General features: G+C 42.1%; 2 protein-coding genes and 1 long non-coding RNA gene across 8 annotated transcripts; 2 read left to right on the forward strand and 1 right to left on the reverse strand.

Annotated features, from left to right (window-relative positions):
* Positions 1–22,749: 22,749 nt before the first annotated feature.
* LOC132826689 (uncharacterized) lies at positions 22,750–51,661 on the reverse strand. 5 transcript variants are annotated; one of them, XR_009645900.1, is made up of 5 exons: positions 51,444–51,661; positions 38,761–38,868; positions 35,339–36,167; positions 34,473–34,564; positions 29,300–29,387 (listed from the first exon to the last, which is right to left on the reverse strand). It is a non-coding gene; the product is annotated as an uncharacterized LOC132826689 (long non-coding RNA). The 5 variants fall into 5 exon arrangements; XR_009645903.1 differs by lacking the exon at positions 51,444–51,661 and adding an exon at positions 50,968–51,112 and having other exon boundaries at positions 38,761–38,863; XR_009645902.1 differs by lacking the exon at positions 51,444–51,661 and adding an exon at positions 50,968–51,112.
* Positions 51,180–79,178, forward strand: LOC132826688 (inosine-5'-monophosphate dehydrogenase 1). 2 transcript variants are annotated; one of them, XM_060842757.1, is made up of 14 exons: positions 51,180–51,449; positions 63,355–63,403; positions 64,179–64,280; positions 65,124–65,198; positions 65,926–66,132; positions 66,316–66,403; positions 66,631–66,830; positions 67,187–67,277; positions 67,984–68,079; positions 70,411–70,554; positions 72,066–72,210; positions 74,142–74,285; positions 75,121–75,175; positions 78,035–79,178. In XM_060842757.1, the coding sequence occupies exons 1-14, from the start codon at positions 51,352–51,354 to the stop codon at positions 78,194–78,196; spliced, it is 1,656 nt and encodes a 551-aa protein (XP_060698740.1). In that variant the 5' UTR covers positions 51,180–51,351; the 3' UTR covers positions 78,197–79,178. The 2 variants fall into 2 exon arrangements, with proteins under 2 accessions (XP_060698740.1, XP_060698742.1); XM_060842759.1 differs by having other exon boundaries at positions 75,121–75,204; positions 78,035–78,150.
* Positions 79,179–98,328: 19,150 nt separating this feature from the next.
* On the forward strand, positions 98,329–130,031 carry zgc:77752 (uncharacterized protein LOC393862 homolog). Its single transcript, XM_060842537.1, has 11 exons — positions 98,329–98,507; positions 99,467–99,547; positions 101,517–101,635; positions 103,396–103,533; positions 106,285–106,898; positions 107,475–107,708; positions 110,564–110,707; positions 117,284–117,385; positions 118,315–118,395; positions 122,473–122,583; positions 129,402–130,031. Exons 1-11 carry the CDS (start codon positions 98,329–98,331, stop codon positions 129,555–129,557), a joined length of 1,959 nt encoding a protein of 652 aa, XP_060698520.1. The 3' UTR covers positions 129,558–130,031.
* The last annotated feature ends 9,668 nt before the right edge of the window (positions 130,032–139,699 follow it).

Here is a 139,699-nt window from a genome sequence, read left to right on the forward strand (position 1 = left end):
ATTTGTGTCACACAAATGCCAGGCTATGACCATCACTAATACGAGACAATCTAACCATTGCCCTTTCACATTCATTGATGTTAGCATCACTGAATCCCCCACTATCAACATCCTGGGGGTTATCACTGACAGAAACTCAGCTCGACTCAGAAACACAGTAGCTACAACAGCTGGTCAGAGGCTAGCGATACTGCAGTGAGTAACTCACCTCCTGACTTCCCAAAGCCTGTTCACCATCTACACAGCATAAATCATGAGTGTGATGGAATATTCTCCATTTGACTGGATGAGTGCAGCTCCAACAATTCTCAAGAAGCTCGACACTATCCAGGACAAAGCAGCCCACTTCATTGGCAATATATTCACAAGCATCCACTCCACATCACTGACACTCAGTAGTAGCAGTGAATGTTATCTACAAGATTCACTGCAGAAATTCGCCCTCAGATAGCACCTTCCAAACCCACGACTACTTCCATCTAGAAGGACACGGTCAGCAGATATATGGGAACACCATGATCTTCAAGTTCCCCTCTAAGCCATTCACCATCTTGACCTGGAATTGAATTGCCGTTCCTTCACTGCCTCTGGGTCAAAATCTTGGAATTCAATCCCTAATGGGTCAACCCACAGCAGGTGGAATGCAACAGTTCAAGAAGGCAGCTCACCACCAGCTTCTCAAGGGCAATTAGGGATGGGCAATAAATGCTGACCAGCTAGCAACGCCCATATTCAACAAATGAGTAAAAAACGTAACTGACTGTATAATGGCACACTGCAAGTCTCATTTCAAACCTCCATACGTCCAATATCTTACACAGCTGGTTCCACATTGGGTGTGGAATTGGGCAGTCAGTCAGAGTGGGCAGTGTTTGTGGAATTTCAGTAAGTATGAGCAGTGAGTGTGGGCAGTCAGAGGGGGTAGTTAACGTGGATGGTCAGAATGGACAGTGTGTGTGGGCTGTCAAGCTGAACAGGTAGGCTGGATAGTCAGGGAAAGTGGTCAGGGTGGTGGATAACTCCGTTTCAGTAGCTGCTAGGTCATAGATTTTCAAGTTGTGGAGGAGAATGCCAACATGGACTGGAGCAGTTAAATGGCCTATTTCTATGTAATGCCTATGCATTTCTCCATGAAAGAATATGCTGCATATACCAACCATCTGATTTGACATATACTGGAGTGAGTACTAAAATTCTCTCCATATGGCAGAAACCTGTTCCCTTAAAACTTCACTATTCTCCTGCTCAGTAAGGCGCAGCTGCTGACTCTGTATTAGAGTCAGAAAGAAAATCCAAACAATGGGACATGAGTGCAGACTCCTGTTTACAGAAATGCCTCTTGGGCAACGTATGGCTTCTTCCATTGAGCAGAGCACCACCTTGCATAATATATACAGTCAGCTGCCAGATTGCCTGTGAATACTCTCACAATCTCGACATTCCCTATGATAACTAATACAATCCCAGAATTATCTGTGAATACTCACATGATCCTGGGATTCCCTGTGATAACAAATACAATCCTAGGATTCCCTGTGAATAATCAAACAATCCCTGGATTTCCTGTGAATACTCATACCTAGGACCCTGTACAAGTGCAGACATGCTCATGACACCCCTTGTCACCTGACATACCCTGTAAATGCTGACATTCTCTGGAGGTTCCATGTAAATACTGACATACTCCTGGGATTTCCTGTAAACATTGACATACTTCTAGGATCTCCATGTTAATACTGATATACTCCTAGGAACTTCTGCAAATACTGACATTATCTTGAGACACCCCCCCGTAAATATTTATATACGTCCGAGACCCCGTGCAAATACTGTCATGCATCTGGGGTCTCTAAATACAGCCATAATCCTCAGGCCCCTTGTAAATATTGACATACTCCTGGGAGCCCACGAAAATACAGACAGACTGGTGTGGCCCCCTCCCGTAAACACTGACATGCTCCTGAGACTGTTCCCCCCCCCCCCCCCCCGCCAAGACCTTATAAATACATCTGAGATCCCCTGTAAATATTGACACCTTCATGGGTTTCCTGCACTTTCTGTATATTTTTTAGTTGTTTCCTCTGGCAAATATAGACAAGAAATGACAAGGATAGAATCACCATTGTGAGTGGATGGGAGTTTTGAAATTTCCAAGATACAGGTACCAACGTATCAAAGCTAACTTCAATTGAAGCGAAATCAATAATGCCTGTAGCTTTCACGTTAATCTTCAGACAAAAATAATGAATAGGTTTATACAGTTATGTTCTTTAACATTAAATCCATACACACAAATATTCTCTTACCCTGACATTCTGGCTTCGGGGATTCCTGTTCCTTCTGCTTTTAATTAGATTCAGTAGAAGTAAGTGATGGTCCGAGATTTTAATGATTATTTAACATGTTTATGTTTAAAAGTGTGAATGGTTTATTCTCGCACTGATTCCATCCGTGGGTATTCGATGATTAAGGTTATTTCCTTGACCAATTGCATTAAGACCATCACGTGTCCGGAGCTCGGAGGAGAAATCCTACCCAAGGAGCGGGCTTAGAGGGAATTTAATGAAGGATAAGATTGCAGGCAGTGAGTCTGTGCTTGTACAGAGAGATTTAAACAGGCTCAGCTCCCACAGCCCCGCAGGCTTTGCAAACAAAGGTTTTCAAAGAAGGGCGAGGGGGTCCTGTGATTCTACAAGAAGGGGGGAGGTGTGTTATCACATGTGTGCTCGGGGCTTGAGCTAATCGTATTGATTACTCTGCATTTATACTGCTGGAAGTCTTCTCCATTGTTTCTGAATGTTTAAAAACAGTTTCTATGATGTTAGATCTGCTTTTGTACAGTCTTGATGCCGGTGTTGGACTGGAGTGTACAAAGTTATAAATCACACAACACCAGGTTATAGTCCAACAGGTTTATTTGGTAACACTAGCTTTCGGAGCGCTGTTCCTTCATCAATGAATGAGCAGGTCTCCGAACGCCAGTGTCTCCAATTAAACCCGTTGGACTATAACCTGGTGTTGTGTGATTTAACTTTGTACAGTCTGTTCACATTGTCACCTGGGACTTGTAAAGGATCACTGGGAGATATTGGATATGGTTGTTGGCAATGGCATACGTTAATAAGAAGTGATAGGGCATAGGATCATTGGGAAGGATGTATAGGATTATTCTGAGTATGTGTAGGACTGTTGTGTGTGATATTTAGGATCACCGGGAATCATGTATCGGATTGAGATGGTTGATGTATAGAACCAATAGGAGTGATTTAAAGGGTCACTGCCAATAGGCTGAGTTTTAATTGGGCTTTGGATTTTTAAAAGCATGTGTGCCAGCAATGTCCCTAGTTTTAGATTAGGTTACTTACAGTGTGGAAACAGGCCCTTCGGCCCAACAAGTCCACACTGACCTGCCGAAGTGAAACCCACCCAGACCCATTCCCCTACATTTACCCCTTCACCTAACACTGCGACAATTTAGCATGGCCAATTCACCTAACCTGCACGCAGACACGGGAAGAATGTGAACCTGGGTCTCTGGCGCTGTGAGGCAGCAGTGCTAACCATGTGCCACTGTGCTGCCCAATGTCACCGTGCTGCCCAAGTTCATATGTTTTACTTCAGGCATTCTCTTGTATTGACATATGCAGGTCCACATTCATTCAAGGAAATTGGTCACTAGCCCAATCAGAAAGTGAGCAAGTCTAAAGCATCTGCAGTGTCATCAGAAAAGGTAGGTACTGCCAAAGCAGGCCAGTGACCTCAGGACGTGAGCTGAGGTGAGACAGATAGGTGTAACTTTAACTCCAGGTGGGTAAGGCTGTAGGCCAGGAGAAAGTGAGGACTGTAGATGCTGGAGAGTCAGAGTCAAAATGTGTGGTGCTGGAAAAGTACAGCAGGTCAGGCAGCATCAGAGGAGCAGGAGAGTCAACATTTCGGGCGTAAACCTTTCATTAGGAATGGGCAGTAGGTCACACCAATTGGAGGTTGAAGATATCATTGGGACTGTGGAAATGCCCTTCCTTCTTTGGATCATGGATTCTGCAGCACCACTGTCCCCACTGAGCTGCCACCTTCAGGAGGTTGATGTTTCTCCAAACAACAAAGGTGGAGTCGCAGGTCGACAGGATAGTGAAGAAGACATTTAGCGTGCTTGTCTTTATTGGTCAGAGCATTGAGTGAAGGCGTTGTGAGGTCTTGTTGCAGCTGTAAGGTATATTGGTTGGGCCAGTTTTGGAATACTGCCTGCTATTCTGGTCTCCCAGCTGCAGGAAGGATGTTGAAAAATTTGAAAGCATTCAGAAAAGATTTACAAGGATGTTACCACGGTTGGAGGATTTGAGCTATGTGGAGTGGTTGAATAGGCTGGGGCTGTTTTCCCTGGAGCATCGGAGGCTGAGGGGTGACCCTATAGAAGTTTATAAAATCATGAGGGGCATGGATAGTGTGAATAGTGAAGGTCTTTTCCCCAAAACTAGAGGGCATAGGTTTAAGGTGAGAGGGGTAAGATTTAAAAAGGACCTAAGGGGCAACATTTTCATGCAGGGAGTGGTTTGTGTATGGAATGAGCTGTCAGAGGAAGTGGTGGAGGCTGGTACAATTACAACGTTTAAAAGGCAAGTGGCTGGGTACTTGAATAGGAAGGGTTTAGAGGGATATGAGCCCACTGCTGGCAAATGGGATTAGATCAGTTTCGGATATCTGTCTGGCATGGATGAGTTGGAATGAAGGTTCTGTTTCTGTGCTGTACATCTCTCTGACTCGAAAAGGAGCCGTTCCACCATTGGATTAAAGTCAGCAGCTTGCTAAAATGGCTTTTAATTAGAGCCTTAATTATGCAAATCAGCTGCCCACCTCCATGCTGTAAGCAGTCAATGCACCTGATAGGGCACGACAGTGAGTGAGTGTGGGGGAACTGTCCTGAAATGCCTTCTCACTGTTTTACCAGCTCTCCTACCCTCCCCTCTCACCAATATTTAATGGGGTATCTGTGTTTTTGGAAGAGAGCTTGAGATTGATGCTGCTTCAATAATATGACTAACTTTAACCTCAGCTGACGTGGCCATAAGAGGATTTGATGAAGTGGAGAATGTTAATCTTTGTTGTCGTTTTAATAGATTTCCAAATCGGTGATACCATTTCCTGTGTTCACACTGTCCTCAAGTGTAAACTGAAATCTCAGAATAGCTTGGAGGCAGAGGAATTGCAGTCAAGGCTGAGATGCTCCCACAAGTAAAGTGATACACAATCATGGGTTAAAAAAGTTAAGAAATTAGCCTTGAATGTTTATCTTCTGAAGGAAGATTCTGGATTATTCTTCCCAGCCTCTATAAGCAGCTCTGCTGTTTGACCCTACATTGTTTCAATTCTCATTCTTGATGACAGGTGTTGTCTAGTTCGATGAAGATTGAAAGCCGATGTGACCAGATGGTGGTATGAAACAAAAACAGAATTTGATGCAGAACCTCAGGCAAATCTGGCACCATCTATCGAGAGAAAAAAAAAGTCAATGTTTTGTGCCCAGTGACCCTTCTTCAGAATTGTGCCAATGTAGTTTGGTGCATGGGAGTCAGAATGTGGCTTGACTTCCAATTTCATGTGTATGTTAGCCAATCAACTTTCAGGATTTGGACAGTGCTGGTAAGCTCAATATCGATTCCCCATAAATAAAGGTTACCCCATTGGAGGGACCTCTCTTTAAACTGCTGCAGTCCTGGTGCTGAAGATGGTCCCTCATTGACTTGCAGGATGTTGTTTCAGTGTTCATCTCCATCTGTACTACACCCTTAGTCTGGTTTTCAACAGGATATGTATCCTGCTCATTTGCACATTTTCATTTAACATAAGGATTAATGACTTTATCGAGGACCTTAACCTATAACCAAGGTTATCCAATCTCTCAGTACTTTAACAACCTGCATTAGGTGTTCCACATTTCCCTTCTTAGCGAGTTTTGAGAAGATGTGTAGCTCTGATTGAGGTTCTGGATATAGGTTTTCTCGCTGAGCTGGAAGGTTCATTTCCAGACATTTCATCATCCAGAACACTTCCCTTCTCTTTAACAAAAAGATATTTTTACTTATATTATCGGAACTTCCACTCTCCCTGATTTCTCATGATGCTTGTCTGGACATCCAGTTTCTCTCAATCTGATTTCTCTTTTAATCCCCATTCCATATTTGATATGTACACAGCATCAAATCTCAGCTCAGCCTTGTCCTTGCCTGACATCCCTTTACAGCTCATGACAAGATCGAGAGCCCATCTGTGGAAAGCGATTCTGATTTTTTTTCTTCATTAATTGAAAGGCACTGAGGCTATTTTAAGTGTGTAGAGGGAAAAAATGGGTGATCAGTTGGAGGGTATGGGGAGAGTTAGATTGAGGAATATGGTGGGGGAATGCAAGTTGAAGGGGGAAAGTGATGGGTTGGGTAGGGAGAGATGAAGGGTAGGGGAGGTGGGTTGAGGACAGGGCAAGGGGAGAGGGAGGTGGGTGGAGAGGTGGGCTGGGGGGTGAGGAGAGTTGACTGAGGGATGTGGAGAGATGGGTTGAGGAACATAGAGGAGAAGTGAGAGGAGCTTGAAAGCAAATATCTTTGTCCTGTTAATCAATGATTCTTGCAGAAAATATTTGAATGCCTCTGAAATGTGAGTTTTGGGCCATCTAGTGGAAAATTGCGATTAATACAAAAACTGCTCTCTGATCAGGCTTCTGACTGTCCATTTAAAATGATAAATAAAGGACTAAGGTTCACAGGATCTATCAATACCTGCAGTCTAGGTCTAGGCCAAAGGATTGGTCGGGGAAAGACACTCAGGAGAGATAAAGGCAAAAGGTTTGGTTGAGCCCACAGAGTCGACCCTGGTTCACAGGTAAGACCCAGGTCCACAGTGTGGGTCAAGATGCACCGGATTTGTGCTGGTCGATACAATAAATTTATTCTCTTTAAACTGCTGCAGTTCTGGTGTTGATAATGGTCCTTCATTGAATGATGAAGAAATGTCAGTGTATGAAATTCTGAATCATAGAATCCCTACAGTGTGGAAACACACCATTTGGCCCAGTAAGTCCACACTGACCCTCCAAAGAGTATCCCACCCAGATCCATTCCCCAACCCTGTTACTCGACATTTCCCCTGAATAATGCACCTAACCTACACATCCCTGAACACTACAGGCAATTTAGATTGGCCAATTCCCCTCACCTGCACATCTTTGGACTGTGGGAGGAAACTGGAGCACCCAGAGGAAGCCCATGCAGACACGGGGAAAATGTGCAAACTCCACAAACAAGTCATATTAGACTTGAAAATTTAATGGAGGGAAATTGAGGAGAGCAGATGTATGTGAAGTACATTGGACACAGTTGAGGGCCTGGTTCAACTTAATGGGGAGTAATCCCCAGTTGAGGGAAAAGTAAAATGTGTCTTAAGCACCATTGTGGATAGTGGCATCATCTGAACAGATTTGACAGAGATTGAGAAACACAGACAGTAGAATGGAGTTCTCACAGGAAACGGCCTGTAGAATTGCACATGAGGTAGCTGTGGGAATCAGTGGTTTGTAATGAATACTAGTGGACTCAGAAATAGAGACAGAAAAGTCCAGGAAGGAGGAGGAGGAATTGAAGGTTGGAAATTGGAAGCAAACTGATTTTGTTTTTCCAGTTCTGGATAGGAATAGGAATGAAAAGTGGTGCGAATGCAGTCACTGGTGTAACAGAAAAAAGAGTCATTGAAGAGTTCCAAGTGGGATCTGGAACAAGGAATGGGAAACTGGGGAGGGAAGATCTCCTGAGGAGGTGAAGCCAGTGACAAGCTGGAAGCAATACCTTTTATGTTCAGTAGTCAGGTCATGGTCTAGTGAGGGCAGAGGGGTAGTGAACTGTTGAAATAACATTTGTGCATTACTGAAATGCGTTACGTAGATCATACAAACTGCAATATGAAGGGGGTGAATATTGAGTTCCACAGGTTGGAGCTGAAGTCAGCTACTCTCTCCTTTAATTGTTTGAAGCTTATTGCATGTTGTTTGCATTGCACCAGTCTCAGCAAGTGGTGAATATTCCTGCACTTTGGGCCTTCACTTACAATTCTTAATTAGGAATAAAAAGCTAAAAAGCAGAGGTATTAATGAATGACAGATAATGTTTAATTTTCCTTTCAAATCCATTACATAAGTGCTTTACAAAGATCAAATGGTACTTTCATGCAGCATAGGAAAGCTGTGAGTTAAGACTTACGCACAAAAACACACACTAACACAAACCCAAGGCAGATTGAGTTTGTTTGAACTGTTTGCAATTCTTACCATTTGGGGGCAGCAGTGTGCCAAGCAACTGTTAACACCTGAGAGGCCTGTACTCGTGCATGTTAATATAGAGGAAATTCTAAGGAACAGAAATAAGAGGCTCATAATTACTTTGCAAATGAGAGTTGTAGCAGTCTCTCGTGTGAGACCATCTGCCTTGACAGCTTACGAGCATCTTTCTAAGAGGATAATATTAACCAATGTTCCAGTAATAACTGGGACAGTCACTGTGAAATGATTAGAATTATAATCACAGGAGAACTCAGGAGAGCTGAACAGACATAGGAAATGTGGTATAGAGCACACCCTGCAGCTTCAAGCTCCTGATGCATATGTGAATACGAACCCTTTGAGGACCGTGGGTCACATTTCATAAACAGCTGCCTTGCTAGGGATGAAAAATAAATGCTAGCCTTGATGCATTCACATTCAACAAACAAATACAAAAAGCATTATGACTTTTTAAGGTTGATTTGTTCTCAGTTACTTTCTGCTTTTAATATAAGAACAGGAGGAAGCCTAATACCCGTTTACGTTGGTTTCTCCATCTTGTTAGATTCCTGAGTGATCTGTAACTAAACTGCCTGTTGTTGCCTTTGCTCTATTTCCCTTGATACCTTCACCAGCAAAAATGTAGTGATCTCAATCTTTACATTTTAAACTAACCTCATTATTCCCAGTCTTCGGAAGAGGAGTGTGGCAGATTTCCACACCTGTGTCTGAAAAGGTGCTTCCTGATTTTGCTCCTGAACTGCCTAACTCTAATTTTAGGATTATGTCCAATTCTTTTTCTTCTCTACAAAAGGAAATAGTTCCTCTGCATTTACCATATTAAATCATTTGAATATTTTAAACACTTTGATCAAGTCACCCATTGATCTCTTAAATTTCAGTTCGAATAGCCTCTGAGAAAGCATACTTGACTGTGTTTGAAAGACTGGGTGGAATCTTTAATACTGAAGTAGAGGTTTGGAAGTGGGTGTGCACGTGACCATCTCTCTGCTTACACAACTACATATATGTGCACAAGAAGCACAGTGCATCTTATAGTGGGCTAGGCAGGACATTGATGCCCTGGTCCACTTCCGCCTTTTGGAGTCAAAGGTGGCATGGCCATGTTTAAAGTCAAGTGGACAAGCATTCATTCCCTGCAAGCAGGATCATCAGTCGGTCTCTCAATGTGAAAGCTGGACTTTCCACCCTTCCCTGGACAGACTTCTGCCCTTAGTCAGTCAGACTTGCATCCTTAATCTGTGTCCATGACAGTCCAAGCTCCCCCTGCCCCATACCCCGTACAACTTAGACAATCACAATTGTGATGTGTAGACAAATGGACTCCAAAAAAAATCGGCGGCTCGTCACTCAAACCCCAGCAAGTACATTATCCTGCCTGCTGCACACCACTTACGTGGGAATCTGAAGTCATGTATTGCTTTCTTGCTGAGAGCTTAATTAGGAAGGGAAACTTCATTCCACAGAGATAACATTTCATTGAGCAAATATGGCATGAAATGTACACAAAAGTGCTTCCCAATGTTTGCTGTCAGAAGACTTGACCTGCCTTTAACAATCCAAAAACTTCACTGCAAAGTTTTGTCCTGTCATTAAACAACCAATGTTTGGTCTCCAGCACAATTAAGTTCTGCTGACATTTTTGTTCCCAGAAACAGCAGACAATTCCACTCATTATTTTTAAAAACAATGGAGCTCTATTTGTAAAACAACTCAGTCAGACCAAATGTAGCTGAGGGCCCATAGTTGAAGTGAGTACTGCAAAGGTTTGATACTATCTTTTTACTTCTGGGACCTGGGTTTTAAACTAGCTCAGGGTGCAGAGAATAAGCTGGATGGATTGTGTGTCTTATGAATATATGAATTAGGAGCAGAAATAGACCATTTGGTTCCTTGAGCCTGCATTGTTACTCAATAAGTTCATCACAGATCTGCTTGTGTTTCGAATTCCACATTCCACCTATTTCTGAAAACCTTTGATTTCCTTCCTTAATAAAAATCTATTTCCCTACAACGTAAAAATACTCATGATCCTCCCAACCATTTTCTGAGGCACAGTGTTCTAAAGTCATGTGATTCCTTAGTCAAAATAGTACTCCATATTTTTTGTCCTGGAAGAGTAACACCTAATATTATTATTGTGTCTCTTAGGTCTGGGCTCATTCAAAAGAAGAAACATCATTTCCACATCCATCTTGTCGAGACCATTAATTTATACACTTCAACCAAGTCCTGCCTCACTTTTCCAAACTGTGGAAACCAGCTCAGTCCAACATTAGAAGGATATGGGCCAAGTGCGGAGAAGTAGGGTTAGTGTGGATGGGCATTTTGGTTGGCATTGACCAGTTTGGGCCGAATAGCCTGTCTCCGTGCTGTAGGTCTCTACCACTCTAACTTTTCCTCATAAAGTAAAACACTGATTCTCGGTAATAATGCGTACATCACTTTAACGCCCTTCCTTAAATAAAGAGAGTAAAACTACACATGGTATTCATGATGATGTCTCATTTGATTTGATTTATTGTACTTACATGTACCTAAGTAGAGTAAAAAGTTATGTTTTGAGAGTAGTACATGCAGATCATAGCAAGACGTACAGATCATACAAAGCTTAGACAGAGCGAGGCATACAAGATAATGGCTGCACAGGAAGTTCACAAGGCAAGATCAACATTAGCAAGATCAACATTGTTTGAAGATAGAGAGATCCATTCAGCAGTCTAATAATGGCAAGGAAGAAGCTGTTCTTGAACCTGTTTGTGCATGTGTTCTAGCATTTGTATCTTCTGCCTGACAGAAGAGCTTGGAAGAGAGCATTACCGGGATGGGAGGAGTCTTTGATGATGTTAACTGGTTTCTGTGGCAACGAGAAGTGCAAATGGAGTCCATGGATGGGAGGTTGGCTTCCATGATGGTCTGGGCTGTGCATACAACTTTCTGTAGTTTCTTACAGTCTTGGGCAGAGCAGTTGCTGTACCAGGCCTTTATGCACCCAAATAGATTACTTTCTATGGTGCATCTCTAAAAATTGGTGAGTATCCTTATGGACAAGGCGAATTTCCTAAGCCACCTGAGGAAGAAGAGGCAATTTTGTGACACCTTCACTGTTGCAAATACATCGGGGGTCCAGGCCAGATTGTTGGTTATTATTACTACTAGGAACTTGATGCTGTGACCTTCTCTCCCTCAGCTCCATTGAGATTAATAAGGGTGTGTCCTCCTTTCTTCCTGAAGTCAATGATCAGTTCTTTTGTTTTACCAACATTGAGAGGGAGACATTATTATCATTGCACCATGACACCAAGCACTTCACCTCCTTCCTGTATTCTGACTTATTGTTGCTTGATATCTGGCCTACCATGGTGGTGTACAGAACTTGGCCACACAGTCATGGGTGTATAGGGAGTACAATAGGGGGCTGAGAATGCATCCTTGCAGGACGCCAGTGTTGAGGATTATCATGGAGGTGGTGCTGTTGCCTATCTACACTGATTGTTGTCTGTGGGTCAGGAAGCTGAGGAACCAGTTGCAGAGGGTGGAGCCAAGACCTAGGTCTCAGAGCTTGGAGATTAGTCAGGAGGAGGTTATGGTGTCGAAGGTGGAACTTTAGTTCATGAATAGGAGCCTGACGTAGGTATCCTTGTTATGCAGATGTTCCAGGGATGAGTGTAGGACTACGGAAATGGTGTCTGCTGTGGACTTGTTTCACTCAACAGCAGGTTACAGTCCAGCAGGTTTATTTGAAATCACAAGCTTTCAGAGCACTTCACCTGATGAAGGAGCAGTGCTCTGAAAGTTTTTGATTTCAAATAGACTTGTTGGACTATAAATTGGTGTTGTGTGATTTCTGAGTTTGTCCACCCCATCCAATACCAGCACCTTCACATCATGACGTGTTTCACCGGTAGGCAAGTTGCAGGGGATTGAGACAGACTAGAAGGCGATGCGGGCCAGGACCAGCCTCTTGAAACATTTCACGATTATGGGGATCAGAGCTACTGGGCAGTAGGTGATGACGCACATTGCAGGTGTTTTATATAGCACTGTGATGATGGTGGTCTTCTTAAAGCAGGTGGGGATTTTGGATTGTAGCAAGGAGAGGTTTATAACAGAAGCATAGCATCCTTACTTTTATGTTCAATTCTTCTCAAGCCTTCTTAATTCTTTTCTGTACCTGCACACTAACTTTTTGTAATTCATACAATAGAACACTTAGATCCCTCTGCATCTTAGAATTCTGTATTCATTCTCTATTTAAGTAATAGTCTACTTTCTGTCAAAGTAAACAGTTAATATTGTATTCCATCTGCAAGATTTTTGCCCACTCACTCAACCTATCGATATCGGTCTGCATTCTCATGAAGTCCCCTTCACAATATACTGACCTCCATATCTTTGTGTCATCTGCAAATTAGATACCATGCCATCATTTCCTTCATCTAAGTATAATAGAAATTGCAAATTTGCGAGAAGTTGAGGCCACAGTACAGACCCCTGCAGGACTGCACTCATCACATCCTGCCAATCTGAAAAAGACCCACTGATACATACTTTTTGTTATTACCTCGTATTAGATTGATGGATTAGAGTTTCCTTTGTGAGTTAATTGTAAGCATTCATAGAGTTATAGAGATGTACAGCACGGAAACAGACCATTTCGTCCAACTCGTCCATGCCAACCAGATAACATAAATTAATCTAGCCCCATTTGCCAGCACCTTGCCCACATCCTTCTAAACCCTTCCTAATCATATACCCACCAGATGCCTTTTAAATTTTGTAATTGTACCAGCCTTCACCACTTCTTCTGGTAGCTCATTCCACACACACACCACCCTCTGCATGAAAAAGTTGCCCCTTAGGTCCCTTTTAAATCTTGCCTCTCTCACCCTAAACCTACTTGGGAAAAGACCTTGTCTATTTATCCTATCCATGTCCCTCATGATTTTATAAACCTCTATGAGGTCATCCCTCAGCTTCCAAAGCTCCAGGGAAAATAGCCCCAATCTAATCAGTCTCTCCCTATAGCTAAAACTCTCCAACTCTGGCAACATCCTTGTAAATCTTTTCTGACCCCTTTCAAGTTTCAAAACATGCTTCCTATAACAGCATAATTGCACATATTATTCCAATAGTGGCCTGACCAATGTCATCAACTGCCACAACATGACCTCTCAACTCATAAACTCAATGCACTGACCAATAAAGGCAAGCATACCAAATGCCTTCTATCCTATCTACCTGGCGCTCCACTTTCAAGGAACTATGAATCTGCACTCCAAGGTCTCTTTGTTCAGCAACACTCCCCAGGACCTTACCATTAAGTGTATTAGTCCTGGCCTGATTTGCCTTTCTAAAATGCAGCACCTCGCATTTATCTAAATTAAACTCCATCTGCCACTCCTCAGCCCATTGGCCCATCTGATTAAGTACACCTTGTAATCTGAGGTTACCTTCTTCGCTGTCCACTACACCTCCAATTTTGGTGTCATCTGTAAACTTAGTAACTATACCTCTTCTGATCACATCCAAATCATTTATATAAATGATGAAAAGTAATGGACCCAGCACCAATCCTTATGGCCCTCCACAGGTCACAAGCCTTCTGTCTGAAAAGTAACCACCCCCCAGCACCACCATCCTCTGTCTTCTACCTTTCAGCCAGCTCTGTATCTAAATAGTTCTCCCTCTATCCCATGTGATCTAATCGCGCTAACCAGTCTACCATGAGGAACTTTGTTGATCGGCTTACTGAAGTCCACATAGATCACATCCACTGTTCTGCCCTCATCAACCCGCTTTGTTACTTCTACAAAAAACTCCAGCAAAGGAAAGTCTTAACTGAACTTCCAATAGTTTTGTCACTGAATGACATGGTAATGTATTCGTAAAATTACTTCAGATGTTGGGAGTACAGACTCATCTTTGGGCAGTAAGAGTGGATATTACTCTCTGTTTAACTTGACCTGAAGTACTTGAGGCTAACATTCAGAGTATCTGAAATGAAAATGATTAATTTGCTCTCAGTGGAATGCCTCACTTTGGCCAGCACAACATATTTTGCTATTTATACTATGAAAGGTCTTGCATTAATGGAAACGTCTTGAATATATTTACTTCATCATCTCACACTTTTATAATGGGAACTCATCTGTGAACATGTTACAAAGACTATGTTAAAAATTTATAAGGGGAAATGTAATGTCAATAAATCATTGTGAGCTATTAATGACGAAGCAATCAAATTAATATTATTTAAAATGCTGTTATTCTAAATAATTGAAATTTTGCTGCCCACATTCAGGCTTTAAATAAAATATAATTGAGGGGTTGGGGTGTGTTTATATATAGAACAATAAATATCATGATTGAGTTACAGATTGGAATCTGAGAGGTTCAGTGGAGAATAACTGATATCAAGGTGTGATTGGAGACTGAAATCCAGTAGAGACTTTGGGGAAGGTTATTTAGAAAGCAGCAGATATCTAGAAGAGTGTTACAATTCAGTTCAGTGGCTTATATACATAATGACAGATATTGAGGAATGAGTTACAAGACAGAATCTAATGGATGCTTCAGGTATTTTGGTATAAAAATAGCTGATATCTGGAGGTGAGTTTTTGGTTAGAATTTATCCACAGATTTTATATATAGAATATCAAACACTTGAATGGGATTTATAACATAGAATCTAATCAAGGGGCTTCAAGAGGGTTTACGGAACTACATATAAAAACTGAATTACAGGGTGGAATCCTGTGCTTACATAGAATAAGTGACACAATAAAATGAGTTATATATCAGAGGTTAATCAAACACTTTTGGTTGTTAATCTATTAAATAACTAAAACAAATGACAATCAATCAATCAAGTTAGTAGTGTTTGCTGTAAAAATGCATGAAGCTACTATCTTGTTCCATAACTGTGTGCTGTGCCTGTTTTACATCTTCATGCACATTGGGAGCTAAATATAAACTTTGTCAAAAGTACGTTCTTTGACTTTAGACTTGCCTCCTGCCACTATGACTAATTAATTTGAATAACTACCATAACTGACAAAATGTATTCAGAATTTTGAGGATTTATCTGCCGTGATGCATGGCCAATGGAAAACCTGAAATGCATGCCTTCTTTCCAAAGTACAAAGCAGAAAAATAATGACTTGAACATTCCTAATGCCAATCTCACACCCTTTATGTCACCGAGTTTCTTGATGGATGTAAACATGGAAATAGTATGGAAATTAAGTGGAAGAGTTGATGCAAGTGTTTCGGAAGCGTTTTGCCTTCTACCTGTCTCAGGGCTGTACAGTTTACCTGAAAACAGTAGGTTCCAGGCCTTTGGCTGAGCCAGCCATTTCATTTCATTGGAAGCCCTAAACAGTGTTTCCCCTTATTCAGGTTCTGCACTGAAAATCCTGAGATCTGGGTTTGTATAGAACATTTCCCAGGCCCACAGTAATGCTTGACTTTCCTTCCCTGCTTCCAGATGCTAAGCCCTGCAGGATGTAGGCATGATTCAAGCAGCTGGCTGGTCTTTGAATTGACAGGGAATATCAGGCAGAGACCATTAGGGGAACGGTGGGAACCTGTTGGATGGAAAGACTATCATTGGTGCCTTCAGAGAGCTAGTACAAACATGATGGAAGAAGATTGGCTTTCTTTCAGGCTTACAATTCGAGAATAGTCTCTCTTTATTGCATTCCTCTTTGTTCAGATTTATGGTAAACTCTAGCTTTGAAAGATGCAATTTTCTCAGAGGTAGGGGTTTTAATAGGGAGGTGGTAACTAGTTGAAAAAAATGTTTAAGGACAAGAGAATCTGATATACTGTAAGGGTCCAAATTTGGTTAAAAAAAGGAAAGACCATTTGATCCATTTGGCCTCCAGCATGTTGATGAATGTCAATCCCATCTACCCCCTCCTCCCCAACACTCAACCCATCTAACACCTCCTCCCCATAACTCAACCCATCTAACCCCTCCTCCCCATCACTCAACCCATCTACCCCCTCCTCCCAACACTCAACCCATCTACCTCCTCCTCCCCATCACTCAACCCATCTACCCCCTCCTCCCCAACACTCAACCCCATCTACCCCCTCCTCCCCATCACTCAACCCATCTACCCCCTCCTCCCCAACACTCAACCCCATCTACACCCTCCTCCCCATCACTCAACCCATCTACCCCCTCCTCCCCATCACTCAACCCATCTAACCCCTCCTCCCCAACACTCAACCCATCTAACCCCTCCTCCCCATCACTCAATCCCATCTACATCCTCCCCCATTACTCAACCCATCTAACCCCTCCTCCCAACACTCAATCCCATCTATCCCTCCTCCCCATAACTCAACCCATCTACCCCCTCCTCCCCAACACTCAACCCATCTAACACCTCCTCCCCATCAGTCAACCCATCTACCCCCTCCTCTCCAACACTCAACTCATCTACCCCCTCCTCCCCAATATTCAACCCATCTACCTATCCTCCCCAACACTCAATCCCATCTACCTTCTCCTCCCCAACACTCAACCTATCTACCCCCTCCTCCCCAACACTCAACCCATCTACCCCCTCCTCCCCAACACTCAACCCATCTAACCCCTCCTCCCCATCACTCAATCCCATTTACATCCTCCCCCATTACTCAACCCCATCTACCCCCTCCTCCCCATCACTTAACCCCAGCTACTCCCTCCTCCCCATCACAACCCTATCTACCCCATCCTCCACATCACTCAACCCCATCTACCCCCTCCTCCCCATCACTCAACCCCATCTACCCGCTCCTCCCCATCACTCAATCCCATCTTACCCCTCCCCATCACTGGATCCCATCTACCCCCTCCTCCCCATCACTTGATGCCATCTACCTCCTTCTCCCCATCATGTGATCTCATCTTCCCCCTCCCCATCACTCAATGCCATCTACCCCTCCTCCCCATCACATGATCCCATCTTCCCCATCCCCCTATCACTCGATCCCATCTACCCTCTCCTCCAATCACTCAACCCCATCTACTCCCTCCTCCCATCACAACCCCATCTACCCCCTCCTCCCCATCACTCAACCCCATCTACTCCCTCCTCCTCATCACTCAATCCCATCTACACCCTCCTCCCCATCACTCAATCCCACCTTACTCCTCCCCACCACTCAATGCCATCTACCCCTCCTCCCCATCACACAATCCCATCTTCCCCATCCCCCATCACTCAATCCCATCTACTCTCTCCTCCCCATCACTCAACCCCATCTACTCCCTCCTCCCATCACTCAACCCCATCCACCCTTTCCTCCCCATCACTCAACCCCATCCATCCCCTCCTCCCATCACTCAACCCCATTCACCCCCTCCTCCCATCACTCAACTCCATCTACCCTCTCCTCCCCATCGCTCAACCCCATTTACTCCCTCCTCCCCATCACTCAATCCCATCCACCCCCTCCTCCCCATCACCTCGATCCCATCTACACCCTCCTCGTTATCACTCGATCCCATCTTCCCTCTCCTCATTAGTCGATCCCATCTACATCCTCCTCCCCATCACTCAATGCCATCTACCCCCTCCTCTCCATCACACAATCCCATCTTCCCCATCCCCCCATCACTCAATCCCATCTACTCTCTCCTCCCCATCACTCAACCCCATCTACTCCCTCCTCCCATCACTCAACCCCATCTACCCCTCCTCCCCATCACTCAATCCCATCTTCCCCATCCCCCCATCACTCAATCCCATCTACTCTCTCCTCCCCATCACTCAATCCCATTTTACCCCTCCCCATCACTGGATCCCATCTACCCCCTCCTCCCCATCACTTGATGCCATCTACCTCCTTCTCCCCATCATGTGATCTCATCTTCCCCCACCCCATCACTCAATGCCATCTACCCCTCCTCCCCATCACACAATCCCATCTTCCCCATCCCCCCATCACTCAATCCCATCTACTCTCTCCTCCCCATCACTCAACCCCATCTACTCCCTCCTCCCATCACTCAACCCCATCTACCCCTCCTCCCCATCACTCAACCCCACCCACCCTTTCCTCCCCATCACTCAACCCCATCCACCCCCTCCTCCCATCACTCAACCCCATTCACCCCTCCTCCCATCACTCAACTCCATCTACCCTCTCCTCCCCATCGCTCAACCCCATTTACTCCCTCCTCCCCATCACTCAATCCCATCCACCCCCTCCTCCCCATCACCTCGATCCCATCTACACCCTCCTTGTTATCACTCGATCCCATCTTCCCCCTCCTTATTAGTCGATCCCATCTACATCCTCCTCCCCATCACTCAATCCCCTCTACCATCTCCACCCCATCACTTGATCCCATCTACCCCCTCCTCCCATCACTCGATCCCATCTACCCCTTCCTCCTCATCACTCAACCCCATCCACCCCCTCCTCCACATCACTCAATCCCATCTTCTCCTTCCTCCCCATCACTTGATCCCATCTACCCCTTCCTCCCATCATTCCATCCCATCTACCCCCTCCTCCCATTACTCATCTCCACCTACCCCCTCCTCCCCATTTACTCGATCCCATCATCCATCACTCAACTCCATCTACACCCTCCTCCCCATCATGCAATCCCACTTTCCCCCATTTTCCCCCATTACTCAATTCCATCTACCCCTCCTCCCCATCACTCAACCCCATCTATTCCCTCCTCCCCATCTACATCTTTCCCATCACTCAATCCCATCTACACCCTACTCCCCATCACACAATCTCATGTACACCCTCCTCCCCATCACTCAACCCCATCTACACCCTCCTCTCCATTACTCGATCTCATCTACACCCCCTTCCCCATCACTCAATTCCATCTACCCCATTCTCCCCAAAGCTAGATCCCATCTACACTTTCTTTCCCATCATTCAATCCCATCTACACCCTTTCACTTGATCCCACCCACCCCTCCTCCCCATCACTCGATCCTGTCTACCCCTCCTCCTCCCCATCACTCCATTCCATCTAAGCCCTCCTTCCCATCGCGCAACCCTGTCTACACCCTCCTCCTCATCACTCAATCCCATTTACTGCCTCCTCCCCATCACTCGATCCCATCTACCCTCCGCTCCCCTACACTCGATCCCATTTACACCCTCCTCCCCATCACTAGATCCCATTTACCTCCCCCCCATCCTCAATAAACAACTCTGTCTACCCCCTCCTTCCAATCACTCAAGCCTATCTACCACTTTTCTCAATTTACTAATCCATCTCCTCAGTCTCTCTCAGCATTTCTTTCTCCACTATCTAACTGGTTCCTGATCCCATTCACACAGACTGCTTCAGTATCCTTCTGATGGATTTAATGCCGTAACATGATTCCCTTTTGATTGAAAAAGCTCCCCCATGGTTACTGTTTACTCCCACCTTTTTCCTTTTCTTTCCTGTCCCCTTAGATTTGAACCCTGTAGCAGAAGGAGTAATTTTGCAGGGATCTGCTTTGTCAGTTCCCTTTAGAATTACAAAATCTTCCATGGGTCAAATTGTAGGTTTATCTCTTCCAAAGAAAATGAAGCTTGCTTTAATTAATCAGAGTAGAATTCCCTGATGCTTGGAATCCTGTTTAGCTGTCCTTCTAACTCCTCTAAATGGAATTAGCATATTTTCTTTGGCATGTTGACTAGTCACTTCTAAACCTGACATATATTGGAAATGGACACTTAAAAATAATTTGGATAAAAACAGCAGTAGTCCCTGAAGTAAAAAAAAATGGCTTTGTTGGTGAGGATATATGTTCTGACTTGCCTTTTCATCATGTTTACATTATCACCTGCCAATGACTCATTTGATTTCCTGTTTATCTATTTGAGCTGTGAACACCATTTTGCCTAAATAACCTCTCCAGCTCCTGTACCCTGTTCAACTCTATGTCTCACCCAATGTACCTCTCTCAGCTCTGTCCTTATCTCCATATCTCTCTTAGCTTTGTCCATCAACGTGTATCCCTCCCAGCCCTGTGTCCCACCCTCTGTATCCTTCCCCTGTGTCCCACCCTCTGTACCTCCCCCAGTTCTGTCCCACCCTCTGTATTTCTCCCTCCCCTATGTCCCACCCTCTGTACCTCCCCCAGTTCTGTGTCCCACCCTTTGCACCCCTCCCGTGTCCCATCCTCTGTACTCCTCCCTCCCCTATGTCCCACCCTCTGTACCTCCCCCAGTTCTGTGTCCCACCCTCTGTACCCCTCCTTTGTGTCCCACCCTCTATATCCGCCCTCCCCTTTGTCCCATCCTCTGTACCTCCCCCAGTTCTGTGTCCCACCCTATGTATTGACCCAGTCCTGTATCTTAATCCTGTGTCCTTCCCAGTTCTGTGTTGTACCATCTGTACCCCTCCAAGGCCTGAGTTGAACTCTCTGTACCCTTCCCAGCCGTGTGTCCTACTGATTGTACCTCCCCCAGTTCTGTGTCCCACTCTCTGTATACCCCTCCTAGCCCTGTGTCCTACCCTCTGTACCTCTCCCAGCTCTGTGTCCCACCGATGTATTTCTCCTAGTCCTGAGACCAATCCCATGTCCTTTCCAGCCTTTGACTGGCACCACTCGCTCCATCACTGACTCTCTGTACTCCCCCCAGCCACGTGTACTATCTACACAATGCAGCACAGAAATTCTTCGAGTAAAAAATGAGGTCTGCAGATGCTGGAGATCACAGCTGCAAATGTGTTGCTGGTCAAAGCACAGCAGGTTAGGCAGCATCTCAGGAATAGAGAATTCGACGTTTCGGAAGGGCTTATGCTCGAAACGTCGAATTCTCTATTCCTGAGATGCTGCCTAACCTGCTGTGCTTTGACCAGCAACACATTTGCAGCACAGAAATTCACCAAGGCTCCTTAGACAAGTTACACACACTATTATCTAAAAGGATAGGGGCAGCAGATACGTAGGAACACCACCATCACCTGCAGTTTCTTCTCCAACACACTCTCAATCCTGACTCGCAAATACATTGCCATTCCTTTGGTGTCACTGGGTCAAAACTCTGGAACTCCTTCCCAAACAGCACTATGGGTGTTCTTACACCAATTGGACTGTGATGATTCCAGAAGGCAGCTCATCATCACCTCCTCAAGGACAATTAGGGAGAATAAAACGTTTCAACCAGCCAGCGAAGCACTCGTTCCCTGAATGGAATTTTAAAAATGTAGTGCCACATTTATTCAGGGATTATTTTTGTTGTATCAGCTACTTAAAGTGAAGTACTATTTTGTTTACTACTTCATGTGTAATTCGCATTGGCTTTGATTCATGTTAAAGGACAAATTACAAAAAGTGGAATCGTGTTTGTAATTTCTTCACATGTAGGTCATTTAGTACATTTGGCTATTTTGGTCTACCTGTGGGATCATAATAATGCATATACCCACAGAATCTCGCAGGAACAGAGTTAAAAATAACACAACTCCAGGTTATAGTCCAACAGGTTTATTTGGAAGCACTAACTTTTGAAGTGTTGCTTCTTCATCAGGTGGTTGAGGTGCTCTGAAAGCTAGAGCTTCCAAATAAACCTGTTGGACTATAACCTGTTGTGTGATTTTTAACTTTGTACACCCCAGTCGAACACCAGTGCCTCCACATTATAAGAAACAGACACAGAGGCTAGCCATTTGTCCTTAAAGATTTGTTGCGCCATTCAGTAAGACATCTATAAGACACTCACAACACACTGATAAATCTGTACATACTATTCCACACACAATCATACTTCAGTAAATAAACTCATACCACATCAACACACTCCTGGACACACCTATACATCCATAAGGATGATGAACAACCACACTCCCTCACGTATATACAGACATTCATACACTCATCTTATACCCACAAACTGATACACAAACATACACAGACACCATTTAATTCAAATATACAGATGCTCACATTCAGATAACCACAGAAACATTCTTAAACTAATTTTCATATTAACAGATTCACACATGTATTGATAAACCCACAGACAGATGTTGGTGCAGGTACACAGGAGGCACATGTGCACTAACGTGTATACACATGGGACTGCTTTCAGATATTCCATCTCCATTTCTTTACAAACACAGGATACTTCAATCAGTAAGAGGCTTGTTACAGTTAATCCCCTGCCACACTCAGCAGCAATCAGTCACCTGCAGATGAAACTATCAAGGAGCTGTTTAATAAGCCAGGAGCAGTTATTGTAGAACATCCCCCAATGACAAACCTGTCACTAGGGCAGCAAGCCAAGAGAGATGGAAAAAACAAGCAAGAGTGGGGGAGATGGGAGAGAGCAGCAGCAGGTTATAAGTGGCAGTCAAGAAGGTAGCAGAGGAGCTCTTACATACATAAAAAACGCACGATAAAAATATCTGAAGATTGCAATTTTTGTACTTATTTATATTTAACTTTGGGCATTCAATTAATTAGTAAATGTACTAAGTCTTTATCCTTAACTCAAATTGTTTTATAAAATATGCTGTGATTGCAAGATTTCTATGCTCGGGATTCAAAACTGGGATGAAGATTACAAGGGGGTATTGAAAGGATCTAAATTGGCCACAGTCCTGCTAGGCAATGGTAGAGGCAAAATGATCAGCTAGCTTTGTTGCCCTTAAGAGAAATGTAAGGTTTATGGAGGTCACCTGAAAAAAGGACTAAGCTTGGTTTATGATCCTGAAGTCAAATAGTTTATTGACATTCACTATGCAAAAATGCTGTCATCAATTTTTTTTATATGAGCTGTTGGATTTTGTTTTTGTACCTCAGGGAGTCAAATTTGGAATTTCTACTTTTTATATATTTGTTCACTCCTTTCAACCAGTACTGGGAGGTTTCCACTCAACTGTTAAACCTGAATGGATATGATCTGTTCCTACTCAAAGTTTGTGAGAAGATTTGTAGCTCGGGTGCTCGTTGTTGTGGTTCTGTTCGCCGAGCTGGGAGTTTTTGTTGCAAACGTTTCGCCCCCTTTCTAGGTGGCATCTTCAGTGCTTGGGAGCCTCCTGTGAAGCGCTTCTGTGCTGATTCCTCCGGCATTTATACTGGCTTGAATCTGCCGCTTCCGGTTGTCAGTTGCTGTCCGCTGCAGTGGTCGGTATATAGGGTCTAGTTCGATGTATCTGTTGATAGAATTTGTGGATGAGTGCCATGCCTCTGTTCCTACTGTAAAGACTTCTGAGTTTGTGTATAAAGTTCAATATCAGAGGCATAAGGAACTTGAAATATATTCTGTTATAGGCAAGTGATTTTTAATTCATTCTTGAGATGTGGGCACCACTAATAGTCATTACTGCCCATCTGTAGTTGGTCCCTGAGACGTTGGTGATCAGCTGCTTTCTTGAGTCCATGTGGTTGAGGTACTTCCAGCATGCCGTTAAGTAGGCATTTCAAAGATTTTGATCCAGTGACAATCCTGCAACAAAAATGTTTAAATGTAAAATATAGGATTAGGAGGAGGCCATTTAGCCCCTCAAACCTGTTCCAACATTCAATGAGATCATGGCTGATCTACTACTTAACTCCACATTCCTGTCTTTGCATAACTTTCTTTTTGCTCATATGTATCTATCAAACTATCAGATGTACCCTAGAACTCTATGGGAAGCTAGGGAAGCAATTGCTGGACCCCTTTCTGAGATATTTGTATCATTGATAGCCACAGGTGAGGTGCCGGAGAATTGGAGGTTGGCTAATATGGTGCCACTGTTTAACAAAGGTGGTAAGGAAAAACCAGGGAACTATAGACCAATGAGCCTGACATCAGTGGTTGGCAAGTTATTGGAGGGAATCCTGAAGAACAGGATTTACATGTATTTGGAAAGACAAGGACTGCTTAGGTCTAGTCAACATGGCTTTGTGCATGGGAAATCAGTGAGTTTTTTGAAGAAGTCACAAAGCGGATTGATGAGGGCAGAGTGGTGGACAAATCTATATGGACTTCAAGGCACTTGACAAGATTCCGCATGGGAGACTGGTTAGCAAGATTAGATCACATTGAATACAGTGAGAACTAACCATTTGGATACAGAACTGGTTTGAAGACAGAAGGTGGTGATGGAGAGTGCTTTTCAGACTGGAGGCTTTTGACCAGTGGACTCCCACAAGGTTATTGCTGGGTCCACTGCTTTTCATCATTTATGTAAATGATTTGGATGTGAACATAGGAGGCATGGTTAGTAAATTTGCAGATGGCACCAAAAATGGACAGTGAAGAATATTACCTCAGAGTACAATGTGGCCAAAATTAGAATAGACCAATGGGCCAAGGAGTGGAAGATATAGTTTAATTTAAATAAATGTGAAGTGCTGCATTTTGGAAAGGGCAGGACTTAAACACTGAATGGTAGGGTCCTGGGGAGTAGTGCAGAACACATAAACCCTGGAGTTTGGGTTCATAGTTCTTTGAAAGTGTACTCCCAGGTTGACAGAATAGTGAAGAAGGCGTTTGGTATGCTTGCCTTTATTGGTCAGTGTAGTGAGAGTAGGAGTTGGGAGGACATATTGTGGCTATACAGGACATTGGTTAGGCCACTTTTGGAATAGTGCATGCAATTCTGATCTCCCTCCTATAGGGAGGATGTTGTGAACTTGAAAGGGTTCAGAAAAGATTTCCAAGGATGTTGCCAGAGTTAGAGAGTTTGAGCTGTAGGGAGAGGCTGAATAGGCTGGGGCTGTGGAGAATCAAAGGCTGAGAGATGACCTTATGGAGGTTTATAAAATCATGAGAGGCATAGATAGGGTGAATAGTCAAGGTATTTTCCCCAAAACTAGAGGGCATAGGTTTAAAGCGGGAGGGGAAAGATTTAACTGGGACCTAAGGGGCATCATTTTCATGCAGAGGGTGGTCCGTGGTTGGGGCAGCAGCTATGTTAACATTTGGGATTGGATTGGATAGCTGAATTACATTGAGGTGTTGAAGGGATAGAATCATAGAATTGTAAGCAAGAAGGAGATTGTTGGCCTTCCATGCCTGTATTAGCTCTTTGGCAGAGCTATTCAAAGTGTCTCACTCCCAGTTATTTCTTCTTTGTCCTACAATTCTCAGACATATCACAAATGCACAATGGAAATTAAAATGGCTGCTACCATATCCAGATTGGATTTATCGTAGGATTCTCTGGGAAGCCAGGGAGGAGACTGCAGAGCCTTTGGCTTTAATCTTTATGTCATCAATATCTACAGGGATAGTGCCAGAAGACTGGAGGATGGCAAATGTTGTCCCCTTGCTCAAGAAGGTGAGTAGAGACAATCCTGGTATTGATAGACCAGTGAGCCTTACTTTGCTTGGATAAAGTGTTATGGAAAGGTTATAAGAGATAGGATTTATAATCATCTAGAGAGGAATAAGTTGATTAGGGATAGTCAACACGATTTTGTGAAGAGTAGGTTGTGCCTCACAAACCTTATTGAAATCTTTGAGAAGGTGACCAAACAGGTGGATGAGGGTAAAGGGCTTAATGTGGTGTATATGGATTTCGGTAAGGCATTTGATAAGGTTCCCCACTTCCTCTGGCAGCCCATTCCACATATGCACCACCCTCTGCATGAAAAAGTTATCCCATAGGTCTCTTTTATATCTTTCCCCTCTCACCCTAAACTTATGCCCTCTAGTTCTGGACTCCCCCACCCCAGGAAAAAGGGGTGTCTATTTAGCCTATCCAAGCCCCTCATGTTTTTGTAAACCTCTAATAAGGTCACTCCTCAGCCTCCGATGCTCCAGAAAAAACAGCCCCAGCCTATTCAACCTCTTTCCTGTAGCTCAAATTCTCCAACCCTAGCAACATCCTTGTAAATCCTTACTGAACCCTGTCAAGTTTCACAACATCTTTCCGATTGGAAGGAGACCAGAATTGCATGCAATATTCCAAAAGTGGCCTAACCAATGTCCCGTACAGCTGCAACATGACCTCCCAACTCTTGTACTCAATACTCTGACCAAAAAAAGGAAAGCATACCAAATGCCTTCTTCACTATTCTATCTACCTGCGACTCTACTTTCACTCTTTGTTCAGCAACACTCCCTAGGACCTTACCATTAAGTGTATAAGTCCTGCTAAGATTTGCTTTCCCAAAATGCAGCACCTCACATTTACATAAATTAAAGTCTTTGGGCTGTGGGAGGAAACCCATGCAGAGAAAGTGGAATGGGAATAATGTATAAACTCCACACAGATGTCGCCTGAGGCTACAATCGAATCTGGGACCCTGGCCCTGTGAGGCAGCAGTGCTAACCACTGAGCCACCCTAAATTGCTGCCCTTTATCTCTCATGGAAGGGGATCCATATTTGTGCAAAGTGAGGCTGTTAAGGACAATAACATTAAACAAACACCCACACATTTGAAGGACGTTAGTTATCACAAAATCCTTACCTCTTGCATTGATTTAACAAGGGGAAGCCAAGGAGCATTGTTAACCTTTGAGGTACTCCATCCCCTCAGAGGATGAGGGAAGCACCTTTGTACACTGACAGGGATCACGTGAGACAACCAGGCACCCAGCGATTATCATCTCATGGCATTCCAGAGGCACCCTGACACGCCACCCTGCCCTCCCAGGGACCCATCAAGTGAGGCTGAGGAGGGTGTGTCTACACAAATACAGGAAATCCTTACCACGCCAGAACCCTCTTGGTTCCAGATTACAGTGGTGCTGGAAAAGCACAATAAGTCAGGCAGCATCCGAGGAGCAGGAAAATCGACGTTTCTGGCAAAAACCCTTCATCAGGAAAGCCCTTCAGCTTTTGCCCAAAACATCAATTTTCCTGCTCCTCGGATGCTGCCTGACCTGCTGTGCTTTTCCAGCACCACCCTAATCTAAACTCTGGTTTCCAGCATCTGCAGTCCTCACTTTTGCCTAGCCCTCTTGGTTCCAGGCCACCAGATGATGCCAGTTAAATTCTCCTCAGATAAGGCGTGAAAAGCTGTCAGCAGGCTTCCTTAAGCTCAGCTCTGTGCACCCTTAGACATGCTGGTAGGAAAAGAAAGATTAAAGAACATTATAGTTTTTGAGGCTGTCATTCATGGCTGTCCTCTGGGAGGAAAGCAGCAATTTAAAGTAGATGGTTGGATTTTGGAAGTCAATCAGCATAGTTCAACCTTTCTATCTCAGTGATAGATGAATGTTTCTAGCAAACAAAATTTCAGTCCTACACGCGCAACTCCATGTAATCATGCACAACTCCACATTGATGCTCTGGGCATTGGTGCAAAGGGAACAAGTTAAGTTACAACTTATGCCAGCATAATGTAGCTTAATGTTTTAAATTATAAACTAAGCATTCTCTCGAGGCCAGGAATGTCTCTGCATTAATACTATCAGATTTCCTTCTTCTTTCTCTGAAAAGAGAGGTGACAAATCCATCTCTCTCTTCTTTCAGTCAATCTCTCCCTCATCGGTCATTGATCTAGGTTGTTTTAAGTGAAGCAAACAATCACTAATCTAATGTCCCTGTTGAGCAAGTATTGCAGTACTGCTCCTGAGTAGTTCAGGCAACAGAAGTACATCTTTGGAAGACCAATTGTTTGTTCACTGATGGCCCTAGTGAGATTATGGGTAGCATTGTAGAACTGTTTGGTATCAGTCTGATGTTTGCATACTGGGACCATTATCTATATCTTCTGGGGTATCACTTGTCACCAATGGAACCGCCCTGGAAATGATGCATGGGATGGGGTGGGGGCAGTATCATATCAGAACAGTGGGCTCACATTTTGTTTGTTACTCATAGTACATGGACATCAGGCCCTTGCCAGGCACACAGTCCACTCAACGTGGAGATCTGCATCCTCCATGATGCATGACCAAGACCCTACCCAACGGTTTTAGGCACTTTAGGTGGACTATAACTTGATGCACTACCTGCCACATTCAATATAGAGAAAAAATAAAAGTCTGGATGAAGGTCTGCTCGCTGAGTTGGAAGGTCCGTTTTCAGATGTTTCATCACCATACTAGGTAACATATTCAGTGAGCATCCAAATGAAGCACTGGTGGTGTAGCTCGCTTTCTATTTATATGTTTGAGTTTCCTAGGATTGGTGATGTCATTTCCTGTGATTGCATCATTTTCTATGGTGATGTCATTTCCTGTTCTTTTCTCAGGGGGTGGTAAATGCGAGTCTGTCATGAAATTTTGCCTTTGTGTACTGGGCATTCAAAATTAACAATGTAAACATAAAATAAATACTGTTATTGATTTCCCCCCCTACTTTTCCGTAATCTTCACACACTTACAACATAGTATTTAGAATTTTGTTTTTCATGCTTTTGCTTCACAAATTAGGCAATAACTTGTTTGAGACAAAGTACTGAAGGTATTTACTAACCTATCTGTCTAAGACATCTCTTCTGCAGCTTGGAAGATCAAAGGTTTATCTTTATCAATTTTAAATTTGAAAAGCTATACTCCCCACTACCAACAGAAACTGGAAAGGTCAGGATAATTCAAAGAGCAGCGAAGGTGTTGGGAATGTTGTCTGTGAGTGTATTTAAAAGTGAACTTCATCACATCTTGAGGTGTAAGATGTCTTGGACGGTAGTGGGCGGCACGGTGGCACAGTGGTTAGCACTGCTGCCTCACAGCGCCTGAGACCCGGGTTCAATTCCCGACTCAGGCGACTGGCTGTGTGGAGTTTGCACGTTCTCCCTGTGTCAGCGTGGGTTTCCTCCGGGTGCTCCGGTTTCCTCCCACAGTCCAAAGATGTGCGGGTCAGGTGAATTGGCCATGCTAAATTGCCCATAGTGTTAGGTAAGGGGTAAATGTAGGGGTACGGGTGGGTTTCGCTTCGGCGGGTCGGTGTGGACTTGTTGGGCCGAAGGGCCTGTTTCCACACTGTAAATCTAATCTAAAAAAATCATCATAAAAAAGCTTTCATGCACAAATCACTGCATTTTGAATTTCCATATTGAATTGTCAATACTAGCTTCAAGCAATGTTCTAATATCTGTTTTGAAGTCTTTAATAAATCGTACACATTGTTGAGGAAATTAAACATTGAAGCAAGTTACTGTATCTGCTCGAATTCTTCTTTAACCAAGTGGATTCCAGAATCTAGGACTGAAAAATAAAAGTTTAGTTTGAATTTTTGTTTTGGAACCTGAACTGATTTATCTTTTCCCTCAAATGTAAGCTATTGCCTCATTCTCCAAATATGTGTTTGTTTTAGTTCGAAGTCTGTTGGTAGCTCAAATTCCTCAGCAATCTCCCAAATATATACTATTTATTTCCAAATGTTTAATCACTCCTGCATTTCTGCAGAAACTTCTCAATCTGGTTGAGCTGTTGCACAGTGGAATGAATGTTGGAGTCCTTTACCTGAAGTTTCTTACTAATAAGATTGACCTCAAATGAGATATCATACCACAAAATGAGTGAAACTACAAATTTGAACTTGCAAAGGCGAGAGAAGCAGAAGAGCTTGCACATACTGTATTACCAGATGATCCTGTTAGGATAGTATCATCAGAAATTTCAATTAGTACATCATAGAAATTCCAACCTCGTAACAAAAAGAGACTTGAAGGCAACAATTCAACTCTCCTGTCTTGTTTAAATAAATGTTATGTGGGCAGAAAGATTCCCAATGCATGTTGAACTTTAAAAAAGCACAAACGTGTGATATCAGTTTAGAGAAACTATTTGCCTGCAAACAATATCTGACAGTATCACTAACCATATGACCCTCAGCTGTTCTCTTGCCTCCCACAACAACATGAAGTCCGTCATCCACACCTACCATCCATCAGCATCTACATTCAAAGCATCATTAGCTGCCATGTCTTGCAGATGCCACCACCATATTCCACTGCCTTCCCTTGTCAGCCTTTCGCAGGGACTGTTCCCTCTTGCACACCTTGGTCTACTCCTCCTCCATTCCCAACACCTCTTCACAGCCACTGTGCCTTTCCATACAATTGGAGAAGGTGTAACACCAGCCTGTTTACTTCTTCCCTCCTCATTATCCAAGGCTTCAGAAACACCTTCTGAAGGTCAAGCAGCGATTTATCTGCACTTCACTTAATCTCGTCTACTGTGTTCACTGCTCCATTAATGTGCTCTCCTCGACTGGGCGACTACTTAGTGGAACACGTATATTCTTCCGTAAAAATGAACTTGAGCTTCCAGTTGCCTGCCACTTCAACACACCACTGTGTTCCTTGGCCAACATCTCTGATTCCGGCTTTCCTGCAATGCTGGAGTGAAGTCAGCGCACTTGGGAATCCTGCAGCCTTCTGGACTTAATAACGAGTTCAACAATTTTAGGGCCTGAGCATGTTTTGTCCATGTCCTTACTCAACCCCCACACATCAGGTCTTGTCATCACATGGGCTGCTGCCTTAAATAGTCTATTGTCAGCCACTAATGGTCCACATTCATAATATTGATTCTCCCAGGCTGACCTGTACTTATTCCTTTGTCCACCCAACTGTGTTCGTCTCTCTTTCTCTCTCTCTCTCAGGCTTTCATCCGCATCCATTGGTTACCCCACCCCATCCCACACTCCCATCTTCAGCAAATAAACCAATCTTTCCCTGGCTATAATCAGTTTTGAAGAAGGGTCACTGGACCCAAACATTAACTCTGCTTTAACTCCACAGATGCTGCCCAACCTATTAAGTTTTTCCGACAATTTCTGTTTTTGTTTCTGATTTCCAGCATCCACAGTTCTTTACGTAGTTTTGTTATCTTTTTGACTTGGACATGCCACTGCAATTTGTCTTCTCCATTCTATTTTTGGCCCAGAAGGGAAAAAAAAACCCAGTAAAACTTGCAAATACCACACACTGGTCTGACCTGTTTTGTATATCTTATAGAAGTGCTCTAGTACAACCAGTACATTTGATGCTCTGAACTACCACTATCATGAAGTAAGTTGTCTTCATTTTGATTTGGAGGAGCCGGTGTTAGACTAGGGTGGACCACCTGATGAAGAAGCAGTGTTTCAAAAGCTAGTGCTTTCAAATAAATCTGTTGGGACTATAACCTAGCGTTGTGAGATTTTTAACTTTTGCCTTCATTTTGATTTTTTAAAATTCACTTGTGAAATGTGGGTGTCGTTGGCTGGCCAGTATTTATTTCCTGTCCCTAGCTGCCCTTGAGAAGGTGGTGGTGAGTTGTTTTCTTGAACTGCTGCAGTCCATGTGCTGTCATTTGACCCAGGATGCCGTGAAGGAGGGAATTCCATTTTTGACCAAGCAACAATGCAAGTATGGCGATATATTTCCAAGTTAGGATGGTGGATGTCTTAGAGTGGAGTTTGCAAGTGATGGTGTTCCTATGAATTTGCTGACCATGTCCTTCTAGACAGAAATAGTCATGGATTTGGAAAGTACTACCTTAGGATCTTTGGTGAATTTCTGCATTTCGTAGATAGCACACACTGCTGCTACTGAGCATTTGTGATGGAGGGAGTGGATGCTGTTGAATGTGGTGCCAAGCAACTGGGCTTGTCCCGGATGATGTCAAGCTTCTTGAGTGTTATTGGAACTGCATCCATCCAGTCAAGTGGATAACTCTATCTTGAGGTGAGCTGCCTTTGTGTTGATGTGCACTGCTTCTAATTTGGTGTTTGTCAAATCAAAGGTATTTGCAGAAGGCATCATTTCGCTTTGCCGGTCCTTTTATCTGTTCAACTTTCACAAGTACAGTATTTGATAATTTTATTTAAAAGAGGCAACATAATAGTATACCTTTTTAAATAGAAAAAAAATCTCTTCAGGCAAATTGTAAACACATTAAAGTCTAGTGGACTAATCAATAATCTAGAATTGTTGATTCCTGAAGAAGGGCTCATGCCCGAAACGTCAACTCTCCTGCTCCTTGGATGCTGCCTGACCTGCTGCGCTTTTCCAGCAACACATTTTCAGCTCTAATCAACAATGTAGTTTGATTAGATGAGATTCCCTACATTATGAAACAGGCCCTTCAGCCCAACAAGTCCACATCGACCCTCCAAAGAGTAACCCACCCAGACCCATTCCCCCTGACTAATGCACCTAACACTATGGGCAATTTAGCATGGCCAATTCACCTGACCTGCCATTTTTGGACTATGGGAGGAAACCAAAGCAGACACGGGGAGAATGTGCAAACTCCACACAGGAGACAGGAATCGAACCCGGCGCGTGAGGCAGCAGTGTTTGCCTAAATGATCAGACTGGCCCTGTCCATAACTGATTTTTCCTTTTCTGATGTCACTATGTGCAAGATATTTGCAACCTTGATCTTTCAATAGTGTAGCAATGAACACAATCTGACTCTTGGTGTCCTTCATTATCGCCCTTGATAAATCCTACAATCTAGGAATCTACAGCCTGTATAATGGTTTCATTTCCAGATTGCCGACTTGCATATAAAAAGCCTGTGAATGTTTCTCTACAGCTGAATGAGAAACCTCTCGCACCGTCAACACTACTGGTGATGTTTAGGTGCCTTGCTCATCAAAGATTAAAAAATGGCAGGACATGGTTGGGATGTTTGTGTTTGGAGTTGTTGGATTTGGTTCATCTGTACTCTGCAATGAATACTTTCCTTAAAAGTGCCGGCACAATAGTATTTTCCACTTTCTGTTTCAATTGCCTCAGTTGGTTGTTTATACATGTTCAAATAAATGGTTCCCTTCCATTTGCATTCTATGAGAGGCTTTTGTTTTGAAACTCATTTTGGAGAAAGACGTTGCTTGTAAATTTTTCTTTTGAGTAATTCACCTGCACCCTCCCCTGCTAGAAAACTGTGGATGGCAAAAACACAAGTTTCTTGTTTTTGGCCAACATGATTGTGTCTGTAAAAGCAATTCCAGTGGACTGGACTGTTAATGATCATTCACTGCATGCTGAGGAATGCAAAAGACATTCCTGACCCTGAAGGTCAGGAAATGTCAGCCCACCTGGAAGAATCTGAGAATTTAGTTGAACCATTGGGAAACTGAATTATTGCCTCCCAGCCATTTGACCTCCTTGGCTGCCATTCTAAAAACTCTAGGTGGACCTGGAAGAGCCTGCACACTGAGTCAATGTACTCGAGGATTAATATTGCATCAGCATATTGGAGGATTAACACCGAATGAGTGTCCTGGAAGAGTAAACTGGGCCAATGTATTGGGGAGTTAAAATTGATTCAGTGCACTTGGAGGAGTAACACTGAGGTTACACTCGAGTTGATATCCTGGAAGAATAACACTGAGTGAGTGAACTTGTGGAGTAACATTGCGTCAGTGTATGGGCAGAGGTACACCAAGTTAGTGTACTGGAACAAAAGTCCCAAGTGAGTATACTCCAAGAGTCCATCAGAGAGGCCATAAGACGGACACAGTAACAGAGGTAGGCCATTCAATCCATCTAGTCTGCTCCACCATTCAATGAGATCATGGCTGATTTGATAATCCTTAACTCCACTTTCCTGCCTTTTCCCCATTACCCTTGATTCCATTATTAATTACAAATCTATCTCAGCTTTGAATGTACTTAACTCAACGACGCAGCCACTACAAGTTGAGAATTCCATAAATTCACTTCCCTGTGAGAAAAGAAATTTCTCCTCATTCCTGTCTTAAATTGGCAAAACCTTATTCTGAGATTATGTCCTCTTTTATAGCATAGAACAGTACAGCACAGGAAGGGGCCCTTCGGCCTACAATGTTGTGCCAAACATGATGCCAAATTAAACTAATCTCTCTGTCTGCCCTTGGTCCATATCCTTCCATTCCTTGTATATTCATGTGCATACCTAAAAGTCTCTTCAATGCCCCTATCACATTTGCTTCCACTATCACCCCGGCAGCATATTCAAGGCTCCTACTACTACTATAACTTGCCCCTTATATCTCCTTTTATCTTTGCCTCTCTCACCTTAAAGCCATGCCCTCTAGTATTAGACATTTCAATTCACGGAAGAAGATCCTGAACCGTCAACCCTATTTAAGTATCTCATAATTTTACTTACTTCTATCAAGTCTCCACTTAGCATCTGCTGCTCCAGGGAAAACAACCTGAGTTTTTCTAGCCTCTCTTTACGTTGTAGACTCTCCAACCAGGGAACACAACCTTGCAATATCTACCCTGTTAAGGTCCCTAAGAATCTTGTATGTTTGAACAATGTTTCCTCTCATTCTTCCAAACTGCAATGAATATCGGCCCAACTTACTCAACGTTTCCTCATAAAATAGTCCCTCCATATCCGGGATCAGGCTAGTGAATCACCTTTGGAACACCTCCAACTGCAGTAGCTTTTTTTCCCTAGATAAGGAAGAGAGTTTTCTTAGATAAGATAAGGGAGTTTAGCTAAGCTCAATATAATCGGCAAGTCAGGTCATAACAAACACTGATAATTCCAGCCACATTGTAGCACACAATCTATATGACATGACAATGGAAAGGAAGACGTACACCTGTTCTGAAATGTAATCAACTGATATAGAGCTATATTTTCACTTCTCACACCTACTTGTAAGATGTGTAGGCTTTCATACAGACTGCATTTAACTAAATCTTTGAAACACAAGATTTTAGCATGGGTCATAAATAGCAAGATGAAAAAAGGGGAGAAGTATTAGATTGTCCCAATCTGTAAGGAATCTCCGAGTTTTCTCTGTTCAGCTATTATACTGCTGTTCATTGCACACTCACATGTAGCTACATTGCTCCCAGGGGTACGAGTAGAAGCACTAAAGGGAATAGTTGACATGAGTTTGTGTTTGTGTGTTTGTCAAATGGGCGGGACTTGCAGGAACAACATTGTTTCGCTTGAGTGTCCAATCCTCTTTAACAATGTGACGTCTGGCACTGTCAGAATAAGGCTAATCTAGAGCTGTAGGGCTGGGCTACAGAACAAAAATACTCTCTAATGTACACCAGCTGAGAACAGAAGAGACGAGAGAAAGGGAAAGGAGAGAGAGAGAGTAATCATCCATTGTCATAAATTTACAATCAAAATAATGTATATTCAAATATTTTACTACATTTCATTTAGAAAGCATCTATTTTTCTAAGAGATTTTTAAAATAATTGTACCAATTTAGAAGTTGTTGCTGTTTTATATGGACCCTAGGGCAGTGTGAAGAAAACTTAAATTTGCTGAACTGTTTCAAGGATATCTCTTGGCGTTTTGTTGATCCTGAATGGTGAGCTTACGGTGGTAGGATGTCTCGGCAGTATTCAGTTTGATTCTCTCAACACCATCTGCCTTCCCCGGTGAACTGTACACTTCAACACTTGGAAGGTTCTGGAAGTTATTTTCCTGAGAGCAGGGAAATGGACAGACAGTGTTACGGTGGATTTAGTGACTCAGAGCATGACTTTTACCGGATTGATTATCGGACAATTGTGGGAGAAATGGACCCAACTCAGCCTCGAGGCGATCAGTTCTCCCCCGGGGTGGGACATCCAAGTGTGTCCCACCATGGGCATGGACATGAGACAGCAGCACAGCGATATACTGCCACCAGAATTCAAGCTGGCTATGCACCTGAAAGGTAAGGTAGGGTGAGGGGGAGGAAGGGTGGAGGCTCTAAACGTTTTACAAAATACAATTCATAATATCAATAGAATCTGAATAAGAGCTTAAAGAACTTGAGGTATTGACAAAAATTAAGTACCATTTGGAGGGGGTTTGGTGGAAGGGGACACAAGTGTCAGCATTCTTTAACTCCAAGGTCACTAATGCCAATTGGATTGCACACATGACCTCACCATTATCAGATAATTCAACACAAATGTGGAACAGAACCCTCCCAGCCTGTATTACATGAGGTGCTTGTAGCTTTACTGCTGGTGCCATCAGTTCAGCAAAGTCCACTCGTTTAGGGACAATCTCCCTTCATCTCCCAGAATGTAACTGTCTCTGTCAAAGAGAAAGGAAAAAGATTGAGAGATTATTGAGTCTTGAAGGACAGTGATTTAAATATCAGTTCAAATCTACTTATCTGCTATTATTTGCTCTGTTTTAAGATTACTTTATGTTATTATAAATAAACATTGTTGCAATAAATACAACCCCTCTCTTAATAATTAGTCAGTGGTGGACTTTTTGTAAAGTACAGCAATGTAAGTTCCCAGTGTATGTGAGAAAATAAAGTAATTGCTATTGTAAAATTAGATTTCCTATATTGTGAGAATCTGACTTTGTTACTATGTAGGCAGTATGCACTAAATTAACAAGTTACCTAAAAGTATAAATTCTCATATTATGCAGTAATAACTGCATCCAATATTTATTAATTAAGAGAGCTGTTATTGAGCTTTTGTTCAATAACTGCTCATGTATGTAAGTAGGTGCCTAAATGCCTGTCTTGCTATTTGAAGTCACAGCACAGAAGCATTGTCAGCAGGCATTTCTCTGTCTTTTATATTTAGTGCTTCAGTAACACATGATTACAAAGTAATTTGTATGATCCTGAGATTTAGGTACCAAAGGCCCAATGAACCTCAAGCCAATCAGGCAGTGATGGTATAATAAGGGGGCCTTTCACTGGAATCAGGTCCTTGAGGGAAAAGGTCCTGCTGAGCAAGAGTTGCCAGTGAACTGGAGCCAATGTAGCTCTCGTGTTCATCAACACTGCTTTAGAGGCCATAGTTGCTGCCGAAAGGGCATGACTCTGAGATCAGCTCAGGTCACAGGTAAGTAATATGCAGAGGAGTTGAGTTTTACAAGGTGGGAGTTGTGGGAGACAGGACAAGACATCAGTAGCAAGGGCAGAAATGGCACTTAGCAAGCTTTCCTATGTTCAGTCCTCAATCTAATTGAGTTTGATAAAGGGACCCCACACCAGAAAGTGGTAGGGCAATCCCTGTGTCAGCATTATGAGGTAATTAAATTGTCAAAGATGAAATAGTGGTAGCTTTCCAGAAAAAAAAACTTACAAGTAAAACGTATGAATGACACATATCAGTCCAACTTACCTTTAAACTTCTAAATGGGGTTCTACTGACTGATACATTCATTTCCAAATATTACATTTTAAACTGGTGTTTTTCCCTCTGGGTTGTCAGATAGGTAGAATGAATATTATGGGGAATTTTAAACTACTTACAAATTGGAAAAATCAGAAGAGAAAATGAAATGCCCAGATGAGCATGTCATAGAATTATTTTCAGAATAGTTTCTTAGAACAGCATGTTCTAGAGCCAATCAGAGGGTATTTTATATTAGACCTGGTATTATACAACAAAATAACTGCGGTCAAACATGGCTGTGTTATTGCACTGATCCTCCTCTCCACCTTCTTTGCCACAACAATATCCCAAGTCTAAGAAGCTTCCCACTGGAGTTAGGAAACTGTTCAAATTGTTGTCTCCAGTCCAGAAACAAGACCACTCCAAACTCTGCTTTCAAGTTGCAGTTTGCAGATGATGCTTCTGTGTGTAAACATTCAGACGCTAAACACCAACCTATTATCACTGCACTCGCAGAGGCAGAGCAGAGAATGGACAAGGGTCCTCACCAGCCTACTACTGCCACACAATACTGACAGTTGACTATCAAGATCCACAGCAAGCCACTGAACAATGTGGATTAATTCCCATATCTTGGCAACCTCTTCTCAGTGAGGGCAGATGTCAACAATGAAACTTTAACATTGCTCCAGTGTGCAGCACAGCCTTTGACCATCTGAGAAATTGAAAGTTTGATGACAAAGGTCTTAAACCTGACACTAAACTCATGGTTTGCAAGCTCGCAGTGGTCACCTGTCCTTCTATGTGTGTCGGAGACATGGACAATATGCAGCAGATACCTCAAACCCATGTGGTCACCAGTGGTACCTTTACAAAATCTTGCAAATCCAGTGGCAGGAGAGGTATACAATATCAATGTTCTGTCTGAGGCCAACATCTTGAGTACTGGGGGTCTCTATGATTAAACAGCTGCATTGCTTGTAGTATATTGTCTACATCCCTAATACTGAACTGGAGTAGAAACATCCACTGGCCATCTCAAGCATCTCTGACAGGCCCAGGTGGAGGCCAAGGGTAAACAGAGGAAGGCGTATCCCACCTGATCAAACACCACTGCCTGGCCTATGATGGGATGTGCCAATCTAACATTGAATTGTTTCATCACCACAGGATCCACAGCATTGCTGTGGAAGAAAGTTATCCTCATTCCCAAGAAAATATGTCACCGTAGTAACTAGCCTTAATACAAGTTGAGTTTTTAAAAATTATTCATTCATTCACAGGATGAGGGCATCGCTGGCTAGGCCAGCATTTCTTATCCATCCCTAATTGCCCTTAGGGACGTTAAACATCAACTACATTGCCTGGATGTAGTCACATGTAGAATGTAAGGATGGCACTTTCCTTCCCAAAAGGACATTAATGAACCAGATGGACTTTTTGACAATCATCAACGCATTCTTAATTCCAGATTTTTATATCAAGTTCAAACTCTACCATCCACCAAGGTGGGATTTGAACCCTGGTCCCAAGAACATTACCTGGGTTTTTGAATTAAGATTCCAGTGATAATACCACTAGGCTGTCGTGTCCCCATTTGTTTGTGTCGGTCATTGGGATGTTCATTAGCTGGGCCTAATGAACCTGCTCTGAAAAACAGGAATGCAAAGGTTGGTATCAACACCTCAATTGTCTGATATCGGCAATTGCAGGTCAGAATGAAAATTGAACTTGAGGCCTCTATGCTGAGTACCACACTAGGTGGTTCATTTGTAATCAGAATCTCTCTGGAGACAGCTGGTTATTGAGGGCTCCAGCCTGATGAATGCCCTTTAGTTGTCCTTCAGATAAGGTGGGAGATGAGAGTCACTTTCCAAGAATCTCTGCTAAATTCTTTCAGAAATGGGTGGGACTAGAGTGAAATTTGGATGTCAAATCATTGTGTAAATATAATTAATGTTGCAGGAAGTATTTCCAGGAAGTTTTATCAAATCAGTAATTACAAACTGATTTGACAACAAAATAACAAATATGAAGTTTTCCCTCTGTAAGATCATGTAGGGACCTGGCTGAGATTGATTACAAATGCCTTGAAAGAAAAGCTAATTTTGTTTGGTTTAATTATTGTCTATTTTACATCTTTCCTGACTTTTACTTACCATGGAAGTCAATGGAATTAACAATTTGGAGCAGTTTATAACTTAGGGGTCTTGCAATCTTCAGACCATTTCAGAATGTAAAACAAACACACTAATGGCATGAAGTTGCCCAGCTAAGCATGAGCCATGTCCAGGAGTTGCTTGGAAACTGCACTACAATTGTTGTCTCATTTCCTGAAGAGGCGATGATGGCCTGAAATATTCCATTATCTCTGTAGATTAAAGTAGAGCTGCTCATTACTTGGGGCAATTTGCAACCAACACCCATTTGCACACAGCTTTCAGTATTCCTGCTGCTTGATCTCTTTTCCTGGGCTGTCTGTTAGTTGGATATTTACCAAAATAAGGTTAGGTAATTAGGTGCTCTCCTCTAAGATAACAATCCCAAAGGAATTCAGTGGGTGTTGGAGTAATCCCAGCTTCCAACCAGTTAGGGAAAAGCAGCACTTAAGTGGAATTATTTAGTAGAATACTGATCACAGAACCTTTCTTACACATAGATGTGAGAACAGGAAGAGACCACTGAGCCTATACTGTGTCCCACCATTGAATTAATTCATGGTTGATTTGTATCTCAACTCCATTTATCCACCTTTGCTCGACAGAACATAGAACAGTACAGCACAGTAACAGGCCCTTTGGCCCAGCACATCTGCTCTGAGCATGTATCCCCCAAAAATCAATTGATCCTAATTTTGAAAGCTTCATTAAATCTCAGTATGTCCATACAATATAGGTACACCCACATTGTTGTTTGGGAGGGAATTCCACAATTTGACACTTAAACAGTCAGGAAACAGGGATGGTTTGGTTCGCAACCTTGTGCAGAAAATACATTTGCTGGATCTTGGAGTGAACTCATACCATATGGACATGCTGAGATTCAATGAAGCTTTAAAAATTAGGATCAATTGATTTTTGGGGGGCATAGAACTAAGGTGGGTAAATGGAGTTGAGATATAGATCAACTATGATTTGCCCAATGTAAGATACTCCATAATGTAGTGTCACCTGTAAAACTAGGATTATACAAAACTCTAAGCCATTGACACACATGGACAGAGTTCCATTGCAAATATCGCTTTTCATGTCCTGCCATATGGAGAAGTCTCTCTTCACTTGCTGTCTTCTAAATCTCATGTGCTTGATCTCCATACAATTATCCATTGTAGTACAACAGTGCGGAGCAAACCCATCTACTATCTCTGTCTATGGGAATCACAGAATTCCTACAATGTGGAAACAGACCATTTGGCCCATCGCATCAACATAGACCCTCCAAAGAGCATACCCACAGACCCACCCAAACCCTATCACTGTAAATCAGCTTTTCCATGGCTAATCCACCTAATCTACATATCCCTTGATGCTGTAGACAATTTTCCATGGCCAATCCATCTTACTTGCACATCTTTGGACTGTGGAAACTGGAGCACCTGGAGGGAACCCATGCAGATACTGGGAGAGTGTGCAAACTCCACACTGACAGTCACCCAAGGGTGGAGTTGAACCCAGGCTCCTGTGAGGCAACAGTGTTAACCACAGATGCACGTGACAGCCATGATACAGTCACAGACATACTGTGGCAGAATCACAGGTACAGGCAAAGTAGTTCACTTGATTGGCAGTCTGCCCACCACCTTCAACATTCATCCCCTAATGCATAGGGGTAGCAGTGTGTGTTGTATAAGACATTGGTGTCTGAAAGTCTGAATACTGAGGAGTGCCTTAAGTACCACTCACTATCATGATGTCAAATGGATTTTTAGGTAGAATAGTTTCTGATATTGAAGAGGTAAGATCTATATACTAGTCGTATAGTATACAGTCTCATAGTCTCTGTAGTAATGGATATCATAACAATGTAACTTATATCTAGTAACTAACTTGTAAGAAACTATGTTCAGAACAAGAGCCTCATTTAGTTTGACAAAGAATTAGTTTACCTTTACCTCTAGATGAAGGAGTCCCTGTAGATTCCTACATTCAAAGGGGATGATGGCAGCAAACCTACCCCATGATGTGGTGTAGACTTGAGCTAAATGCATGTACAACAGTGTATATCATATACAAGATACACTGTAGCAACAGATCAATGCTCCTTTGTCAGCATCTTCCAAACTGCAACCTCGAACATCTGGAAGGACAAGGTTAGCAAATGCATGAAAACACCACAAACTGAAAGTTTTGTCCAAGCTACAATCATCCTGACATGAAACCGTGTAATTATCATTGGATCAAAATCCTGTAACTCCCTTCCTAATAGCATGCCCTGCCACTGTGTGTGTGTGTGTGTGTGTGTGTGTGTGTGTGTGTGTGTGTGTGTGTGTTGGGGAGGGGAATACAAGTACACATTCAGATCACATCACTATACAGGGAAGTCATAGGCAGATTTTGGAGCTATGACTTGGAGGCTGAAATTTATCCTTTGTATGCTTAGTTGATGTTAATTGTAAATAGGACAAATAGTTTCATAGCAGCATTCAAGAGACTGCTATCATTCACTTAGAGTCACAGAGATATATAGCATAGAAACAGACTCTTTGGTCCAACTCATCCATGCTGACTAGATATTCTAAATAAATCTAGTCCCATTTGCCAGCATTTGGCCCATAGCCTTCTGAACACTTCCTATTCATAAACACATCCAGATGCCTTTTGAATGTTGTAATTGTACCAGACTCCACCACTTCCTCTGACAGCTCATTCCAAACACACCACCGTCTGCATGAAAAAGTTACCCCTTGGGTCCCTTTTTAATCTTTGCCCTCTCACCATAAACCTATGCCCTGTAGTTTTGGACTCCCCACCCTGGGGAAAAGACCTTGTCTATTTACTCTATCTTTGCCCTCTATGATTTTATAGTCACCCCACAGCCTCTGATTCTTTAGGTAAAGTAGCCCCAATCTATTCAGCCTCTCCCAATAGCTCAAACCCTGACAACATGCAAGTCTTTTCTGAACTCTTTCAAGTTTCACAACAATCTTCCTATAGCAGGGAGACAGAATTGCATGCAGTATTCCAATATTGGCTTAACTGATGTCCTGTACAGCAGCAACATGACCTCCCAATTCCTATACTTAACGCACTTACCAATAAAGGCAAGCATACCAAATGCCTTCTTCCCTATCCTATCTACCTGGGATTCCACTTTCAAGGAACAATGAACCTGCACTCCAAGGTCTCTTTATTCAGCAATGCACAGGATCTTACCATTAAGTGTATAAGTCCTGCCCTAATTTGTCTTTAAAATACAGCACCTTCCATTTATCTAAAGTCCATCTGCCATTCCTCACCTCATTAGCCTATCTGATCAAGATCCCATTGTACTCTGAGGTAATCTTTGCTGTTCACTATACCACCAAGTTTGGTGTCTTCTGCAAACTTACTAACCATACCTCCTGTGTTTGAGGCAATTCTTGTTAGAGGTACATGTTACATCACTATTATTGATCAGTGTAGTCCTATAATTATTTCTCTTGCTGCTCCAAGTTCAATATCCTGTGTCATTACCTCCATCCTCAATGCATTACAATAATCTCCTACTTCTAACCTTTTTCATTCTCAGGGCCTGAGAACTGTCAAACTCTTTCCCTGCCTCAGTCTTGCCTTCTTCATTAATGCACAAACTTGATGTCATCTAATCATTACTTCCTCAAGTTAAATATTACTATTGAATTTTTCATGAGATTTAGTCAGTTACCTTACGCAAAAGACAAGGATGATGGTCATCCAGGTGATGGTAAATGTCACTGATTCATCTCAGAAACAGATGTGACTCCCCTCACACTTTCATGATTAATAGTTACTGTTCCTGTTACTAACGTGTATTGCTATAGAATGTCTGTTGCTATGGAATTTTTCACTGTAGCAAATGACACCAATGTCAAGTAAGCAAAAAATAGCAGATGTGGAGTTGCAATTGAATTGAAAACCATGGTTTTGTGTAAAGCTTGTGTTCAAATGCTAAACCTAACTGGTAGCAATTGTTGACTCCTTTTTTGCAATTCCAGAAACACACTTGAAGAATTCTGCTTTTAGCTCTGGTCTTCTGAATTCTGTCCTGGATAAACTCTGGGTTTAGTGTGTTTCTATCAACTAACTCTAACAGAGATTATCATTCTGGTTTGGCTCTCCCAGCTGAGTCCTGGGAAAATGATGTTTTTAGTGTACCTCTTTGGCTGTAGTTGAATTCAACTCTCCAAACTAAAACGCAAATCAAACCAAATTGAAATATGATTGAGGGTAGCAGGTCACATTTAGAGCAGGGATTCTCATGATCAATTGTAGCTTTAGTTTTGGAAGAGGGGGTAAGATTGGAAAACTGTTTCACCACTTAATGAAGGTTGGTGCAATGGTATAATGATTCCTCTTCTCACAATTGCAAGGACCGAAGTTGCAAAACTGAATGTTGTCAATAGGAAATGAACATCATCTGTTTTAATTGTATTTTGCATCATTATACTTTTACTGACTCAAAATTCTCCAAATAAATTGTTACTCAGGTGTGGCCCTTTCCTGTAATAGCTCACTGTCAGCATAGAGTTATTTGTTAGTTCAGTAAAATGCAAATCAGCCAAATGCATTTTTAATAAAGGATTGAGATGAATTCTAATCTATAAAGCTCTTCCAGTTCCATTCATTCTTTGTGGTCTTTTATTTCATAATTGTTGATTTTTTTAACATTCAGGTTCATTGTAAAGACTACATGTGCTGATGTGTTGTTCTTTCACTTTGGATTGTGAAAAACATTTAAGTTCCTTTTTAAAACTAACCTGTTTGAACGTATTTGACAAACCTTCAGGGCAGGTGTGAGGTGAAACCAGACAGAAGTACACTACTGCAGCACCACAAGAACCCCACCAAGTATTTAATATTCACTGCATTGTCTGAACATTGAACGTGTTGTGTTGCATGTCGTAGCCCTGGTTCATTCTGTGTCACCTTGCACTAATTCAAGTCAATCTATTGTATATTTTTATCTTAAATATTTTGAACACAAGTTAGTTTTTTTTACATGAAATTACTAAGTATGAGGCAGGCTTAGTGGATCACCAATGCTTATATGCAATATTTTTTATCAAACAATTTAATTTGAATTTAATTTGTCTCATTTGCTCTCCATAGCTAAATCACTTTGTAAATCCTTTAATGCATGCCTGACTCATCTGCTTTTTGTTTTTATTATCAGTTAACATGATGACTGTATAGTTAATTCCAGTATCCAGGTCATATTTGTAGATTAAGAAATTAAGGGCCTAAAGTGTTGACCTCTCTGTGGAGTAACGCCAACTGGTACCTAGCAGGAAGTTACACCTATCAACATTACTTTATTTTCCTCAATCTTAACCAAATTGTTGTCAAAATGTACCTTTCAACAAAACATCGCACTTTAAAAATATTTCATTTATTTTTTCTGTCAATCAGCGTCAGATTATCTGGACATTAACACATTGCTATGACCTTAGTTGTATAAATTGACAGCCATGTTTCCTACATTACAACAATGACTACACTTTTAAACAATACTTAATTTACTACAAAATGTTTTGTGATACCTCAAGGTCATGAAAGCCATTTTATAGATGTAAGTAATTATTTCCTTCACTTCTCTTCTTTCTCTCTCTTCCTTTTTCATCTTTTGTCTTTGACAAGTTTACTTGTCTTTCTTTGACACAAGAATGATGGAATAACTCGTTTATTTGCCAGTGTTTGGAGTCCCAGACCTCAACTAAAGCTGAGGAATAGAGTAGTAGTTATAATTCTTGGAATTATTCAAGCCAAAATTGGATGCTGTATTGTTAGGAAGAATCATAAGATCCTGGCGATAAGATGGGCCAGATGATCTTCCTCATCTGTAATGAACATGATTATACAATGTAATACATTGTACCTTAAATACTTTGGGATCCTTTTAACAAAGCACACGTATTACTATTTTATTTGTCCTGTTCCTTCATTTTTGTGACTATATTTTTCACGTATGTTTTTGCAAACTTATCATTATTACTTTAAATGCTCCACTTCATCTCAGCAAAGAGTTAATGAGCAATAGAACATGATTAGTGTGCCTCTTCTTTTGACATTTGCCACTTTGAAAGCATATTTGAAATTGTCTGATTCTTGCCTATTGCTGATTCACAGTGATTTTATTGATAGCCTGGCCACCAGTCTCTTGAGCGTCCACTATTTTATTTTAGTTTCTGTGGAGTTAGTTACAGCTCCTTAGTTTGTGTACATGATAAAATATTAGGAGGATGACAACATATTGGATCTTGTATTAGGACAAACAGGGCAGCAGCTGCCTTCTTGACTTGCTTTCCAACAACCTGACTGTCCATCTGTCTTTAAATACTTTTTATCTGTTCCTCTATTTATTGCCTGATCACCTTCCAGCTACCTCTCGGCATTCACTTTTTGCCATGTTTCCATCTCTCTTCATGTTTCTGACTGTTTCTTCCTACACCCATCTATTTTTGCATTTGCTTTTTTTTTCAATGTTTAACTTTCTGCATGTATTTCTAACCCTGTCTCTCCTATCTGTCTTACTTTGTTTCTATGTTTTTCTATTTGACCTTTGTGTCTCTTTACAACTAACCTGGCTCTCTTTTATTCTCTCTTGAAGTACATATGACTGTACTTGTCCTTCTCTTTCTATCTCATTTATTTGGGTTTGGTTCATTAGGCTGGAAGCAACAGTAACAGCCCCTTCCTCAGTGTGTGCAACTTGGCATCAGATGATATCAGCTCCGTTAGTTAAAACCAACATTTTGCAATGTGCATATTAACAAATCCTTGTGTGAGATTTGATTTGATTTATTATTGTCACATGTACTGAGATACAGCGAAAAGCATTGTTTGCCATTGTCATATCCAGGCAAATCATACCTTACATAAGTACATCAGGGTAACAAAACAGAATGCAGAACATAGTGTTACAGCCACAGAGAAGGTGCAGAGAAAGATCAACTCTAATATATGAGAAGCCCATTCAAAATTTCAAACTTTTGTACCTTCGGCCCGATGGAAGAGAGTTTAACCAGGTGGGAGGGATTTTTGATTATGTTGCCTGCTCTAAGGCAGTGGGAAGTATAGACAGAGTCAACGGTTTATGTGGTGGACTGTGCTGTGTTCACAACTCCCTAATTTCTTGTGGTCTTGGGCAGGGCAGATGCCATACCAAGAGGTGATGCATCAGGATAGAATGGTTTCTGTGGTGCATCTATAAAAATTGGTAAGTCAATGTGGATATGCCAAATTTCCTTAGCCTTCTGAGGAAGTAGAGACAAGGTAATGAGAAATGGATCAGTAACCAACATTTGTGAAACTTTCCAAGAAATGGGCATTTATCAGTAATCTTAAAAATCATAATTCTGTAGTGAAAACAATACAAATAGATTACAAAAAATTATTGGTTCTCTCACAACCTCACCATGTTCCAAAGCACTGGACAGCTAATGGAGTACTTTAGAAGTATGGTCACTTCTGTCATGTAGGAAACAAGACAGTGAATGTGTTCTGCAAGATCCTGAGTACAGTAATGAAAAGTGGCAAGACAATCTGTTTTTAGTAATGTTCGTTGAGGGCTAAGTGTTGCCCTGGGCATCATAGAGAACACCTGCTCTTCTAAGCTGTGCGATAGGATTTTACATCCACCAGAGTGTGTCAATAGCATTTCTGATATTGCAATGTTCCCTCAGCTGTGCCTTTTGAAATCAGCCTTCAGTGCTGCTCCTTTTAAGGACAGTTAGTTTGTCTGCCATATTCTGAAGAAACCAATTATAGTGCACACACTACACACAGCAAGGCCTGGTTAGGCCAAGTAGCTTGTAAGTGTTGTAATTATCTACATTATTCAAAATTAGTGTATCAAGCGGGTCTGACAGCATCTGTGGAAAGTAGAGTAAACATTGTAGGAACCTTTGTTCCTCCTACTGCAGCCTCTCCTACATTGGGGATAGCTCCACTCACTTTTCAAGAGCAGCCCTTGAGTATGCCTTTTTAATTCTCAAATTCAGCCCCACTCTGAACTCTTTTTCCTTCACATCCAATATGTTTTAATGAAGTTCAATGTAAATTTGACAAATAGAACCACACCTTTCTCGTAGGCACTTTACAATCTCTAGATTCAATGTTAAATTCAACAGTTTCTGATTATGATCTCTGCTCCCTTTTGTTCTTTTTTATTTTTGGATGGCACTTAGACCACAATACATAGGAGCAGAAGGAGGCCATTTGGCCCATTGAATCTGCTGTGTCATTCAATAAGATCATAACTGATCTGATAATCTTCAACTGCACTTTCCTACTTTATCCCAACACTTCATTTGCTTACTGATTAAATACTTGTCTATCTCAGCCTTGAATGTACTTAACAACCCAACCTCTACAACCATCTGGTTATCCTCCATGTTGTTGATAATGATTTTGCTTTTCCAGTTGCATCTCCTCTAAACACATCTTTGCCTTCTTTATTTGTTGCATTACCATCCCTTTTGATTTACACTATCAACCTTATTGTCTTTTGATCTCTTATCCTATATTTTACTACAGACCTGCTCTGGTATTATTATTTGTCTGTTCCTATACATTTTTAAAACCTTTGACCTAACATTTTCCAGTTTCAATGAGATATCAAGTTGAAATGTTAACTGTTTCTCTGTTCACAGGTGTTGCCAAATCTGCTGGAAAATTTCCAATGCTTCTATTTTTTAACTTCAGATTTTGAACATGTTACCACATATTTGCTTATGAGTCACTGCAGCAAGCTGTGGTCAGAGTATTATGGTTTAATCTAAGACCACAGACTAAGACCATAGAGATGTACAACATGGAAACAGACCCTTCGGTCCAAATTATCCATGTCAACCAGATATCCTAAATCCTGCCCCGAATTCCCTAGAAAATGTAGCACCTCACATTTATCTAGATTAAACTCCATCTACCACTCTTCGGCTCATCTAATCAAGTTGCCATTATACTCTGAGGTAACTACTTTGCTTTCCCTACTGCACCACCAATTTTAGTGTCATCTTATTTACTAAACATTCCTCCTATGGATGTAAGTTTGCTCACTGAGCTGGAAGGTTCATTTTCAGATGTTTCACCACCATTATAGGTAATATCTTCAGTGAGCCTCCAGGTGAAGCACTGGTAGTGTAGCCCACTTATATGTTTGAGTTTCCTCACTAAAGAGAAGGAAAACAACAACAAATTGCTATTCCTAAATGTTGCAGTAGAGCGAACAGCCAATGGGGAACTTCAAACCAGCGTCTACAGGAAAACACCACATATGGACCAAATATTGAACTACAGAAGCAATTATCCCAACACCCACAAACAAAGCTGCATTAGAACATTATTTCAACAAGCTAACACACACTGCAGCACAGAGGAAAATCACCTATACAGTGTATGCAAAAAGAATGGGTACCCAATGAACGCAGTCCACCAATTTCACAGCAACAAACCCAAATAAGCATACAAAACGCATCCAGAAACCCTTGCCACTTTCCCCTACAAAGACATTTTGGAAATGACTGCCACACTACTCAGACCCCTTGTGTAGCCCACAAACCCACCAGTACACTAAAACAGCAGCTCATGAACTTGAAAGACCCTGTACAGACTACAAACAAAATTAATGTCATTTAAAATATATCTTGCAAGAACTGTAACAAACACTATGTTGGATAAACAGGCAGAAAACTAGCCACCAGGATACATGAACATCAACTAGCCACAAAAAGACATGATCCTTTCTCACTAGTATCCTTACATATGGATGAGGAAGGATACCACTTCAACTGGGACAACGCATCCATTTTAGGACAAGCCACACAGAGGCACACACGGGAATTCCAATTGGAACTCTATCAATAAACACATTGACTTGGATCCTATTTGCCACCCCCGAGAAAAAAACAGGAAATTACATCACCGCAGGCAATGACATCATCAACCCAAGGAAACTCAAACATATAAATAGAAAGCTGGCTTCACTAGCAGTGCTTCATCTGGAGGCTCACTGAAGATTTTACCTAGTATGGTGACGAAACATCTGAAAAGAACCTTTCAGCTCAGCAAGCAAACCTACATCCAGAGCCTTAGCCTGAGCTATAAATCTTCTCAAAAACTCACCATTCCTCCTATGTTCAGATCCAAATCATTTATATAAATAACAAAAAGCAGTGGATACAGCACCAATCTGGTCACAGGCCTCCAGCCCGAAAAGCAACCCTCCACTACCACTCTCTGTCTCCTACCTTCTCGCCAATTTTGTATCCAAATAGCTAGGTCTCCCTTTATTCCATGTGATCTAACCTTGTCAAACCTCTGAGAAACAACAGTGACATCGTAGAATCAAACTTATTTTGACTGTGGCCCTTTGAAGCCTTCCCTTCTCTTTCCTGATAGCCCTGCAAAACAATCGATCTGCTGGGTCAAGCATTTGAGAAACGACTGTGGACATAAAGCACTTCCGTTTGGCATTTTCTGTGGTCCAGAAGGTTGCAATTTTGACTCAGACACTTGAAAATTTTGGGCTTATATCCCATTCTGGCAATTACAGATTATGATCCCGGCTGACGTTATCGAGGGAGTGTTGCATTGCTGAATGTTAGTGAGGATTCTATTTGCCCTCTGAGAAGAATATAAAAATGCCTGTCGCATTATTCAAAGACAGGATTTAGTCCTCTTTGTCTGGACAATGGATAATTTTCAGCTGATGCTGTGGTGGAATTTTCCAACGTTCCATATTGGGACCTTTGCTATTCTTGATACATATTAATGATCATGATCTTGGTATGTAGGGAACAATTTCTAAGTCTGCAGATACCATTAAACGTGGGAGAATTGTAAACTGTGAGGAGTGTGGAACTCCAAAAGGACATTGAGGATGAGATTTAATACAGAAAAGTGTGAGGAGATGCACTTTGGTCAGAAGAACACTGAAAAACAATGTAAAGTAGGGATTACAAGCCTAAAGGGGTACAGGAGCAAAGGGACCTGAGTACATGTGCATAGATCAACTGAAGGTAGCAGTACAAGTGAAGTAAAGCATACAGTATTCTCAGCTTTATCAATAGTAGTATAGAGGATAAGAATAGGAAGTTAAACATGTATAAGGTACTTGTTAGACCTTAGCTGGAGTACTGTGTACAGCTGTGGGCTCCACGTTATTGAGAAAATGCAACTGAAGTGTCAAAGCAATTTTCTAGAATGGTTCCAGGTATGAAAAGCTTCATACAAAAGTTAGAAGAATGAATTGAAGAAGTTGAGACTCTTCTGTCGCAAGAGCAGGCTGAGATTTATGGGCAGCACCCTCACAACACTAGGGTCCCAGGTTCAATTCCAGCTGTGGGTGACTGAGCGGAGTTTCCTCCCACAGTCCAAAGATGTGCGGGTCAGGTGGATTGGACATGCTAAATTGCCCATAGAGTTAGGTAAAGGGGTAAATGTAGGGGAATGGGTGGGTGGCGGGTCGGTGCGGACTTGTTGGGCCGAAGGGCCTGTTTCCACACTAAGTAAAAAAAGAGAGAACAAGGCGCAAACACGATGGGCCAAATGGCCTCCTTCCCATTCTCTTACCCTGCCCCGTCTTTAATAATTCGGCGAACCCAAAAATGATCTGAACTTCATGACAAACACCAATAAAACGAAGCCGCTGCTACTTAACCATTCTGGCCAAGGACAAGCTCCTCTCCGCTGGGGTTGAGCGCACTCACAGTGACAGTTAACGTCGCGACTCAAACGGCGCGGTCTTTGTGACCTGCGCGTGCGCACTTTGGGCCGTAGCCACGCGGTGAACAGGGGGCTGGGGTATCCGTGCACGCGCACGCGGGCCGGGGTCGCGAGCCCAGGCGTGCCCGAGCCGGCAGGCAGGCCCCGCCCCGTGTGGGCCCGCGGGTTTCACTCGCGCTCTCCCTCATTCTGACGGCCTGTTCCCCTTCTCTCTCTCTGTGTCTCTGCAGCATGGCCGACTACCTCATCAGCGGCGGTACCGGCTATGTGCCCGAGGACGGTCTCACCGCGCAGATACTGTTCGCCTCCTCCGACGGACTCACCTACAAGTAAGTCAAGAGCCTTGACAGCCTCCCTGCGGACACGTTGCTCACGTTCCCGACCCCGCCATGTGCGGTGTCACGGGGGCACCCGGGGCTGAGGCTGGGTAACCGTCAGCAATCCGCTTCTTTCTGCCCCACTCTGGGAAAGTTAACGGTAAAACGCGGTCCGAACAGCTTGGGGCATTCCCAGCAACACAGCACACCATTACCCAGATACTGTCCGTCTACCCCACTGACGCCCCTCCCTATCCTATCCCGCCTCAAGCCCCACCCTTCCCCAAAAACGCCCTCTCCTAACCCACCCCACCATTCCTTTCCCACTCCCCTCCCCGCGCCCACTCCATCCACCCCCTCCCCCCCCCCCCCAACCCCCCCCCCTCCCACCCCCCCCTCCCCCCCCCCCCCCCCCCCCCCCCCCTCCACCCCCACTCCATCCACCCCCCACTCCATCCACCCCCTCCCCTCCATCCCCCCCTCCATCCACCCCCTCCCCCCCTCCATCCACCCCCCTCCATCCCTATCCTCCCCCTCCCCCCCCCCCCCCCCCCTCCCCCCCCCCTCTCCCCCCCCTCTCCCCCCCCCCCCCCCCTCCCCCCCCCCCCCCCCCCCCCCCTCTCTCCCCCCCCTCTCCCCCATCCACCCCCTCTCCCCCATCCACCCCCCCCATCCACCCCCCTCCATCCACCCCCCCATCCTCCCCCTCCCCCTCCCTCCCCCCTCCCTCTCCCCCCCTCCCTCTCCCCCCCCCCACCTCTCCCCCCCCCCACCCCATCCACTCCACCCCCCCACCCCACCCCACCCCACCCCCATCCACCCCACCCCCACCCACCCCCCCCCCACCCCCCCCCCCCCACCCCCCCCCACCCATCCACTCCACCCCCCCCACCCCACCCCACCCCACCCCCATCCACCCCACCCCCATCCACCCCACCCCCATCCACCCCCCCCCCACCCATCCCCCCCCCACCCCCCCCCCCCCCATCCACCCCCCCCACCCATCCACCCCCATCCACCCCCATCCCCCCCCATCCACTCCACCCCCATCCACCCCCACCCCCATCCACCCCCCCCACCCATCCACCCCCCCCACCCATCCACCCCCCCCACCCATCCACCCCCCCCACCCATCCACCCCCCCCCATCCACTCCACCCCCCCCCATCCACTCCACCCACCCCCATCCACCCCCCCCCCCCACCCCACCCCCCCCCCATCCCCTCCCCCCCACCCCCCCCCCCCCCCCCCCCACCCCCCCCCCCCCCCACCCCCCCCCCCCCACCCCCCCCCCCCCCCCCCCCCCCCCCCCACCCCATCCCCCCCACCCCACCCCATCCACCCCCATCCCCATCCACCCCCATCCCCTCCACCCCCATCCCCCCCCATCCACCCCCCCCCACCCATCCACCCCCCCCCCACCCATCCACCCCCCCCCACCCATCCATCCACCCCCCCCCCCACCCATCCATCCACCCCCCCCCCACCCATCCATCCACCCCCCCCCCCCACCCATCCATCCACCCCCCCCCCCACCCATCCATCCACCCCCCCCCCCCACCCATCCATCCACCCCCCCCCCCCCACCCATCCATCCACCCCCCCCCCCACCCATCCATCCACCCCCCCCCCCACCCATCCATCCACCCCCCCCCCCACCCATCCATCCACTCCACCCCCCACCCATCCACTCCACCCCCCACCCATCCACTCCACCCCCATCCACTCCACCCCCATCCACCCCCATCCACCCATGTTGGGCCTTCCATCAAGATCTTAGTTTTCAGTTGGAGCCCAACTTTTAGATTCAGTCTGAATTGTTGAAATGTGATAATGCACTCAAGTGAGGTTTGTGAATCTTTAGTCCCGTGGTTTCCTGTGCTACCCCTCCAATCTGTGTTGAGCATTGCTTTCTATTGGTGTAGCAAATTGATGAAATGGTCAGCTAATGTATTTGAACACGTGCTGTGTGAAGTCTCATACATTAATAACTTGGAATAGTGAATTTATGATTTCCTCCTGATATACATCCTCTCTCCAATCACGCAAGTACTTGTTAATTAATTAGTAATAAATGATTGCTCTTTCAGTGGCCATGGTTGTACAAATTTGAGAGCTTCCAGTTTCATAGTCAGCAATGCTAAGCATTACAAGTAGCGTCCATGTGTCAGAACCTTCCAAGTACTGGGAGAGAAGGGGAAAGCAAAACCCACTAGAAGTGCTTGGGTTTAGTTACTCTTTTTTACTTAAAGCAACATTCTAGTTTAGGGTTTGAACCCATAACCTTATGCCCAGGAGTGCTGCTTATTAATTCAAGCTGTTATGTATAGTCAGTATTCTATATTGAGACCGGTAATTGTTTAACTTCTTAAAAATAAAAGTTTGAATAGCATGTCTAATGCTGAGAAATTATCCTTGTTAATCAAATGAAATGCTCCTAATTTGTTGAGCATAATTTAATGAAATAATTAGTATCAGCTGAATGCTTTGAGAGGACAATTTGGTTTCATAGGTTGGTCGCAAGGATCAAAGATGGGGCACATGCAAAGGGGCCAGCATGGGATGTGGTTTAATGAAGAGGCTTAAATCAGAAGAGGTGGGGGTAGTTGGACATCAGTTCAAAAATTGTTTTGCAAATTGAGCAGTGAATTTTAATCAAATAGTTTCACATGAGAGCATTTTATTAAAGTCATAAATGTGATGGTAAATTCTCAAATTCCCTCAACTACCTCAGTCCCCAATAGATAGCAGAGTTTTGTCTGTTATGCTCTTAATATTCTCCTGTTCGTCCCCTTAATGTGCTGTTTCATGATCCCATTTTGTGGCTTGAAAATTATCACAACCCTACAGTGACAATAGAATGGAGTGGGGTTGATGACCTATGGGAGTAGGAAACTGGCAGAGAGAAAGATGACCTGGGGAGAGGTAATTATCTGTGGTGTGCATTGCGTTGATGGCAATGTGTGAAATGCAGCATTTTTTGCCTATTATTAGTTATCCATGAGGGTGGTGGTGAGCTGCCACCTTGAGTATAGGTACCCTCACAATGTTGTTTGGAGTGAGTTCCAGGATTTTGACCAGTATTTAATGATTGTGACTGAGGGATAAGTATTGGTCAGGGCGTAGCATTATCTGATGTTTGATCTGGAGCAAATTAGGCCTTGTCTAATGTGTTACTTGAAAGAGAGCACCTCAATTTATACAACACTCACTTAGTATTAGTAAAATTAGTAGTCTAGTGGACAGTGAAGAAGATTATCTAAGATTACAAAGGAATCTTGATCAATTGGGTCAATGGGCTGAGGAGTGGCAGTTTGAGTTTAACTTGGATAAATGTGAGATATTGCATTTGGTAAGATGAACAAGGGTAGGACTTATACAATTAATGGTGGGGTCCTGGGGAGAGCTGTTAAATGGAGAGGCCTAAAGGTTCAGGTAAATTGTGTTTTTGAAAGTCAGGTAGACCGGGTGGTAAAGAAGACTTATGGCACACTTGTCTTCATTGCTCAGACCACTGAATATAGGAGTTGGGACGGCATGTTGCAGTTGTACAGGATGTCGTTGAGGCCACTCTTGGAATACTGTGTACACTCCTGGTCGCCCTGATATAGGAAGGATATTAATAAGCTGGAGAGGGTTCGGAAAACACTTGCAAGAATGTTGATGGGACTGGAGGAGTTTCAAAATATGTATGTTAAGGTGAAAGAGACAAGATTAAAAAGGGGCCTGAGGAGAAACTTTTTCATGCACATGGTGGTTCATACGTGCAATGAGCTGCCAGAGAAAGTGGTCAGTGTAACTGTATCTGCAATGCTTAAAAATCATTTTGAATAGATGCATGAGTAGGAAAGGTTTAAAGGGATATGGGTCAAACACAGGCAAATGGGACTAGTTTAGTTTGGGGAAACTTGGTTGGCATTGGCAAGTTGGATCACAGGGTCTCTTTCTGTGCGGTATGGCTCTAGTATGTCAGCTCAGATGTTATTTTTGCTGAAATCCCTTGAGCAGGAATGGAATGCAAAATCTTCTGACTCTGAAGAGAGAGAGCGCAAAGCATCTGATGAGTTCTTGGTAAAGTTACTTCTATGATGGGATCTTCCGTCCTTTTCTGTTCATACCTGTCTCTTGTCTGCATTACAATTGTTCTGGGTATAACTAGCCTACCAATTGGATCAACAGTTTGTAGTGTGATGCGGCTTAATGTTAACAGCTGTTTCTCATAAGTTATGAAAACATGGCACATTTTGTTTCTAACTGAACAGAATTTTATGTCTTAAATCCCAAGATGTCTCAATCTTGAAAGGGCCGTTATTAACTTTTCCTATTCCAAACCAGTTTTGTTTTCCTTCTGTACAGATTCCACCAGGGGCTCTTCATGCTAGCCCTAGAGGAGTGATTTTATAGGTTTTCTTTAAGCTGCCAAAGACAGGACATAGTTCATGCTTTTGAATTCTGATAATAGGGCCAAGATTTCTATCACAACTTTGTACAGTATTCTCCATTACCAAAGATAAATTATAGATGCAGGTGATGTTCACCCATCCACAGCTCAGGGTTTTTAAACTTATGATGTGGGCTATGAGCATTATTGGTAAAATCAGCATTATTGTCCATCCCTAACTGTCCTTCAAGTGGCAATTTGAACTATTGTAGCCTCCGGTTAAGATGCCTGCCCAGTGCCATTAGAGAGGAAGTTCCTGAATTTTGATTTGTTGAAATAATAATTGCTATGTGGCCAATTTACAGGGGCTGATAGTGCTCCCATGCACCTATTTTCCATGTCTTACTAAAGCGATGGAGGGCAAATATGTGCCTTACATCAGTGAATAGAAATTTTTTGACTGACTGAAATGTCTGACCATTTTATAAAGTTCTTCATTTTTGAGTTGAGTTTGGGTATTACAAGGAGAAAGTGAGGTCTGCAGATGCTGGAGATCAGAGCTGAAGATGTGTTGCTGGAAAAGCGCAGCAGGTCAGGCAGCATCCAAGGAACAGGAAATTCGACGTTTCGGGCATAAGCCCTTCTTCAGGGTATTAAACGAGCCCATTAAGATGAAGTATTTACCCCAACTCTTTTTTTTTGCTGTTTCTCCTGAAGTGGAAGTAGTTTCCCAATGAGGGAGCTGTCCTATGGAAGCCAGTCAGCCTCTTATTCAGGGAATCTTCCTTTCAATTTGTGTTTTGGTGACACCATGTCTAGATTCTCAAAAAGCAAAAAATATAAGAGAAAATAAAGACAGATAAACGAGCTATCCAAATAGTCCCACTCCCCTGTTCTTCCTTAAGAGGTCTGCAGCTTCCTAATTTTAAGCAAAGACCATAATTTCCTTTTGAACGTTACAACAGAATCTGCCTCCACCTTTGGGATCATCATCATATAGTTTTTTAAAAAAAAGAATGCGCTGATCTCTGATAACAGTATCAGGCTTGAAACAGAAGCTTCTTTGGGTTATTTAGATGTTGGTATTGAATTTTACTCAAATTAAATACTTGCCTGGTAGGAAAAATGACAAAATTTCCAACTTTGATGTTATTGTGTCTGTGGGTGAGTAGTTCTTTGACAGTATTTTGAAGGATTTGACATTGGCAACATAAATGTGTTTTGTCTTATTTCTGGATCCTCCTTTTAAATTGAATTTAAAACTATTACACTAAATAAACTTTCTCGGGATTTGAAATGGAAAGGTTTTCTTTCAACTTTCTATCAAAAATTCAAACCTTCAATTTCAATTCCCTTCATCTTTTTCCCCTGGGCAAAGCAGGTCCAGAGGTGCAGCTGGTAATGTCCACTTATATTTGATGATGTTGGTAGTGGGATTCTTCCCCACCCCACCCTCAATCACAGCAACTATTACTACATCCCATGCTAGCTGACATTGCTAACTACCTCATCTGGTATAGTCCCCAAAGCAATCCTTTCAACATGCGCAGAACGATCAGCAAGGCGGCCTTTGTGTGGAGCCACAGAAAATGGGGGAGATACTAAATGAATATTTTGCATCAGTATTTACTGTGGAAAAGGATATAGAAGATATAGACTGTAGGGAAATAGATGGTGACATCTTGCAAAATGTCCATATTACAGAGGAGGAAGTGCTGGATGTCTTGAAACGGTTAAAGGTGGATAAATCCCCAGGACCTGATCAGGTGTACCTGAGAACTCTGTGGGAAGCTAGAGAAGTGATTGCTGGGCCTCTTGCTGAGATATTTGTATCATCGATAGTCACAGGTGAGGTGCTAGAAGACTGGAGGTTGGCAAACGTGGTGACATTGTTTATGAAGGGTGGTAAAGGCATGCCAGGGAACTGTAGACCAGTGAGCCTAATGGTGGTGGTGGGCATGTTGTTGGAGGGAATCCTGAGGGACAGGATGTACATGTATTTGGAAAGGCAAGGACTAATTTGGGATAGTCAATGTGGTTTTGTGCATGGGAAATCCTGTCTCACAAACTTGAGTTTTTTGAAGTAACAAAGAGGGCAGAGCGGTAGATGTGATCTATATAGACTACAGTAAGGCGTTCGACAAGGTTCTGCATGGAAGACTGATTAGCAAGGTTGGATCTCATGGAATACAGGGAGAACTAACCATTTGGATACAGAAATGGCTCAAAGGTAGAAGACAGAGGGTGGTGGTGGAGGGTTGTTTTTCAGACTGGAGGCCTGTGACCATTGGAGTGCCACAAGGATCGGTGCTGGGTCCACTACTTCTTGTGATTTACATAAATGATTTGGATGCCAGCATAAGAGTTATCGTTAGTAAGTTTGCTGATGACACCAAAATTGGAGGTGTCGTGGACAGTGAAGAGGATTACCTCTGATTACAACAGGATCTTGACCAGACGGGCCAATGGGCTGAGAAGTGGCAGATGGAGTTTAATTTGGATAAATGTGAGGTGCTGCATTTTGAGAAAGCAAATCTTAGCAGGACTTATACACCTTAATGGTAAGGTTCTAGAGACTGTTACTGAACAAAGAGACCTTGGAGTGCAGGTTCATAGCTAGAGTTGCAGGTAGATAGGATAGTGAAGAAGGCGTTTGGTATGCTTTCCTTTCTTGGTTGGAGTATTGAGTACAGGAGTTGGGAGGTCATGTTGCAGCTGTACAGGACATTGGTTAGGCCTCTGTTGGAATATTGCGTGCAATTCTGGTCTCCTTCCTATCGGAAAGATGTTGTGAAACTTTTAAAGGGTTCAGAAAGATTTACAAGGATGTTGCCAGGGTTGGAGGATTTGAGCTACAGGGAGAGGCTGATCAGACTGGGGCTGTTTTCCCTGGAGCGTCAGAGGCTGAAGGGTGACCTTATAAAGGTTTACAAAATAATGAGGGACATGGGTAGGATAAATAGACAGTCTTTTTCCTGGTGTCGGGGAGTCCAGAACTTGGTTTAGGGTGAGAGGGGAAAGATATAAAAGAGACCTAAGGGGCAACCTTTTCACGCAGAGGGTGGTACATGTATGGAATGAGCTGCCAGAGGAAGTGGTGGAGGCTGGTACAATTGCAACATTTAAGAGACATTTGGATGGGCATAGGAATAGGAAGGGTTCGGAGGGATATGGGCTGGGTACTGGCAGGTGGGACTAGATTTGGTTAGGATATCTGGTCGGCGTGGACAGGTTGGACTGAATGGTCTGTTTCCATTCTGTACATCTGACTCTATATGTGCCCATGTGACAGGTTGGAGACTGACTTGCCACAATCAACAATGACATCCTTTGTGATTCATATGTTGATCATCCTTATTTCCTTTGCGTCACTTCATCAGACAACTGCTGGGCAGGTACAATACAGATTAGATACAAAGTAAAATATTCTCTACACTGCTCCAACAAACATTCCCAGTGCAAGTATAGAATGGGCAATGTAAGAAGAGAAAATAAGATGAGAGAAGCCCATACATTGCAGCCTGAAGCATTAACATTATACTGACCAGTCAGAACCACTGTTTTCGTACTGTGAGTTCTTTAAGATGAGGCTTACGGGAGTGACTGTATCCAGTGTACCTCAACAGGTATCTGCATTTATGGCAAATTTGCTGTATTAAGGCAGTCCCAAAGAACCTGCAGCTGACAGTGACTATCATCAGATTATTTTAAAATTGCATGCCATCTTCTGTATTCAAAGTCCAGTGTCTTCACCCACTGCTCTGGTCAGTTGCAAAAAAGGTTAGCCATTCATCTTTAAAAGAACTCATGGGAAATCCATTTCAACAGTTGGCAGCTGCATTTCAGTTTTTTTTTAAAAAGTGGAGTGTTTCTGGTAACATGTTTTCTGTTATGGACAGATGTTACCAGTCACTGAAGTTCCCATAAAGTGTAAGGATGTGGGACCGTTTGTTAGTTCTATTAACATAAAGCATTAAAAACACAAGCCACAGAAATAATCTTTTATTTTGGCTGCAGAGGTGGCCTTGAGTTGAAAAACTTGTGTTTGTGTCTAGTTTGTGTGCTGACTGCTGTAGTTGTGAATTTCAATCTGTTAGGAGATGATGTGACAGCAATGCCATAAGAGTTTATGAATCTGTATATGTTAAAGCAAGACATCACAACCATGGCTCAGTAAATAGCATGCTGAGTCACGAGAACTTCAGATCAAGTCACCTTTCAAGACTTGAGTGCGCAACCTAGGCTGACAATCTAGTGTGGTACTGAGGGAAAGCAGATGAGACCTTGCCTGTCCCTTGGGTCGATGTTAATAATCTCCCAGTATCATAGTGATGTTGACTGAGAGATAAATTTTGACTAAAAATAGATTACCTATTTATTATTGCATAGCTATTGTGGGTCTTGCTATGTACATATGCAAATTGGCTGCTGTGTTTCTGACATTGCAATAATGATGACACATTCAAAGTATCTGATTAAAATATTTTGGGATATTCCGAAGTCATGATTAAACATTATTTGAATGTATGTTATATTAAAACTCCATTTCAACATTTCATGAAGGTAAAAACTTAAATAGAATAAAGGCATTACTCTATCTAGGACAGTATTTTCTAAATTTCTTTTCTGTTGTGACCTCATTTTGAGGCTTTTGAGTAATTGTTTATCATCAGAAAGCTCAGGGCAGAGGATGGAGGGGTGATAGGAGAAAGAGCTATGGGAGAAGGTGGCAAGGGAGAGAACGCACAAGAGAGAGAGGAGGTGGCTGTGGACTGAGTTCTGTGACAGCCATTGCTGTTTCGAAGCTTGTGACCGCATTTGGAGTCCTGATCAGCGTTTCGTGAAGGCCTAAACTAACACAAAAGAAAAAGTCAAGTAAAACCTAAGTTATATTACTTGATGCTGTAAAAGGTTATTGGTTTTGAAGTACCTTCAGTTAAAACTGAAATAATGCTTTGTTTTAGAACAAATCTTGTAATAAAATATAGTTTTTTAAACTGTTTAAAAAGTTGGCTTTATAAACTAATCTTGTGAATTGAAACAATTTTTTCAGCTATTGATTTGTGATTTAAAAAAAAATAAACTGAGAGACAGTATACAAAATAGTTATCTCTGCTGTGTTTTCAGCTTAGTTGAGCCTGACAGCATAGAAACTAAATTTTTGTTTAAGCAGATAAATAACTCAATGAGGAAATTTACATTGGCATCTGATTACTTAATTTGTCGATTTCTTGATGTAATCTTTAGGCCTTTTTCATGATAATATGACCAACTGAAAGAAGTTGAGGACGAATAAATGAGTTGTATATAAGGACTGCTTATAACACCTGATTTCCTGTTTTCCATGCCTTATACACCATAGGCAAAAAAAAATGTCTGTGCACAGAGAGGTTCCACAAGTGATGATAAAGGAAAATTAAAGTCGTGGGTACATTCCTGAAAACCATCATTTTAAGTGGAAAAACTTAATTCAACCCTAGGTTCCCATATGAAACAATGTTAAAGCCAGACTTGGCCTCCTTTGTTTTTTTGGGTAAAAAATGTCCAGTGCACTAGTTGAAACACTACCATGTGTGAAGTGCAATGTAATCCTAGCTGCTATAATTTGTACACTAAAATGTATCAATAAATATCTTTTTGTAAAAAGTACACGACATTAATGTATGAACACAAATTACAGGCTCCATCTATTGGTCAGACCAGGTATAATCTAGGTTGGATTACCTGCTCTAGCTTACCTTTGCCACTAGATGGACCCAAGTCTTCAGTACAGAATGGGGAGTAGCTTCAGAACAGGCTCAGGGCTAAGTTAAGAACTGACAGCCTGGGTCCAAGTTCAGAGCATCATTGGACAGGTTGGTTAGAAAGAGAAGTGAACTTCAGGACTTTAAAAGTAAGAATGGAGGATGACGACAGGTACTAAAGGAGGAAGAGGCAAAGAGTGTCTTCAGGAGTGAAAGTGGAATCCAATGTACTGAGGATGTGATCAAGTACAAACTGCAGGTCACAATAGGAAGTCTGTGATAAATGCTGTTAGAGAGAAACACCAACATTAAATGGTTATATTGCACTGCTATATTTCATTCTCATGTCATTAATTGATGTTAAATGAGCCAGTTTGGAATAGTGACTTGTATAATTGAATGGTTTTTTTTGCTTTAACTGGTAAGTGTTGAACATCTGTCCAAGTGCTATGGTGATAGGACCTATTCATATCCATCCATGAGAAATTTTATACTAAAAGAAATTGGCTTAGAATACCTGCTGAAGTCTTGGAGTAGGATTCAAACCCAGCCTACTCATTTGTGTAATATTGTGCTTGGCGTGATAAATAGGTGTTAATGTAATAAGGTAACAGGGAAACTGGTCCTTATTTGGGTGAGATCAGATATAGCTACTAGCTTAAATGTGTACCATTTCTTCATGATTTCCACCTTCTCAGGAAAAAAAACATGTAAAATTGACATCCACTGATCTGACTGGTGTTGCATACTTCAGAATGGAGTTCCAGTGCATTCTTTCCAAGTATTACTTTTTATTTCATTCTTTGCTGAGTTACTTTGTTACATAAGTTACTTGAATGTGAAGATGACTCATATTGCCTATATACTGATTTTTAAAAATTTCAACCTTGTTTTCCCATTTCTCTACATCATTTCTCTTCCCTGTTTTTGTTTGTGATCTCCTCCAGCCCAACAACCCTTGGATATCTGCAATCCTCTTCTAATGGTCTCTTGTACATCTGACTTTCATCACTCTCCACATGTGGTCATACTGTATGTTAATAAAACTCTAATTCCTGGAGTTTCCCCTCTTAAACCATCTCCAGTTATCTCTCCTCTTCCTTTAAGGTGTTTGTTATTAAAATCCTCTTGATAAAGTTTTTTTGTCACCTGTAATATTTTCTTATATGGTTTTGCATCATCTTTTGCCTTATGCTGCTGTTAAACACTTTGGATCACTTTATTATGGAGCTGTTTAAATGATTAATCATCAATATCTGTAAATAGCTAGCATTCCATACTATGTTTGCTTCTGTTTTTTTTTATCCCATTCCCCCTTCTCCCAAACTCAACCCTGTTACAGTCTAAGGATGTAGACTACTACAGAGTCTTGTCTTTTACCTGCATTAATAGCTGAAATTCAAGCTAGGAATTCAATTAAGGTGGAGGGACTAAATGTTATTTTGGCCTTTGTGGGTTAAAAATAGAATTTCTCCGCCCGACCACCTGAACTTGCTTTATATGGATACTGCAAAAAAGGGAAAATGTTGGGTGGCTGTGCTACATCTCCCCTTCTGAATTGCCCAATGACACTCTAGAGTCAGACATGAAATATGGCCATTGAATGATTATAGGGAGGGTAACTGGTACCTATTGAACCATACTCGACCCATCTGGAAGGTGGAGTATGCCTGTGTGTTACTGGAGGCAGATGCTAACTTCTAAACCAAACTATCTCTATAATGCTTCCTGCTAGTGATGTCTGACTGGCCTAATCCGGTAATTTTATTTTTCTTCCTATTTTCTCTATTCAGTGACTTCCTGATTCTTCCTGGTTTTATTGACTTCGCTGCTGATGAAGTGGTGAGTTGTGAAATTCCTACATTTGCAGACAGGCATGGAAAACAGGACAGATTTATGAATTATCTTAGGTCAGTGAACTCTTCAAACCAGGCTACAGGAAATCTGTCCAAACTTTCTGTTATGTGCATGCTTCCTCTTATTCTATCATCCTATTTTCTGTTCTTTTGCACATTCTGCCCCCCCCTCCCCCCGCCCTGTCTAACTCTAAAACTTGCCTCCCCTTAGGACTCCCTTCGCTATGGGATGTCACCTTTTCCCTTGTGGTGTCATAATATTGTAATCTGAAATGTGGATACCCGGAGATTCCCTAAAATGATCAGTGGGATGTTGATGGAATCTGATAATCATCTTTCGCGCTGCACAATTGGAACCATCCTATATTTTTGGGGAACTCCTTTCCTGAAACTCTTCCAACTAAAAAGGCAGTGAAGCCAGCTTTTTCATGTTTGGCAAGGTCCTTGCACTGACAGAGCATTGAGGGGCGAGAAGTCTTGATACAGTTTGTGCAATGCTGTTTTTATCATCAACTTTGATATGTGGTAAGGCAGTTTCAGAGTGAGCTTCTTGAAACTAGTTCTTTGATTAAGCATCTGGCTTGCAAGATGTACACCATTCTGTATATAAATCCCTCAAATAGATTCTAGCTATTAACTCACTCCCTAGGTCTAGTCTCAGAATTTGGGATTTTAGCTAGACTTCGTGTAGCATAGAAGGAATTATGGAACAAACGAAGCTGATTTATCTGATCAGAAGCATTTTAATTTCCTGCCACCAGGACCTGACTTCAGCTCTGACCAAGAAAATTACCCTGAAGACTCCTCTTGTCTCCTCTCCTATGGACACCGTGACAGAATCTAGCATGGCGATTGCTATGGGGGTGAGTGTTACATGAAAACTGGCCTGTCGTTTTCATCATGCAGATTCTGATGCGCCATATTGCTGATAGACAGCCCTAATTCAAGATGACTGGGCAAAAGAGTGCAAGGAAACACTTTTACACACTAGCTCTGTAACAAATTATGATCTGAAATGCACTGCCTGGAAATGTGGTTAAAACAGTTCAATAACATTTGAAGAGAGTTACAGTGCTGAGGGGAATGCATGTGGAAGTGGGATCAATGGATAACTCTCAAGCTAACATTTAAACTACAATGTGAAATATATTTCACAATAATACTTCATATTTCACAATGTTAGCCTAACACTTATTGCCCATTACTTATTATCCATGAGAAGTGATGATGACACACTTTCTTGAACCACTGCAGTCCATGTAGCATGGGTACGTCCGCTGTGCTTTTAGGGAGAATGTTCCAGGATTTCAAGCAACTGACAATGTAGAGCCAAAGCAGCACTGTGTGCCTTGGAGAGGGACTTGCAGATTTTGGTAAACCCATGTATCTCTTGTCCTTTCAACTCATAGGTTTGGAAGGTGTTATCGAAGGAACCTTGGTAATTTAGTATATTGCATCTTATAGGTGGTTCATGCTGCTACCACTTCCTGTACTGGAGGAAGTGAATGTTGAAGATGTTGAATGTGGTACCAATTAAGCAGGCTGATTTGTTGTAGAATTGCTAGCCTCTGACCTATTCTTATAGCCACAGTATTTATTTCGAGCAGGTAAACAGTTTACATTATTTTAGGGTTCTTTGAATTGTGAAAACCTGTGGAACATGAAATGTGGTGATATTCTTACTTTTTATATCCTTCTCTCTGTAGTTAATGGGTGGAATTGGCTTCATCCACCATAACTGTACCCCAGAGTTTCAAGCTAATGAGGTTCGGAAAGTTAAGGTGGGTTACACTCTCATGTTTCAGTTTGTTGCAACTGGTTTGAGATTCAGAAAAAAAAAAGAATATTGCTCTTGCCTGCAATTTCTCCTCCCCTGCCTCTCACTTTTTTTCCTCCTCTTCGTTCTTTTCCACTCTCTTCTTTCCCTCCCATCTCTCCCTGTCTTTGGTCTTGACCGTTTCCCCCCTCCCCCTTTCCCATTTTCCCCTCCTCTCCCTTTGCAACGCCTCATCTATTTGATGTTTCTTTTTTTTTTCCTCATTTGTCAGTCTAAATCTGTTCTAGACTTTCAATTTAAGATCTCTTTTTAACATGATTTTACCAGATAAAAAAGCTGTTCACCCTTGAACCTCTCCTGCTGTGCAGTGACTTTGTGTTGTTCAGTTATCCAAAGTCTATCCACTAACCTGGGATCCATATCACTGAGCACCCACAACTAGTAAAAAAAAATTTTACTCTACTGAGATTTAATTTTATTCTTTAAAATCCAGCTCGTGTGAGAGTGGGAAAGCTTCAAATTCCCTGATACTTCAGTGACTGAAGTATTGTAATGGCAAGGGTGTGTATTGAAGATCAAATCTTTAGCCACCAATACCCACTCTCAAATTCCACCTCCTACTGAATGTATTCCTTTTTCCACAATCACAGTGAGACTTGATTCAGGTGAGACCAACCTGCTTTCCCTTGGTCTGTGTGCAATTCGTAATTGTGCGCCTTGCGTTTTTTCAGAAGTTCGAGCAGGGCTTCATCACTGACCCAGTGGTGATGAGCCTCCACCACACAGTTGGTGACGTATTCGAAGCAAAATTACGGCATGGCTTCTCAGGAATCCCAGTCACAGAAACAGGAAAGATGGGAAGCAAGCTAATGGGGATTGTCACCTCGCGGGATATTGACTTCCTATCAGAGAAGGATTATGACACGGCCCTGAATGAGGTATGAAAAGTACATTGTATGTTATTTCCAAACTAGGAATGTTACAGAAGGATAATGTTATCTGGAGTAAAGTAACACCACGTTTAGTCTGTCCCATACACAGTGACTGTTACCATGATAAAAACTGTTGTGGTGCTTGTCTCTACAAGGGGTGCATTCACTCTTCTGTCTTTTCTTGTAAAGGTGATGACAAAGCGGGAAGATCTGGTTGTTGCTCCAGCTGGTGTAACACTCAAGGAAGCCAATGAAATTTTACAACGCAGCAAAAAAGGTACAGCATCATGAAATGTGGTATGGGCATAGGGCCATGGGGAACAGTATAAGCAGTGGAGTTTGAGGAAGTGGGGATGTTGGGTAGTAGTAAATGAAGGGATCCATGAGTTGAGTATGATCACTGTCTTCAGTGACTAAATAACTGTTTCAACCTAGATGTGACCATATAACTGCTCTGCCTACAGAACTTAACACATTTTTTGATGTTCTCCCTTTTCTATTCAGGGAAGTTGCTGATTGTTAATGACATGGATGAGCTGGTCTCCATAATTGCACGGACAGACCTAAAGAAGAACCGCGATTACCCGCTGGCCTCGAAAGACTCGAGGAAGCAGCTGCTCTGTGGTGCAGCTATTGGAACACGAGAGGATGATAAATACCGGCTAGACCTCTTGATGCAGGCTGGGGTGGATGTTGTTGTGTTGGTAAGAATCGAATAGGAATTGGGATTGAGAGATTTTGGCAGCAGTGCCTCAGTGGTTGGCTGTGACTATATCTTAAGTCTGGACTTGAGTTGCATTCAATTGCATTGACAGTAACTCTTCAGTTCAATGTTTAGCACTCTAGCATTTGAACCGGGCGTTCATAAATTCAAATCCCACTCCAGGTTGACTCTCTGCTGCAGGATAGATCTAAAATACTGTTGTTAATTTGATGATTAGAAATCTGGCTGTATCGTCTTTCTCAGATGGACAGAAATTAAACTTTGTGAAGCAGGGTGAAAGGAGAATATTTGACTCAAATGGATTTTGTAATTGTCCTTTGTTCTATTTGTTTTCAGGATTCATCCCAAGGAAACTCTGTCTTCCAGATAAATATGATCCGTTACATTAAACAGAAGTACCCAGAGTTGCAGGTTGTTGGTGGAAATGGTAAGTAATAATTCACACTGGCCTTGTTTTATTCCTTTCCATTCTGTCTCTTTCTCCCTCATCTTTGTCCGATTGTCAGTCATGAGTTTGAACCATTGTATTGTGGCTGTGGGCGGAGGTTAAATGGTTGGGTTGACATAAAGTGACCAAATGGAGTTGATAGGCTGAATCTTCTTTTTGTGTTCAAATGAGAAAAATTAGCGAAAATTCTCATTTTTCTGACTTCTGACATTTGCTGTAGAGAAGCAGCGAAACATCTGAGGATCTGGGTTTGAATTCCACCATGGCAGATGAAGTTTGACTTCAGTGAAACTCTGGAATGAAATGCCAGCCTAATAGCAAACATGTAGCCACTGTCAATTGTTACAAAAAACCCATTTGGTTACTTATGTCCTCTTTAGGGATGAAAATCTGCCATCCTCCCCTGATCTGTCCTTCATGTGACTTATGGCCTACATGTAACTCCAGACCTTGCAGCAATGAGAGAGACTCCTGATTGCTCTGTGGGCAACTGGGAATGGGCAGCAAATGCTGGTATAGCCAGCAATGTTCACATTTAATGAATGAAAGAAAACAAAAATCATCCATTCCCCAACCTGTCACCAAAGAGGTCACAATATACATGTTCGCTTGGAATATGAAAAATCCAAGACCTTAGATTGTGTTATCTTATTCATAGATTTTAATCCCCTGCTTCTTTTAACAGTGGTGACTGCAGCACAAGCCAAGAATCTGATTGATGCGGGAGTGGACGCTTTACGGGTCGGCATGGGCTGTGGCTCAATCTGCATCACTCAGGAAGGTGGGTCAGGGGTTTGGAGGTAATAGCCAGAAGATTAAAGTGCATGGAGCAGATTATAGATAAGTCATTCACCTCTGACTGGAATCCAAATACAAGTTTAGATTTGGTTTTATGAACGTGCCAGTACTGGATGTAAGGTTCCAATGTGTAATAGTGGTTTATGGATCTGATCCCTGGTGGCTCCAGCTCACAACACTGAATGATGTTGATTTTGGAAGGAAAGAAATCCTGATGCCTTCATACAAACAGAAAGCTACCAGTTCGCTGCTTGAGTGTATTTGCCACTAGTTTCCATCACAGCTGATCTGTATCTCTGCTTCGTTTACCACCTTTCCTCAACATTTTCCTACCCCAACAAAAATCTTGTCAACATCTGTCTTGAATGCTCCAATTAATCTCCAACAGCATCAGCCTTTTAGCGGAGTGAGCTCCAAGGCTATGTGTGATTTGACACCAACACGCTCTTAGCTGACTTCTCATCAGGCTCTGGCTGCACTAATGGGCCCAGTCAACAGAGATCAAGCATTTTAAAATTGACACACACAAGCTAATAATAGAAAAAGAAACTGCTGAACTGAGGCAATTGAGAATTAATTAAAAATGCAAAAAAACCTACTGACTTGCGTAGATGTCCTTGGCAAAAGTTTAAGATGAACAGACAGCACGGGATTGATTGATTGTGATTTAAATGTGACCGATCCCTTGGTCTGGTGTGCATTAGCTGACGTGGGATGTAATGCAAACTGGGAAACCGTGTAGTTGTTTTATGGCCAATAGACGATTGTTGTTTTATGGCCACTGTTGTAATTAGGAAATTGGCTGCTATCCTTCGAATGGTCTTGATCAGCATTGCATGTGACTGAGAATTCTGAGTACCTCTGACACTCTGAGCCAGGAGTGTCTCAGCAACAATTGCCAGATAACGAGCATTGTCCTTGATGTTCTGGTGACCATTGAGCCATCATTTTGTTAACACATTGCTTTTGCTTAAGTATCTAGTATTACGTGAATTTGAATCTATTGATGTCACAGAATTCTTTGATACTATCAATAGAAAAAAAGACAAAGCAGTGATAATTCTACAATGCCTTTTATGCCCTCCATGTCAAAATCCTTCACAGCAAATTTAGTGCTTTTGAAGTACTGTTTAAAACGTAGGCAAACATTGTGTTTTTTCAGAAGAGAGGGTGACTTAGAGTTCCCATGAAATGGTTGCTCTTTTTCTGTTTGACGGTGGTGATTATCTCCTTCCCTTTTATGTAGAAGTAACCCTGATGCATTGCTCCAGTCCATCCTGTGAATCATACACAGTGCAACCCAGTTTGAGAGCTGGGTGCTGAGCTCACTCTTGGGCACTGATCAACTTAGTTGTGGTGTTGATCGTATTAAGCTTCAGGCTGTTTCATCAGCAGGTAGCATTTAATTAGTGCATTTAACATATGATATTTCATTAAGACTTGGCTTGAATCAGCTGTCCAAAATATTCTTTGCACAGTTTGAGTTCACCTCTTCTCTTCTCCTCTAATGAAATAGCTATTCATCACTCCTCTAAGCAGCAAGTGATAATGATCCAGACCTTTTTGCTTTCGATGAGTGGTGGAAGCAGAAATGATTTTGAAAAAACAAAATTGGATAATTATTTCTGTGCAGTCATGACTCATGACTCTTAGGTGAGGATTTGGAAGGTGAGAAATCTCTTGTCATGCAACCCTCTTTAAATGGAAGACAGTTATTCACTAGTTTTGTGGACAGAGGAACATGGATTATCCAGCATTTGATTATCCGAATATTGGATTATCCGCCAAGATCGCAATGTCCCAATACTTGGCTAAACTGTTATCCAGAGTTCGATTATCCGAACTCAATTAACAAAATAATCCCCACCCGTGTCATTTGAATAATTGAGGTTCCTTTATATTTTGGAGCTCAATCCTGTGACAAATATCAGCATTCCTGTGACAACTGAAGACTGTCACAAGAAGTGGAGAAACTGAGCTACTTCATTAACTGGGTGGCTCAGTGGTTAGCACCAAGATCCCAGGTTCGATTTCAGCCTCGGGTGATTGTCCATCTGTGTGGAATTGCACATTCTCCCCGTGTGTGTGGATTTCCTTTGGGTGCTCTGGTTTCCTCCCAAAGTCCAAAGATGTGCAGTTCAGGTGAATTGGCCATACTAAATTGCCACCATAGTGTTAGGTGCATTAGTCAGAGGTAAATGAGTCTGGGTGGATTACTCTTTGGAGGTTGGTGTGGACTTGTTGGGCCGAAGGGCCTGTTTCCACACTATAGGGAATCTAATCTAATCATCTGTACAACTCATTTCTCTTACAGTTATGGCATGTGGCAGACCTCAGGGGACCGCAGTATACAAAGTGGCAGAGTATGCTCGCCGATTTGGGGTGCCAGTCATTGCTGATGGTGGAATTCAGACAGTTGGACATGTGGTGAAAGCTCTGGCTTTAGGCGCTTCAACGGGTATCTGCCTGCTAACATATTTTGGCTAGATAGCAGCAAGAATGTTTGAGTAACCTTTTTGCACGTGACCATTATCAAAAGTTTCACATTAGATGGTGTCAAAATAGAGATGGGAGGGCTAATCAAGAGTTTGGTCAAAGGAGCAGTTTTCATGGTTTTGAAGATGAGTAGCAGGGCTTAGGGGAAATTTTTAAATGCTGAGTGCTTGGCAGCTAAAGACACCAATTGCATAATAAAAAATGCAGGATTCTGAGGCAGGGCACTTGTTGGGGGGATCCGATTGCAGTGTGATGGAGTCATTTAAACGAGGGTGAGAATTTAAAACGTCCATATGCATTGTAAATTTTAAGGCTGTTCGGGCCTATGACGAGTTTGAGAGGTTCAAACACTGAGTTGCTAGAAACATTGGCACATACTTTGGGAAGTAAAACTAAGTTCAGGGATTTGGAAGAGAGAAAGGTGGTCAAAGTCAGCAATGCAAGTACAGAGGAGTCTAGGGTGGGTTTTTGGGATAAGGTATAATGGATTTTAAAGGCTGGGAACAGAGGAGAAGGAACTGTTAACAGGACTAACATGGGAATCAGGAAAAGAAGGGCTCCTGCTCGATTTTTCCTGCTCCTCGGATGCTGCCAGACCTGCTGTGCTTTTCCAGCACCACTCTAGACTTGACTCTGATCTCCAGCATCTGCAGTTCTCACTTTCGCCTGATCAGGAAAAGACGTTTGGCTGGTTAGCAGTTTGGCTGTAACCAGGGATTTGGGAGTGGGGGTGGGGTAAGATTGTGTAATATTGTGGTCAAGGTGATCTTGGAGACAATACAAGATAAGCTGTAAGAAAGATGTAAGTTTGAGGTTTGGCTTGGTGGGCTAAGAGGGAAGTGGCAGGAACAACCATTTGAATGATTTCAATCATTGTGATAAGAAGGTCCGTGAACGACTTATGAATAAACAGATTAGGAGTGGGTGGGATATTGGGTCCATCAAGTTTGCTGTGCCATTTGATAAGATTGTAGCTGCTCTGCATATGGCTTTAACTCATTTTCCTGCTAACCATGATATCCTTTGGCTCTCTTAGTCAAGAATCTATTTACTTCTCCCTGTAAAAGTAATCCATTTCCCTGCTTCCACTACTCTCTAGGGAAGAGAATTTCATAGATTTATGACGGTCAGAAAATAATTCTCCCTTGCTTACCACAATGAACTGTGAAGCTGGGTGTCTGCTTTATATTCCAGCTCTATCCTAGATTGTGGAGGAAGCTTTACTCTGTACTTAATATTTTCTGTATTTAACCTATGCTGTGTGATTACCCACTGCATAATATGCATTTAGGGTGGGAAACTGAGTTTAATCAACTCAACAGGAAAGCAGCAAATTGCCATTAACCTCAATAAATTAACACTTTTTTTCCCCTTTTCACTTCTTCTGTCTAATTCTGTATGTTTCGCTTGGCTATTTTGTCTCACTCTCACTTTTTCTCTGTTTCTATCTCTCCATCTCTCCCCCGGCCTTAGTGATGATGGGTTCATTACTAGCTGCAACCACAGAGGCCCCGGGTGAGTACTTCTTCTCAGATGGCGTTAGGTTGAAGAAATACCGTGGCATGGGATCCTTGGATGCAATGGAGAAAAACACAAACAGTCAGAAACGTTACTTCAGGTAAGACCTTGAGCTGCTAGTTCTGTCACCAGTGTTATCATTTAAATGCTGAGAGCAGGTAGCCCCTGCATACTGTGATGAGGATGCATGGTATGTCATTCTTACTGCTGTTTAGAAACTTGTTTGAAAATTGAAGCATATTTCTATATTGTATATGTTAAATGACAGACTTAAAACCCAAAAATGAAATTAAAACTATGAATGGTGCCAGGTATCATCTTGAGAATGGAGGCAGCACTGGACCCTGTGTGGGAGCATTAACCCAGTGCCGAGCCTGTGGAAGTTTCTGCCACCGAAGGCAATCAAAACCAAAACATTGAATATTTTCAAGAGAAGTTCAATATAGTTCATGGGGCTAAAGGGATCGGAGGGTATGGGGAGAAAGCAGGAACATTATATGATCAGCCATGATCCTTTTGAATGATCGCGTAAGCTCAAAAGGCAGAGTGGCCTACTCCTGCTATTTTCTGTTCCTACAATCAGCTGGGTGAATGTAAATCACAGGCCAAGGAGTGAGGCCTGCACTCACCTGGGAGCTGGGTCAGCATTCATTCATTCAGCACATTGCACTGTTGCCTGTTAACTGTTCTGATCCACAGATGTATCCTGATTTGATTATTATCAGTGTTTTTCAATTTTTTTGTTCAGATTTATATGTTCCACATTATTTTGCTTTTGTATAATGTGCTGGTTGTTATTTCTGGGATGAACTGTTGCAGGAAACATTTCCAGACTCACTCAATTCTGATCTCGATTTAATAAAAGTGAAGTTTGCAAATCTCTGTATTTATAAAATCTGCTAATTTGAGCTGCTACCGGGGCCTGCTCACAATTTAGAGGAGGGGATGGCCCAGTGGTGGTATTGCTAGTCTGTTAATCCAGAAGAGCTGGAAGTGTTCTGGCGACCCTGGTTCGAATCCTGCCATAGCAGATGGTGGAATTTGAATTGATTAAATATCTGGAATTAGGAGTCTAATGATGACTATGAAGCAATTGCTAAAAGTCAGAAAAGCCCATCTAGTAAACTATAAAGTCTTTTAGAAAGGGAAAGTGCTGTCCTAATATGGCCTGGACTATACGTGACTCCGAATCCACAGAAATGGGTGGATTCAACTGGGCAATTGGAGATCAGTAATAGATGTTGGCCTGGCCAATGAACCTACATTCCATGACTGAATATACTAAAAAAGAAAAGTTTTAATGAAGTTGAATGCATTTCTGTTAGTCTGTCTGTCTGCTTACCACTAGTTAGATTAGATTAGATTCCCTAAAGTGTGGAAACAGGCACTTCGGCCCAACCAGTCCACACTGACCCTCCAAAGAGTAACCCACATAGACCCACTTCCCTCTGACTAATGTACCTAACACTATGGGCAGTTTAGCATGGCCAATTCACCTGACCCCACATCCTTGGATTGTGGGAGGAAATGGAGTACCTGGAGGAAACCCACGCAGACACTGGGAGAATGTGCAAACTCCACACAGTCAGTCACCCAAGGCTGGAATCTAACCTGGGACCCTGGTGCTGTGACGCAGCAGTGCTAACCACTGAGCTCCCTTGCCGCCCCTTATTGACACATTTTCATCTTTTAATCACAAAGGCTGCTCCTTATCCTTTTTTTTTAACCTGTGGTGACCCCCTGTAACATGCTATGTTTGACTCCCAATCCTGAAGATCTTGCAGACTATCTTGTAACTGCCTTGGTAACATCATGTAATAATCATATGATACAAACAGAACTTGTGCCTAACTTCATTAAATATGTTCCTTGAGCACTGCATATTTGTATAAAGGGTGATTATTTGGACTATATAATGTAAGCTGTTCTCAGCACTGACTAGTTATAGTGGACAATTAGGTTATGCTCAGCTTTACATGAGCCAGTTTGTGGATTCTTTTCTTTGCTAATTCTGCTATGCATTGTGTTTAGTGAAGGTGATAAAGTGAAAGTGGCCCAGGGAGTGTCAGGATCAATTCAAGACAAGGGTTCAATCCAGAAATTTGCACCTTACCTGATTGCAGGGATTCAGCATGGTTGCCAGGACATCGGAGCCAAGAGTCTTTCCATCCTAAGGTGAGAACTAGTAGCTGTGGTTCCTTTTCATATGTTATCTAATCTCAACATTGTTGTTTTCTCTGTAAGATAGAAGACGGATAAGGGGTAATTGTTTTTGTAGATTGGAACACTGAACCAGCGACAGCAGTTTATTTTTGTGCTGTGGTTATAGTCCAGCTAATTCTCAAGAGTGTATTTTCCCTTATTGTCATGGGGTCGCTTGGTGGTTGGTCAGCTAAATTGGCTGAATGGCTGGTTTGTAATGTAGAGTGATGCCATAAGTGTGGTTTCAATTCCTGCACTGGCTAAGGTTGCCATGAAAGACCGTCCTTGACTTCTCCCCTCACCTGAGATGCGGTGACCCTTCAATTAAACTAGTCGTCTCTCTGTCATGAGAGAGCAGCCCTTTGGTCTGGTGGGAATTTGGTGACTTTACTATTACTATCTTTATTGTTGTGGACTCTTCTAGTATTTTCCATATACTCGAGGATCCTTAAGATGTAACTGTGGAAGAGGGCTGATATTTTTGTTAATTATATACTAGCCATCTTTCTCAAGCTTATGGACCAACTGGCATTTTCCTGTCTGTGGACTGTGTGCTAAATAATAAATAATTCATGGAAGTGAGACAGAAGATTGTTGTGAGGGAAACCAGAGAAAACTTGTACATTTTAGATAATTATGCAGTTTTATTGCTCTTTTAATTTGGGCAGTGAAAATGCTTGCAGAATAAACAGTAAATAAGTTACCTTCCTTTCCTGTTGTGTTGATTTGCTTTCTGGCGCACCTTTTCCTGACTTCTCCAGCCCCTTGCTTTCTTACTGACTTTCTCCTCCTCCCTACTATTTTTCAGGTCAATGATGTACTCGGGTGAATTGAAGTTTGAAAAAAGAACCATCTCCGCTCAGGTAGAAGGAGGTGTGCATGGTCTGCATTCGTAAGTCTCCCAACATGTGTTTCCATATCTCCCACTTAGATTTTCATTTTTGCTTGTAGTGATGGATTAGCTGCGGTCCATCCCCTTGATTGCTCACTGTCTGAAGTCCAATACCTCCACACTTGCCCTCCGTAAGATGCTAAGTCTACATTGTTCAGTGAGACTATGGTGGGCCACAGAATTCAGTTTGGGTGAGACAAGGAAGACAGTTTTTAGGGAATTTTAAAACTACTTCAGCTAGCTACAATCTACTCCTTCATCCTTGTTGTTTCACATGTAGCTGTTTAGCCTATTTGGCACTGATCTAAATCAGCAGCAATAGCAGCTTGCTCTTTATCTCTATCATCTCAGCTTATCTGAACCTTCACCCTTCCTGTCATGTCACAGGTCCTTACCCATGGAAGAGATTACTCTTCATCATCCTGTTGGAAGTTTGTCCCCTTTTGTGTTCAGCTTTAGTTGCACATTTGGCTGAAATCCTCCTTTTCAATTTGACTGGGCTCTGTCATCTACTGGATAAGTGCCTATTGATTTGTAGTCACTGTTGCAATGTGGAAAATGTGACAGTCAGTGTGAGCACAACCAGGTCCTGCAGACAGCAATGTAATGACCAATATGTATTTGATAGTATTGCTTAGAGGATAAATATTGGCTCGAACATCAGTGCTAACTGCTCTTCCCTTTTTAATTAGTGACATCTGAGAATGCAGGTTGGGGTTTATTTCATCCAAATTAAAACTAAGTGAACAGTCCTTCTCAGAATGGCATTGAAATGTCAACTCTGATATTTTTGTTTCTGTTTCTGTTCCTGAAGTGGAATTTGAACCCATGACCTGCTGATGCAGAGACAAGTGTTCTATCACTGAACCATACTTGACATCTAAATAAGCATTAACTTGTCTAATTTTATATCAATTGCTTCATGACTCCCTTAGTTTCTGGAATTTTGGTATATGCTCAGCTTCACAGAAACTACCTTTTAAGTTGCTGATAATTGCTACAAATGCGTGATGTGCAATTGCTTCCAAGCTGTCTTCATGGAACCTCATTTACCCAAGCAAGAATTTACTGCTTGTCAGCAAATTTGGAAAAGGCTAGTCTTACTGAGAATGGGGTCAAATCTGAATATTTCCCTCAACTCCATGGAAAGGAAGTGATCCTTAACTTGCGTTATTCTGCATCCACGGATTGCTCAGATGAAGAGAAGCATTTTGAATGGTGCTTGGATTCACCCATCCTGGTGTGTGGCAGAACCCTCACACTATTGCTGAATGGCTAACAGTGTTGAAAGTTATTCAGTTACCCTGCATCTTTCAATATGGTGCTTCTAGAGACTTGCTATAGTGCATGTACAGTGCCTGGAATCCAACCATTAGTGTGTGGGCAAAGCAAGGGCACTGGCTTATGGGGAGTCAAAATTATTGCAATCTTCTGTTATGTGGGATTCTTTGATTTATTTTTCTTGACTAATGTTCATACATCAGGCTCCCCATTCTTTACTCATCCATGAAACCTGTAAACCAGTGGCCTTGATTATGATGTGAAAGATGTTCTGTTGGGCATGTGCTGTACCAGCTTGGTATTCTGTAGCTTTCAGGTACATGTTTAGCTAGTGCTGTGTTTTGCCTTGATGGCTGTTTTATCCACACTTTGTCTTTCTTTCCTTCACTCATGCATTCACATGTCAGGTACACTTTTGTGCCATGTAAGTAAACCCAAATATTGATTTAATAGTTAGCCATGTTTGCCAATTAAAACATGCCCTCCTACATCTCCTGCGATATGTTTGCAAGTAGGTGTCACTGAAAATCTCCTCTGTCCAGTGAATCAATGCATGATGACTTTAGCAATTTGAGTCTCTGGCTTGAGGCTTGATACTCTGGAAGTACACACCTGGAATTTGGGGTCTGCTTTGTAGATTGAAGAGATAGGATGTGAATTCCAGCAATGACACCCTTAGTGTTAAGTTACATTGAGCAGTCAGACTCTGGCTTATCAGGAGCAAATTACTGCAGATGCTGGAAATCACAGCAGGTCAGGCAGCATCCATAGCGAAAGAGCAAGGTTAAGTTTTCGAGTTCAGATGACTCCTCTTCAGTGTTGACTCTGGCCTGGCCCTCTGTCTATGCTGAGTTAGTTAATGCAATAGTTCAACAGTCAACTTCAGTGCCTGATAGATTACTGTGTTCAGCACTGTTTTAGTTCACACTACTTTGGTTTACCTTGTTCTGTCAAATGCTGATAGCTTTTAGCATCCTGATTATTGACTGGGATTGTGAGCTTTTCAGCATAGGCACTTGAGGGTTCAATGCTGTAATCTTTATGTCCACTTGACTTGGAGAAATGTCCAGCGTCCCCTTCTTTATTGCCTTACAAACTACTGAGCTATATGACTCATGAAACAGCAGGAGGAGCATGTTTAAGGTGAGTAAATTGTGATAGTAGGCGCATGTACATCACTGAGCTTGGAAGTTAGCAATCTTTCCAGCATTGTCTCAGCTTTGGGCACTACTACAAAAGTAGAAGGAAAGAGCTTACATTCATACAACAAGTTTTGCCAAATCATTTCAAAGTTCTTCATGGTTAGTGAATTATTTTTCAAAAGTGCGGTTACTGTTATTCAGGTTGACGCAACAATCAATTTGCATGCACTAAAAATCCCATCATCACCAATGAAAGATATGACCAGTTTCTTTGACTAATTATTTAGCAGTTGACGGAAGGCTGAGGTAATTGTTGCATGGATTGTGGAAGAGGGGAATTTGATGGATGATTGACATTTCCTCATTTTCAAGACTGCAGCACTATTATGTATTTTGTTTTCTTTTAGTTACGAGAAGCGGCTTTACTGAAGAAGGAGGTGTTGCCCACCAGGCTGTGGCTCCCAACGTTCCCTCCCCATTGGCCGTTAAACCTCTCAGGCGTCCCTGACCACCTTCCTATGTCCCTCACGCAGAGGCAACAGCCCCGCTCCATGCCTCCTGGCTTGTGATGCACAATTCCTTTATCTTTGATTTTGGATTTTTGTTACTTGGAGCCGTGAAGAATGTAGCAAGAGGAAAAGCAGCAATATCACCACTGCACCCAGAGAAAATGCGCGAGTTCTCAATGTTATTTACTCTGTCTTTTCCCATGGCCAGGAAATGAGCCTGATATATAGCTATTTATAGCAAGATTTCACTGAGTTTCACTGAACAGACTTGAACTGCAACTTCCTTTTTTGTCGCCAGAAGTATTCGTATTTTTGTTTAAAATGTATGGAGGGGGTTGCGAAGAAATCAGATTCTTTCTCCGTTCCCAAAAAAAGTGTCACTAAGAAATGGAAGCAGTGAGATCCTAGTTTACATGATTACATTCCCAATGTTGCATACATGACATTTGATACAGTTCTGCAATGGATGGAAGCGATTTAATTTTTTTTCTCCTTTTTCAACTAGCTCCCTGACCTATGGGAGAAAGTGAGAATGTTGTGTTAGGGTCTAGAATACGCTGGGAGGCAGTTTTTGCTGTTCAAATGCCCAGGGCAGGCTGACCCTATTGAAGTCCCACTTCCTTGGATCAGGGAGAGTTGTGGACACTGCTTTGGAACTGCTCTCATCACCAAAGGAAGTGTGAACTTATCCTGGGATGGCTCTAAACAGTATCTCATGGGTAATGTCCCAGTTCTGTTTGAGGTATGGGAAATTCCTATAAAAATAACTGTTCTGAATAAAGTTCACCTCTTTCCAATTTCAGCATATGAAAGCTGTTTTCCACTTCAACCCCTTGCTCCACTAAGCAATCCAAATCCAGTTCCATGTCTACAGATGAAAGTTGAGATCCTTTTAAGTTTGTTACCGCAAGTGTATACTCAGCAGAGCTAAATGTGGATTAGAAATGCTTCTGCCACTTCCTGTTGAGTGAAACTTGTTGCGAAATCTGACAATGATGCCTGTAAAGAATGAAATTTAATAAAGCAATTTGGTTTTAAGGAATTTTGTTGTTTCTCATAGCCCTTCAGTAAATCCAACTGGTCCCAGAGTTGTGAGAATCATTTTTATACAGTCACTTTGGGTTGTACTGAGTTCCATTAATGAATGCATAGTAGAAAATTGCTAATACAACTCTAAACAGGAAACAAACTCTGGAAACCAGAAACTAAAGCCAGATTTGCAGAGACAATGAAGAGTTATACACCAGAAACGTAATTACCTGTTTTGTCTTTCCATGTGCTGATGGTATGGTTCAGTCTGCATAAATTCCCACAGCAATTATAGGTAGTTCATTCAGGAAAAATATTGCAAAATGATAGTGGCACTCTAGAAGGACTATCCAGAGGGAGTTTATTCTTAATCTGACGTGTGCAGTACTTGTCCTGGTAGTGTCTGGAGAGTGTAGAGAGAGCTTTATTGTGTCTGCTGGGGATTGTTGGGACATTTCCTAATATTAAACCTCAGGATGAAAAATGTGATTTTTATTTACTTGTGCCACTTATACTTTCTGTGGCTGTTACCCTATGAATTGGAGACTAAGCTGTGTACAGAGAAGAATTGACCAATCTGAACTCCAGTCACCTTTTGCTGTCACCAGCAATGCCTTTAATTTGTTATTTTTTCATTAGTCAATCAAAATGTCCTCTTCGCTGCTATATTGTGATGCCAAAGGAATTATGTAAATGTAAAATCTGAAGGCATTTCACAGGAGCACTACTTGATATATCAAGCCACATGAGTTATAAGGAGAGTTCACAATGTTAATGTTGAGCTTAGGGAAGGAAAAAGGTGGAGAGGTTTAAGGAACGATTCTTGATCTTGGACATTTACAGCTGGAGATGGAGCAATTAAAATCTGGGATGTGAAATTGGCAGAGTTGCAGTACCAATATATTGGGGAGTTATAGAGCTGGCATATTTTAGAAAGAAATTTGAGGCCATTGATTTCAAGAATGATAATTTTAAATTTGAGCTGTCGGTGTAGCAGGAGGTCAGTGAGTATGGCAAGGACCCAAGAATGGCAGATGAAGGAAGTGAAGTCCCATGTTAAAATGCCAGTTGAGAACTCTGGTTTATGGTGATAAGAAAGACAATTGAAATATTAAAAATTAAAACGAAATATATTGCCACTTCAGAAATAACTTTACATTTGTGTTCATTTTGTATTATATGTCATTGGTTGAGCAAAGACTGGCACCAGTTCAAAACCAAATGAGTAAAACTCACGTAGCTGTTTCCATTGTCATTGACATGCAATCGAGGTCTATGTCTAGGTTGGAGAAAGTGAGGACTGCAGATGCTGAAGATCCGAATTGATAAGTGTGGCACTGGAAAAGCATGGCAGATCAGGCAGCATCAGAGGAGCAGGAAAGTCGATGTTTCGGCATAAGCCCTTCATCAAGAGTGTGCACATTCCTGATGAATGACTTATGGCCAGACTTTTGCTCCTCTGATACTGCCTGACCTGCTGTGCTTTTCCAGCGACACACTTCTTTGATTATGTTCAGGTTGGTAAGAGTAAGGCTTAGATCCTTTTTCTAACTCAAGCCTTCACAGCGCACTGTAATAAAGTTGAACTATTACATCCCACCATGCAATTGGTATGCAAGGTTAGCTGTGGACAAATAGGTGTGGCTGAGTAAAATCCTGTGCTCTTCTAAGGGATCATCTGATAATGTTCCAGCAATGAGCTAGGTTGGCTGTAATTGCTAGCAGTGTCCTGGTGTACTGAGCACTTATCTGGCATCATTGATTCTGCTAGTGTGATTACTTTGCTCTAATGTTACAGTAGAATCCTATAGGATAGAAGGAAGTTATTCAGCTCATCTCTGCTTCTATGAAAGAGCTGTTCAGATTTTTTTCTTTTGTTAAGAATAGAACTGCAGATGCTGGAAATCCAAACAAAAACAAATTGCTGGAAAAACGCAGCACGTCTAGCCAGTATCTGTGGACAAAAAAAGCAGAGATGATGTGACCCTTCAGAATTGATTGTAGCCAGGAAAAGTTAAATGGCAGGGCAGAAGTGGGTACTGCAGATGCTGGAGATTAGAGTCTAGATTAAAGCGATCCTGGAAAAGAACAGCAGGTCAGGCAGCATTCGAGGAGCAGGAAAATTTCGGGCAAAAGCCCTTCATCAGGAATGAAGCTAGGAGCCTTGGGAGTGAAGAGATAAATGGGAGGGGGATGGGACTGGGGAGAGAATAGCTGAGAGTGCAAGGTGGATGGAAGTGGGGGTGAAGGTGATAAGTTGGAGAGGAGAGTGGAGTAGATAAGTGGGAAGGAAGATTGAAAGGTGGGACAGGTCATGATGGTGCTGAGCTCGAAGTTTGAAACTGGGGTAAGGTGGGGGGAGGGGAAATGAGGAAACTGGTGAAGTCCACATTGATGCCATGAGGCTGAAGGGTCCCGAGGTGGAAGATGAAGTGTTCTTCCCCCCCCCCCAGGTGTCGGGTGGTGAGGGAATGGTGGTGAAGGAGGCCATGAACCTGCATGTCCTTGGCAGAATGGGAGAGTTGAAATGTTCGACCACAGGGCGATGTGGTTGATTGGTGCGGATGTCGCGGAGATGTTCCCTAAAGTGCTCTGTGGGAAGGCGTCTGGTCTCCCCAATGTAGAGGAGACCGCATCAGGAGCAATGGATACAGTAAATGACGTGTGCAAGTGCAGGTGAAGCTTTGATGATGTGGAAGATTCCTTTTGGGGTCTTGGATGGAGGTGAGGGGGGTGGTGTGGGTGCAGGTTTTGCATTTCCTGCACTGGCTGGGGGAGGTGCTAGGAGGGGAGGGTGGGTTGTTTGGGGGGTTGGGGGTGGGGGGGTGGAAGAGAGGTGTATGGACCTGACTAGGTAATCAAGAAGGGAACAGTCTTTGCAGAAAGCAGGTAGGGGTGGGAGGGAAATAAATCCCTTGTAGTGGGTTCTGTTTGGAAGTAGCAGAAATGTTGGTGGATGATGCCATTTTATGCAGAGGTGGGTGGGGAGGAAGATAAGGTGGAGGGGTGGATTCTGTCCTTGTTGCAGATGGAGGGGTGGAGTTCGAGGGTAGAGGTGCAGGATGTGGATGAGATGAGCTGGAGGGCATCTTCAACCACATGGGAATTTATACTCCTGTGTTTGACACAAGTTGGCTGTTTAAGGATCAGATTGCACTCTGGAGGCTGGGGATTAAGCAGCTGTTTCCAGTGCAGTACTAAGGGAATGTTGTATTTTGAGCTTCCATTATTTGGATCAAATGTTAAACTGATGTTTTACCTTGCCTCTGAGGTGGATGTGGAAGATTTCACGGACTGTTCTGAAGAAGCTTGTATGGGTTTTCTGGGTGTCCTGAACAATATTTGTCATAATTAAGAAGAGGTTATCTGGTTATTGTTTGTGGGAGCTTGCCAGTAAATTGTTATCCCTGTGTAGAGCCTGCGAAGTTTTCCCTTGCAATATTAAAGTCTGATGCCTTTTCCTAACTTCTCAGTATAGATTAGCACATTTTCACTGATGATCTCCTGTATGAATAACTTCTCCATGTCAACTGCAAACATGTGGATTGAAATGGAGGCATCTGAAAACTTAACAGGAGGGGCAGTACAAGTTGCAATCTAAATTTTTGAGTGATGTGTTTAAAATTTGGTAATCGATTGATTTCCCTGTTTGAAAATTCCTTCTCATAACTGTGAGTCAGCTCAAGTCTTGAAATGCTTGAACACAATCTCTGACCTAGTTATCTTGAAGTCAAGTTTACATTGAAGCAAATAGAAGATAAATGGATTTCTAGAATGGATTTCTGACCAGTGCTTTGGATGATCTTTCCAATTATTTCCATTTTCCTCATTCTTTCTTATTAACTCTGCAAAATCTTTGTCTTCCAAGTATTAAATCAGTTTCTTTTTGAAAATCATTATTGAATCTGTTAACCACCTTTTTTTGTAAGGAGAACAATCCCAGACTCTTAACTCTTCATGCACTATTGGTACTCAGCCTTGAAATCTTTCCTAAATTGTGCTGCTCGAAATTTGACACTATAGCTGGGCTTAACCAAATACAGTAACAGTCATCAATCTGACCAACTGTCATTCAGGACATAAGCAATTTGTACCAGGTTTCATAACACAAAAAAAGGCAGAGAAAATAAAGGCTTTCTACTTTACCACTACGCAACTTAAACTATGTCCGAAAAGTCTACATGCTCATTCATGATTATGACAGATGGCTTAATTTGTAGGGGGACAAGGAAAATAGCATATCCAAAGTCCTGAAAATCAGAAGTCTATATTTCGATGGCATGTTAAATTACCTTTTGATTTTTTTTTATAACATTGATGCCACATTATTGTCTATAAAGCAGTGGTTGTTTTTATTTTGATAACTGGTTTGGTGGACTTAGGTCTTTCTTGAAGGAATTCATTCTTTTAGACTTTTGTTTTTTTTCTTTCTCATGTGAAGAGAGAGAGCTGCTTTTCATTTGCTGGCTATAGGTTTATTTTATCTGCTGCCCTGGCACTTCCAGCTTTTTAACACATGGCAACTCAGCCACCCAGAGGATTGTTAACACACAGTCTTTCCTTAATTCAAGAGAGTCTTGGTGCTGTTCATTCTCAAATTGTCTCCCTCACTGCTTTAAAAAACAACATTGGCATGACTAATATTATTGTTTTTCAAGGTCCAAACTTCTGATGTTTTAGTTGTTCCTGGGACGCTGTTTGACCTGCTGTGCTTTTCCAGCAACACACACTCATCTCTAAAATAAAATACTCTTAAAATATGATGTTACAGGGAGTCATGAGCATCTTAAACTCTTTCACAAACAGAACTGATTTTTCAAGAAGTGTATTTCTCTCTTTGGGATTTCAAAGTCTAAAGGCATAAAGAACAAATAATTTAGTAAGCTTTGTTTCTCTCTAAGAAGTTTAATTATTTGTTAAGTGAACATGTTCAAAAGGAAATGACTGCACTAAAAGTTCCACCTTCTACTGAAGTTATTCAGCATCTCAAATAATCTAGTTGGGCCAAGGCTTAAGTGTTATTGAGGAGCTCAGGTTCATGATACAAGATTGAATAGTGCAAGTGAGGGTTTCAGAATCCACCAAGAATGCCAACCAACCTTTGTGTTGTACTCAAGCTGTCTCTCTGCTATGTGTTAGCAGGGAAGGAGTATGATGTAAAGTGAATGAGTTACTGCTTACAACCAAGGAGAGATTATTTCAGACATGCTCATACTGAAAATTTGTATGCAACTTACAAAACTTAGCAAGTTTGGCAGCATCTGCGGTGTGAAAAATAATTAACATTTTGCTTTGAGTGACCCTTTGCCAGAGTTAAAATGTCAACATTCCAAGAAATCTTGGGAATATTCAGTCCACAATTATCAAGAGGGTGACCGGCTTTAACTTGTACTTATATAGCATTTTTAATACGATAAAATGCCACATTGTGTTTCACAGAACCTGTTATTAAATTATTTTTGGCTTGAATGACATGAGAAATATTGGAACAGATTACCAGATGCTTGATGAAAATGACACCCTAAATCAGGGCAATATCTGTGTTTTAAAAAAAGGATGTATGAGTGTATTTGTGTAGGTGTCGCATTCTGTATCTGAGACTATAGAACATTACAGTGCAGTAAAGGCCCTTTGGCCCTCTATGTTGTGCTGACCTGTGGAACCAATCTGAAGCCTATCTATCCTACACTATTCCATTTTTATCCATATGTTTATCCAATGACCATTTAAATGCCCTTAAAGTTGGTAAGTCTACTACTATTGCAGACAGTGCGTTCCATGCCCTTACTACTTTCTTAGTAAAGAAACTACCTCTGACATCTGTCCTATATCAATCACCCCTCAATTTAAAGCTCCGTCCCTTCTTGCAAGCCATCACCATCCAAGGATAAAGGTTCTCACTGTCCACCCTATCTAACCCTTTGATTATCTTATATGTGTCAATTAAGTCGTCTTCTCTCTAATGAAAACAGTCTCAAGTACCTCAGCTTTTTCTCATAAGACCTTCCCTCCATACTAGGCAACATCCTAGTAAATCTCCTGTGAACCCTATCCAAAGCTTCCACATCATTTCTATAATGCGGTGACCAGAACTGTACACAATATTCTAAGTGTGGCCACACAAGAGTTTTGTACAGCTGCAGCATGACCTCGTGGCTCCAAAACTCAATCCCTCTTTCAATAAAAGCTAACACACTGTATGCGTTCTTAACAACCCTATCAACCTGGATGGCAGCTTTCAGGGATCCATGTACGTGGACAATGAAACCTCTCTGCTCATCTACATTACCAAGAATCTTACCATTAGCTCAGTACTCTTTATTCCTGTTGCTTCTCACCTCACACTTTTCCACATTAAACTTCATTAACCAACTCTCAGCCCAGCTCTGCAGCTTATCTGCGTCCCTCTGTAACCTGCAAATCCTTCAGCATTATCCACAACTCCAACGACCTTGATGTCATCTGCAAATTACTAACCCATCATTTATAAAAATGACAAACAGCAGTGGCCCCTAAAGAGATCCTTGCGGTACACCACTAGTAACTGAACTCCAGGATGAACATTTCCCATTAACCACCATCCTCTGTCTTCTTTCAGCTCACCAATTTCTGATCCAAACCACTAAATCACATGCAATCCCATGCCTCTGTATTTTGTGCAATAGCCTAACTTGGGGAACCTTATCAAACAACTTACTGAAATCCACATACACCACATCAAGTGTTTTACCCTCATCCATATCTTTGGTCACCATCTCAAAGAACTCAGTAAGTTTGTGAGTCACGACCTACCCTTCACAAAATGGTATTGACTATCCCTAAACAACTTATTATTCTATAGGTGATTATAAATCCTGTCTCTTATGACCTTTTCCAACACTTTACTCACAACTGAAATAAGGCCCACTGGTCTATAATTACCAGGGTTGTCTCTACTTCCTTTCTTGAACAAGGGGACAATATTTGCCATCCTCCAGTTTTCTGGCACTATTTCAGTAGACAATGATGACATAAAGATCAAAGTCAAAGGCTCTGCAATCTCCTCCCTAGCTTCCTAGAGAATCCTAGGATAAACCCCATCCGGCCCAGGAGACTTATCTATTTTTACACTTTCCAGAATTGCTCACACCTCCTTGTTGTATCTCTATTCTTCTCAACAACATTGTCTTTTTCTGATGGAAAATATTCATTTTGTGCTTCCCCTATCTCCTTGGACTCCATGCAAAAATTCCCACTAATATCCTTGATTGACCCTAATTTTTCTCTAGTCATTCTTTTATTCCTGATATACCTATAGAAAGTTTTAGGGTTTTCCTTGATCCTATCTACCCATGACATCTCATTTCCCCTCCTGGCTCTTCTTAGCTCTCTTAATAGATCTTTCCTAGCTAACTTGTCACTCAAGTACCCGAACTGAGCCTTCACGCCTCATCCCAACATAAGCTGCCTTCTTCTTTTTGACAAGAGATTCAATTTCTTTCGTAAACCATGGCCCCTTTGCTCGACCGCTTCCTCCCTGCCTGACAGATACATACTTATCAAGGACATGCAGTAGCTGTTCCTTGAATAAGCTCCACATTTCAATTGTGCCCATCCCCTGCAGTTTCCTTCCCCATCCTATCCATCCTAAGTCTTGCCTAATCGCAACATAACTGCCTTTCCCCCAGCAATAATTCTTGCCCTGCGTTATATACCTATCCCTTTCCATTGCTAAAGTAAATATAACAGAGTTCTGGTCATGATCACCAAAGTGCTCACTTACCTCCAAATCTAACACCTGGCCAGGTTCATTACTCAGTACCAAATCCAATGTGGCCTCGCCCCTTGTCGGCTTGCCTGCATACTGTGTCAGGAAACCCTCCTCCACACATTGGACAAAAACTGACCCATCTAAAGTATGCGATCTATAGTATTTCCAGTCAATATTTGGAAAGTTAAAGACCCCATAACAACTACTCTGTACTGTCAGTTCTGTGACTGAAAGATTGCATTTGTATATACTACTATCTGCTTGAATTTCCGTGTCCATGTGGATTTGTATGTCTGTTTGAGGAAGGGATCTGTGTGCCCACGTGAAGATCTCTTGACAATGATCTGACTGATATCAACGTCAGAAGGACATCTGATCAGTCTCCCAGCTGACTCAGTGTGTTTTAGCTGAAGCTAATCCTTAGGCATATTATCTTCAAATTAGGTCAGTTCACTGCTTCTTAAAGTGGAAATGCATTGTGTTTGATCTGCAGGAGGACCCCACCTCTTCATTTCTACCTAAGTGCTTTCCTTTGATTGACTGATGATGGCTAAAGTATGAATGAGGATTTTGAACATTATTTAAGCTTATGCTGAAGCACTTTGGGCTCAGGATGGCTAAACTTTGTCCAGTCAGACTACTCCTGTTTCACCTCCGACACTGCTGCCACGAATATGACCAAAGATGGTGCAAGGACCAATGTCCGTCATGAAGGAATGGCACAGATCCTCTCCATTTTAACCCTGTACCCCATCATTGTAAGGAGGCAAAGGACAAAGAACAGAAGGGAAGGAAATTTTGGGGAGAAGATCACTTCATCTGACAAAATTGATAAAGCAATATTGATCCAATTCTTGGCACTTGGTTCCATGTTTATTTTCTATTTTGTAGGGTGGCAGAAAAATAATGAAAAGGTCTCACATGGAAAATGAATTCCTGCTAACTCACTTATCATTTCACTATCTGAAAAGTTTTGTGTTTGTCCGTGTGTCCTCTGCCTGTTCAATGCTGTCTCTAAAGCGGCAATATGTCTGTGTTATGTGTGTTTTTTAAGTTTTTGCATGTCTTTGTATATTATCTATCTGCATGCCATCGGTGTTTCTGTTCTGTGTGTTTTCATGTCAGTCTACCCTCTGCGTATATGTGTCTATTTCCATGCCTTCTGTGTCCGAGTCTACCTATTTTATTTTTACCACGGAATGTAGTCATTTTCCCCACCCCTAACTGTCCTGTCCTGAGCTGAGCTGACTATTTGAACCAGTGCAGTCCTCATGGTGTAAGGATGCCTAGACTGTAGCTGTGAAGGGAGCTCCAGTATTTTGACCTTGTGACAATATTGGAATGGCAATACAGTTCCAAGTCGGAATACTGCATAACTTAGATGGAAAATTGCAGGTAGTAGTGTTCCCAAGCTCCTACTGCCCTTGTCCTTCTACGTCATAGAGGTTGTGGGTTTGGAAGGCACTGTCAAAGGAGACTTGGTAAGTTACTGGAGCGCATCTTGTAGATGGTACACACTGCTTTATATAAAACAAATGGCAACTTTTTACAGGATGGTGTCAAACTTCTTGAGTCTTGTTGAGCTGCACTCATCCAGGCAAATGTGAAGTGTTTCATCATACTTCAGACTTGTACATTATAGATTGTTTCCCTCTGCTGGACAACTAAGTTGAGTTACTCACTGCAGAATTCCTAGTGTTTGACCTGCTATTATACACATATGGCTGTTACACTTCAGTTTCTGGTCATGGTCAGACTGTTCTTAGTCAGGGATTTAATGATTGTGAGTAGACTGATGGGGTGGCAGTAGGCTGATTGGATTCACCCAACATCCTTGAGCAATTACCATTATGAGATTAGATTCTCACTTGTTGGTGATGGTCACTGTTAGCAAGATCATTGATGACGTGCTAAAAATAGACTAGGACATTATTTTGAGGAACCTTTGCAGATATGTCCTGGAGCTGAGATGATTGACATCCAACAACCCCAACACTATTCCTTTAGGTATGACTCCAAACAGTAATACTTGCCCGATTCAGTTTTGTTGCTACTTTATGCCATACTCCGTTGAATACTGTCTTGATGTCAAGGGCAGTCACTTCTACTTCACCTTTGGAGCTCAGTTCTTTAGTCCATGTTTGGACCAATGTTATAATGGAGTCAGGAGCTGGGTGATGGTGATGGTACTGAGCAGCAGTGAGTAAGTTTACAAGTGCTGCTAGATAGCACTGTGAGTGACCTCTTCCATTTCTTGGCAAATGGGTAATTTTGCAGGTTGCTTTATTTTTATTCATTGGATGTGGGGATCCCTGGCTTAACTGGCATTTATTGCCCAGAGAACAGCTAAGAGAAAACCATATTGCTGTGGGTCTGGAGTCACATGTAGGCCAGACCAAGTGAGGATGGCAGTTTTCTTCCCTGAAGGAAGGTCTTAGTGAACAATTGTTTTGTGAGCACTGTTAGTCTCTTAATTACAGATTTTTAATTCATTAAAATTCTATCAACTGCCATAGCAGGGTTTGAACCCAGGTCCCCAGAACATTACTTGGGTCTCTGGATTAACAGTCCAGCAATAATTACCACTAAGCCATCGCCTCCCCATTAAAGGGTGGTTAAGTCAATGGTTGCATGGGGAGACAAAGGCTCGCACTTGGTTGTAACCTCTGTGTTACCCTCACCTGGTGTGGCTGAGGAACCACACTCTAGCATGGCAGTCCCTGCTACAGAGGAAGATATTGGATTACTGATGTTCACAATTCACTGACAATTGTTTTCTCTGGGCCGTCTTCTTGGCCAGTTGATCATTTTGTTTCTGCTTGCCTTTTGAATACTTTTTGGAAGCGACACCCCCAGACGTCACAGTCAACAGTCCATGTCTCCAGTTATCAGTGCCAACATCCTCCATTTGATGATTCAGTTCATTTGATGATTCAACGAAAGTGAAATTTTGATTATTCTCACTCCTTTTTCCATTAACCATTCCTTAAATTTCCAATTTTTTAATCCACAATTCCTAGATTTTCAATCAAGTTATCCTAATTGTGCATTTTTCCACTTTGTCCCCAGTTCCATTATTCTCAGTGTCATGATAAAAAAGACTTGCATTTAATGAAAGCCTTTTACATCCTCAGAATATTGCAAAATGTTTCACAGCGACTAAAGTACTTTACTGAAGTCACAGTTACAACGTAAAAACCATGCATCTTCACTCAGCTCGTTCTCACTCCCCTTATCCTTACTTCTGTTATCCCCGTTCCAATTTTCCTCACCTGCTTTATCCATTCCCTTTATTCAACCAATGAGAGCACTTGATAATCTATTGGAGGATTAGATCGCAGTATGTGGAAATGGGGTGGAGATTGCCTTGATGAGGGGAGGTTGTTCAGAGTTCCCTGCACCTGTCAGTTGGCAATGAGACTTAAATTTCACTTGGAAGCAAGTATCAACATTATGCATCGCGCCTTTTAAGTGGAACAGACTACAATCTTGGAACATGATGTACACTAGGACCCTGCAGAGATAATATGTTTGCAGATGGAATCAGGTGCAAATAACTGATAAACCTAAGGCACCATGGTTACCTGATATTGGTGGATAGATAGTGTGCTTACCGAAGACTGAAGACGTGAATTGCTTATTGCTGGTGTTGTACCACTGCTTCAGGCTAGGACTTCAATTGTACATTTGTGAATATTTTGAAATAAGGAGTGCGCACCTAGGAAGCCTGCAAGCTGAGCGGGTGAGTGTGATTGTCTCTATGCAATTGGGCACTGCAGGCAGGGCTTATTTATTGGACTAGATCAATCTTTGTTTTGGTATGTCCTTTTGACTCAAACTAGCAAGCAACTGTAAACTATTATATACTGAGAGGGAAATGAAACTGACTGTCTCTCAGCCTGCCAAGCTAAAATTGCCCAGACCTCCAGTTGTCTGCAAACTAAGTATTCAACCAGTAATCAGCAAACTCTAAACTCATCTTTCTAACTAGACAGGTTCTAACTAATAACCCAAGATTCACGGACTCTGGCTAATGACCCACAGAATTTAAATATTATACTCCATCCCAGAACCTTAACTAATAATCCTAGCAAAAGGGATTCTATTGACTCCTAGTTTCATAGACTGTCAATGGTAACTCTCATTCCCACTCGTTGTAACTAGTGATTCTAGTTCTATGCATCCTAACTTGTGACACCAGTGTCAGGTACTCTTAACTCACGATCCCTGCCCATTTACTAATTCTAATTAGTGATTCCCCATCCATCTACTATAACTAGTAGCACTAGCTTTACTTATGATTATCCACTATTGTTTGACAGAAACCATTAACTAACCATAAAGACTCTTAGAGCTGTACTCATTTTAGTAGGAAACATAGTACACACAACACAGTAAATGTACTTCACATGAAATAACAGAATCTTAAAGTACAGAAAAAAGCTGGTGAGCCCACTAGGAAAGTGCTGGATCGTTGAAGGTGATATTCAATTAGAGCCACTCCCTATTCTTTCCTTATAGTGCTACATCTCTTCTGGTAACCTCACCCCCCACCCCTCACCTGAGACGTGGTGACCCTTAGGTTATAGGACCACCAGAGATCCCCTCTGATGAGAGAGTAGCCCAATAGTCCTCTGGAACTATTGTGACATTACTTATTACTTGCATCTTTTCAAAATCAATTTTGAAAGGTATTGAATCATTTTCTACTTTTTTCTAGTTGAGGTATTCCTTCATATTCAATTATACAAACCTATTGTGTAAAAAGCTTTTCCTTAACTCCGTCTCAGCTCTTCTGCCTATTCCCTTAAGTTATTATCCTCTTGCAATCAACTCTCTAGCGTTTATTTATAAAGTGACTGATCCAATTTTTTATAAGTCTTGTCAACTTGTCTGTCACCTTCAAAGTTTTGCTGTTTCTGCACCTCCTTTAAATTTGTGCATTTTGTTTATTTTTGCCTCTGCTCATTTTTTCCTTTCAAAATGCATCACTTCACACTGCTCAGCATTGAATTTAATCTGACATGTATCTGACCATTTCATCAGCCTATGACCTGCTGAATTCCCTTACTTCATTGACAACTTGTATTCACATCCCAGCTTTAATGTAACAAAAGATCCCAAGGAATTTCATAGGTGTTTTATAAAATGTAGAACATATCACTAAAAATCTGAGTAAAGAGATTGTTTTAAGGAGCACCCAGGAGCCCCCTCAATGATTATAAGTTTTGGGGTCGGTTAGCTCACATGGCTGGATGGCTGGTTTGCTCATCCAGAAACATGGGTTCAATTCCTGCACTAGCTGAGGTTACCTTGAAGGATTCTCCTTCTCAACCTCTTCCCTCACCTGAGTTGTGGTGACCCTCAGATTAAACCACCACCAGTCATGTCTCTCTAATGAGAGAGCAGCTGTATGGTGGAGTAGGACTATGGTGACTACATTTACTAGAGGAGGAAAGAGAGATCGGGAAGTTCCAGAGCATAGTGCTTTGGCGGCTGAAAATACTGCAATTGACTGTGGTGTCATTAGAACAGAGTGCTTAAGATGCCAGACTTGCAGGATTGCGAAGATCTTGGAAGGTTGTAGGAGTAGCAGATTATATTGATAGGGAGAAGTAAGGATTTGAAGTCTTTTAAAAATAAGGACAAGCATTTTATAATTGAGACATTGTTTAATTAGGAGCCACTGTAGGCCAGTGAGCACATAAAATATAAATGAATGAGATACAGTGCAAATAAAGTCATTGAAAACCTACATTACAATTTCTCATATTTCCAAATTATGTACCATCTGCAAATTTAGAAATTATGCCTTATACATCCAAGTCCAAGTCATCAATACATATTAAAAAGTACAGCAATTCTTATGCTGGCCTCTGGAAATACAACCATATATTTCCCTCTGAAAGAAATTAGGCAGAATTACTCTGCTTTCCATCTCTTAGCCAATTTTATATGCACACTGCCTCTGCCTGTTTAATCTCATGGACTTTAATGGTGTTAACAAGTCTATCTTGTGATACATTTGTCATATGCTTTTAAATATCTGTATATGAAGCATCAAGGCAATAATCAACCCTCTTTGCTATTTCATTAAACAGCTCAATCAAGTGATTCAGTCACATTTTGCTTTCAGCAAATCTGTGCCAACTTTAATTTATTAACCTATATTCACCCAATTGAGAATTAACTTTTCACTGGATTATTGTCTCTATACAAGTTTCCCCACTCCCGATATTAGATTGACCTGCCTGTAAGTAGCTGGCTGTATTTGCCAAACCGTTTTTAAGCAGAAATGCAGCATTTGCAATCTTCCTTTTCCTTGGCACCCATTCCAAATCGAAAGAGGATTGAAATATTGTAGGTACTGCCTCTGGAGTTTCTTTCCTCAGCAATCTCTGACCAGATTACTTTTCCAGTTTCAGTCTTGCCAACGATTTAGCTAACTCCCGTTTATCTATTTTTATTCGATGTGATATCAGTGCTACCGCCATATTTACAACTGCATTGGCAGCGTAGTCTTCTCTATAGTATATTTAGTATAGAAACATAGAAGATATGTGCAGGAGTAGGCCATTTAGCCCTATGAGCCTGCACCACCATTTAATATGATAATGGCTGATTGTGCAATCTCAGTATCCCATTCCCACTTGCTCCCCATACCACTCGAAGCCTTTAGCTGCAAGGGCCACGTTCAGCTCCCTCTTGAATATATCTAATGAACTGGCCCCAACAGCTCCTGTGGGAAAGAATTCCACAGGTTCACAGTTCTCTGAATGAAGAAATTCTTCCTTAACTCAGTCCTGGATGGCTTACCTCTTATCCTTAGACTATGACCACTAGTTCTGGACTTCCCTGACATCGGGAACATTCTTCCCACATTTAACCTGTCCAGTCCCATCAGGATTTTATATGTTTCTGAGATCGCACCCCCCCCCCCCCCACCCAACTTCTTCTAAATTCAAGTGAGTACAAGCTCAGTCAATCCAGTCTTTCCTCAAATGTCAGTCCTCTCATCCCAGGAATCAGTCTGGTGAACCTTCCCTGGACTCACTCAGTAGTAAAAATGTCAGTGGTTTAGTGGGTAGCACTGCTGCCTCATAGCACCAGGCCTGCAGGTTCAATTCTGGCCCTTGGGCGACTGTCTGTGTGGAATTTGCACGTTCTTCCTGTGTCTGCGTGGGTTTCCTGCGGGTGCTCCGGTTTCCTCCCACAGTCCAAAGATGTACAGGTCAGGTGAATTGGCCATGCTAAATTGCCTGTAGTGTTAGGTGCATTAGTCAGAGGGAAATGGGACTGGGTGGGCTACTCTTCGGAGGGTCGGTGTGGACTTGTTGGGCCGAAGGGCCTGTTTTCACACTGTAGGCGATCTAATCATCATCAAATGCGAGGTGCTGCATTTTGAGAAAGCAGTACTTATACATTTAATGGTAAGGTCCGAGGGAGTGTGCTGAACAAAAAGACCTTGGAGTGCAGGTTCATAGTTCCTTGAAGGTAGAGTCACAAGTAGGTAGCATAGCAAAGAAGACATTTGGTATGCTTTACTGGTCAGAGTATTGAGTACAGGAGTTGGGAGGTCATGTTGCAGCTGTGCAGGACATTGGTTAGACCATTTTTGGAATATTGCCTGCAGTTCTGGTCTCCATCCTATCGGAAGGATGTTGTGAAACTTAAAAGGGTTCAGAAAAGATTTACAAGGATGTTGCCAGGTTTGGAGTAATTGAGCTATAGGGAGAGGCTGAATAGGCTGGGGCTGTTTTCCCTGGACCATTGGAAGCTGAGGGATGACCTTATAGAGGTTTATGAAGCCATGAAGGACATGGATAAGATAAATAGATAAAGTCTTTTCCCTGGGGTGGAGGAGTCCAGAACTGGAAGGCATAGGTTTTGGGTGAGAGGGGCAAGATTTAAAAGGGAGCTAAAGGGCACCTTTTTCACATAGAGGATGGTGCGTGTATGGAATGAACTACCAGAGGAAGTGGTGGAGGCTGGTACAATTGCAACATTTAAGAGCCATCCAGATGGGTATGAATAGGAAGGGTTTGGAGGGATATGGGCCAAGTGCTGGCAAACGGGACAAGATTAGGTTGGGATATCTGGTCGGTATGGATGAGTTGGACCGAAGGGTTTGTTTCCGTGCTGTACATCTTTATGACTCTATGACTCAAAGAACAATTTTCCTAAAGGGGTGTTCTGAAAATAGATTCAAGGTGAATCAGACTGAATGCTGTATCTCTCACTGTCCTTCCATGCTACTTTCTCATCCTTGGGCCCTATTCCCTTACAAAACTCTTTATCTCCAAAGCCCCAGCAGTTCCAAAACGTGGAGCATTTGATGATGTTTATTATTCTCAATCCTGTCATGACCAGATGTTGACTCTGCGTTTTTCTAAAGAAATTAATTAACATGGTAGCAATTGTTTTCTGTTGTTCTTGTATAGACATCAAACTTTATCTATAATTTAAGACACAGCTGGTGTTGTCAAATGATTATACAGCACATTGTGTTTAGAGATACAGAATGCATCATGGATATTAACAGTGATTGGAATCTCTCCAAGGTGCTGTGCCTCACCAGAGCCATAGAAAAGCTTTGTCTCTCACTGTATAAATCAGTGTTCTCAATAAAATTTAGTGACTATCTCCAGAGATAGTGGGTGATGACATTGTTTAGGCCCATGTGCTAATATTATTAGGAAACTCATTGCATACAATGTTTAAAAAAAAGTGCTTCATATGCATTTACTTATGAAATAAATTTCTACCACCATTCAAGTTATTATGGGGGTAGAGCACTGACCCCCATGTTTAAAATGTTTCCGCTTGGCCACCCCTGTCATTTTTGACGGTACATGTATTGGGAGTAGAGGGCCCTCTTCAGTAGATGAGCATTCGGCAGTTAATGTCATGTCCTGTCCTGCCTGCTTGCCGTATGAACATTGTCACCTTTGTGCTCAGGGCATCTGCTTCCTGGAAGGTGCTCATGTTTGTGCAGCCATCCATCCATTTAATGAGTAGGATCTTCCAGTAAGATGGTATATATAAATCACTTGGGTTTCACAGCCATAGTATCAGGAGGACCATGACCTTTGTGTCCATCCATGGATGATGGTGAATGAAGACTCATCTGAGCACTTTCCCAAAGGAGCTGCTAGGATATTGGATTGTGTAGAACCTTTTTGAAGAACGGTCGCTCGACCCAAAACATTGACTCTGTTTCTCTCTCCACAGATGCTGCCGGACCTGCTCAGTTTCTTCAGCTTTCTATGTTTGTTTCAGATTTCCAGCATTTGCAGTGCTTTATTTTTTGATCAAATTTGGGCTACGTTTGCTCCATAGTTCTCAATGCTAGATCTCCAAACAGTCAGATCAGTCTGCATTATTTTATTTTGAGCTCCTCACACCATGCAGTACCAGAATTATTCACGTTCCAAGCTATTCCAGGACTAGTCCAACAGCCAATAGTCGATTTATGAGAGTGATTTTTTGTTTTGTTACATAATTGTTAGAAATGCTATCTTTTGGATGAGCTGTTAAGCTGAGGGACAGCTGTATTCATAGAATGTCATCTCAGGTGAACCCATATAAAATTTCATGGCACTATTTTGAAGCGTAGAGGAATTCTGTTAGTATTTTGGCCAATATTTATCCAACAAACATCACTAAAACAGATTATCTTCTTAAATTGGCTGTGTTGCCTACATTATTATTTAAATGGAAAAAGCATGGCAGAAAACTATGGAACAGAAGGATTTGTGAATTGTTGGTTATTGATCACAAAATACCAGCATCCAAGTTCAACAGGTAATAGAGTAGACAAATGGCCTTTATGGAGTCTAAATATCAGAAGGGTTTAACTGAAACTATACAATGCATTAGTCAGACTACAATGGGACTAGTGTGAACAGTTATGGTTCCCTTATCCAGGGAATGACACACAGGTTTTGGGGGCAGTTTGGAGATGGTTTACTAGGATAATACCAGGCATGGAGAGATGTTCTCATGAGGAGTAAGTTGGCCCTGTTTGTAATTGGAATTTAGAAGAATGAAAAGCAATTTTCCTGAAATAAGATCCTATGGGGAATTGACGGAGTAGATGCAGAAAGTTGTTTCCCCTTGTAGGACAGTCTAGGACCAGAGGACATGGTCTCAGAATAAAGAACCATGTGTTTTAAGATGAAGGAGGAATTTCTTCTCTCAGAAGGTAGTGAAGCTGCGAAACTCTTTCCTGCAGAGGGCTGCCAAGGCTGCTTTGTTAAGTATATTCAAGATTTTTAATCAGTATGGGAATCAAGGATTATACGGGCTTGGTAAGAAAGTGGAATTAAAGATTATTAGATCAGCTATGATCTCATTTATTAGCAGAACAGGCTTGATGGGCTGAATGGCCTACTTCTGCTTTTACCTTGTATGGTGTTCCACTACAATGAGTACACCTTTTGGATTGGCTGGACTTATTGCCACTGAAGTTTAAAAGAAAGTGCAGTGACTTGATTGAAGTTTATAAGATTCTTGAACGGTCTCAGCTAAAAAGACATGGAAAAGATGTTTCTATTTATGGTCAAGGTTAGAGTAGTGCTAGAAAAGCACAGCAGGTCAGGCAGCATCCAAGGAGCATGTAAATCAACGTTTTGGGTAAAAGTTCTTCATCAGGAATTTCCTGCTCCTCGGTTGCTACCTGACTTACTGTGCTTTTCCAGCGCCACTCTAATCTTGACTCTAATCTCCAGCATCTGCAGTACCCACTTCCATCTGTTTCTGCTTATGACAGAGTCCAGAAATAAGGAGCACGATCTTAAAATTAGGGATCAGCCTTTCAGGACAGAGATGAGTACAAACTGTTTGCCCCAGAGGATGTGCAACTTTGGAATTCTGTGTCTCAGAAGATCGTGGAGACAGGATTATTGAATATTTTTAAGACAGAGATGAATAGAATATTGTTAGGGGAATCAAGCGTTATTGGGAGTAGATAAGAATGTGGAATTCAAAACACAAACAGATCAGCCATGACCTTATTAAATAGTGGAGGAGGCTTGAGAGGCTGAATAGTTAGTTTCTGTTCCAATTTAATTTGCATTTTCATCTTGTATAGTGAAGTTAACACTTCTTGTGAACCTTAACTTTTGTTTCTTTTTTATGCCTTCCTTCCATTCCCCTCTCACCTACTCCTTCCCTCCCTCAGTCACCTGCTCCCCAATCCCTCATCCCTTAATTGTCTCCCCTCCTCTTCCCATCTTTTCCATTGTCTAAGAGGATATCCTAAATATGTTGCTTTGTGTTTTGGTATCTAACAATGTTAAACTCTCTGCATATTGCTTTTGCTGTGTACATGTCTGTCTTTGGTTTGAAGTCTTCTCGTTAACTTGCTCATTCTGTTTCAGAACTGTTCCAGCCCTTGCTTTCTCACCCTGGCATGACCCTGCAAATCCCAAACCCACGGCCCTCCTATTCCCAGACTCGAGAGCATCTCATCAAGGCAGTACCCCCACATCTCATCTGCTCGTTGGTGTGTGGAGGAAAGGAATGTCGCTATGAGGGACCTGATGAATGGAGCCTGCAGCAACAAGCAATCAGGGGTGTGTTCTCAGCATGGTAGGTCACATATCCACATGAATGTGCACGCATCTACAGGGGTCGCAAGTCAAGTATCATGGCAGCTGGGAGTAAGAAGTAAAGTCAGATAAAAGAAACCATGTTTGGTTACATTTCCCAGAGAAATACTGCACAAATTAGTTTGAGGGAGAATACTTTGTATGTAGCAAAAAAAAAATTATAGACACTGGAAGGAATCATCAAAAGTAAAGATAGAAAGAAGAGTTAGAATTATAATCCCACATCAACATATTCATCAAATCATAGAAAGATACAGCACAGAACAGAGCTATTCCTGTCCTCTTTTACATATTTAAAATTAATTATGCATCAATCCATTTGCTGGTCTTGATCCCACACATGCTGCGAGGGCATTCACCTCAGAGATCACTAATAGAAGGTTACCACTGGATCTATCATCTAAGTAAAGATGATAGATCCAGTGTCTGCAACCTTCAGACAATGGCAGTCCTAATAGTGGAAGTAGGTGATGCTGCTGCAAGATAATGCCTTTAAACCTACTTGTTGGCCACAGCTGCCTTGCCATCCCTTGCACCCTGTAGAAACCTCTCCACAGGATGACTGGAACCACCCTGACTGGGAAATATAACCCCTTTCCCTCACTGCTGAATCAAAAGCCTGGACGTCCCTACCTGTCAGAACTTTGGGTGTTCAAACACGAAATGAACCATGGAGGCTCAAGATAAGGAAAGAAAGACTTACATTTGCACAGTGCTTTTGTAATAACAAGATGTCTCAAAGCATATTACAGCCACTGAAGCATTTTGTAGTGCATTCATTACTGTAATGTATGAACTGGTTAACCAACACTTTCTCAAGGGAAAACTAGTGGCAGATGATAAATTCAAGCCTTGACTTTGAAAACTTGTAAATGGATAATAATAAAAGAAAGATGGGATTGACATGTCTTTCCTTGTCTCTACTGTCTTCTTTTCCAGGGTCACTGATGACATCTTGGCAATGGCAAGGCCATCCACACAACTTATTAAGAAGTTCAATATCATCGAACAGTTCAAAGGGTAAGAGATAAAGTAGGAACAATCATGGTATCTGGCTGATCCTGAAAATGTGTTGCTGGAAAAGCACAGCAGGTCAGGCAGCATCCAAGGAACAGGAAATTTGACGTTTCGCACGAAACGTCGAATTTCCTGTTCCTTGGATGCTGCCTGACCTGCTGCGCTTTTCCAGCAACACATTTTCAGCTCTGATCTCCAGCATCTGCAGACCTCACTTTCTCCATCTGGCTGATCCTGCCTAACACAGCTCGTTGTTGACAGTGGCCTCATTAGAAATACAGTCTTTAGAGAATGCATCAGAGTAAATTTTGTTCATGGAAAGCACTGTGTAAATTGTTGATAACTCTCTGGTATCAGTAGTAAACCAGTTGTTTGCCTCAACTCCTCAGCTAACGGAGCCAGAGTTTGATGAAAGCAGATATCACAAAGGATTGTAGGACTGGAGTCAGTTTGAAATAGGGAGGAGTGAGAAAATGAGGAATTTGAAATCAAGGATGAAGACTTTTAAATAATGTGCTGCTTAACCAGGAGCAAATGAAGCCAGTGAGGAGAGATGTGATGAGGAACAGGACACAGTGTGAATAAGGACAAGTGCAGCAGAGTTCTGAATGACTTACGTTTGGATGGTTCAATGTGTGAGTCTGCTCAGGGATAGATGGGAATGATCAAATCTCAAGCATAACAAAGGTACGAATAAAGGCTTCAGCAGTATATGTGCAGGCATGGGGCAGATTCCAGCAATGGTATGGACATGGAATGGGCGAACTTAGTGATGATCCATGGATATGTTGCTGGCCATTTGTTTCAGAGTCAAATTTGTTATGACCAGATAAGAGGAGTGGACTAGCTCAGCTTTTTATCCAACCTTCTTGGTCCATCGCAACAAAGGTTTAAGTTCTTCTTACGACACAACTAGAGTTTTCTTCCATTGAAAGGTAATACTGTTTTTATTGTAATTGATGAGGAGCCAATTACAAGGTTTTCTCAAATTAAAGAAGCAATAAATTTATTATCTTCTAGCGCTGAGAAAAATAATGAAGTCCCTATGTCAAACATATATATAACCTTCAGACAGCCTGAGTCTCTCTCCAGTACAAAGGAACATGTGAAAGACCATATAATTTAGAGTCCTTTAAATGTCCATGGTATATAACATCAGTGTTTTGGTTCCTTTTTAAAATGTCCGAAGTGTGAAATAAGATCACGGAATTCGAAGATCAACGATCTGTATTTTTGTATCATTGTGACAAATTTGACACCAGTGTATTGTGAATTGTCTGGTTCAGTCACAAACAGTTTTTTGGAAGAAGAATGGGGGGCGTTGGTTACGGAGCAGTTTTTGTGCGGGAATTGAGGATGTTTTCCCCAGACTTTCCTGTATTTGGTTGAAGGAAGTTTCTGTTTCTCCAATACTGGATATTGAACAAGAAATCTGACAATTTTGAAACAACAGGCTACCGAGAGTTCATACTGAGGTAGAACTGGACGTCATCAGCCTGAATATGGAAACTCATGCTATGGTTTTAGATGACATCAATAAGGTACAGCATAAGGCTGAGAAAGAGGATGGGCTGAGAATACACTTGGGGAGCTCCAGAGTGAGAAGCCAATCAGATGATGCTGTACTTACATCAAAAAGGATGGAACATTGGGAGTGTGCCCAATAACATTAAAGAAGCATTGGCAGGAGCTCTGAGCAGAGAGAAAGCATGGTGATTTGAAATGATGGTTGACACACTGCCAATGAGAACTCGGTGCAGCGGCTGAGGGGAAAAGAAAAGGTTTCCAATTGAGAAAATTGACAGGTAGTTAGTAGAGAACAAATATTTTAAATAAACGGTGAAAGGAGTAGAACAAGATGAGCTACTCAAAGTAGAAGGGGATTAGAGAGACAAATGAAGACCTAACTGATGATAAGAATACATCACAGTCATGATGATAAGAACTGAAGATACATCCCTTCTTCCCACAGGTTAAACATTAAGTCTGTGATAAACCTACAAATACCTGGTGAACATGATCATTGTGGGGACCCCTTGGAATTAAAGAGTGGATTTTCGTATTTACCAGAGATCTTCATGGAGCATAATAGTAAGTCCCATCATCCTGGCCAACATTCATTGTCAGCCAATATCACTGAAACAATCTAACTAACTAGCCATCTATCTCACTGTTATACACACATTGGCTACAGCGTTTCTCTATATTACAACAATGATTATTGCTCAATGGTAATTCATTTATTGTCATTTTCAGACATCCTGAGGATGTGAAAGGCATTGTGTAAACACAATTAGGATTAAACTGAGAATCTTTCTTACAGAATCTTAAGTCTGTGTTTAAGTTTAATGGAAACTTGTTATAGCTAGTCCACTGGTAGATAAGGGTAAGAGCAAGATTCAATGGTGTAGACATGAGAATGAGCAGAATGGCACAGGGAAAAGCCCACTTGAAATTGAACAATGCTGCACTTGGTGAGGTTTCTAGTAAAGCTTGCCCTGTTATGTTGTGTGTTAGCTATGTTTTCTGAACTTAGCAGGCCCACTGTTTTAATTGAGGACAACCGGAGATGGTAATAACGGCTTTGAACAGTCTTGTTCAGAATTGACAAGTGCTTACTGCCAGTATAACAATATGGTACTGGCAGAGTGCAGGCATGTTGCCTGCGATTAGTGTCTTTGTAAAACGACACAACATCATTGAATTTCCAAGACAATATGCCCTGGGTGCGTTCAATCGAACAGTGTAAACATGGATTTTGTTCTGAATCAGCACATCCTGTATCAGTCCGCGGAGTGTTTGATGGGTCACTGGACACCTGGAAATGTGAAGTATTTATTTCCCAGTAGTAATTTGTTTTGATGAAGTCAGAAAAAAGCATGATTCATCTGGGCTGAATGTCTCCTCTCTCTCCTCACAATTGGACAGTGGAAAGACCCCATGGGCTTCATTTATGAGCTGACAGTGTGTAATCTCTCTTCCTGTAATTAAAGATCACCATTTCTATTTACAGTTGGCTCAGCAGTTAGTGTCCGTGTCTGAGGAATTGAATACACAAAGCTAGCTATCACATTCCCAGTGTCTGGGAGACAGGGACTCAGGTTGGGGTTGGTTGATTACCAAGAATGCATGACTTATAAATTATTATTATATTTATTAATTTTTTAATGAGCGTGCAGAATATTGTATTAATTCAGTGGTTTAACAGACTCATATCCTCCCAGATTAAATGATTCCGGATGTGCAACCGGACCCTATTGGCCCTACAGCCTATCCAATTATGGACTCCATAGTTTAGCCTTTAAATAGTAAATATAGTGAAAATGAGGGAAAAAAGGGAAAATGAGAAAGAGTGTAATAAAAAAAATGAGGAAAAGACAGACAGGTGGAATTTCATCAAATTTGTCAGAGACATTTCAGAGTGTTAATTAATTTGACCTAGTCTCTAAAGATGATAAACATTAAGATCCCACAAGTAGCAATGAGGTAAGCACTCTTATAATCCAAGTTTTGCTGATGTCGGTTGAAGACACGTAGGCATGTGTGTGAGTCTAAACATGTGTTTGAGAGTCAGTAAATTTGTGTATATGTTAAATTGATGCAGGATGAGTATGAGCAGCAGAGTATGATTCTGTTTTTGATGGAGAATGAGAGATAGCAGCTGATTTGTGTGTCTTGCTGTGGTTAGTTACTGTGGTGCAGACTCACAGGCCATGGTTAACTGACAGGTTCAAGGATACTCAAACGATTATATTGAGGCAGGTATCCTCACAGCTTGATATCAGAGTAGGGAGGGGGAAATTTTGTTTTGCAGTCTTCCATAATTCCCATCCATCTTTTCTCATTTGCAGTATACTTCTTTAACTTTGGAATGACGGATTTTGGAGTCTCATCGCTGGTTCGTGTGTTGGACGCAGTGAAGGTGACATCGTTTGCCATACAGGAAGGGAAAGTGGCTGTGCATTGTCACGCAGGGCTCGGGAGAACAGGTCTGTCTGGAGACCAATCCCTCTATAAAGGTCGCTGAGGACAGACAGCAGGTCAATTAGCTTTTGAAATGTGCAGATAGAATGGAATCTTGCGTTAGAAACTGATCCCATTGCACAACTAAATGGCTGTAGATGGAGGAAATGGGGTAGTGGTGGTGGCAGGGTTGGTGACCATGCTTAATTGGTTCACATGCTGAGATGGACAGATTTTTGTGTGAGGACGTTGAGGGAGATGAAGCAAAGTCTGGTAGCTGCAGGTCAGCTACCATGCAGCTGAATTGGAACAGATTTGCGAGGTTATAAATGAATCCCTACTCTTCATGTCAGATATTGATCAGTTGGTACTATACTTGCTTCCAAGTTGCTGGGTAGCTGTTCAAGTCTCACTCCAGAGATTTGACCACAATATCTGGGTTGATATTCCAGTGCCATGTTGAGGGAGAGTGGTGCACCGTTAGAGATGGCACCTTTCAGATGGGACATTAAACTGAAACATCTTAGGTGGATGTTTGTAGATGAACAGGAGATTTCTCTTTGGTATCCTGGCCACTGTTTGTCCTCCAACAAATATAACTCTAAAAATGTGATCTGGTTATTATCTTAATGATGTTTGTAGGAGCTGGCATTACAATGGCAATAAAAATAAAAGTAGTTCATTGGCTATATTTTAGAAGATCCTGAGATTGTGAAATAAGTAAATAAATGAAAGACCTTATTTTCTCTTTAATAATATAGTCTAAAGTAAAAGGTATGGTCTTGCCAGAGCATAGGGCCACTCTCTCATTAGCGAGAGACAACTGGTGGTGGTTTAACCTGAGGGTCAGCAAGCCTTAGACAAAGGGAGGGTTTGAGAAGGAGAGTCCTTCATAGTAACCACAGCTAGTGAGGGAATTGAACCCATGCTGTTGGCATTCCTCTGCATCACAAACCAACCAGTCAACTGTGCTAACAAATCCCCTGACTTGAATCTAATTGAGTAAATTGATTGATTACTTATACTGTGTTGTCAAAAATGGAAACAGATTCACTTTCTCCTTATAACAGACGGCAACGGATTCACTGATATTATTTAACACCCCATTCTTTCCTTCCTCTTAGATATGGCAAGATCAGCATTTATTCCTCAATCCTACTTGTTCTCAGAATGTGATCTCCTTTCTGAACCACTACCATCTGTGTGACGATGTGGCTCACACTATGTTTTATTTCTATGGGTACTGAAAGTAACAGTAAATTAACTTTTAGGGTTTATAATCTGGTCATGAGCAAACATTTAATGCCAAGTTTCTGTCTGTTCCATCTTAACATGTGTAGCTTGAATTAGTTCTGAAGAAATGTAAAGAATTTCAGGAGGCTAAGTTGATGGAACCTGGTGGTTGTAAATGTGAAAAGAAGTCAGAGTTCTGGTCACATTTTTTTCAAGAAAAGAGAGGGTAAACTAGATGGCTCGAATGTTAGACCTGAGCAAAATCTTAGAATCCATGATATAAAAATAGAAATTGCTGGCGAAACTCAGCAGTCTGGCAGCATTAGAACTTGATGAATAACAGTTACCAGACTCAAAATATTAACTCTGCTTTTTCCCTACAGGTGCTGCCAGACTTGCTGAGTTTCGCCAGCAATTTCTATTTGGTTTCAGATCTCCACTATCCACAATTCTTTGTCTTCACTTAGAATTCATGATCCAGTCTTCATTTGTGTATATCCTCCACATGAAAACCCTATGTTCTCATATAATTTTATCTCATCCTTCTTCAACCAGCAGAATTAATCTGTTCTTAAATATTGATATGGTCTCTGCTTCAATAACTAATGTCCTGTATAAAAAGAATCCACCTGCTCTCTGTGGTAAATCTCCTACATTTAATCTTAAATCTATGTATCCTCATTCAAGATATCTTCAATCACTGGAAATAGTCTGTTTATATCTACCGTATCACATTCCTTCATAACACTAAACATATCCATCAATCACATCATACACAACTTGATTCAAAAGGACGAGCCCCAGTTCTTTCAAGGCGTTATCCATTTCTTTACACCAGGCAGCATAATCTTGAATCTGTGATCTATTCTATTTATTGTTTCAATTTCCTCTCTAATGTGTAGAGCATAATAGACTCCAATTATGATCATACTGAAGTTTTATATAGATTGACCATTTATCTTCAATTTGGGATACCCTTACTGAACATTTGCTGAAAACAAGTTATAATTTAACAAATGGAGGATTTTCAAAGAAGTGAATAAGAATGTTGTGTGGATGAATTTGGAGCAGTTTCAGTCCAATACTTGACAACTATTTTTCTGTCGACATCAGGCAGACTTCTGAAAAGGACATTCCTGGCAGTGCTTTGGTCGTTCAGCATTTGTGGACAGAAAAGGAAAGCTTTCAGTGGGTTCAAAGTCATGAAAATAATTTCATTTTTCAACTCCAGTGTTCATTTCTTTGGTATTGCTGGTTGTGTTTTCAGCTGCCCTGGCCTTAAATTCTGAAATAACTTCCCTAACCCTCTACCTCTCCTTCAAAAATCTCCTTCCAATCCATCTCTTTGACCAGATTTCTGGTCATCTGAATGTCTCAATACAATTACCTTGTCTGATCATATTTCCTGTGAAGCACATGGAGGTAATTTACTAAGTTAAAGGTGTTATTTCAATGTGATTTTTAAAAAAAAATTACCCTCATTGAGTATGAAAATAAATCCAAAGTAAGAGCAATTTGCCATTTATTTCCTTGCTGTCTGATAGGAGTCCTGATCGCCTGTTACCTGGTTTATGCCACACGGGTCAGCCCCAGTGAAGCCATACACTTTGTTCGGATCAAACGTCCTTGCTCCATCCAGACACGCACTCAAATTAATTTGGTTTATGACTTTGCCCAGTTTGTAGACTCTCACAGGACGATGTTCACAGACGTGAGTTTGTACGCCCATCCTATCACCTTGGAGCAGTACCTCCACCGCCAGCGGCATCTGCTGCATGGATATGAGGCCCGGCATCTCAAACATGTGCCCAAAATAGTGGACTTCATTTGCAAGAGGCTTCTGCAGGTCGCATTTGACAAGGACGACTCTTCCATGGTACAGTTGGAGGTACAAAAGGAAGTGATTGACCGCACACTGACCATGCACATCAGAGAAACCATCACTTCCTTCATTAACTCACCAGAATTTCTCCTGGCAAACCAGGAGCCAGAAGACCCTGACAATGCACTGCGGCCCCCTACCTCTGCAGCCGGCTTATTTGATCAGGCTTCTCTGCCTGCTTGGGGCACAAAGGCTCAACTCAGAATGATGCCAAGACTATTGCGGACCCTCAGTGACTCCAACCTCCCTGGAATCACTCGCACACATCAAACACAGGTAACCCCGTCAAGAGCTGACTGTAATCCAGGATCTAAAGAAAGTAACAAGGAGGGTTCATCAGAGGTTTTTTTGGGGGGGGCCTTTACTCTGACAATTTTGTCATATACAGAATCTGCTATAGTATAGAGATTAAAGTATGGCTCAAGAACATATGCATTATATGAGTTGATGAAGGAAATTAAGGTAGAATACATGACTGGGTGAAGTGTAGGTAAGCTTTTGAGAAACATTATGTGTTTCTATGTGGATAGAAACTGTGATCAAATAAAATGTACATGAGCTGAGACAGGATAATGTTGCAAGACAAATTTCTCATTCTGTGTCTGTCAAACACTTGACATTTCCAAAATGGTGTAGTTTAAGTAAAAAGTAAAAAAACTTTCTGATTCTTTACTTTGGTAAAGGGGCATAGTGGTCACTTTTACAAACTAGATTGTTATGTAACTTTCTGTTTGTTCATTTTAACATTGACATGGAGGAGAATAGATGTAGGCTGCATATAATTTAATGCTTCCAGTGCCACCAACCCAAACGTATTAAGTGACTAAATCTGTGGTTAAATTCTCCTTTAAGGACACCAGTGCACAGCAACCTTTGTTAATGGGTCAATTTCGAGTCACAGCTTTGGAACTTGTCTTCCGCGGGCCAGCCAATCCGGTGAAACGTTCTTTCAGCTGTGAGGGCAAGGAGAACTTTGTCAGAGACAGGAACCCAGTGCAGACTGACCACGCTGCAGGATTCAAGCTGACTAGGCAAGGGAACTCTTTACTGACCAACACCGGCCTTTTATCGACAGCCTCAAGGAAGGTATGGACTGGTGTCAAATTAAGGTGTAGCAATGCACATCAATACCACACCAGGTACAAATTCTGCCTGCTCTATCCTATTTTCACTTTAGGGTTGTTTACATCAGGTAGACTGCTTAAGTTGAGAGGTTATGTTGCAGTTGTATGGGTGAGACTGCATTTGAAGTATTACGAAGAGAAAGTGGTCACTTATTTGACTTGACAGTTGCTGCATATGGCAACAAGTCCTAATTCTAACCATTTTCTGCTGAAAATATTTCTTCTAAGTTCTGCAGTGGATTTATTGATGACTATGATATTTTTGGCACTCGTGTCCATGTCAGACGGTTGTGGGTTCAAGTTCCACACCACACGCTTGAACTCAAAATCTACTCACTCACTTCCGGTACAGTACTGAGAGAAGTCAGAAATACTATTTATCAAATAAAACAGTAAGCTAAGCCTGTCTGACCTCCCACATAGATGTGAACTATTTTCTGATGCCATGTAGCAAAGGCAACAACCAATTTGTCAACAGAACGTAAATGTATTGGAAGCAGTTCAGAGAAAGTTTACCAGACTATGATCTGGAATGGCTGGTAAGTTTCCCTTCTTATGAGAAAAGGTTGGATATACAAAACCAGAAATGAAGGAGTTCAGAGGAGTAAGACATGACTAGATTTGATAGACACATTTAAGATCCTAAGAGCTCTTGACTCAGTTGGTATAAAGAGAGTGGATGTTTCCTTTTAAGGGGAAATCTAGAATTAAAGGCCACTGTTGAAAAATGAGGGGTTGCCCATTTAGTACAGAGATGAGGTGGACTTTTTTTCTCAGAGGATTCAGATTCTTTGGAACTCTCTTCTTGGCAAGGCAGTGGAAGCAGAGTCTTTGAATATATTTAAGGCAGAGGTAGATGGATTCTTAGTAACTAAGGGGTTAGAACATCATCAAGGGTAGGTAGGAATGTAGATTTGATGTTACAATCAGAGCAGTCATGATATTATTGTATGGTGGAACAGGCTCAGTGCGTTAATAGCCTACTCTCACACGTTGCCGAAAAGATATCATTTCCAATAGTGCAATGCTCCCTCAGTACTGCTTGGATCACTGCCTGGATTATGTGCTCAGGACTCTGGAGTGGAACCTGAACCAACAACATTCTGACTCTGACAGACACTGATTTCATTTGGGAGTGGTGTTGATGACACCTTGGCAGGAAAATTACTGTCCAATAGCCCCTGTTTTTAATTTGTGTGTGAATTTGGATTTCCCAACTGTTGTACTCAGAATGTATAGCTGCCGCCTGGGAATGATTCACTGAGAATGTGAGGGGGGGGGGGGGGGGGGGGGGGGCTGGGCTGGGCTGGGCTGGGCTGGGAGAAGGGTAAATGGATGGCAACCCATCCCAAAGCGTTGACACCGGTGAGGGATCTGGATGCTTAGAGTCATAGCGTCATAGAGATTTAAAGCATGGAGACAGATCCTTTGGTCCAACCCGTCTATGCTGACTAGACATCCCAACTCGCTCTAGTCCCACCTGCCAGCACATGGCCCATATCCCTCCAAACCCTTCCTATTCATAAACCCATCCAAATACCTTTTAAATGTTGCAGTTGTACCAGCCTCCATCACTTCCTCTGGCAGCTCATTCCATGCACGTACCACCCTCTGTGTGAAAAGGTTGCCTTTCAGGTCTCTTTTATATCATTTCCCTTTCACCCTAGATCTATACCCTCTAGTTCTGGACTATTTGCCCTATCCATGCCCCATATAATTTTGTAAACCTCTGTAAGATCACCTCTCCACCTCCAATGCTCCAGGGAAAACAGCCCCAGCCTGTTCAGCCTCTCCCTATAACTCAAATCCTCCAACCATGGCAACACCCTTGTAAATCTTTTCTGAGCCCTTTCAAGTTCACAACATCTTTCCAATTGGAAGGAGACCAGAATTGCATGCAATATTCCAAGAGTGGCCTAACCAATGTCCTGTACAGCTGCAACATGACCTCCCAACTCCTGTACTCAATACTCTGACCAATAAAGGAAAGCATGCCAAATGCCTTCTTCAGAAGCCTATCTACCTGCGACTCCACTTTCAAGGAGCTCTGAACCTGCATTCCAAGGTCTCTTTGTTCAGCAACACTCCCTAGGACCTTACCATTAAGTGTATAAGTCCTGCTAAGATTTGCTTTTCCAAAATTACTTTCCAAAATAAATTCCAAAATTTATCTGAATTAAACTCCATCTGCCACTCCTCAGCCCATTAGCCCATCTGATCAAGATCCTGTTGTAGTCTGAGGTAACCGTCTTCACTGTTCATTACACCTCCAATTTTGGTGTCACCTGCAAACTTACTAACTATACCTCTTATGCTCGCATCCAAATCATTCATGTAAATGGCGAAATGTAGAGGACCAGCACCAATCCTTGTGGCATTCCACTGGTCATAGGCCTCCAGTCTGAAAAACAACCCTCCACCACACCCTCTGTCTTCTAGCACCTCACCTGTGACTATCAATGATACAAATATCTCAGCAAGAGGCCAGGCAATCACTTCCCTAGCTTCCCACAAAGTTCTAGGGTACACCTGATCCGGTCCTGGGGATTTATCCATCTTTATGCATTTCAAGACACCCAGCACTTCCTCCACATTTTTCAAGATGTTTCCATCTATTTCCCTGCATTGTATATTTTCCATGTCCTTTTCCACAGTAAATACTGATGTAAAATACTTGTCTAGTATCTCCCTATTTTCTGCGGTTCCACGCAAAGGCCGTCTTGCTGATCTTTGAGGGGTCCTATTCTCTCTCTGGTCACAAACCAAGAACAATATCAAGAGTCTGTCACTTTACTCTTATTTTGTTTTATTCTGCAGAGCAATATCCATTGGAGCCAATCAGTAAAAGGATCAGGCAGAAAAATGGATAAACATGGGCCTCTCCTGGACGAGGTTGCCAGGGCAATGTCAGAGTACCCACCAATGGACAACGAATTGTTAATGAAAGTCCGTCTCTGGAAGGTAATGAGTCACATACATGCTTAATGTTGTGGGACTGCTGAGTCATTGAAAGTCAAAGTTAGATTGAATTCTTGAATGAAATGGTTGTTTGGTACCAAGGGTATGAGCAACACCATCAGCATTGTAGCATGCAGTTATCAAGATGGAAGAAGATGGACCAGGGTTCTCTTATGCCTAATAATTTCCATATACCTGTTCACCCACCCACTCTAACCTTTGCATCCAATTGTGCCTCACATCCTTTTTGTGAGCTACATAGTAGGTACACCTGTGATGGAAGGATTCCTTAAAAGGCTTCCATTTCCTTCTGACAGGACTAATTCCAGTCCTGTTAGAAGCATGGGAATATAATCAGTTTTGGTTTGATCTGTTTGAAAATAATTAAACAAATAGGATTCAGAACAAAAATTCTTTCCTTATCCAACCTCTTTGAACCATTTGCAAAGTATTGCACGGTGACTCAGTGATTAGCACTGTTACCTCACAGTGCCTGGGATCTGGGTTCGATTCCAGCACCAGGTCACTGTGTGAAGTTTGTACACTCTCCCTGTGTCTCTCTCCTCCCATAGTCCAAAGATTGGATTGGATTGACCATGCTAAATTGCCCACAGTGTCCAGGGAAGTGTGGGCTAGGTGGATTAGTGGGAAATACAGAATTATAGTTTGGGTGGATTGCTGTTCAGAGGGTCAGTGTGGACTTGATGGGCTGAATAGTCTTCTATTATTTATAGCACAGAAACAGGTTGTTCGGTCCAACAAGTATAGCAGCGCTCGTCTGGAGCGGCCTCCCATTCTGCTTCATTTAGCCAATCAACATGCCTTAATTCCTTACAGGCCTATCTAGCATAAATGTGTCTATGTTATTTTCCCCAATTATTCCATTTGGCAGCAAGTTTGACATTCAAGTTACTTCCTGGTAAATAATTTTCTTCTAACTTCCCTACTGGATTTATTGATGACTATCACGTTTTTGGCACGTGTGTCTAAGTCAGAAGGTTGTGGGTCAAGCCCCACACCACACGATTGAACTCAAAACCTACCCACACCCTTCCAGTACAGTACTGAGAGAAAACTACACAGTCAGAAGCGCTATTTATCAAATGAAACAGCACGTTAAGCCCTCCTGCCCTGTCACATAGATGTAAAATATCTTATGGTACTATGTAGGAAATGCAGCAACCAATTTGTCAACAGCAAGGTTCTGCAAATGGCAATGTGATAAATGATTAGATAACTTCTTTCTAACAGTACACTGGTCAGATCTTAAATTGAAGTTACAACATGTTTTAAATAAACTCAAGCTTTTCTTTCTTAATCACTCGTCTTTCTTTCTTAATCACTCGTGTTGCTACTTTGGAGAACACCTATATTCTGTCTATAAAAATGCAATTGCATGCCACTTCAACACACCACAATGCTCCCATGCTGACATTTAACTTATGCTTGCAGCAGTGTTATAGAGAGAAACAGCATCTCATCTTCTGCTTGGAGTCTTTGTAGCCTTCAGGATTCAATATCAAGTTCAATCATGATCCTTTCATGTCTACTACCCCGCCCCACTCCCCAGGTCCTGTATGGCATGATTAGCTTTCAGCACATGGCCAATTTTCACCCACCATAGCCCCCATTATCACCTATGCAGCTTTTCTTCTTCCCTAGCTTACTCACAACAAATCCTTTACCTGCCTAATGCTTCTCTGTCTCTTTCTCTCTCTCTCTCTCTCTCTCTCTCTCTGGGCTGCATCTTCACCTGCCTGCCGACTCTCCTCCACTCCCCCCTGACCCATCCCCCAGTTGTTAGCATAAATACTACTTTCTCCTAGGTGCTTTCATTTCTGAAGAAGGACTCAAAATACTGACACTGTTTTGTCTCCACAGGTGCTACTAGACCTGCTGGGTGTCTCCAGCAATTTGCTTTTGATTCAGATTCTTATACATTTCAGTCAACTCACTCCTCTCTCCTTTAAACTCCAATCGAAACAAGCCTATCCAACCTATCCACATGAAACAACACACTCATTTCCAGTAGAACTCCTCTATGCTACTTCAATAAATTTGCATCCTTTCTTACATAAGGAGACCAAAACTACACATAGTATTTGAGATGTGGTGTCACTAATGCCATAATTGAAGTATACCATTTGTGGGCGGCACGGTGGCACAGTGGTTAGCACTGCTGCCTCACAGCGCCTGAGACCCGGGTTCAATTCCCGACTCAGGCGACTGACTGTGTGGAGTTTGCACGTTCTCCCCGTGTCAGCGTGGGTTTCCTCCGGGTGCTCCGGTTTCCTCCCACAGTCCAAAGATGTGCGGGTCAGGTGAATTGGCCATGCTAAATTGCCCGTAGTGTTAGGTAAGGGGTAAATGTAAGGGTATGGGTGGGTTTCGCTTCGGCGGGTCGGTGTGGACTTGTTGGGCCGAAGGGCCTGTTTCCACACTGTAAGTCTAATCTAATCTAATCCTTAGTTTTATGCTCAATTCCTCTCCGAATAAATTATAACATGCCATTAGTCTTTTTCATTATGTGCTGTACCTGCATATTAACTTTTTGTGATCCATGCATCAAACACTGAAATCTCTCTGTACCTCAGGGGTCATTCTGTGTTTAACTAATACTCTGCTTTATATTTCTTTCTGCCAAGTTAAATAATTTTGCATATTTCCTCATCAGCCAGATTTTTACAATCTCAATCAATCTGTATCCACCTACAACTTATTTGCTTCCAATTTTTTGTGTTGTCTGAGAATGTTTTTGTTCTCATCATCAGAGTCTCTGTTCTCTGCCAGCGAATCTAAATCTCTATCCACAGCAATATGTTTCACTCAAAGCCATAAGCTTTTATTTTCTGCAATAAGTTTTGATGTGAGACCTTATTGCATGACTAATGGAATTCCAAGCATAGTACCTTTACACACAGTGCAGGTTACTCCTTCAGAGAAATCCAATAAATTTATTAAACATGATCTACCTTTGACAAAACTGGCTTGACTCTTCCTGATGATCTTGGGTTATCATCTCTTTAATGATTGAGCCTAACAGCTTCATCACTATAGATGTTAAGCTTGCTGGCCTAGAATTACCTGTTTTCTGCCTTACTCCCTTCTTGGGCAAAGAGGTTATATTTGCTACTTTCCAGTCTGCTGGAATCTTTCCTGCGTCAATGGAAATTTGGAAAATTAACACCAATGCATTTACCTCCTTAGTAGCAACCTCTTTTAAGGCCCTGGGTGAGGTTCACAGCTCCATTGATTTGCTGAGTACTATTCAACTCATTATTATAATTCCACTATGTTTCTCTCTCCCTTCCACTAAAATGTTTTGTGTTTTCTCTACAGTGAAAGGAGAAGCAAAATATTTGTTTGCTTAGTCCACCTTTTCCTTATAATCCACCGTCAACTCTCCATTCGCACTCTCTGGTGGACCAATACTCACTTTATTTACTCTTTTCCTTTTTAATTACTTGTAGAAACTCTTGCTGTCCATTTTTATATTCCTATCTGGCTACTTCTCATATTCTAATTTCTTCCACATGATAGTCCTTTTACCCATTTTCTACTATATATTGTATTCTGAACTATCATATGACCTGTCACTGATCACTGCAGTATTATATCTGTTCCTTACGTTTGACACTTTTTCTGACTTATAGGTTAATCACAGATGGTGGATCCTCCCCTTAATTTTTTTTCTTTATAGTGGGAATATATTCATTCTGTGTATTCTAAAATATTCCCTTAAATATATGCCAGCGTGTCCGTACTGATCTACCTCCTGCTTTAATATACCATTTCACTTTGGCTAGCTCAACCCCTGTGCCCGCAAGGCAGCCCTTATTTAGGTTTAAAACGCTAGTCTTGCACCAAATCTACCTTGTTAAAATTGGATGTAAAATGCAATCATTTTGTGGTCACTGCAACCTAGGGGGAACCTTAACTCTGAGGTCATTAATTGATCCTTGGTTTAACACAATATAAGTGGTTTGGATCAGAGTGAGTCATAGAGTCATAGAGATGTACAGCACGGGAACAGACCCTTCTGTCCAACCTGTCCATGCCGACCAGATATCCGAACCCAATCTTGTCCCACCTGCCAGCACCTGGCCCATATCCCTCCAAGCCCTTCCTATTCATATACCCATCCAAATGCCTCTTAAATGTTGCAATTGTACCAGCCTCTACCACTTCCTCTGGCAGCTCATTCCATACACGTACCACCTTCTGCGTGAAAGAGTTGCCCCTTAGGTCTCTTTAATATCTTTCCCCTCTCAGTCTAAACCTATGCCCTCTAGTTCTGGACTCCCCAACCCCAGAGAAAAAAATTTTGCCTATTTATATTACGTTTCTGATGAAGGGCTTTTGCCAAAAATGTCAATTTTCCTGCTCGGATGCTACCTGACCTGCTGTGCTTTTCCAGCACCGCTCTGATCTAAACTCCAGCATCTGCAGTCCTCACTTTTGCTGAACACAATATAAGTCCATAACATGCTCTCTGGGTCAGTTCCAAAATGTATTGCTTTAAGAAAGTGTTTCAAATGCATTCTGTGAATTCCTCATCTAAACTATCACCATCTATCTTGTTTTGTTGTTTATAAGTAAATTAAATTCACCCATGATTGTTGCTTTTCCTTTATCAGGTATTTCTTCTTGCATATTTTGTGCTGTCTCAGGCTGAGGCTGATTTCCCTGGAGTGTCGGAGGCTGAGGGTGACCTTATAGAGGTTTACAAAATTATGAGGGGCATGGATAGGATAAATAGACAAAATCTTTTCACTGGGGTTGGGGTTAAACGGCATTGGTTTAGGATGAGAGGGGAAAAGATATAAAAGAGACCTAAGGGGCAACTTTTTCACGTAGAGGGTGGTACGTGTATGGAATGAGCTGCCAGAGGATGTGGTGGAGGCTGGTACAATTGCAACATTTAAGAGGCATTTGGATGGGTATATGAATAGGAAGGGTTTGGAGGGATATGGGCCGGGTGCTGGCAGGTGGGACAAGATTGTGTTGGGATATCTGGTCAGCATGGACAGGTTGAACCGAAGGGTCTGTTTCCATGCTGTACATTCCTATGACTCTATGACTCTCAGCTTTCAGCAAGACTTGCATTTATGTAGCACTCTCACAACCTCAGGACTTTCCAAATGACTTTATAGCCAAAGAAGTACTTTGGAATTCAGTCACTATTAGAATTTGGCACTCTTGCCCCTGAATTTTATGGGAGTTGAAAAGTGTGGCACTGAGAAAAGCACAGCAGGTCAGGCAGCATCCAAGGAGCAAGAGAGTTAAAATTTTGGGCATAAGTCTTTCATCAGGAATGTATGCAGATCAGGTTTCAACAACAGACTTGAGCACAAAATCTGTCCATACGCTTGCAGTGTTATATTGAGGGGAAATGTCATTGTCATAGGCATTTAGACACTTAGGCACTCTTATTTGAATAAGACATTAAATCAAAAGCTTATTTGGCCTCTCAGGTGGGTGGAACAGGCCCCATGCTACTACTTTGAACAAATGTCCATGTTTGCCTGCCATACGTGTATTCCTTAATTAATATCTAAGAGCAAGTTATCTGTCTATCTATCTCATTGTTATTTTTGGAATTTGCATACATTGACACAATACTACATTAGCACAATACTACATTTCAAAAGTATTTAATTGGCTGTAAAATATTTTACAACATCCTAAGTTACAAACTGGAATCCCTTGAATGGATTTTAAACAATTGTGGTGTGCATCAATTGTGTGATGCCTTTTTCTTTCTGTCTTACACAGTCTTACCCTCTCTGTGTTGCTGACACTGTCTCTTTTTTCTGGCTGTCTTTTATATTCCTTCTGTTTCTATTGATCTATCAGTATCTCACTGTCTCCATTGCTATAATTCTTTATCCATCTCTTCCTGTTTCTGTCTCACAGTCTCTGACTCTATTTTCCCATCCTGTCTCTCACTCATCCTGTTCTCTCTGTGTCTCTCCTGATGAGTCGCTCTTTAACTGTCTTCCTGTCTCTCACTCTGTTTACTTCTATCTCCATCAGTCTCACTGTAAGTGCCTTTCTATCTATATGCCTGACATGTTTTTTCTGTCGTGTCGCTCTTTAACTCGTGTTTTCAATTCCTTGGTCTTACACTTCCTTTATTTCTACCCTCTTTGTATCTTTATCTTTACCTTTTTTTTTCTCTTGTCTCCTTCCTCTATCTCTGTCTGTTTCAATATTTCTATTGTTCTCAATTTTTAGAAATTATTCATGAGTGCACATGTCACTGTCAATCATTTGATGTCCATCCCTTATTGCTTTTGAGATTGTCCTCCATCTCTCTCTTTGCCTAAATCTCACAATTTCTCTCACTCACTCTAGAATTTCGCTCTCTCTCACTTTCTATGTGTTTGTTTCTCCCTGGATGTCAGGTTCTCCATTATTGCCTCTTTACTGTCTTGTATCGCTCTCCAGATCTTTCTGTGTGATTCTCCTTAACTTTCCCTTGATCTATCTGTTCATCTCATTTTAATTCCCTGCATCGCCCCTTAATGTATTTTTATTGAAGCTTTAATGAGCCCTGTCTTTCTCACTTTTCTAAAGGTGGAGCTAAATGAGAACGAGGGGGCCTGGGGCCGCCTGACTGCAGAAGATGATCCCAGGATTCTCAGCATGCTGATGTGGAGCTGGCTGGAACACCTCAAGGTTGATCATTCTATCTGAACAGAAAATAGGTCATTGACCAGCAAGACTGATGCAATGAACCATGGGGCTACATTGGATCCAAGTTACAAGCTCCCACAACCAATGCTCTGTGCATTTGTCCCAATTTTAAGATTGATGGCCTAGAAGGAACTTTCAATGACTTTTATTCATTCTCTGATGTGGCACTGCTGGCAAGGCTGGCATTGATTACACTTCCCCAGTTATCCTAAAATGTATTTGGTGAGCCGATGCACCAAGTGGTTTGCTAGGTCACTTCAGAAGTCACTTAACAGTCAACAATATTATGTTGCCATAGGAATAGTCTCATAATACCATGACTCACGTATGTGCCAGTAAGTATGGTAGGTTTCTTTCCTCTAAGTGCATTTGTGAACCTGTTGGCCAGGCCACTTCTACTGATCCCACCTTTATATTCCTGGTTTTCGAAACAGAACTGGAATTCTCAACTGGCATTATGGAACTCAAGCTCAGTTTTTTGGCTTTTTAAGTGCAGGCCTCTGGGTAACTAGTCCAATAGTATGAGCAGCACACCATCCTAACCTGCCTCAGTCTCTATATGTGAACCTTCCCTGTTGTGGTATATTAAATATCAATATTATTTTGTATCTTCATTTGGAGATCACTGAGGGGGTATAGGAAGTTCTGATTGACCTCAGAGCCTGTGGCTTTGCGAGGAGTAATCTGCCATGTCATAGCATCACTCTCTGGGAAATCCTGTTTAGAATGTGAACAGAATCAAGTCCATAAGCAGAAACTGGTCCCTCTATAACGCGAATTGTAGACCTGACAACAGTTTGTATTTTCTGGAGAGTTGTGTGAAAATTGGAGATTGGGTTGTTGAGAGTGAAATCAAACAGGGTGATTATGACTCTGAAACAACTGATCATGGGCCTTATTCTTATCTGCAGGAACCAGTACTGAGCTCAGAAGATGTAGTGACACTGCTGTCTAAGCCCACAGTTAAAGGGAGTCTGGGGGATCTGGAAAAGGTAAGTGTTCTTTTCAAATAGTATTCATGTACAGCATGACTTCAACCTTTACCTTCACATCAACAAAGCAGAATAGTCTGAAGATAGTGAAAGTTTATCAATGAAATATAATGAGGTCATATAGTACCATAATGCCTGTGTCATTGCGAACATCAGTGTGAATTGTATAACAGACTGACATTCATATGTTGAATTCAGCAGCAAAAGCTTTTCAGAGATTAAAAGGATTTTGTTGTAAATCTTCAGCTTAGCACAAACACCAGTTTCCACCTTTCCCTTCTGGATCCTTTCCCTGTTCAGAAGCCAAACCCCACTAATTTTATGGCTTTATAAAAATATTTTTAATACTCAGGACCAATGAAATTAAACATCCAAAGAATTTAGCTTTTCTTTCAATTTTGAAAAACCCGCCATCAAATCATCCAATTAACTCATTAACCAAGCAGCAAATACAAGCACTGCCCACCTGAACACCCCTTGTTTTTCAAAATTTAACATTTTCAGATGTGTTATTATACACCTCCAGAATACATGGGACTTGAACTTGGACCTCCTAGTCCAAAGACAGGAAGATTGCCACTGCACCACAAGAGTCCCCTCACCCCTCACATTTTTTAAACTCCTACTGCGGACTTGGGTTAACATTGTACATCATGCCGAGAGCCCCCTCTTTATTTCTCACTTTTTTGCGCTTTATTTTTAAAAATCATTTACCCTATAGTTTTGATCAACATTGACGGTTTGCAAACCTTTGTAAGATGTGACAGAAACATGGGTTACCAACATGTCAAGTTTTTCAGAAGGATTCCCATCATCATTGTGCTTTCTGGATAAACAGAAATGAATACAACATGAGACATTCCTATCACCTTTAACCCAAACAGCCTTGTTCAAATGAGCATCAATGCAGACATCAGGAGTACCCATTTTCTTCATTGCAAATTTAAAGATCTCCATAAAACATATGCCAAGAGAACGCTTGGGGAAGTTTATTATATATTCCTTCATATGCACAATGTTGATAGCAGAACTTCTCTCCATCTTTTTTAGTGGGAATCATCTTGTCAGAAAAGCAGAACCTGTTTTATGTCCCTGTCTTTCTGCCCAGAGATGCAATTCCACACTTCTGAATGTGTTTTTTTAACACTACTAAATCAACCATATTACTAATTAAAAGAGCAACTTTAAAAACACAGTCTGTCAGGGGAGAATACAAAGTCCAAAGAGCATCTGCTGTCAATCAGCTTGGAGCTGTTCTGTTTGAGCAAGATCCCTCTAGAGAGAGGTGGGCAGCACTCTAACTCCAGTTCGGTTTAGTTCCCTTCCTCTCTCCCCCATCTTTCCTTCACGTTTTGGTATCATTGCGCTGCCCCTGATGGGCTTGGTATGTCAATTGGTAATTTATGTGGAAGCACATTGATTTAGTTGTGGAAGATAAAAGAAAAAAAAGTTACATGGGTGATTTGATTACGGAAAAAAATGTTCTGTTTGACCCCATCAACCAACCTGCATTTCTAACAGTGACAGATTCCCTTTGTTGTAAACAATAAAAAATATATATATTTATACAAAGGTACATAGATGAAAATGGCCAAAAACACAATTTCAAATTATATGTGTATATATACTTACATTGGGCAGAATATTATAGTCCCCCAGCAGAGAGAGACAAGATTCTGCCGGATTTATTCTTGTTACATACTGCTTGTCCATGTTACATCTTAGTATGCCCCAGTTAAGGCTCTTAATTGATGACTTAGGGGCTGCAGCTTACTTGGTCACAGTTTTTAAGACAATGGAAGGCGGTTTGATATGAGGATTGGGTAGGGGTACAGGGGATTGTGTTGATGCTTGAAAGGTTATGGACTTCAGGCTGTAATGGGTGGGAACTGACTCCATCACAGGCCCTTTTTCCCAACTGGAAGTAAATGCAAGATCTCCCTCTTCCCCAGTGTGTATCATCTCCTCCCCTGGCCGTAGCAATCGGACCCGCAAGGTGCCCACCTCTCTTGCCCTACTAGAGAATCCCAGACTTACCTCCATCCTTGGTTCTCGGTCTTTTGTCATTGGAAACTTTCCTGTCGTTGGAGAGCAGGGACACACACAGCGCTGTTAGGGAGGGAGTTCCAGGATTTTGACTAAAGTGACACTGAAGGAACAGCAATATATTTCCAAACCAGGATGTTGAATGTCTTGGAGGGGAATTTGCAGGTGGTAGGGTTGCTGCAAAGGCATTGAGGAGACAGAAGTTAAGTTACTTGCTGCAGGATTCTTAGCCTCTGACCTGCTCTTGTAGCCATAGTATTTATATGGCCAGTTCAGTTCAGTTTCTGGCCCCCCAATAATGTTGATAGTAGGGGATTCAGTGATGGTAATGCCATTGAATGCCAAGCAGTGTTGATTAGATTGTTTCTTGTTGGAGAAAATAATTGCCTGGTGCTTGGGTGGTAGTGTGTGTTTGTCATGCATGTTTATGTGTTACTATATCTGTAACCGTGTGTATGATAATGTGCCTTTGCTTTTCAAAGGGCCTTCCTTGAGATACTTTAGGGAGTTACTTCTTGACTTTCAGGGCTATATCTTTGTGCTCAGAAACTGTTTTTCATTTTCACTCCTCTATGAGGTGACGCAGTCACAATGTAATAATACCTTACATATTTGTGTTGATGTATGGTATATTTGGATTCTCAAAAGCAGAATTAGAAAAATTCTCATCAATATCCTTGATAATTATGAGCCTTCTGTTAAAGTTAAAGCCATGCCATGCAAATAAAGCATTAATTTCTTAGACTCCACCATATTTAAATTGGCACAAAAACAGTCATAAGCCGGGAACATATTTTTTTCAAAATTGCTGACATAAACTTTCATGGACAAAAGGCCATCACCCCAAACATATCCAAACACACTTTCCACAGTCTGATAAGGTCACAGTTAATACGTTTCTGGTGTATGTGAAGAAAGCTGTAAGATTTTAACTATGTAGTTGCCATCCTTTTTACTGCATCTTGATTTCAGTTTGAATTTTAACAACTGACATTCTGTATGTTACAACAGCATCCATTACATCATTTTCCTATATCTTAGCTCCTGAGCATATGAAGCCTTAAGCTAGAGATTCTACATTCAATACCTTTGTGATTTAAGTTTACCTGACTCCTGATTAACTGAGTATTGCTTTGGCATCAGGTTTGAAACTTTCTCCTTTGCAGCTTCCTTCTCTCCACCCTTGTGACCTCCCTCTCTTTCCCTGTCCCTTGCAGCAACTCTCCCTCCTCCTTGTAGTCTCCCATGCTCTCTTTCTATCTCACTGACATACTGACCACTATTTGTCTGTCTCTCTCTGTTTCTTTTTGTCCCTTTGTTTCTCTCTTCAGCTTTGTATCTTCCAAATCCCCAGCCCACCAAGCCCCTCCCATCACAACAGTGGAATGGCAACTCCTGATCCCATCAGCTCAGCAATTCACACTTGTCCACTCCTGGCACTCATGTGGCCCCTGGTATCTCATTGTCACCATATACTGTGTCACTACTATTCCACATACATGCCATTTCTCTCGCAAATCTACAAACATAGTTTTACTATTGAACCTATCAGCATTAAGTACAGGAGCTAAAAAGCCTCAGAGATTCTGACGGTTCATTGTTAAGGGGCAAATTTTCTCCTATTAAGTTGCCCCCAAGACTGAATTTTTTCCAGATCTTCTGGGGGCAAATTCATCCTCCGCCCTTGAAAAGTGCCACTTGACCATTGAACCTGGAGGATAGGTCCCATGAGTAGCACTGACTGGCCATGCCAATAGATGGAGGCTTGGAGATCCCCACTATTGACAGACCTTGCCCTTAACACAACAATCTGTTTGTTGTGCCTTTCTAGACATGAGAGATACAGAGGTTGCATTTAAAGCCATGTAGGAATTCTTGAATACAGTTGAAGAACAGCAGGAATTCTCATGTGGTTAGGGTTCTTTATGGTCTTGTCTGTTTTTTTGCTTGCATTGTAAAAATGGACACCTAATCCAATCCTGATTCATAAGATGATCCTCAACATTCTTTCTTTGTTCCTTCATCTTCCAGTGTCAGGAAGGAACAATCACTTGCATCTTGGATTGTATCAGTAAACTCACCGGCCTGTCCTCCACATTGGAAGATTCCATAATTCACCGACTGATCCTAGCACTGACTCAGGTAGGGTCATTCAATAAGCTTGAGCACATAAACTAGACTCACACCTTGGTGCCAAGCTAAAGGAATGTTGCATTGTCAGTATTATCATCTTTTGGATGCAATCCTGCCTGGCCACTCAGCTGGACTGTAAAGCCTCCAGGGCATTATTTCAAAGAGTAGGAGAATTCCCACTGGTCCTGGCTCACAGTTACCCTGAAGCCAACATGATTAAAATAAAGTTAAAAGTCACACAACACCAGGTTATAGTCCAACAGGTTTAATTGAAGCAATTATTGTGATTGTGACAATTACCTGATGAAGGAGCATCGCTCCGAAAGCTAGTGTGCTTTGTATACAGGCATCTCCAACTCATGATTAAAATAGGTATTCTGGTACTTTATCTCCTTCCTGTTTGTGTGTCCTTTTAGTGGACAAATTAGCCATTCTTTGCCATAATAATGGTAATGAAACGGGTATTAGGCAAGTTATTTTTTATAAATAAGGAGCCTCATTCATCTGGCTACAATGAAGGACAAATCGTTAATTTGTCTGATGCTTGCACAATGATGGCTTGGTTTTGACCTTCCTTAAATACATTTTTCTAAATAGCTGCCTGCTAATACAGAACTTATTCATTGATAAAAAGAGACAGAATGTCGAAGATTTTCATGTTGTACTCATCAGGACCGACATGCAAGAAAACAAACTTGAAAAAGGAACATAAGTTTATATGGATTAGATTTTTTTTAGATTAGACTTACAGTGTGGAAACAGGCCCTTCGGCCCAACAAGTCCACACCGACCCGCCGAAGCGCAACCCACCCATACCCTTACATTTACCCCTTACCTAACACTACGGGCAATTTAGCATGGCCAATTCACCTGACCCGCACATCTTTGTGACTGTGGGAGGAAACCGGAGCACCCGGAGGAAACCCACGCAGACACGGGGAGAACGTGCAAACTCCACACAGTCAGTCGCCTGAGTCGGGAATTGAACCCAGGTCTCTGGTGCTGTGAGGCAGCAGTGCTAACCACTGTGCCACCGTGCCGCCCGACACGGTGAGGAGAGAAAAGGCAATAGAGGAAGGAATTAATGTGTAAAGCCATAAACAGATGATGACCAAAAGGATCAGAGAAAGCAGATCTAAAAGAAATCAGGAGCTAAGACTGGAAGTTACAAAAGTAATAATAGGACAAAACTTAAAGCATTGTATTTAAAAGCATACAGAACTCAAAACAAAACAAAAGAACTTGTAGGACAAATTGAGATAAATAAGTATGATCTAATTGCCATTTCTGAGATAAGATAATACTTACTTATCGTGGATTGGGACCTGAATATTGAAGGGACCTGAATATTATGACATTTAGGAAGGAAGGCAGCAGGAAAAGGTGGAGGAGTGTCTCTGTTAATTAAAGATTGTATTATCACAATAGGGAGGAATAACTTATATTCAGGAAACCAAAATATAAAAGCAGTCTGGGTAGAGATGAGGAATAATAAAAGCAAGAGATCACTTGTATGAGTTGCTATAGGCTCCCTAACAGTAACCATATGGTAGGACAGGGTATCAAGGAATAAATAATAGGAGCTTGTCAAAAGGTTACAGCAATTATCATGGTGGATTTAAGCCTACATTTAGACCAGAAAAATCAAATTTGGAGCAAAGAAGTCTAAATGAAGAATTCATCAAATGTTTTCAGGCTAGTTTCCTAGACCAGCATGTACTGGTGCCTACCAGAGAATAGGCTATACTCGTCACAGTTTTGACCATTGAGATAGGATGAATTACTAACCCCATAGTGAAAGAGCCACAGGGTCGCAGTGACCATATCATGATTGAATTTAACAAAGTGTTTACAGAAGAGGAGTGGGTCTAAGACTACTAATTTGAACATAAACAAGAGCAATGATGAGGGCCTGAAAGCAGAGCAAGTAAAAATAAACTGAAAATTTAGGTCAAGGAAATAGGTCAATAGAGTTGTAGCAGCAAATGTTGAAGTGGATATTCCAGAAAACATAGATCAGATGTATTCCTGCAAATAAGAAAATTTCTAAAGGACAGACTTACTATACATAGTTAACTAAAAATGTCAAAGATCGTATCAAATTCAAAGAAAGACATAATTACACAAAGATAGATGGCAGGTCAGAAGATTGGACAGAATATTTAAAAAAGGGCAATGAAAAGATTAATAAGGAATAAAAATTGGAGTAAGATATCTAAAAATATAAAAACATATTGGAAAAGTTTCTTCAAATATTTTTTAAAAAGACTGAACAAAGTAAGTGTTGATCCTAAAGAAAATGACCGAGGGAATTAGTAATGGTGGATAAAGAGATGGCAGATGAATTGAACAGATATTTTGTGTTAGTTTTCACTGGAGAAGAAACAAATAACATCCCAGAAGTAGATGTAAATCAGGAATTGAAAGGGAGGGAGGAACTCAAGAAAATCACAATGACAAGGGAAGTAATATTGAGCAAATTGTTGGAACTGTGCATTGACCGGTCTCCAGATGATAATGTATTTTAATGGTCTGAGGAACTCAGAAGAACTAGCTAGTGAAATAGTTCAAACATTGGTTTTAGTTTACTAAAACTTATTCAGTTTGGGGAAACTTTCTTTAGATTGTAAAATAGCTAATGTAGCTCATTTATTGAAAAAGGGAGGAACCTTTACCAGATTGATTCCTGGGATGGCAGGATTACCAATGTGAGGAGAGATTGAGTTAATTAGCATTATATTCATTGGAGTTTAGAAGAATGAGGGGGAATCTCATAGAAACCTGTAAAATTCTAACAGAACTAAACCGGTTAGACAGAGGAAGTGGGTTTCCAATGGTGGGCGAGTCCAGAACCAAGGAGTCATAGTCCAAGTGTAAGGGGGAAGTATTTTAGGACTGAGATGAGGAGCGATTCCTTCAACTAGAGAGTGGTGAGCCAATGGAATTTGTTACCACAGAATGTGGTTGAGGTCAAGATATTGTGTTTTCAAGAAGGAGGTAGATATAGTCCTTGTGGCTAAAGGGATCAAGGGATATGGGGGGAGGGCAAGAATAGGGTAGTGAACTTGATGATCAACCATGATCATATTGAATGGCAGATCAAGCTCGAGGGGTTGAATGGCCTAGTCCTGCTCCTATCTTCTGTGTTTCTGTATTTTTCTATGAGGGAGACAGAAAGCAGGACACTCTAATTTAACATTTGTTGTAGGGAAATAAAGTAGAAAAATTGAATCAAACATAACATTCAATGACTTGCTGTACCTGCAGACTAACCTTCTGTGATTCATGCAGTAGGACACTCAAATCTCTCTGCATCTCAGAACCGTGCAATTCTCACCATTTAGATAATATGCTTCAGTTTTATTCTTTCTACCAAAATGGATAATTTGGCACTTTCCCACATAATCCTCCTCTTGCCAGATCTTAGCTCATTTACTAAATCTATCTTTCATGCTTCCTTATGTCCTATTCACACTCATTTTCTTCTCTATTTTTGTGTCGTTAGCATATATAGTGATCATACCTTCAATCCTTCATCTGAATCATTTATATAAATTGTGAAGAGTTGAGGCCCCAATTTTGACCCCTGTGATACACCAAGTTACTTCTTCAAAGAATTCCAATAAATTAGTTAAACATGATTTCTCTTTGATAAAACCTTGTTGGCTTTGCCTGATTACTTTAAACTTATCCAAATGCCCTTTACTAACGTTTTTATTAATAGCTTCTAACAATTTCCACATTATAGATGTTAAGTTAACTGGCCTGTAGTTTCTTGCTTTCCGCCTCCCTACCTTTTTGAATAAAAGAGTTGCATTAGCTATTTTCCCGCATAAAGGAACCTTCTCCAAATCTACTAAGTTTTGGAAATTAAAATCAAAGCAGCAGTAATCTCACTCGCACTTCTTTTAAGACACTAGGATAAAATCCATCAAATGCAACTGTTGGGAGATTAAGTTTCAGTTACACAGATTATAGGTGAGACCGCACCTGGAGTACTGTGTTGCTTAATGAGGAAAGGCTGGACAGGCTAGGCCAGTGTCCTCTAGAGTTCGTACAGCCAGAAATTATTCAACTGAAACATGTACAATCCTGAGAGGACTTGACCAGGTGGATTCAAAAGGATGTTTCCTCTTGTGGGAGAATCTAGAACTAGGAATCATAATTTACAAATAAACAGTTGCCTAGTTAGCCATGATATAGAGGAGCCAGTGTTGGACTGGGATGGACAAAGTTAATAATCACACAACACCAGGTTATAGTCCAACAGGTTTATTTGGAAGCACTAGCTTTTGGAGTGCTGCTCCTTCATCAGGTAGCTGTGGAGCAGGACCATAAGACACAGAATTTATAGCAAACGATTACTGTATCGTGTAATCCAAATGATATATGGAACAAACCTAAATTGCTGTTAAGTCTTTCATCTTTTAGAATGGGCTGCAGGTTTTGGTTCATTAGTAGATAAATCTCAGAACTTCTAAGTCACATTCTTGAGATAACTTGAGGTTTTATGAAAAAAAAGGTGACATCTGAGCTCAGATAATGCATTATTAAAGGTGTGAGGTTAGAGTCTGTCTGTATGCCAATCTTGGCTTCTCAGACAGTTGAGAGAAAATCTTTTCTTCTCAGAGTGTTGAGAGTCTTTGGAATTCCCTTCTAAAGCATAGGTTGATAGAGTTTTGATTGCTAATGGGATGAAAGCTTATTGATAGTATGCAGTAATGTCAAGTTGAGGTTAAAATCAGATCAGCCATAATGTGATTGAATGGTAGAGCAGGCTTGAAGTGTTTGGTGGAATTCTCTTATTCCTTGTTTGTATGGTTATATGTTCAAGGTTTTCCAGTTAATTGCAATTAATAGTTACCGATTCCTGCTGCATCTCCATGCCATTCATGGTCCAAGCAATTCTCAGCTGAAATGATTTAATTGGTGTTCTTTTTCCAAATTTGCTTTCTTATGTATCAGTCCTGATGAAGTCAAAATGAAAAGCTTCGACTTCATGTTTCTTTAGAGCAACAATTTTTAAACTCCAATTATCCTACCTCATATGGAACTTCCTCCCTTCCTCATCATTGTGTTAAAATCAAAAATCATTACATTATCTTCTATTCTAAACTGTTTTGCCTAGGTCCTCAGAACCATGAAATTCCCTCATTTGCCTAACTCTACAATCCAATTTCCTGATCTAACTTGCTTTCCCTCCTATTGTTTTGACTATCATAGTGCCTTGCATCATATACACAATTTAGGATTAATGGAATCAAAGGATATGGTGAGAAAGCAAGAATAAGATATTGAGCTGAATATTCAGTCAAGATCATATTGAATTGTGAAGTGGGCTTAAAGGGCCAAATGGCCTATTCCAACTCTCATACATTAACCCATACCTAGAGGCCATTATCTTCACTGTGGCCCTTAACTCTTCAATTGCCTTTCTTCAACACGATCTATCATCTGGTTTTTTTCCAATGCCCCTTTATTTTTCACGTGTTTTTTTTACAATTCCTATGATCCTGGAACTTGTGACATAACAGTACCAACATTGGCCTGGTAACCTAGAGTCATAGAGATGTACAGCATGGAAATAGACCCTGTCCATGCCGACCAGATATCCCAACCCAATCTAGTACCACCTGCCAGCACCCGGCCCATATCCCTCCAAACCCTTCCTATTCATATATCCATCCAAATGCCTCTTAAATGTTGCAATTGTACCAGCCTCCACCACATCCTCTGGCAGCTCATTCTGTACAAGTACCACCCTCTGTGTGAAAAAGTTGCCCCTTAGGTCTCTTTTATATCTTTCCTCTCTCACCCTAAACCTATGCCCTCTAGTTCTGGACTCCTGGACCCCTGGGAAAAGACTTTGCCTATTTATCCTATCCATGTCCCTCATAATTTTGTAAACCTCTATAAGGTCACCCCTCAGCTTCCGACGCTCCAGGGAAAACAACTCCAGCTTGTTCAGCCTCTCCCTGTAGCTCAGATCCTCCAACTTGGCAACATCCTTGTAAATCTTTTCTGAACCCTTTCAAGTTTCACAACATCTTTCCGATAGGAAGGAGACCAGAATTGTATACAATATTCCAACAGTGGCCTAACCAATGTCCTGTACAGCCACAACATGACCTCCCAACTCCTGTACTCAATACTCTGACCAATAAAGGAAAGCATACCAAATGCCTTCTTCACTATCCTATCTACCTGCGACTCCATTTTCAATGAGCTATGAACCTGCACTCCAAGGTCTCTTTGTTCAGCAACACTCCCTAGGACCTTACCATTAATTGTATAGTTCCTGGTAAGATTTGCTTTCCCAAAATGCAGCACCTCCCATTTATCTGAATTAAACTCCATCTGCCACTTCTCAGCCCATTGTCCCATCTGATCCAGATCCTGTTGTAATCTGAAGTAACTCTCTTTGCTGTCCACTACACCTAGTGTAAAGTTCTGGTGATGTAGGTTTTGAATCTTATTAGGACAGATATTGAAATTTGAAATCAGTAAAATTTTGAAATAAAAATCTGGCCTAATATTGACAATTAGTCCACTGTTGATTGTCATAAACATACATCTGGTTGGCTAATAGTCTTCAAGGAAGGAAATCTGCTATCTTTACCTGGTCTGGCCTACATGTGACTCAGAGCCACAGCACTGTGGTAGACTGTTAATTGCCATCTGGGCAATTAGCCAATGAAGCCCACTTCCCATGAACAATTTTTAAAATATCCTTCATCCTTTACCTTTTGATCTTCAATTTAAGTCTTTATTGTCTTCTTATCTGAAAGCTCCGTGATGGATGATATTGATTTGCCTTATTATTTCAGAGCTGTGAAGAGGATGTGTCATCGCATTTCACTGCATTGTCGCAGAAACTGAAAACGATCATCAGAGAAAAACGCTCACATTACCTCTTCAACAAGGGGGTGGTGAAAACAACAACAATGGTGAAGATATCCTTGCATGGAGGCAAGAGCAAATGAAAATAAAAAAAAAATTCTGTTTTAAACCATAAGTTTGACCAATTACTGTCAAATATAAGGTGGTATTTGTAGTGTTTGGCAGAAGGTGAGAGAAAGTGGATAGAAAGTTACTAGAGTTAGATGGCTATAGAACTGAGGCAGTTAACATCCTGGGATATGGGTCGGACTGTTTTTCTGTACCCCTCGGATTGTTGCTGAAGATTGGCTCAGAGAAAGAAGGATTTTTGTTCATTATGATTTCATTGCTCTAACTGATTCTGAATTCTAGGTTAACAACCAGGAAGATTCTCAGTTTCAGTGGTGTACATCTCATGAGAGATGTAGAATGCATTAGATTACTATCACCTGCACAATGCAATGGAACTAAAGATGGTAAGACCATGGAAGGAAATTTGGGATGCAGGGTGAGGATAGTGAGAAAAAAAGGGAGGAACATTACAATGTAATTATATCTGTGTATTTGCTGCATGCTTTAATGACATAGCTTAGCTGCATGAATTTTGTCTGAGCTGCATTTTATTAAGTAAGTCTGTCATTGCTTCACATTCAAAGGAGCTGAAGCCAATTAATCATTATCCTGAATAAACAATGTTTCTCTTCAGTTGTTCAGTGAGTAATCCTTCCCTCTTATCTGTTGCTCACGATTCAACTCTTAAGTAAGTTTTCTTCAGTTCAGTGTAATTGGTCGGTTCCATAAATTGGCTGAAGGTCATATCTTTTTTTCCCAATGTCTAATTCTACAACAGCAGAAACTGAGCCCCTGGGTAAGAAGAATATCTTCCCAAACTACGCAGTCTGCAAGATGCACTAAATTAACTTGTGATGCCTCATTCAACTGCATCTTCTTAATCCATGAACTTCATAAGAACCACCACCACCTTGGAGGAACCAATTTGGATCTTTATTCACTGTTGCTGGGTCAAATACCTGAACCTCTTGTCTGAGCAGCTCTGTGCAAGTACCTATATCATAGATTGCTCACATGACATGAATAAACAAAGCTGCACCCATTCACTGTCTGGATTGACGTTTATATGTCAGACACAGTTCTCCCATTTCTCCAGTGACAGTCTAAATTACCATTCAGTAATAGTATGGATTGTTTATAACATGATAATAGCTTGTTTTACAATCATTTTGTTTAATCAATAAAACTTCTCTTTTGTAATAATATAAAAATAGCAAAGCTGCTACTCTTCTGCCGTGGATAATCTCAAGTAATTGAAACAGAGTGGGAGCAACATTTGATAGCCCCTGAAAACAGATGGAGGGATTACAACTTGTGATTGCTTCTGATGAAGGCGCGACTTCAATTCCATGCTGACGTGTGGCACTTGCAAAACACTGTGCATACAGTCAATGACAGCTTGAGCAGAAACTTGTCGGGCCCAGAACAACTTGGGCTATGGTGAAAAATTTGAGACAATCGCGTGACAAGTTCAGAAAGGTTTTTCTTGATGTCAGGAGATACTAGTTGCAATTTCCAACGAAGTTCTGAATGTGAAGCCATAATTCTGGGAGTGGTGAGATAGGTGTTAGCGTCTCTTTGACTGCAAAGCTTACCTCAATGATATGCCATTTCCTATTTACCATGAATGGATAGAAACCAGATGCCAAGAAATCCAGATATGAAACTCAGAGCAGGTAACATGTGACCCCTGTTTGGCATTTGCTCCACTGGACTGTCACCTTGGACTGCCAGCACCAATGTTTCAGGGTATGATCCAAGGCTACATGCCTTTGACATCCACAGATTTGATATGCACCAGCTTCTCTGTGCAGCATTAGAATGCCTCAAACCCACCTACAGTACACTGTTGCACTTCAGTGCTGAAATCTGGAGCATTGTCATTGAAGTGCTGCTTCAAGGACACTTTGTACTCAGGGACAGGCACCTAGCCCATGGAATGGACCAAGTTGCACCTTAGGGCTACTCACTTAGCACTTGCTCATTTATAGCATCGCTGCATACTTAGCATCAGTGCTTTGCCTTGTTTTCCTTGCCTTTTAGCCCATAGACCTTGGCAGAGGTTAAAGGTTTACAGTACTACTGCCTTGAATTGCTTTTTAATGGATACACAAAAGCATATATTTGTTTTGCTGATCAGCAGTCTTCAGTACAGCACATTGTTTTGTTAATCTCATAGCATGTGCTACTGCAACAAACAGCCGTGCCTCAATGTTTAAGGGGATTAGATCTCACTGAGGTCCAGAAAGGCTCCTGTCAGTCGGGATCCCTGCATAGTAAGTCAAGGTCAGACTTCAACATCAGTCATAGAGCACAGAAACATATTTTTTGTTCCAACTCATCCATGCTGATCAGATATCCTAACACTAATCTTTTGGCAGCGTATCCCTCAAAATTGTTTTTATTCTTGGACCCATCCAAATGTCTTTTGTACCCACCTCCACCACCTCTTCTGGCAGCTCAATCCATACATAAATCACCCAGTGCAAAAAAACGTTGTCCTTTAGGTCCCTTTTAAATCTTTCCCCACTCACCTTAAACCTATGCCCACTAGTTTTGCAAGGTATTGCATTTTGGTAAAACAAACAATGGCAAGACTTATATAAGTAAAAGTAGGGCCTTGGGAAATGCTACAGAACAGAGAGACGTAGGGGGTTCAGGTAGGTAATTCTTTGAAGTTTGCATCACATATAGATAGGGTGGTTAAGAAGGCACCACCATCCTCTCTCTCCTATTTCAAGCCAATTTTATATCCAAGCAGCTAGCTCTCCCTGGATTCCAACCTTGCCAACCAGTCCAGGGCTTGGCATTGCCAGGCATCCAATTAGCACAGAGCTGAAAATGTGTTGCTGGAAAAGCGCAGCAGGTCAGGCAGCATTCAAGGAACAGGAGATTCGACATTTCGGGCATAAGCCCTTCATCAGGAAGCAGTCTTATGCCCGAAACGTCCTTGGATGCTGCCTGACCTGCTGCACTTTTCCAGCAACACATTTTCAGCTCTGATCTCCAGCATCTGCAGACCTCACTTTCTCCATCCAATTAGCACTGTCAAGGTCAGGAGACAGTTCCTCCAGAGGAGGTAATGGGTCACAGACATCCTGTGGGTCCAGTGCAGCCAGTCTGGAGAGTTGCAGGATGTCTGTAGGCACCAGTCAGGGGTCTGGCCACTTCCTGTTTTCAGGCTGGCCAGCAAAATTGCACAAAGGGCTAAGCAACAGTCCGCCCAGTAGTTTGTTTACTGAAAATCAGGGTGGAAAGTGAGGGGAACTGTTCTCAGGGTCAGGGAGACTGGGGAATATAGTCTTAGGAAGTTGGGCTGACAGCTGAAATGTAGAGGATGCAGAGAGGTGAAGGAGGGTAATACAATATTTTTAAAGGGAGCAGATGATCAAGCATGTGGGCAAGGAGTCATGTGGGAGGGGGGTTCATCAATAGTGAGCAGCACCCTGGCTTCTGCAAGAAGCAGTGTATTGCTATACCTGGCATGTTGACTGCATGCTTTGGATGTGGGCAAAAGTGGACAAATGGAAACCAAAACATTTGGGTGGGGTCTCATGGAGGTGCAATGCTTATGGTGTTGATGGAGAGGTCTATCTGGAAGGGGATGTTGGTGCTTGGGGGCTTCACCTACACACCTGGAAGTAACTATCTGAGGAGTGGCCAATGTTATTTTCCATTGTCCTGTAAATTGCACATGCACAATGGAATTGAAAATGGCTGAGGCCTTATCCAGAGCAGCTGAGGTAATGTTGTTTTGTGAGGCCCTTCAGTGGACAACCCCATTCCACACAGACCCAGACACTGCAGAGGAAACACAACTGTGCTGGAGGAATGTGATGTGGCACTGAGTTCTTACCCTCTGTGATCCTGAACATACAACTGGAACCAGTAAGAGATTGTGTTCAGTAAAAATTAAATGACATTGTGCTTGGAGTGAGAATTGCACTGTAACAAACATGGCTTCTTACCCGGTTGGCATGACACCGATGTCTTGGCATCTTCTCAGGATGAGTTCTGACCCTCTCCGGCCAGTGCCAGGGTCATTTCCTCATTAGGAGTGAGGAATGGATGTAGGAGACCCCAACTCCCATCCTGGCCCTCATCCGATTGTGAGCAGTTTTTTCCTCTAATAATGGGAAGGGAGGGATTGAGTGAGACAAAGGTGTGTGGACAGCTGTTAGTGCTGATACGGTGGTGGGGGGGAGAAGGTGGTGAGGTGTCCTGAGTCAGTGAATAGGCAGCACAGAGGGCATGCGGGATTATTTATTGTGGGTGGGAAGAGGATTAGGATGAGTGAGGGAAGACGTTACATGCAATAGTGAAAGTGGTAAAGCGTGAACCTTGGTTGGGAGTGTGTACGGTATCAGAGGTAGAGAGCCAGTATTTGGCTGGGTGCATTATGGCCTTTTAAAGATGGAGGCTCTGCCAAGGTTGCTATATTAGGAATTGTGGGATATCGGCACAGTGGCATGTACTGCTGGCTATGGTAGGTTGGAGGATCTGGCTAGCATTGGATGAGAGTGTCACCACAGGGATGGGGTTAATTATTAATGAGCCGAGTTTGAGTTGATAGGCTTGGCAGAGAGAAACTCTTCGTGAAACTTTATGAAACTGGCACTGAGACAACATATATAAGATTCAGCCATTTGTAACCATAATGAAACCTGTAATCCTCACAGAGTTTTCTACCTCCCTCTAGAATGAGAAACTGAGATATATTCAGCTTTCTCAGAATACAGAGCCTCAGTGTAACAGCGGATGGTGAACTGGGACGTGTTGCTAATATCACCTGCTCCAGCTCGGCAGGGCCTAGACACATAAAAGCCCATGGCCACGGTCATGCTGACAGCCACTAACAAAGCCATACTCATCCATTACCAATGGGCAACAAATGTTGGCACAAGCAGCAATGACCAGTTCCCATGACAGACATTTTAATATCCTGCTCTGAAATTACAGTCATGGCTGCAGCAAGTGGCAGATTTCAAAGTGGATGGCAGACATCAGATATCTGTAAGACTGCTGTCCCCTGAGAGCCATTGTACTCCAAGCTTATTAATGTCTTAAAATCATTTACAAGATGTGGGCATCACTGGCACAATCAGGTTTTCTTGCCAATTCCTAGTTACCTTGAGAAGGTGGTAGTCAGCTTCCTCCTTAAGTTGCTGCAGTTCATGTGATGTGGGGCTGTTAGGGATGGACTTTCAGAGTATTGACCGGGATAATGTGTTTAGTTTGTATTCCTCTGGTGATTGCTCCTTATCTATGTGATAATGCCTCTTGCATTATAAGACACAGATAATATTCTAGAGTTAAAATAGTATCCTCAGCACTGAATAATGGTGCTAGAAAGTCAAATGTTGCACCATTCGCTCCTCAACATTAGGGGCCCCTGTCCAGCCCTAATTCTTTCTCTGATTTAGCTTTCTGTTCAAAAGAAGAGATCAGAAAGGTTATCAACGCAACAAGAAGACTTTGTCTCCAATTAACTAGGCAAGCTAATGAGTAGTTTATGGTGCATATCTTGGGAATCACCTTTCAATTAAGATGTTATGTACTTTCCATCCAGAAGCTTTGAGAGAATATGTTTTGTGTTTTTTAAGAAAAAAAAACTTTCAAAACTGCTGTGTGGGGAAAATGGAAAGAACATATTGAAATCTGGCATTTGCACAATCCTAACCTCAGATGGCAAGCTGCCAATTTTTAAACTGCGCTACAGTTAAGGTGTTGGAGACAACATTTACAATTTGTCAAAAGTATTGGTTTGTTTAGTGTAAATATGACAACAAGAAACACAAAGGGCCTCTTCTTTCCTCACCATTTGGATTGCCGTGATATTAGATCATGTAGCTAATTTTAAAGTGTTATATGGAATGTTAATTGCTGAATCTATTAAGTTTCGTTATGTAGTTTCATGTGTGAGTTGTGCTCAGTATAGACCTCCAGTAGAATTTATGGCACAATGAAACAGTGCAATGCCAGATGGGGATATGATTGTCTATATTTTTGCCTCTTGTTAAAATGGCAGAATGCAAAATGCTGGTTTTGATTTTACATCACATCAAGCTCTCACTTTCCTAATGGGTGATATCATCACATGAGCCCATGGCATATACTGAAAATACTTCTATCAAAGAAGGAAGGGAGTGAAACTCATGACATTACTGTGGTTCTGTAACATTTACTGAACTTAAGAAGGCTGTTTGGCTTTAAATATTGGGTGAAATTTCTTACCAGAGGGAGATCAAGGTATATGAGATCTTCCATTGCAAGTGAGTGTAAGACATACAGGTGCCATGGTAGCTCAGTTGTTAGCATTGCTGCCTCACAACACTAAGGACCCAGGTTCAATCCCACCATGGGCAACTGTCTATGTGGAGCTTGCACGTTCTTCCCCATGTCTGTGTGGGTTGCCTCTGGCTGCTCTGGTTTCCACCCACAGTCCAAAGATAAGATGATTAGGTGGATTAGCCTTGCTAAATTGCGTAAAGTGGCTTGGGATGTGCAGATCATTTATGGGAAATGCAGAGTTACAGGGATGAACAAACCTACATATTAATGGATCAAAACCTGCAACCCATTCTAAAAGATGAAAGACTTAACAGCAATCTAGATTTGTTTAATATATCGTATCAGTTACATGACACTATGATCTTGTGCCTGATGAATGAGCAGCGCTCCAAAAGCTAGTACCTCCAAATTAACCTGCTGGACTATAGCCTGGTGTTTTGTGATTTATAACTCTGTCCTAAAAGTTCAACCACTAGTTCTTTTTAAAAGTAGTATTCCTTTATTTTGGGCTCACTCACAGGGGTAAACATCATTTCCACATCCATCTTGTCAAGACCATTCAGGATCTTAGAAACTTCAATCAAATTACTCCTCATTTTCTACTCTCCAGTGAAAACAAGCTCAGTCTATATAGTCTTACCTCGTAATAGTAACCTCCTCCAGGAATCAATTTAGCAAAACTCCTCTGTACCATCTTTAATGCATTTACATCCTTCAAATCAAAGCTGCGCACAGTATTTCAGAAAAGGTCTCATCAATGATGTGTATAACTGATGCATAATATCCTTACTTTTATGTTCATTTTCATTTGCAATAAAAGGTTGCATTCCATCAGCCTTCTTAACATCTGCATACTTGTACGCTTACTTGAGTCATAGAGTTGTTGTGGGGAAAACCACCAGCCTCGGAGTCAGAATCAGGGTTCAACGACAGAGTTTATTGCGCAAGGAAATACCAGATCTCCAGGGAGGGAAAGACACCAACAGCACAATGGTCAGCTGTGAGTCTTCTCTCAACCCAGAGCACATCAAGATATTTTTATACATTTTTGTAATATAATAGGTCAGTAATGAGGTTATTGTTTTTGTTTACTGTAAACGTTGCAGAATCATTGATAGTTTTAGCGCCGTCATTGTCAGTTCCAGCGCAGTCTTTGTTAATTTCAGCATGGTCATTGTCAGTTCCAGCGCAGACATTATCAAGTCCATTACTGTAGTAATGGGTGCTAATTGCTTTACTGCAGCCCTGGCTATTAGCACTTTGTGGAGAAAGTGAGGACTGCAGATGCTGGAGATCAGAGCTGAAAATGTGTTGCTGGAAAAGCGCAGAAGGTCAGGCAGCATCCAAGAAGCAGGAGAATCGACATTTTGGGCATAAGCCCTTCTTCAGGAATGAGGAAGGTGCCAAGCGGGCTAAGATAAAAGGTAGGGAGGAGGGACTTGGGGGAGGGGCATTGGAAATGCGATAGGTGGAAGGAGGTTAAGGTGAGGGTGATAGGCCGGAGTGGGGGTGGGGGTTGAGAGATCAGGAAGAAGATTGCACGTTAGGAAGTTGGTGCTGAGTTCAAGGGTTGGGACTGAGACAAGGTGGGGGGAGGGGAAATGTGGAAACTGGAGAAATCTGAGTTCATCCCTTGTGGCTGGAGGGTTCCTAAGCGGAAGATGAGGCGCTCTTCCTCCAGGTGCCATGTTGCTATGGTCTGGCGATGGAGGAGTCCAAGGACCTGCATGTCCTTGGTGGAGTGGGAGGGGGGGGTTGAAGTGTTGAGGGTGGTTGGATTGGTTGGTCCAGGTGTCCCAGAGGTGTTCTCTGACACGTTATGCAAGTAGGCAGCCTGTCTCCCCAATATAGAGGAGGCCACATCGGGTGCAGCGGATGCAGTAAGTGATGTGTGTGGAGGTGCAGGTAAATTTGTGGTGGATATGGAAGGATCCCTTTGGGCCTTGGAGGGAAGTAAGGGGGGAGGTGTGGGCACAAGTTTTGCATTTCTTGCGTTTGCAGGGGAAGGTGCCAGGAGTGGAGGTTGGGTTGGTGCGGGGTGTGGACCGTTGCAGAATGTTTCAGAGAACATCTCCCCTGCCTCCTGTAAAAATGCCATCCCATATTCCCAATTCCTTCGTCTCCACTGCATCTGCTCCCAGGCGGACCAGTTCCAATACCAAACAACCCAGATGGCCTCCTTCTTCAAAGACCGCAATTTCCCTCCAGACGTGATCGACGATGCTCTCCACCGCATCTCCCCCACTTCCCGCTCCTCCGCCCTTGAGCCCCGCCCTTCCAATTGCCACCAGGACAGAACCCCACTGGTCCTCACCTACCACCCCACCAACCTCCATATACATCGTATCATCCGACATCAATTCCACCAACTCCAAACGGACCCCACCACCAGTGATATATTTCCCTCCCCTCCCCTATCAGCATTCCGAAAGACCACTCCCTCCGTGACTCCCTCGTCAGGTCCACACCCCCCACCAACCCGACTTCCACTCCTGGCACCTTCCCCTGCAACCGCAAGAAATGCAAAACTTGCGCCCACACCTCCTCCCTCACTTCCCTTCAAGGCCCCAAGGGATCCTTCCATATCTGCCACAAATTCACCTGCACCTCTCCACACATCATTTACTGCATCTGCTGCACCCGATGTGGCCTCCTCTACATTGGGGAGACAGGCCGCCTACTTGCGGAACGTTTCAGAGAACACCTCTAGGACACCTGGACCAACCAACCCAACCACCCCATGGCTCAACACTTCAACTCCCCCTCCCACTCCACCAAGGACATGCAGGTCCTTGGACTCCTCCATCGCCAGACCATAGTAACACGACGGCTGGAGGAAGAGTGCCTCATCTTCCGCCTAGGAACCCTCCAACCATAAGGGATGAACTCAGATTTCTCCAGTTTCATCATTTCCCCTCCCCACATCTTGTTTCAGTCCCAACCCTCGAACTCAGCACCACCTTCCTAACTTGCAAACTTCTTCCTGACCTCTCTGCCCCCAACCCCACTCTGGCCTATCACCCTCACTTTGACCTCCTTCCACCTATCGCATTTCCAATGCCCCTCCCCCAAGTCCCTCCTCCCTACCTTTTATCTTAGCCCGCTTGGCACAACTTCCTCATTCCTGAAGAAGGGCTTATGCCCAAAACATCAATTCTCCTGCTCCTTGGATGCTGCCTGACCTGCTGCGCTTTTGCAGCAACACATCTTCAGCTATTAGCACTTTGTATTGAGACTGTAGCAAACTGTTAGCATTTCTATAAGGGGTGTTGGCTGTACCCAGACACTTCTGCGGGCTGTATAAGCTACTCGTGTATTCTCTCCCCCACCCACCTTAAACTGATCAACTAGGTTGTGAGTGCATTGTACTGGCATCCTGGTGGTCCCAGTCAGTGTTTTGTGTTCGCTCTGCATATCATGGTCTGGTGGCCATCTTGTGTGTCAAGTGGCCAACTTTTGGCTCAGTGGCCATCTTGTGTGTCCATGTGCCGAGTGTCACCCTGCCCTGTGTCATCTCCCCCCTTTGTGGTCTAGGAGGCAACTTCGGGGATCTCCCGCAGAACACCCAATTTACATGTAGAGGTCATCTCCAGGAGCTCCCCCTTCCAAGGCGTATCATGGAGTGCCAATTTCATTGGGGGCTCTTCAGTCGTGACACTCACTGCTGGCACAGTTTACATTCCATTACAGTGTGGAAACAGGCCCTTCGGCCCAACAAGTCCACACCGACCCACCGAAGCGTAACCCACCCATACCCCTACATTTACCCCTTACCTAACACTACGGTCAATTTAGCATGGCCAATTCACCTGACCCGCACATCTTTGGACTGTGGGAGGAAACCGGAGCACCCGGAGGAAACCCACGCAGACACGGGGAGAAC

The sequence above is a fragment of the Hemiscyllium ocellatum genome, chromosome 23, assembly GCF_020745735.1.
Source record: "Hemiscyllium ocellatum isolate sHemOce1 chromosome 23, sHemOce1.pat.X.cur, whole genome shotgun sequence".
NCBI lineage: Eukaryota > Metazoa > Chordata > Chondrichthyes > Orectolobiformes > Hemiscylliidae > Hemiscyllium > Hemiscyllium ocellatum.

Coding starts and splice junctions, on each gene's coding strand:
- LOC132826688 (XM_060842757.1), top strand. CDS start 51,352: ATGGCCGACTACCTCATCAGCGGCGGTACCGGCTATGTGCCCGAGGAC. Junction 65,199..65,925: donor ATGAGGTTCGGAAAGTTAAG/GTGGGTTACACT, acceptor GCGTTTTTTCAG/AAGTTCGAGCAGGGCTTCAT. Junction 74,286..75,120: donor AAGAGTCTTTCCATCCTAAG/GTGAGAACTAGT, acceptor ACTATTTTTCAG/GTCAATGATGTACTCGGGTG.
- zgc:77752 (XM_060842537.1), top strand. CDS start 98,329: ATGACCCTGCAAATCCCAAACCCACGGCCCTCCTATTCCCAGACTCGA. Junction 101,636..103,395: donor GATCTTCATGGAGCATAATA/GTAAGTCCCATC, acceptor TCTCATTTGCAG/TATACTTCTTTAACTTTGGA. Junction 103,534..106,284: donor CGCAGGGCTCGGGAGAACAG/GTCTGTCTGGAG, acceptor GCTGTCTGATAG/GAGTCCTGATCGCCTGTTAC.